Source organism: Lycium barbarum, chromosome 5 (genome assembly GCF_019175385.1).
Source record: "Lycium barbarum isolate Lr01 chromosome 5, ASM1917538v2, whole genome shotgun sequence".
In the NCBI taxonomy this organism is placed as follows: domain Eukaryota; kingdom Viridiplantae; phylum Streptophyta; class Magnoliopsida; order Solanales; family Solanaceae; genus Lycium; species Lycium barbarum.
In genome coordinates, this window is record NC_083341.1 from 138,723,491 (window position 1) to 138,833,901 (window position 110,411).

The 110,411-nt window shown below is 34.5% G+C and overlaps 5 protein-coding genes across 6 annotated transcripts; 2 read left to right on the forward strand and 3 right to left on the reverse strand.

The window, feature by feature from the left end:
• Positions 1 to 29,724: 29,724 nt before the first annotated feature.
• LOC132641850 (probable isoprenylcysteine alpha-carbonyl methylesterase ICMEL1) lies at positions 29,725 to 39,142 on the reverse strand. 2 transcript variants are annotated; one of them, XM_060358942.1, is made up of 11 exons: positions 38,228 to 39,133; positions 35,423 to 35,499; positions 35,153 to 35,222; positions 34,975 to 35,055; positions 33,616 to 33,690; positions 32,727 to 32,828; positions 32,499 to 32,639; positions 32,301 to 32,366; positions 32,048 to 32,191; positions 30,291 to 30,381; positions 29,725 to 30,188 (listed from the first exon to the last, which is right to left on the reverse strand). In XM_060358942.1, the coding sequence occupies exons 1-11, from the start codon at positions 38,623 to 38,625 to the stop codon at positions 30,033 to 30,035; spliced, it is 1,401 nt and encodes a 466-aa protein (XP_060214925.1). In that variant the 5' UTR covers positions 38,626 to 39,133; the 3' UTR covers positions 29,725 to 30,032. The 2 variants fall into 2 exon arrangements, 1 of the variants encoding a protein (XP_060214925.1); XR_009582999.1 differs by having other exon boundaries at positions 30,143 to 30,188; positions 32,048 to 32,202; positions 32,326 to 32,366; positions 38,228 to 39,142.
• Positions 39,143 to 64,052: 24,910 nt separating this feature from the next.
• On the forward strand, positions 64,053 to 70,152 carry LOC132641851 (phosphate transporter PHO1 homolog 1). The gene is made up of 13 exons (XM_060358943.1): positions 64,053 to 64,587; positions 64,691 to 64,997; positions 65,791 to 66,187; positions 66,273 to 66,321; positions 66,450 to 66,521; positions 66,798 to 66,927; positions 67,941 to 68,061; positions 68,144 to 68,393; positions 68,482 to 68,631; positions 68,735 to 68,887; positions 68,988 to 69,266; positions 69,563 to 69,699; positions 69,788 to 70,152. The coding sequence occupies exons 1-13, from the start codon at positions 64,351 to 64,353 to the stop codon at positions 69,876 to 69,878; spliced, it is 2,373 nt and encodes a 790-aa protein (XP_060214926.1). The 5' UTR covers positions 64,053 to 64,350; the 3' UTR covers positions 69,879 to 70,152.
• A 1,416-nt stretch (positions 70,153 to 71,568) lies between these two features.
• On the forward strand, positions 71,569 to 75,404 carry LOC132641853 (uncharacterized protein C24H6.02c). Its single transcript, XM_060358945.1, has 4 exons — positions 71,569 to 71,832; positions 73,037 to 73,172; positions 74,487 to 74,615; positions 74,876 to 75,404. Exons 1-4 carry the CDS (start codon positions 71,672 to 71,674, stop codon positions 74,981 to 74,983), a joined length of 534 nt encoding a protein of 177 aa, XP_060214928.1. The 5' UTR covers positions 71,569 to 71,671; the 3' UTR covers positions 74,984 to 75,404.
• Positions 75,064 to 76,423, reverse strand: LOC132641852 (lysine-rich arabinogalactan protein 19). The gene is made up of 2 exons (XM_060358944.1): positions 75,604 to 76,423; positions 75,064 to 75,343 (listed from the first exon to the last, which is right to left on the reverse strand). Exons 1-2 carry the CDS (start codon positions 76,294 to 76,296, stop codon positions 75,251 to 75,253), a joined length of 786 nt encoding a protein of 261 aa, XP_060214927.1. The 5' UTR covers positions 76,297 to 76,423; the 3' UTR covers positions 75,064 to 75,250.
• Positions 76,424 to 79,149: 2,726 nt separating this feature from the next.
• On the reverse strand, positions 79,150 to 86,788 carry LOC132641854 (tRNA(adenine(34)) deaminase, chloroplastic). Its single transcript, XM_060358946.1, has 4 exons — positions 83,352 to 86,788; positions 83,189 to 83,276; positions 82,518 to 82,645; positions 79,150 to 79,654 (listed from the first exon to the last, which is right to left on the reverse strand). Exons 1-4 carry the CDS (start codon positions 86,744 to 86,746, stop codon positions 79,381 to 79,383), a joined length of 3,885 nt encoding a protein of 1,294 aa, XP_060214929.1. The 5' UTR covers positions 86,747 to 86,788; the 3' UTR covers positions 79,150 to 79,380.
• Between the last annotated feature and the right edge of the window lie 23,623 nt (positions 86,789 to 110,411).

A 110,411-nucleotide genomic window follows, 5' to 3' on the forward strand; every position in this document is an offset into this window, starting at 1 on the left:
TGCAATGTTTTGATTGGCAGTATGTAACAAAAATAATATTCACGTTAAGTTACGCGGAAATTATATGTTTTTTATTTTTTTGCGATAGGATGTGGAACAAGAACCGTGTATTACCAAATTGAGGGATTAAACTAATATTTCAATACAAATATGACTTTTTAAAGTAAATAATTTATACTAGCTATATAACAATATCTTTATTATTAACCAATAACCAACGCGCAAATAGTCCCTACATTATAATCCTGCGTTACTAGCTAGTACGTGAACCAAATTAATACACAAACTACGTAATCGTCCATAATTTAAGAACAATACCCATTTTCCTTTCTCTGGAACTTTCTTCACATTTTCAGCTCTGTTGGGAATATACACTTGATTGAGTGATTCGTCTCAATTATGTCTTAGAAAATTAATATAAGAATGTCTGTATCTACGGGTATTAAGTGGACGGGTTGAGTTGAATTTGATCGGGATAATATGAGTTAAATTAATAAATGAAAGATTATTAATACATTCAAGGACTACTTAAGCTGAGATGTGTTGGGTCAAGATGGGCTAAATAATTAGTTATAATGTATAATTAAAAGAAATGTGACATATTTTACGTGCTTAACTTATTTATGTAATAAGCATTTGAGAAAACACACACAAAAACAAAAAAAAAAATTCAAACTTTGACGGTTGAAAGTCCTCATCACCTCTGATCTAGTTTTTGGAATTGAGTTAACTCATCAACATCCATAAACTAGCTCATAAAATTGATATTATCTAAGATCATACAAAGAGACCGAATTTCCCACCAACAACCGATGTGGGAAATCTGATAAAACTAACACCTTTCGAGTTTAATGATAATATAGAGATACATTCTGAAGTGAGGGAATAACACAAAGGTTAAATGAGGAATGTATTTCAAACAATCCAACATAAGGAAAGTCGAAGAGGAAGAATTGAGAATTTTGTTTCCATTTGAGACTTAGTCTTGCTAGACCATGTTATTACTTGGATTTTCTTAGAGCAATCTGTTGGGCCTCATAGAAAGATGGACCCGGCGGCCCAGTTAGTAGAAGGCCCAAGTTGATATGACCCGTCTCCGTTTATTTAAAGTAGGGACTAGTTTGTATTTTACTACTATATAGAACGTCCGTTAAGCATTAAAAAAAAACAAAAAAAAAAGTGTGGTCCTCATATTAAACACCAACCAATATTAAAAAATAAAAAAATAAAAAGTAAAAAAGTGGAACCCACCGTCTCCAAACTCACAGGAAAAAAAAGTGGACCCCATATTAACAAAATCAAGCAATATAAAAAAAAAGTGAATCTCATATTAAAAAAACAAACAATGTAAAAAAAAAAGTGCAAACTTTGTATTTGTAGCAAACACTAATATAATAAAGTTTTAAATACGGAGCACAAACTACAATGTTATATTAATCGTGTTTTGAACATAGTATCTCATATTGACAAAATCAAGCAATATAAAAAAAACGTGAATCCCATATTAAAAAAACAAACAATGTAAAAAAAAAAAGTGCAGACTTTGTATTCGTAGCAAACACTAATATAATAAAGTTTTTTACTACTATATAGAAGCATGGCCGTCGTCCGTTAAGCATTAAAAAAAAAAGTATGATCCTCATAGTAAACACCAACCAATATTAAAAAATAAAAAAAACACCAACCAATATTAAAAAATATAAAAAAAAAATACCAACCAAGATTAAAAAAAAAAAAAGAAGTAAAAAAAGTGGATCCCACCATCTCCAAAGTCACAGGGAAAAAAAAGTGGACCCCATATTAACAAAATCAAGCAATATAAAAAAAAATGAATCCCATATTAAAAAAACAAATAATGTCAAAAAAAAAAGTGCAGACTTTGTATTCGTAGCAAACCCTAATATAATAAAGTTTTAAATACGGAGCACAAACTACAATGTTATATTAATCGTGTTTTGAATATAGTATCTCATATTGACAAAATCAAGCAATATAAAAAAAAAAAAAGTGAATCCCATATTAAAAAAACAAACAATGTCAAAAAAAAAAGTGCAAACTTTGTATTCGTAGCAAACAATAATATAATAAAGTTTTAGATATGGAGCACAAACTACAATGTTATATTAATCGTATTTTGAACATAGTGTGTATATATATATATATTATATGCATAAAAATAGTGCAAACTAATAATGTCCAAAAGGGTGGGCCCCATACTAAACAACACTAAGCAATATAAAAAAAAAACTATATAAAGCATGAGTTTAGACCCATGTTTCGTCGTCCGTTGTCCCTTAAAAAAAAGGGTGGGCCCCCTACTAAATAACACCGAGCAATAAAAAAAAAAGGAAGAAAAAAAAGTGGAACTCACCATCTCCAAACTCATGAGAAAAAAAGTGGATCCCATATTATCAAAATCAAGCAATATCAAAAATAAAAAAATAAAAAGTGAACCCCATATTAAAAAAAATATAATGTTAAAAAAAAAGGTGCAGACTTTGTATTCGTAGCAAACACTAATATAATAAAGTTTTAGATACGGAACACAAACTCCAATGTTATATTAATCGTGTTTCGAACATAGTATATGTATATATATTATATGCATAAAAATAGTACAAACTAATAATGTCCAAAAAAAATTGCACCCCATAAAGGGTGGATTTCATACTAAACAACATCAAGCAATATACAAAAAAAAAAAAAAAAAAAACGGAACCCCCCATCTCCAAACTCACGGTAAAAAAAAGTGGATCCCATATTAACAAAATCAAGCAATATCAAAAAAAAAAAAAAAACAAAAGTGAACCCCATATTAAAGAAAAATGTAAAAAAAGGGCAGACTTTGTATTCGTAGTAAACACTAATATAATAAAGTTTTAGATACGGAGTACAAACTACAATGTTATATTAATCGTGTTTTAAACATAGTGTATATATATATATATATGCATAAAAATAGTGCAAATTAATAATGTCCAAAAAAAAGTGCACTTCATATTAAAAAATCAAACAATATTCATGTAATTTCCAAAGTATCTCATTAAGTCAATAATGATGGATTCATTGCCACGTGCGTATCAATCAATTAGTGGGAGCAAATAGAAATTGCTTTTTTCTTCAAAAGGTTAAGTAGTCAAACCATACAATTTTTTTTATATTAACCTGAGATCTAATCTAGATATTAAACTGTTGTATTTGTTATTCCGCCATGTTATTTATTTAATATGTTTACTAAAATAAATATACTCAAAATATTTATATTTTAAAATAAGATAGAATTTAATTAATTTTTTATTTTTATTCTTACTCTAATAAATGTTAAAAGAGATTAATGTCATAAAAAAAATATATCAAATGGAGATCAAATAATGAATAAGGTAAATTAGTCAAATTATAATTCTAATCGACGTTTTCTTAAAAAATCATGCAAAAGACAACATGACAAGTAAAATGAGCTAACCGAGAATATTTACCAAAAAATAAAAAATAGTATTTCTTCGTTTAAATAGAAAATCAATTTCTACTTTGTTTCGTTTTAAACATGTAAAATTAATTTAATAATTTGAATTAGAATTATCCAAATCAAAATTTGATAAAAAAATAATAAGTATTTTACACCTTTAAACTAATCGAATTAAAATTGAAAGTATCAACTGATGCTTAAATATTGCTATTGTTTTATCTCAAAGAGAGGAAAATAGTTTCGTTTTAAACAAGTCTTCTCTTTTAAAAAATATTAATAAATTTTTCGATTTTGTATTCGTAGCAAACATTAATGTAATAAATTTTTTGATACGGAGCACAAACTACAATGTTATATTAATCGTGTTTTGAACATAATATATACTCTCTCTCTCTCTATATATATATATATATAATCACTATTCAAATACAATTACATACACATAAATGCACTATAATAGCGCACGGACATAAGCCGTCTAGTCTACTACATAGAAGCACGGTTTTGGAGGCAAGGATCGTCGTCCTTGCTAAAAGTTATTGTACCTGTGGGCCCCAGTTGTTTACCCATTTCAAGCTTGTTAGAAGTCTCAGTTGAATCTGAGGGGCCGACTGGCATTGCATTTTCTTACTACAACAAAAAAACTCTGCATTGTTACTTTCAGTTTTTTCTAACCTTGTGGGTCCCACTAATAGTCATTTCACACGCCTGTTTACTACTTCATTCTAACAATAATTCTTACCATATAAGTACTATTATTTGATGTATTTAAAAAGTAGTAAAAAAAACAAAACTAACTAAAATCAATATATGTTAATGTGAGTTTTATTATTGTTTTTCATTCTATAATGCAGATTGTATTTATTATTGTCATACATGCGAATCGCATGTAGTATCGCACATGGTGACAGAGAGAGCAAAAAAAAAAAAAACTTTTTTCTGGTGACATCACATGCGACTCGCATGTCATACAATCGCATGTGGGGTCGCATGTCATGCCAGTAAAAAATTTTTTTTTTTTTTTTTAATGTTTTGTTTAGATTATGTGCAGCGAGGACGCTGCAATGTTTACAGTTGGGGGTGACACGTGCTAGCACATTATATTTTGAAACTTGCTCAAATTTTTTGAAAATCTCGTTCTTTTGATATGTTGTGGATTAGTCACTCTTATTATTTTATTTTCTTTGAGGAAAAATGTGAAAACTTTTGGCTTGTTTGGTACTAATAGAGTTAGTCTTTTGCATGTGAAATTGAAATGCGAATACCCCTCCAAATTGTTTTGTGAAAGTTAAAAAGCAAGGTGCATAGGAAAGAATGATCTTTGTGACAACTTTTTGGCTCATTTGGTGACTCTTTACCTACTAGTTGTGTTTACTTTGGATTAGGAGATATTACACTAGTTGATCCATCTAACTAGTTCATATGCCATGTGTGGTGAGTGTTTGTTGAATAAATCTTGTGTTTACTTTTATCATCTAGAACTTGCCCCGTTAGTCGTTCAATGCTAATTTTGATTATGTTGGTTGGAGAGATGACCTTGGGCTATCTTTGTGAAAAAAGCCTCTTTAGCCTTTCTAGCCTACCATTGCATAAATAATATCGCTAGTAACCCCATTTGAGCCCATGACCTTTTCTTTGATTGCCACATTACAAGCCTTTACCCTTTTTGATGAAAAGTCTCTCTTTTGAACCTTTCCCTCCTTGAACATGAAATTGTGAATTTGAGGCCAAAAGCCTAAGTTGGGGGTGTTAGTGTTGGTTGAGAGTGGTGAAGGTTGGTGTTGTGAAAAAGTCAAAAGAAAGGAAGAAAATTTGAAAAATACAAAAAGGTTGCAAACTTTTTGTGCAAAAAAAAATAAATTAATAATAATAAAAAAAAAGTTTGAATAATTGGGGAAACTAGTATGCAAAGGAAGGAGCGATGTGTTGAAATGAAGAGGAAAGTTTGTGTAGTGTTCAAGGAGGGCTTAGTCACTTGTATCTCAAATACTTATCCTACTCATCCCTAAGCCTACATTATGAGCTTAAAAAGTCCCTATGTGATCTCCAACTGAATGTTCTTGAGTTAGTGATGATTGAAAATAAGGGCAAGCTTATGGTGTGATATTTGTTAGCACTAGAATTTCTTTGTTGAGTGTGAGTGACTTTGTATATTTGTCCCTTGTGTTGTTGTTGTGAATATAGTGATTTTGGGACTTTCTTTCTTGTGAGGGCATATGGATTACGATAGATTGGTGATGTTGAAAAATTAAAAGTTGAGTCAACTGAGCACATCTAGTAAGCTAGTAGTTTTGAGTCACTTATTGAGACTTGAGTGTTGTTGCTTGATAATTTTATATCTCTATTGCATTCTTGAAATTGTATTCTGAATGAGGGAGTTATTTGGTTGAAGCTTCACATGCTTGTAGCCTAATTGTTGGTACCAACCAAAGTCGTGTTTTTGTGCTTAAAATGGATCCTCATTGAGATTTTTGTTTTAGTTTGCTTGAGGACAAGCAAAGACTTTAAGTTGGGGGTGTTGATGAGTCGTGAAATTACGCGATATTCGACACTAATTCCTTAAGCTTTTGTGACTCCTTAAGCACTTTTGTTGTTACTTTTTGTGTTTTTATGTTGTTTTGTAGGAAAAGATGTCCGGAGAGCATAAAAGAGCAAAATGGATCAAAATGGACCAAAATGGAACAAAATAGAGCAAAACAAGCCAAGTAGCTAAAATGAGTGATCGGAAGAAACCAAGTGAAAAGAAAGTCAAAAAGAGGTCAAACTGGACATTTTTGCAAAACTGTCAAAACTGGACAGTTTTGCAAAAACGGGACAGATTTGCAAAACTGACAAAAGTGGACAGTTTTGCAAAAACGGACAGAATTGCAAAAACAGAAATATGGGGGCAGATTTTGGCATTTTTTGGACTTGGAAAAATTGGGGGAGCTACAAAAGAGAAGCTAGGGCAAAACATTATTATCTTTGGTCATTTTGTAAGTTTTGGAGGCTAGGGTTTCACCTACACCATTGGAGGAGAAGATTGGAGCACTTTAATGAGATAATTCTTAAACCTTTCTTCAATTCCTTGTTTTGTATTGAATATTTTAGTGTGTAGTATTTCATTTCTAGACTTGAATCTTGTTTATGAAAATATTCTTGATTAAAGTTTGGATTGAAACTCTTGTTTTGCTTATGTATTGAATGATTCTTATTGCTATTGAAGTGGGTCTTTGTTGATTTAATTAATCTCTTTCTTGAATGTTTCCAAAGGGATTAGCTAACCCTAGGATACACCCATTTACTTAGATTGAGCTTGAAAAAGGAAATCTAGGTTGGGAAAGATTAATTAACAAGAATTTGGGTCATTAAACTCATCTAATAACTTGAGCTCGGAAGAGGATAGTTACTTGAGGTTAAATTGATTGTGCCTAATATCACACTCTAAGGCTTGGAAAAGCTTAGAGTGAAATTCATTGATTTGGTTGTAAGACTTTCAATGAGATTTTAGAAATCATTATCTATTGACATAAACCCGTTCTTAGTTGTAAAATCGTGAAATACATTGGATCGTTACTTGAGTGTAATATCCTATTATCCATGCTTGTGGTCATTGATCATTTTACTTGCTTTCTAGGTAATTTTACATTTCCGCATTAGTCATAATTTTCTCAAAAACCCAAAATATTATCCATCGTTTGGCTTTAGCGTAGTTGGTGAAAGTTCCTTACTTTCTTAATCGCCTAGCATATTGTTCCCTGTGGGATCGACCCCGACTCATAGTTGGATAAATATATTGCATACGACCGTGTACACTTTCTCTTTGAGGAGTGTATTTGGACGTTATCAGTGGGTTCCACTTTTTTTCCCGTGAGTTTGGATGTGGGGCCATGGGGATACTTTGAGAATTACATACATATTGTTTGATTTTTTAGTATATGCGGTGCACATTTTTTTTTTTTTGACGTTGCCATTTTTCTTTTTTTTAAATATTGGGTCCATCTTTTTTTTGTTTCACGAGTTTGGAGAGGGTGGGGTCCACTTTTTTTTCATGAGTTTGGGGAGGGTGGGGTCCAGCTTGTTTTTTAAGAGTGACTGTCGACGAAGCATGGATAAACCGATGCTTCTATATAGTAGAAAAATAGAAATATAATAAAATATTTCTATCTACTTTTTAGAAGAGTTGGTAATATAAAGTATAAAATGTCAATTTTTTGCCCTTAAATAAAAAAGTGGGTGGGACTACAAAGGATGTTTAGTAAATATTTTTTGTTTAACTCATTTTACTTGTCATGTTGTTTTTTACACGATTTTTTAAGGAAACGTCAATTAGAATTATAATTTCACTAATTTACCTTATTAATTATTTGATCTCCATTCAATATTATTTTTTCTTTTATGACATTAATCTCTTTTCATCTTTATTAGAGTAAGGAAAAAATGAAAAAGTAATTAAAGTCTATCTTATTTTAATATATAAGTATTTTAAGTATGTTGCTGCATAATAATTTTATTTGCTTCCACTAATGGGTTGATACGCATGTGGCAATGAATCCATAATTATTAATTTACTTGTTTGATTTTCTAAGCATTTTTTTTAATATTGCTTGATTCTATTAATATGGGGTCCAATTTTTTTTCTTTTTTTCTTAATAGTGTTGGGTGTTTAATATGGGGTCCACATTTTTTTTAACATAGTTTATTTTTTTAATATGGGATTCACTTTTTTTTTTAATATTGTTTGATTTTGTTAATATGGGGTTCACTTTTTTTTTCCTGTGAGTTTGGATGTGGTGGGTTTCACTTTTTTTCTTTTATTTTTTTAATACTGGTTGGTGTTCAATACGGGGTTCACAATTTTTTTTTGCTTGATTCTGTTAATATGGGGTTCACTTTTTTTTCCCGTGAGTTTGGATGTGGTGGGTTCAACTTTTATTTCTTCTCCTTTTTTTAATACTGGTTAGTTTTTAATATGGGGCCCATAATTTTTTTAATATATTTTTTTTAATATGGGATTCACTTTTTTTTTTCTAATATTGCTTGATTTTGTTAATATGGGATCCACTTTTTTTTTTCTGTGAGTTTGGATGTGGTAGGTTTCACTTTTTTTTGTAATACTCGCTGGTGTTCAATATAGGGCCCATAATATTTTTTGCTTGATTCTGTTAATATGGGGTTCACTTTGTTTTTCCCCGTGAGTTTGGATGTGGTGGATTCAACTTTGTTTTCTTCTCTTTTTTTTTTTTTAATACTGGTTGGTTTTTATTATGGGGCCCACAATTTTGTTTTTAACATTGCTTGTTTTTTTAATATGAGATTCCCTTTTTTTTTAATATTGCTTGATTTTGTTAATATGGGGTCCACTTTTTTTAATACTGGTTGGTGTCTAATATGGGGCCCACAATTTTTTTTAGTATTAGTTGGTATTTAATATATATGGGGCCCATAATTGTTTTGCTTGATTCTATTAATATGGGGTTCACTTTTTTTTCCCTGTGAGTTTGGATGTGGTGGGTTCAAGTTTTTTTTTCTTCTCATTTTTTTTTAATACTGGTTGGTGTTTAATATGGGGCCCACAATTTTTTTTTAACATTGTTTTTTTTTAATATGGGATTCACTTTTTTTTTTTTTTAAATATTGCTTGATTTTATTAATATGAGATCCACTTTTTTTAATATTGGTTAGTGTTTAATATTGGGACCACAATTTTTTTTAATATTAGTTGGTGTTTAATATATATGGGCCCACAATTTTTTTTTTACATTTTTTTATGGGCCTATTTAATATGGGGCCCAATGTTTTTTTAAGGGCTCTGACGACGACGGACGACCAAAAGGTACCCCAACTGGTGCTTATATATATATATATATATATATATCCTAAGGTTATGTGAGTTCCACATCATCTAATAAAGCAAATCAATCAAAGCTTACAGTTTAGTGACACCCAAATATGAATGGCAAGATAATTTTTTTGCTTTAAAACAAAAAATGTAAAGAAAACAATCTTGTGGTGGTTTTAAATCTACCTTTCTTCCATTTTTTGTTTCTTTTTGGGGCTTGAATTGATTGAAATAAGACAATAAAAAAGATTTGGAAATTTTCTCTGATATTTCATAATGCACTGTGCACGTATTTATACACAAGAAAAGCATCTATCCTGACAAACTTGTAAAAACCTAACCTATTGCTCATTGCCAGCTGTACAAAAATATTCCCTATACAGTGTGACTAAAACATATGAAAATAAAACAACACTGTACAGCTATTATCTAATGCTATTTTGTTTTTGTGACAGGCGTCCCTTTTCATCCATTTTATTTTTGCCGCGTGTGCTATCCCCAAAATTAGGCGGGACCTTGAAAGCATCAACAAAACTCTTATTCTTCATTTTCTCTTTCAAGTTCTGTGGGTAACAAATCAATGGAGAATTTGATGATGAAGATAATGAAATTCCAACACCCCCCTCAAGGTGGAGGGGAGTTGTGCGACGCCCAACTTGCGAAGAACGGAAGAGTGAGAAGGCCCGGTCAACGGTTTGGTGAAGATATCAGCGAGCTGGGATGAAGATGGAACAAAAGATAGTGAAATCAACCCAGAGATGTACTGTTGGCGAACAAAATGGCAATCTAGCTCGACGTGTTTGGTTCTCTCATGAAAAACGGGATTCTTCGCTATATGGATCGCTGATTGACTGTCAGAATGCACCGAAACTGGCAACGAAGGTGAAACGGAGAAATCAGCAAGCAATCTCACCAACCAGGTGAATTCTCCAATCACACGGCGCATAGATCTATACTTCGCTTCAGCCGAGGATAAAGGAATCGATGACTGTTTCTTCGATTTTCAGCTAATAGGCGAACCCCCAAGAGTGATGTAGTATTCGCTTACAGATCGTTGGGAATCGAGCCAAACGCCCTAGTCTGAATTGAAAAATGCCAATAAATCGAGTGAAGATGAACTAGAGAAGAGGAGCCCTTGGCTTGGTGTAAGTTTGAGATACCTAATGACCCGCAAACCTGCCAAGAAATGAGGAAGACGAGGTTTGGACATGAACTGACTGAGGTGATGACCTGCAAACGAGAGATCTGGTCGCGTGTGAGTTAAGAAATTCAATTTCCCCAACAGTCATCTATAAATTGTGGAATCAAATAAGAAGATCACCCTCATCAGATTTAAGCTTGTGAGTTGGATCTTGAGGAGAATGGACTGCAACAAAAGCTTGAGAATCAAATTCTTCCAACAATTTCAAGGTAAACTTCTTTTGACATAGGATTATCCCTTGCTGTTCACGAATTACTTCCATACCCAAAAAGAAGTGAACTTCCCCTAAATCCTTAAATTTAAACTCAATATCTAAAAATTGTCTAAGTGTATCCAATTCAGTGGGATTATTGCCAGTCAAAAGTATGTCATCAACGTACACTGCAACTAAGGAGATAAAATCCCTGTCCTATTTATAGAACAAAGAATAATCATTTAAAGAAGAAACATACTCTTTGAAATTTAAAGCTGTTGTCAATCTTGAATACCATTGTCTTGATGCCTGTTTGAGGCCATATAAGGATTTCCTTAGTCTACAAACCAGATTAGGATTAGCAGGTTGCATTCCGGGGGGAAATTTCATGTAAACTTCTTCATGCAATTCACCATGGAGAAATGCATTGTTTACATCTAGTTGATAAATAAGCCAATCCCTCTCAACAGCAACAACAACAAACAAAACTCTAATTGTTGTCATTTTAACAACCGGAGAAAAAGTTTCATTATAATCAATGCCTTCCCTTTGTGTGTCTCCTCTTATCACAAGCCTTACCTTGAGTCTCTCTAAACTGCCATCTGATCTATTTTTCACTTTGTAAACCCATTTGCATGCTAAAGCTTTGTGACCCTTAGGTAATTCCATGACATCCCAAGTTTTGTTTGCAATTAAGGCTTCAAATTCAGTTGACATTGCTTGCTGCCAACTAGGGTGTAGTGCTGTCTGATTATAACAAGATGGTTCTGTGATTGTAGAAATAGAGTTGAGGAGGTGTTGATTAGTGGTAGAAAGGGCAGAGAAAGGTAGGACCTTAGGATGCATATCTGGGATAAAACAAGAAGAAGTGAGATTGGTGGGGAAGACTACATTGCAGAAATAGTCACTAAGATAGGATGATTTTTGAATTTGTCTTCCTAACTTACTTGTAGAGGTTGTAGAGGTGGTGCTTTGTATTGTTGGGGGAATAGAAGAAGGAAAAGAATTTGGTCCTATATCTGGTGGAGAAGTGGGTGAGGTTGCACTGTTTGGATTGAGTATTAGGTGAAGGGGAGGACTGAACAGTAGTGTTAGATTCTAACATTGATGGTGAAAGACTAGCAGAAGTAGGAGATGAATCAGGAAAGATCTCAGGATAAGAGTTCCTCTGAAACATGGTCTGATGGCTCATCAGGTGTAGAAGCATGATTTGATGCTTGATTAGGTATAGGAAATATAGGAGGAGGAGTTGGATGAGTGGAGAAATGGATAATGTGTTCATGAAAGGTAACATTTCTGGAAAATAAAATTTTCTTAGTGGTAAGATCCATGACATTATAACCCTTTTTTCCAGTAGGATAACCAAGAAAAATCCCTTTAATTGGCCTAGGTTCTAGCTTGCTCCTATGATTTGGAAGAGTTGAGACATAACATAAACAACCAAAGGTTCTTAGAAACTCATAGGAAGCTAACTGATTGTGCAAAACTTCATAGGGAGTTTTGAAATGAAGGACACTAGAAGGAAATCTATTTATTAGATTTGTAGCAGTAAGGAGACAATCTCCCCAAAAAGATACTGGAATATTTGATTGATACATTAAGGCCCTATAAGTTTCAAGTAGGTGTCTATGTTTCCTTTTAACTATCCCATTTTGTTGTGAGGTTCCTATACAAGAGGTTTGATGCAAAATTCCTTGACTTTTAAAGAAATCAGAAGTAGCGTTACTGCTTCCTAATCCTAAGGCATTGTCAGATCTGATAGTCTTAACTTTAGTGTTGAATTGTCTTTCTACCATTTTAAGGAAAGTCTTAAGAATGAAGAATGCATAGCTTTTGGTTGTCAATAGAAAAGTCCAAGTTCCTCTATTATAATCATCTACAATGGTCAAGAAATATTTAAAACCATCATAAGTTGTTGTTTTGTAGGGTCCCCATGTGTCAATGTCAATAAGTTCAAAAATAGACTTGGATTTAATAGAACTTAATCTGGTAATATTGTTTGCCTTGCTAATGGACAAACATCACAAGGAAAATCAGAATGACAATGAACAATAGAGGAAACAGACTTGATATTTCTCGTTGATGAATACGGTAAGTGACTCAATCTCTTGTGCCATATAGTTACATCAACTCTCTTAGCTACTAAAGAACTTGAAAAAGGTAGAACATCTTTCTTAGAAACTGGAAAAACAGAATTAGAAAAAGGAACAACAATTATTCTTCTTGAAAGGTGGAAAACTAAGAAGATTGTGCTGTTGACTGCTAGACCCAGTGCTGGCAGAGTTGAGTAGATAGAGACCTCCATGGCATTCACCAAGAACCTGAGGCCTCTTCATGGAAGGGGCCTGAAAAACACAATTTGTGGAAGAAAACATTAGATGACATTTAAATTGGTGACAAAGTCTATTAACAGACAGGAGGTTGTAATTGAAGTCAGGAAGTAAAAGCACATTTTCTAGAATGAGATCTGGCAATACTTGAACACTTCCCCTGTGAGTGAAAATTACTTTTTGTGAATTTGGTAGATTAACACTTAAAGGAGTGAGGAAAGGTGTTAGATTAAAAAATATTAAAATGTCAAAAACAATGAGTTGGGTTGCTCCTAAGTCAATAATCCAAGAACTGAACTTGATGTGAGTAAAACAAAATAGGATATGATGTAGAGGATTAGTTATACCAGAGCACGCCACACTGTTAGTAGCAACCTCTGCTTCTGAATCTGTAGGTCCTGATTGACCAACCTTAACTTGTTGCAAAAGATAAATCAATTGACTGAACTGTTCTTGTGAAAACTGCTGATTGTTTCCCCCATATTCACTGTGTTTCTCTTCAATAAGAACTGCATTATGTGCTATGGCCTGATTCCTCTTTGTTTTTGTGAATTTGAAATCTGCAGGAAAACCCACAATCCTATAACATTTGTCTATGCTATGACCAGGTTTCTTGCAGTTTGAGCAAACCAGGTTATTCTTCCTTGTATCAAATTTTCCTTTTCCCTTTTGCTCATAATTTCCATACTTCTGGTTATACTAATCATAGTAAGAGTGTTTTTGAGTAGCTTGGTCATAGGATGTGTATTTTGGTTGGTTTACTGCTAAAACAGGAGAGGCTTCACCAGGGTTTTGTTGATTTATGTAAACCTCTCTTTGTTTTTCATCCTTAATCAAAATAGAGTAGGCTACATTATATTTACATTAGGCAAAGGTGAGATTATTAGCATATTTCCTGTAACTGATGCATATGAGTCATTTAGACCCATTAGAAAATGCATAAGTCTTTCATCTTGTATAGGCTTAGTCAGTTTTTCCATTCCTCCACAAGTACAGTTACACCCACAGTTCACATTAGCATTAAGGGTGTCTAGTTCATCCCAAAGTTTTCTCAATTTGGTAAAATATGTTGCAATGTCATTAGACCCTTGAACCAAATCACTTAGTTCTTTTTGAAGATGGTACAATTTATCCCCATTTGATTGACCAAACCTATCTTCCAGGTCTGTCCATAGAGCTTTAGCGGTTTATGAGTATATAATACTATCAGAAATTTCTTTAGAGAGTGAATTTAAAAGCCAAGATAAGACCATGTTATAACACCTGCTCCATCAATAAAACCAATCTTATTTTTGGCAGATAGAGCAATGAGAACTGACCTACGCCAGCCTCCATACCCTTTGCCATCAAAGGTGAACTACACCAAATTCATACCAGGAAAATCTGATGAATGAAGGTAATAAAGGTGACTAGAATCCATTATTTTGGATCCAACCTCCTTAGATGATTCAATTGATTCATCACCCATGATAGATTAATAATAAAAAAAAAGAGTTTTAACAACAAAAAAAAAAAGAAGAACAAAGCAATAGGAATTGCAGAAAATAAAACTGTGATGAAGACAGTAAAGAGAAAAACTGTAAAGAAGCAGGATGTTTATCCCTGCTCTGATACCATGATTGAAATAAGACAATAAAAATATTTGAAAATTTTCTCTGATATTTCATAATGCACTGTGCACATATTTATACACAAGAAAAGCATCTATCCTAACAAACTTGTAAAAACCTAACCTATTGCTCACTGCCATATGTACAAAAATATTCCCTATACAATGTGACTAAAACATATGAAAATAAATCAACACTGTACAGCTGTTATCTAATGTTATTTTGTTTTTGTGACAGGTGTCCCTTTTCATCCATTTTATTTTTGTTGTGTGTGTTGTCCCCAAAATTAGGCGCGACCTTGAAGTCATCAACAAAACTCTTATTCTTCATTTTCTCTTCCAAGTTCTGTGGGTAACAAATCAATGGAGAATTCGATGATGAAGATGATGAAATTCCAACATGAATTGGTCTGATGGAATGTGATATATTTGCTGACTTGTGATGTCGGGGAAGTTGCTGAAAATAGACCAAGGATTAGAGAGGGGGAAAAAAGTAAAACCTAAACATAAAAAGATATTGTTACTTAGCTGTTTAAATAAACTAATAAGGAAATAGTGCCGCATAAAATGGATAAGTGAGAGTATTACATTAAAGAAGATGACAATCTCCGGGAACAACAACAACATACCCAGTGTGGATTAGGATAGGAATAAGGAAAGAGACTGTTGATTAGGATAGGAATAGGGTAAGAAAATTAGAAAGAAGAATATATTAGCGTAAATATAGGGTAAGTACATTTTTATTGTGCTTCGTGAATAAGCTATATGCCAACTCTTTTGTTAAATGAAGAGTTAAGGGTCAAAAACACACCTTAAGTATCATTTTTTTTTTTTTGAGTTTTTTGTCTGAACTAGAGTTTCCTACCTAAACTATCACCAACTAGTTAGCAAAATACACCTCAGCTATCAATTGTTAACTTTTCCTATCTCAACTATTAGGTAGAAAAAGTGAACAATTGATAGTTGGGGTGTGTTTTTAACTAGTTGGTGATAGTTTAGGCAAGTTATTCTAGTTCAGACAGAAAACTCAAAAAAATAAAAAAAATGATACTTGAGTGTGTTTTTAGCCATTATCTCTTAAACAAAAGGAAAGAAGTGTGTGAGGCTTTTATAATTGTGTGAAATAACTACCTTTTTACATTTTTTAGTTTCTTTTTTCTGGGGCTTGAATTAGACAAAACATCATTTAATTTGGTCCACTTTTCATATGCACGAGTGTTCTCAAAGTTGATAGCTATTATATATATATATATGTCTCGCTCAGCTGCAAACTTTTTTCCAAGAAAAATAAGTGGCCAATGATAAATTCGATTAACTTTCACGTTACCTTAACGTAACCCTTTTAATATTGGCTAAATTTATTGTGTGTATATTCTATATTACGTCTGCCTATTTGTTGAGCCTTATTATACTCTGAAGTCTGAAGTACTTTTACAGAGTATAAACATTTAGGTGATATATACCTCGCAAGTTTCATCAACTAATAAAATATTACTTGTCAATGCAAACCTTTAATCCTGTCAATACATATTTATGGGAAATTTCTTTACATCTCTTAATACCTTTCTGGCGCTTGTGAAAAAAATAAGAAGGAACTAAAAAAGACTAGTTAATATAGTTAATTAGATTAACATATTTAATCATGAATGACATAAAAGCTTTGGTTGTGTTGTCCAGTCATTCAACTATCTATTTTTGTCAATATTATTTGAGGATAACAACAACAACAACAACAAACACAGTATAATCCCACCATGTGGGATCTGGGGAGGGTAGAGTGTACGCAGACCTAACCTCCACCTTGAAAGGTAGGGCGGCTGTTTCCGAAAGACCCTCGGCTCAAGAGAGGAAAACAAGATAAAAGGTCAGATAGGACCAAGCATATCGAAAACAATATGAAAACAAGGAATAACAAAAGTGAGAAAGTCATGGTAGAACAGTACGGAAAGAAAGAAGCATTAACTACTATAAATAACTAAGATAACCAAAGTACAACGGCCATATATTATTTGAGGATAAGCTTCGATAATATTGGCGAATAGCAAAAAAGTAAAATGTGGATGATTTTATCTGCTATATTTGTATGGACTTCATGTTGCACTCCATATCTTAGAACTAAGATTAGGCTCGTATCGTTAGAGTTTCAGCGTAAAATTTGAAGGTTTGAACGTCTTGCAAAAGTGGCCGAGGGGCCTACTTGGGGCAACCATAACCCCTTGATTAGTTGGGAATTTGGAAAGGTCTCCTTAATAAAATTTGTCATACTTGGAAATACCTTTCCATCCATACGAACATTAGGCCAAACGGAGATCGAAGTAAGAAGTTATGTGCATCACAAGAACGCCCAGAGCAGCAGGTCATGTTGGTTGGCCATGCGTCAATGTAACACTTCGTAAATGTAGAATAGGGATGGATGTGTTAGATAAGTATTAATGTGATATTTTAGACGTGTGAAGTACTATCGGGATTAGTTTGGGTGGAAATTGTTGCTTTTGGAATCAAGACGAATAGTGAGGTGCTTAAGATTCGATAGAATCAACTAAGTTTTCGATATGTCTTCCTTCCATCCCAATTTCGTAGAAATCCATTGAGAATTTGAAAAAACTTAAAACATGAAAGTTGTATCCCTTTGAAATAGCTTTCCAATGGTATATTGTGGAGTCCTAACAGAGCTCTGTGTTAGGAGTTACGCCCATTTTACTGAACATTGTCGACAAGCAGAAAAACGTAAAATTTTGACCAAGAGTAAAATGGACAGGGGAGCTCGCCCCAAAGCGAGGTAGGGGCAAGCCATAGACTGCGGTCAGTAAGCTAGGGGTCCAAAAGTGAAAAAATTGAGAAAAATTGCCTAAGTGTAAAATGGATATGGGAGCTCGCCGAGCTCGTCCCAAAGCGAGGCAAGGGCTTACCTTAGACCACGCTCGGCGAGCCTGGGAATCCAAAATGCCAATGCTATAAACTCAATACTTAACTCGAAATTTCATTTATCAGCCATTCCAACTTCGTTCTAAAGCCCTAAGCAGTCGTTTTTCTCCTCTCCTCATCCTCCCACGTCAAGGTAAGATCGCTCTAACAATTCCTAAGTAATTCTAACATTAATTCATAATTAGTAACATGATTTTTCATCCAAAATATAGGATTTTCAAGGTAAATACTTCTCAAGCGATTCAAAGCTAGGGTTTTAGTGTTTTCGTTAGAGAAGCAGTTTAGTTTGTTGGATCGGAGCGATTACAGGTATGTGAGGCTAACTCTCTACATTTGGGAATGTTAATGATTCTCCCTACGCTACGTTTCTTTTACAACGTTATGAATTGTCTCAGAAATATAGTTTAGTTTAGTCTCCTTGAATAGTTGCAGATGTTCTATTCCCTAGTTTTGTAGTTTGTTCATGAATTTCGTTCCGAACGTTGTGAACCCAGAACGTAATCTAGTTAGGCTCGTGTTTTATACCCATAAGTCTCAGTCTAGAAACTTAGCATGTTTATAAACTATTTAAAGTTTCAGTTCTAATAATTAGTTCATAAATTCATGTCTCAATTAGTATATTAATAGTCAGTACTACATATCAGCACCTCGGTATGCTCCCATATCTCAGTATGAATTCATGTTCAGTATCTCATATCAGTTTTTCAGTATGACTCTCATAGCCATGTTAGTATGATTTCATGTCTCGGGATAATAATGCTCAGATTTGCTTACAAACAGTTAATGGTTTAAACTCTATAATCAGTTCATGAACACATGTCTCAGTTTAGTTCTATTCAGTATTCCAGTATTATGTAGTCCAGCATGGTTCAGTATTTCAGTATTATGCATTACAGTATGACTTTCAGCTCCTTGATATTCCATGAGTCTCAACTATGAAAACTCAGTATGTTTATACTCCATAATCAGTTCAGAAATACATGTCTCATTTCAATTTTGACCAGTATTCCAGTGTCATGCATTACAGTATGATTTTCAATTCCTATATATATATTGTTAAATGTTGAACGTTGAACACCTGCATCTTTGCCCAAGGGCACAGTCTTATGTATACGTATACGTGGCCAATGCCACCAACTGATGCACTTACTTGGCCAAGGTCACTGATTTGTGCATTTATATTGGGCCAAGGGCCCAGAGTGTTAGCACTTACTTGGCCAAGGCCATAGTTTTGTGCATCCATATTGGGCCATGGCCCCCGAATTATTAACTCCATGAAACATGTAATTCATATTCAGGACAGGAAGTACCTATTATTTTACTTCTCTTGTTCAGTTTTAGTTATTAGTTTCAGTATAGATTAGATTACCTGTCTATTAATTTGGGCTGCCTTTTCTCGAACACTCCACTTACAATTATTTCCTTCAGTTGCTTTACATACCAACGCAATTTAAATCTACTGACGTCCCTTTTGCCTGGGACCTGCACTCACGATGCAGGTAACTGTTTACAGGTTGACTATTCAAAACGCTAGGATTCTCGTACCAGCTATGTGGTGTGCCCCAGTTCTTTCGAGGCATTATTATTACTTTATAGTCTTTCAGTATTGATAGACAGTCAGTGTTCTCAGCACTTCATTAGAGGCTTCATAGACTAGAGTAACTGTTAGACAGAGTCGCAAGCTTTTCAAGTTAAGCTATGTTGGCTATAGTTATATATGCTTCAGAATTGTATTAGTGTTTCCGCACTTTGATTATGTATCATTCAGACTTTCAGTATATCAACATTTATTAATTATTTTTTGAATTCAGTATGTTATGATTGTTGCACCTCATTTTAACCAAAGCTAAACAAAGCACAACTTATGGAGCTCTGAAATAATTAATTATGTACAGAGTCGCCACCTAGCATTTAAGGTATACTAGGGTACCTATAAACTATTAATATATGCACCTTAACATGGTCTACGAAAATAAGTGAGATTCTAGGTAAGGGTTCAAATTATTCCGAAAGGAAGGTGTTAGGCATCCTTCAGAATCCACAAATGTGATTCCCGGCTGGACCAATTTAACTATACGAGGGATGTGTAAAAAGACTTGATTATTATTTACAAAAAATTAATAGAATTTAGACTAAAGAATAATTAATATGACTATTCACATAAATAATCATGCAATACATATTTTATACATATGTGATATAATAATTATTTTTTAAAAAAAAAGGTTATGTGCAACTTAGAAGCTTGGGTATGTGAAAAGGGTATAAGGAATGGACATGAAATTATTTTGCACTCAAGGTGAGTTAACTAATTTAACTAGCTAAGTATGTACGCCTAATCAATTAATTATGAGAATACATTCTAAAGCCTAAATATTGAGGCACATCACCATATTTATTTACTTAAGTGTGCTAAGCTATTAAATTAAAACTCTAGCGAAACATGATAACTATAAGAATATTAGCTATGACAATAATAACTGCCTAATATTAATTTGTCTAAAACACATAAAATTTAAATCACCTAAGAAAATCATAAATAAATACCATCAACCTGCACCCTAAAAAGTAAAGTTTCACTATATTTTATGCTTGTATAATTTAATAATGTAATATATATATATATATATATATATATATATATATATATATATATATATATATATATATATATATATATATATATATATATATATATATAAACAAAGAATTTAAGAAGCTATTTGAACTTCTTTTGAGTGTCATCTTCAAAAAGTAACCCCGGATACCTGCATGAGACTTAATAAAAATGTTAGTAAGAAAATAAATAACTATCGGATAAATTAAAGAAATAATGAATAAACTTAAAATAAAAACCCGTCTTTATACATGGAAGGCCTTGGAAATCGACGGAAATTTCTTCATCGGCCAAACTGTGTTTTCTTTGAAGATAAAACAACAAAAAAAATTCAGCAAAAAGCAACAAAGACAAACCAAATTAAGGATCGGAGTAGGTAAAAGAAACAATTTTTTTTTAAACGGGTCATAAGGCCTAAGACCGAATAAAGAAATAATAAAAGAGAAATGGCTATAACCTGTAACTGAAGAACGGAACCAACGTTGTCTTTAGAATTAATTGCATCCAAAAAGGATAATAAAGAATCAAGAACGGAAAGGAAAGAAAGGATCAAGATTAATACAAAGGTGATAGATGAAGAAAAAAAAAAACAGAATCTTGTACATAGAATTAGTACACTTACAAATACCAAATTTTAATGTTTAGGGTTTAGGGGAGAGAAAAAATCTGAAAATGTGCTTGTGTGTGTTGTGCAAATATGTCTTGGATTAAATCAACCCCCCCTTTTCCTTATAATGTGAACAAACCCTCCTTTTTGTCCAAAAATAATGAAGCCATACCCCTTTGTCCCCAACCCATCACCTCAATCAACTTTTTTTTTTAAAGTGACAGAGACCTTGACTTGATCGAATTTTACTCTGCGTTTAAAAATTAATTATTTCGATTTTCTCTGCACTGTCGGGCCGCACTAAAATATAATTAATTAATACATGTATAAATAATAATGTAAGTATAAAATATAAATATTAATGTGCAAGATATGAAAATGTATTGCTATAAAATTATGAAACAATTATTATTTGCACAAAAATGGTAGTATTACGCTGTACATGTGCAAAATAATGATTCTTAAAAAAATGACAATAAATTGAGAAAATTCCTAAAATAAGGATGATCATCAATAAATTGTTGAAAAAATGTAAAAAATGTGTAAAATGTATTTCGTGCTCTTTAACGAATCAGGGCCCCCCCAAAACGTTAATTTTAAGCACGTCGAGCCAAAATTAGGTGTCAACAACTTGTCCCTCTTCGACCGGAGACGATGAAAGAGTTTTCGGACGAAGACGTTGACATGTAACCTATTTTGGCTCGACAAAGAATTGCTAAAAGGATATGTACGGAGAAAGAGGCTAGACGTTGGTAGAGCTTTGACAATACTCTCAGTCCGTCGGCCGGATTGTGATAAGAAAAATGATAAAAAGAGAAGGATTGTTCAGGGCCGAAAAAACGTTCGCATACCCACGTCGTCGCTTCCAAAATTGCCCTAGTATCGAGCTACGACATGCTGGGGGGTGCAAGATTGTATACTTGTTGTGGGAAAGAATGATTCTCGTCCCGATGTGACCGAACTCTGCATAGAGCTTCCTACATATCTCGTCAATCACGAGAATCAGGTCAATGTAGTTCGAAAGGTTATAACTAATGGATGTTGTGGCAAATTTTGATCGTCCAATCAAAATTTTGCCCCAGTGTTGTTAGAATGGTCCTAGCAAGTGTAGGATGAAGAACAGTCGTGCTCAAATTTGAGCTACCTACATATCCCTGAGATGGGAGTCAGACCGATTGTAGTTCGGGATGTCATGCTAAGTAGTGCCTTTACTTCGGCGAAGAATGCAGGTGCAGAAGATGATGCCTTTGCTTTGGCGTGAATGCAGGTACAAAAGATAACGCCTTGGCTTCGGCGTGAGTGCAGGTGCAAAAGATAACGCCTTTGCTTCGGCGTGAGTGCAGGTGCAAAATATAACGCCTTTGCTTCGGCGAGAATGCAAGTGCAGAAGATAACGCCTTTGCTTCGGCGTAAACGCAGTGCTGGTGCGAAAAGTAACGCCTTTTTTTAAGCCGGCATGATGCAGTGCGTTTGAAGGGTATCTGAAAGTGATAATGCAATAGATGTGTAGTGCGTTTGCGAGCATTCGCAAGGCATTTGAAAGTGATAATGCAATGCATGTGCAGTGCGTTTGCGAGCATTCGCAAAGTAATGATGCAATGTATGTGCAGTGCATTTGCGAGCATTCGCAAAGTAATGATGCAATGCATGCGCGATGCACTTGCGAGCATTCACAAGGCATTTGAAAATGATGCAATGCAGGTGCAGTGCAATGCGTCTGCGAGCATACACAGGGCATTTAAAACAAAGGAATGCAGGTGCGGTGCAATGCGTCTGCGAGCATACGCAGGACATTTAAAATAAAGCAATGCAAGTGTGGTGCAATGCGTCTGCGAGCATACGCAGGGCATTTGAAAATAAAGCAATGCAGGTGCAGTGCAATGCATCTGCGAGCATACGCAGGGCATTTAAAATGAAGCAATGCAGGTGCGGTGCAATGCGTCTGCGAGCATACGCAGGGCATTTGAAAACAATAATAATGCAATGCAAGTGCGGAAGATAACGCCTTTGCTTCGGCGTGAATGCAGTGCAGAAGGTAAGGTCCTTGGGCCATGAAATGGTGCCTTTAGGCGATGAGAATGATGCCTTTAGACTATGACGCCCTCGGTGTCCTGTTTTGGGGCTGGACGAGCCAATGCAGTGTCCTACTGTGGGGCTGGACGAGCCAATGTAGTGTCCTACTGTAGGGCTGGACGAGCCCGTGCCTTTTCTCTCGAAATGCGCCATTGGTGGAATTTTTGAGGGCCCCCTCAAAAATTCTGTCCCAGTTTAGAAAACAAACAAAAATTCACATACTTCCCGCGAAATGTGATGTGCTCTTGCGGATTTTTTTTTTTTTTTTTTTTTGAAGCTACTCAAAAATGTTGTCCCAGTTTCATGCTTCAAGGGAGAAATATGAAGAATTTTTCATGGTAAGACCAGATGTCGATACCTCGTAGAGTTAGTAACAACACAACAACATTGAACTATATTTACTGTGCAAAAAAAAAAAATTAAGAAAAATAGCAAAATCATGAGAGCAAAATCTAGCAAAATTGATTTTTTTTTTTAATAACAATGATGGATATAACATGCCTCGACTTCAGTTGGTACCAATAATTAGTATTGTGCATAAGAATTTACCATTATTTATCGTCCAACAAACCAAGATCGACTTATTGGTAATTCCTACAGCTTCAAGTGGTACCTCAGACATACCTAAGGATCGACAAGATTGGTTCATTTTTCTTCAAACAAAGATTTTAAACTATACCTATCCTCATGTTTCAAGTGCCCTCACCCGAAAGAGAGTCCCTTTTCACACATATTCAGTACTTTTGAAACTTTGGGACGTCTAGAGAAGTACACTCAAACTCCGAAAGATGTTCAATGCTTGCAATTGTGATACCATGAGCTTGGCCGTCATGTAAGTATCCACTAATGAGAGAAACCTTAGCATAGGATCACGTAGGGCTCGTTATGGGGTTGTAATGTAGGCTTGGGAAAAGGGTAGGATATTATTTGGGTAAGGAGTGACTAATCTTTCCTAAGCGTTGCACTATGTCTGTGCTTGGTATTTGTGTGCTCTGACGCTGATCTACTTTGTTTTATTGTCCCTTTCTTTTGTACTTGTGCGACCTCTTTTGCAAGTTAAAGCCCTTTTTTTTTGTTTAGGGTTGCATGCCCGAGACTCTGTGGGGATTAAGAGAATTGACCTGGGTTGTATACCCGAGGTCTTGATACTAATTCCGGGTTGTATGTCTGAGTGTGAAAAATAAAAAGGAATAACGGGTTGTATGTCTGAGATCCCAAATGACTACCCTTTTTTTTTGGGGCTCCTTCTTGCTTTGGAGGTCGTTGTTCGTCTTTGTTTTTATGGGACTTTTGTATCTTTTGTCATTGAAAACTTCAGCTTGGATCTTTATCCGCGATTGCACATTTTTAGTACGCTAGCTCAGGGAGGTTGGGCCAAGAGAGAGATAGTGCATGCAAGCACTCAAAAATGGTATAGGCTTATGATGCGGTGGTCAAAGGAAAAGCTTTAGGCTCAAAGGGGGAATGCTAGGGATTATGTCATTTGGTAGGCTAGAAAGGCTCAAACGGGTCTAAGAAGGCCTACGATCCTTTTCTATGCTGAGTGTTACTCATAATTTCGCCTCAACAGACATTCAGGCCAAGTTCTAGATCACAATGCAATGCAATTGAACGCTATCTAAAGCTCACCACACAATGCACATGAAACAATGAGGTTGGTTTTGTTCTGATCTTACAAGCATGCAAGAGAATTTTTCAAGTGTCACATAAAGTGTGAATGAGAGGTACCAAAAGAATCTATAGTTTACCACGAAGTCAGTCCTCTCCATCATATTGATTGTTACTTGTTTCATTCCTATGCACATTCCTAACTGTGTTGGTACCAACCAAGTCAAAGATATTAATCTAAAAAATATTTTTGTATTTTTTAATAGGGGTACCGAACCCAAGAAGGGTTGCCTACGTATCTTATCTTTGATGAGAATCAGGTGTGCGTAGCTCTTGCAGATAGGATAGAAAGAAATAAAATATTTTTGTGATTTTTCAAAATAAAGAATTTTTTTTTGTGATTTTTTGAATAATGAATACCGAACCCAAAAGGGTTGCCTACGTATCACATCAAAGAAGAGAATCAGGTGTGCGTAGTTCTTGCAGATAGGGTATAAATGCATGATTGAAGAAAAAATATTTTACAAAATGCAGGGTTCAACACAAGTCAACTAAAATAGTTAGATAAAGTGCTAAGGTAGTGCAAAGCAAATAACAACAATATTTATTTAAAAACAAAAACATGTAACAAATAAAGAGTATGTGAAAAATGATAAGAATGTTCGAAATAAAGGATAAAATTTAACCTAGCTAAAAACAACTGCAAAATGGAATGTACAGTAACCTAGGAATTCTAAGAGTTGGTTTTCCTATGACACAAGGCTCCCCCAAGCGGACAACTTGAGAGTGGAAAGTCCGTGGCCGTCGACTGCACCGCCGATCGACTAAATCCACAAGATCGATCCAACTAAAAGGGTAATTTAGTAGTGCACGGCCGCGAACCGCGAAACCGCTTTAAGTGTGTGAATTTGTGTGAATTTTCCAGGAGTGGAGGAAATATGAACGGAATGCCATTTTATATAAACCGATAACACATATGAATATTAATATAAAACCACAAAAAGATAGCAATTAAAGAGAAACAGTAAAAGCAAGATGCATAATTTACAATAAAATAAAAAATGGATATGGTAAATAAAACTTGTTAGTAAAGTAAAGGCAATAATACAGTGTATGAAAAAAAAACAGATATGTACGTAAACAAATAAGGGAATAAGGGGAAGGATACACATGACGAATAAATACATGCAAGTAAAATAATAAACAAAAACTCAAATAAAGATAACATACCTTGAATAACAAATTGAGTCCATATGGTTAGAACCTAAGTGTCCCCAGCAGAGTCGCCATGTTGTTGCACCTCATTTTAACCAAGGCTAAACAAAGCACAACTTATGGAGCTCTGAAATAATTAATTATGTACAGAGTCGCCACCTAGCATTTAAGGTATACTAGGGTACCTATAAACTATTAATATATGCACCTTAACATGGTCTACGAAAATAAGTGAGATTCTAGGTAAGGGTTCAAATTATTCCGAAAGGAAGGTGTTAGGCATCCTTCAGAATCCACAAATGTGATTCCCGGCTGGACCAATTTAACTATACGAGGGATGTGTAAAAAAACTTGATTATTATTTACAAAAAATTAATAGAATTTAGACTAAAGAATAATTAATATGACTATTCACATAAATAATCATGCAATACATATTTTATACATATGTGATATAATAATTATTTTAAAAAAAAAAGGTTATGTGCAACTTAGAAGCTTGGGTATGTGAAAAGGGTATAAGGAATGGACATGAAATTATTTTGCACTCAAGGTGAGTTAACTAATTTAACTAGCTAAGTATGTACGCCTAATCAATTAATTATGATAATACATTCTAAAGCCTAAATATTGAGGCACATCACCATATTTATTTACTTAAGTGTGCTAAGCTATTGAATTAAAACTCTAGCGAAACATGATAACTATAAGAATATTAGTTACGACAATAATAACTGCCTAATATTAATTTGTCTAAAACACATAAAATTTAAATCACCTAAGCAAATCATAAATAAATACCATCAACCTGCACCCTAAAAAGTAAAGTTTCACTATGTTTTATGCTTGTATAATTTAATAATGTAAATATATATATATATATATATATATATATATATATATATATATATATATATATATATATATATATATAAACAAAGAATTTAAGAAGCTATTTGAACTTCTTTTGAGTGTCATCTTCAAAAAGTAACCCCGGATACCTGCATGAGACTTAATAAAAATGTTAGTAAGAAAATAAATAACTATCGGATAAATTAAAGAAATAATGAATAAACTTAAAATAAAAACCCGTCTTTGTACATGGAAGGCCTTGGAAATCGACGGAAATTTCTTCATCGGCCAAACTGTGTATTTTCTTTGAAGATAAAACAACAAAAAAAATTCAGCAAAAAGCAACAAACACAAACCAAATTAAGGATCGGAGTAGGTAAAAGAAACGATTTTTTTTTAAACGGGTCATAAGGCCTAAGACCGAATAAAGAAAGAATAAAAGAGAAATGGCTATAACCTGTAATTGAAGAACGGAACCAACGTTGTCTTTATAATTAATTGCATCGAAAAAGGATAATAAAGAATCAAGAACGGAAAGGAAAGAAAGGATCAAGATTAATACAAAGGTGATAGATGAAGAAAAAAAAAACAGAATCTTGTACATAGAATTAGTACACTTACAAATACCATATTTTAATGGTGTTAGAATCCTTGTTAGTCACCTGAAAAGCATAAAACAACAGCAAAAAAATAAAAAAATAAAAAGAACGAGTGGGGACAGTGTTCATTAGAGCAACAAAGGAAAAAAGGGGGCTGGTCGTCGGCATTAATGGAGATCACCGGAGTTTCGAAACTCCGGCATGTTCTGCGAAAGCGTCAAAAATAAGGAGAGGGGCGGGAAGTGGTCATCGATCCAACAACGACATTCGATGGCGTCGCTTCAACGGCAAAACGCCGGAAAAGTTAACTCCGGCCAGATCTGTAAAAATACAAAATAACATCCAAGCAAAATAAAATAATAAAAAAAACAAGCCTCTAGTGATGGCATTAGAGAGAGGGAAGAGCAGCGCAAGCAGTGGTGATGTGCGGGCTTCTCCGCGGCTGCTCCGGTTCACCGGAGCATAAAGCTCCTCACCGGAGCAAATGGTGGAAGGGGGGTAGGGGCGGCTGTTTTTGGAGTGGAGGAGAGGTGTTTGCGGTTTTCTTAGAAGAGAGAGGGAGACGAAATGGAGGTGCGAGGGTGGTTTGGTGCGTCGTCGGAGCTCCGAGCTCCGGTGTGGTGGCGGCGGCGTGTGAGAGAAAAATGAGGGGGAAAAAGAAAATGTTTAGGGTTTAGGGGAGAGAAAAAATCTGAAAATGTGCTTGTGTGTGTTGTGCAAATATGTCTTGGATTAAATCAACCCCCCCTTTTCCTTATAATGTGAACAAACCCTCCTTTTTGTCCAAAAATAATGAAGCCATACCCCTTTGTCCCCAACCCATCACCTCAATCAACTTTTTTTTTAAAGTGACAGAGACCTTGACTTGATCGAATTTTACTCTGCGTTTAAAAATTAATTATTTCAATTTTCTCTGCACTGTCGGGCCGCACTAAAATATAATTAATTAATACATGTATAAATAATAACGTAAGTATAAAATATAAATATTAATGTGCAAGATATGAAAATGTATTGCTATAAAATTAAGAAACAATTATTATTTGCACAAAAATGGTAGTATTACGCTGTACATGTGCAAAATAATGATTCTTAAAAAAATGACAATAAATTGAGAAAATTCCTAAAATAAGGATGATCATCAATAAATTGTTGAAAAAATGTAAAAAAATGTGTAAAATGTATTTCATGCTCTTTAACGAATCAGGGCCCCCCAAAACGTTAATTTTAAGCACGTCGAGCCAAAATTAGGTGTCAACAATGATGCCACATGTTGATTCAGTCAGCCAGTTGGTTCGCTCGATCACATGTAGTCAGGCACCGGATGTCGTGTTACGTCCAGGCCCAGATTCGGGTCGTGACACTTCATTTGCCAAAGATATTAAGTGTGCTGAATTTTTCTGTGGTATGGCTGTGCGTTGAAAAGTCTAATGGGTCGTTTAGTATGCGGGGTGGGATAAGCAAGGATCTCATAGAATTATTTTATCTCATCTTCTATATGCGATAGTACTCCCACCATTTTAGTACAAATGGTGGAATAAAATAATCCCGGGATCAGCAAATAAAATAAAAAGCAAAAGCATCAAATTTATTTTAGATAAATAGATGCACACTTGCATGAAGCTCCTTTTAGAAATAGTTTTACCCAAGTACTATGTCAAGTGGGTTCATGTATACTATGTCAAGGACCGAGTATTCTGGAATGTTATGCCCAAACAGGCCTCCTGGATGTTGCAAAAGATTTTCAAAGCACAGAAGCATCTTAGGGAAGCTCACATTGAGTTTAATAGCATACTAAACATGGACAGCTTCTCTATCAAGACAATGTACCTTAAGCTAAGGGTTGACTTCATCTAATGTGCACCGGAAAAGGTTGATATGCAATAACAGTGGTGCTCCCAAGTAGGTTTCCATCCTCTTTCTTACTGCCCATAGAAGATTGAACACAAGAGATGGGCTTTTGAAGTGCAAGATGATTGACACTAATGTGTGTCCTCTCTATACCAGCGCTGAGGAATCTGTCAACTATCTCTTCTTTGACTGTGTATTTTCAGCTACGGTGTGGACCAAGATCCTCTCATGGCAAGGTTTATCATAGAATGGCCATGCCTTGGCATGCTGAAATTGAATGGATGTTAGCAAATGTGAATAGTCTATCGGAAACAGCCTCTCTACCTTCCATGGTAGAGGTAAGATCTGCATACACTCTACCCTCCCAGATGTCAATTGTGGGATTACACTGAATATGTTGTTGTTAGCAAATGTGAATGGGAAGAATGATGCTGCTGCTGATTAGTTTAGAATTGGGTTGGCTGGTAGTGTATAACTGATTTGGCACGAGAGGAATAGAAATGCATTTCCGAATAGACAAATGAATCCTGTGGTTATTACAAGGTTGGTGATCCAAGAAGCAGTAACCAGAGTTTGTTTGAAGCCCAAGCTAGCTAGAAGAATAAAGGATTTGAACTATTATCCCTAGACTGTTCCTCCCTGGCTGCAATGACTGGTTTTGGTAGAGTAGTTTGCTACCGGTAAACTGAGGACTATGTCCCAGTTACCTGATTCTGTTTTTTCGTGCTGAACAGTTACCACTTTGGTAAATAAAACATTTTAGTTACCAAAAAAAGAATAGCTTTACCCAAAAACACAATGAAGTTCTATCAACTCTCAGACAAAATAGCTAAGAGAAAAGACTTGAAAGTATATTACAAAACCACAAGAATAATTGAGTGAAGGGTTTTTTCCTTCTAAGAATGACCTATTTTTATGGAGACTTTTGTTGCAAGTCCACTTTAAACTGACTAAAACAAGGAATTAATATGAAAAGGAGGATCGAAGTTAATCTAATCGAGAGTTCTGGCCATTAATCGAGCTCAAAACAATCTGATTGAATTGAATGGAGGAGTAGAATGGTCATTAAAAGGGGCTAACACTTCGAGCCATCTTCAACATGAACTCAGGTACAAGGCGTTTTCTTGGAGTCGAATTTGCTCTGATGGTTTCAGAGTTATCACCATGAATCATGGTAATTAGATCATCTAACATGTCATCTATTCCACCTCTCATTGGATCCTAAACATTAGCAAAGCAATAATCAGAAAAAACATAAAGACGAACAAGGGAAGGATATGTGAGTGTTTTTTGTGAAATAAGCAAAAATGAGGCATCAGTTACCTGAAGAAACAAATCTGTATGTGTCTTTCCTTCATATAAGATACATTCAGCTTTCACACCGAGCCCTTTAAGTGTATCAGCAAAACTCTTGCTGGATTAAGAAAGATCCGTTAGTAAACTGCAAAGAAGAAATTCAGATCTGCAGAGTGTACCATTTGGAAACAATTAATGTGCCACTCAGTCAGAATAGTGAAAAACAAGTACATGCCATTCCAAATGGAAGTCCTGCAAAGTGAAGGTCAAATGCCTTTTGTTCACCAAAAGATATCGACGCTAAAAGGACAAAGAGGAGATCCTTTCCTGCTAATACTATTTGATGTTAACTGCACCACTAGCTATGGCATGGCCAAGCCCTCAACTGCGCGAGGCCCTTTTTCATCTACTGGCAAAAGACCCCACCGGCCACCTCCACCCCGCACCCCTTTTCCTAGATCTTCATTATCAACATCATTAGTCCAAGTTGAGATTTAAAAATCCATATTCTTTAACATGTCATGGTAGTGACACCGTTTTGGACCTTGTGGAGATCATTTTACAGGCTACCTTTCCATAATGTATGATGCCACTTAGTTATACAATTAATTAACCAGTTTAGTTATACCATTAATTAACCAGTTTCATACTCCTTAGTACTCCCTCAATCCCAATTTATGTAACATTCTTTCATTTTTAGTCAGTTCCATAAATAATGACACCTTTCTATATTTAGTAACAATTTTACTTTTTAAATACTCATTTTACCCTTAACGAGATTTATAACCACACAAATATCTGTGACTCATTTTTAGACCACAAGTTTCAAACGTCTTTCTTTATTTCTTAAACTCAGTGCCTAATCAAACACTATCACATAAATTGGGACAGAGGGAGTAGTTATTTGTATCTAGCTATACAACTTATATATCCTAGTGATATAAGCTGACCGCATCAACTGGAAATGCCTCAAAATGGAAAATTTATGCATTAAGGTGAGAGTAATTAAGATCATCCATCCCCCTACTTAACTCGGTTATCTTTGTTTCGCCTGGGCCTTGCATTGTTGCAAATAGGTTTTACAAAGAACATTCTGATATATGATCGCTAGAGGGCCACAGAAACAAGAAAAACCCCTAAGAATTAGAAAGATAGGAGTTGGCAGTGGCAGGTAATTGAGGACAACGAGGAGCCCATACAGAAAGAGACTGATATTGTGAAGAAAGTGGACCTTGGGCCTAACTTAACCTCAAAAGTTAGCTCATGAGGTAAGGATTGCCCAAAAACATATAAGGAGACAACAATCCATTTTTCTCGTAAGACACATTGCACCCTCTTGCATGACCAGGATGGACATCTAGAGTGTAGACAACATCACATCATAACATTAGTTAAATCTAGAATTGGGATGATTGTCCCGTTCTGGTTCTTCCAAGCCGAGATGTTTCCTTAGCTCTTTGGTTTCTTTTTCTTATTTTCTTTTCCATTTTGGAGAGCACAGAGGGGAGCATAAGAGGCAGAGCTCAGATTATCATGGGAGCCTGAATATCTAGTATAGTTCATTCCAACTGACTACATCGAGCATAAAAAAATTATCGGCTCTTCCAAAAATTCCCACTCATGATTAACTTGAAACAATAAAGCATAAAAGTCATAGCTAAGAAAAGGGAAAAGTTGGCTGAATAGTATGTGGTGCAGTTAAAGCAACAATAAATAAAATGACTGAATTGTATGTGGAGAAGTTATTACAACAGTAAATAAGTGCATAAATAGGAGGTTCGGACCTGGAATCACACGGAATGGAATAATCTGCAGTACCATGGAAAAGGACAATAGGAGGAAGGAGAGAAACAGCATTTTTGGAGTTTGGGTCCTGTGCCATTACTTCTGGTGAGTATCGCCGAAGACCTTGTTCCCCTTCCATTATGCTGTGCAAGTACTAAACGAAAATCAGTGAAATGTACTGGAAAATCATAATAGCAGTTGGTGTTGTTGTAAAAGCATTAATATAGTACCAGAAATCAGGAATATATATACCTTAGAAAAATTGAACGGTACAAACCTCGGCTATGGAAGTGATCAACAAGCTTAAGGAAATTATACCTGTTCATGTGTTAAAAAATGGAGTATTAGTTCAATCAAAGCTACTATGAAGTAGTATCAAACACTAAACCCTAAATTCTGAAGTGTCGAAGACTCTAAGCCTTGTAGTCAAGGGACCCGACAAGAACCTACCCGCCAGATAGACCAAAATACGCATTTATTTGGGAGACACTCCAAGAATCTCTCTGTTCCGCACCAGCCTCCTTGATTGCCTGCTCCAAGAGAGCACATGTAGCAATATGTGCACCAGCGGATTGTCCCATTAAGTAAATTCTACAGGAAGAATAAACCGCAACATTTTCATTCTTAATCAGAGGGAACTATTCATGAGAAACTGTAACAAAAAGACAAATCGGATACCTGTTAGGATCACCTCCATATTCAGCAATCTTGTTGCAAACAAAGGAGATACCTTGAGAAGCATCCTTAACCATATCACTGATTGTTCCCTGAGGAAAATTTCTGCAAGCAATTAATGTAGTGCCTTTAGATATCAAAATTGACTAGTACTTGCATACAAGTGCAATCGAAGCGTGCATCCATGGTCAGCTGGCTCCTTTGTAATGAGTTGGAAGTTATATTGTAAGAAAGATTTTCTTATTTATGGATGCGAGGAAGATTATTTTATGAGGAAAAGAAAATAAGTAATGCTCTTTAGTTGCATTATCACATATACGGTAAACCAACACTCTGCTTTCGCCTTTCTGATTAGAAAGTAATGCCCTCAGAGATGGCCAACATGCCTTTATTGACCAGTTCATTCTCTTAGTAGCATTTCACAGCACATAGTTGTTGTGGGTTGTGAAAGTTGCAAGAAAGGTATTAACGATATTATACTAAGGGTGCAAAAAGCTCATTTCAGTGAATATAAAAAGAACATAATAATATACTCTCTTTTGTTTTTCCAGAAAATGCATCATGTTACTTGAATCAAAATGCCCAATGCTTTCCTGTGTATACGAAAAACTATGTTGCTCAGACTCCTCGAGAATGCTGACCGGTGTGTCTCGGATCCTACAAAAGTAAGTGCAACTTTGAAGGATCCTACATTGGTGTGGTAGCATTTTTGGAGAGTCCAAGCAACATAGACGAAAAATGAAAATCTAAATAACTCATAAATGTGCAAGAAATAGAGAGCATGAATTCCTAAAACTCATACATCTAAATGATCCATCAGGATAAAACACATTAAGCCCGAAAACATCAGTCACCAATAAGCACTGTTTTGCTCAGATGAAATAGAGATCACCTGTAATCAATGCATGCCACAATAATGTCTCTTTCTGACAATTGTTTTCCTAGAAGAGAACCCCAAGCTTTATAGCTGTAAAGCAAAGAAGAAAGAATAACTAAGTTTCATTACACTGTCACTGACTCGCTTAAACAAGAAATAAGGAGAAACTACAACGTAATATTCATGTTGAGAAACCAAACAGGTCTGCTTTTCGACGCTTATAACGTGAATGGCTTAAAGAAAATCGTAACAGTTTCCACATTTAGCTAACAGATAGAAGCTGCCAGGGCCAGGGGCGGATTTAAGTTGATCCGAGGGGTGTCACGTGACACTGCTTCGTTGAATTTTTTTTAATAGATGTACATATTTTAAAAAAATAAAAAAGAAATAAATTAGAAGTAAAACCAATATAGTGACACTACTTCTAAGAAACTAGCGCGCTAGTTGGTCGGTTAAGTGCTTCAAAATTGTGGGCGAGGTCCCGAGTTCGAACCCACGCGGTCTAAATCTTTTTGTTAAATTTAAATCCTTCAAATCCTAATCCAACTGGTAGCAGTTAAACGGCAGAAACCAATAAACAGCTGGCATGGACCGAAAAAAGGGCATAAAATCATTTCATTTAAATCCCAAATCAACTGGCATTAAATCAAAAGAAAAAAGGCAATAAAATCAGTTAATTTAAATCTCAAAAGCATAAAAGGGCAGTTACTATGAGCATAATTCGTTAGAATTTTTTTTACCATAAAAGTTAAAACCCCAGAAGAACTCATAAGTCATAGCCTTAAAGTTTTTTTTATCAATTAGAATATAATTTCTTCTCGTTCCTTATCCCGATTGGCATATCAGTTACTAATTGTGTATCACATCAGCCTAAGTTCCAATGGAGCGATATTATCATAAAGTATCTTCCAAGTATCCAAAGCCAAGTTCAACAACTCCAGATTCAACTGACTTGGGAGAAAGGATTAATGAGTCTGAACAACATCGACAAAATGAAGGAATTGATTTAAATTCCTTACCGGCCGATCCTGGGGAAAGATTAGCTATTTGAGTGGTTGTTTGGTTCCTTATATAGAAAAAGAAGTATTTAGTAATGTTTCTAATGAGGCTATTATGGATACCTTTCAAAAGATGAAATCTCGTCGAGGAGAATTGTAATAATGCTTTTGAGTTTTATTAATATGATTTGTGTTGTCTTTATAATATGATATCATTATAGTGATTTATTTAGCTGTTCAATCTTTTACATGGTGACACTGCTTATGAAAGATCCTACGTACGCCACTGGCCAGGGCATATTATCTCAGACTAGATTTTGCAACATAGGATATTCCTCAGTTAGAAAGATTTGAAGGAAATGACTTAATTACGCACCCAATGATCCATGCTCCACCTGTTACAAATGCAACAACTGGCTTTGGCCCGTTCATATTTTTTGGCAGGTACAGATCAAGCCTGCACCATGAGACTTTAACCAGGTATAAATCCATGACGACATACAAGTATACTCGAGCATTCTATGAAAATATGGACTAAATTCCATAACGTATACCTATTTCTTGGTTGATTGCCATAAACAATACCTCTACGTACTTGACTGGAATGGAAATAGTAATACCCAACTGCATCAAACAAACATGAACCTATTTATGGACTTTATATTCTGAAATACAAGGAGGGGAAAAAGCAGAAAAGAAGAAAAAAGAAAACCAGGAAAATGGAAAGGACGATATCTGAAAGATAATATGTAAATATGATCATATGAAATCATCAAGGCATTGAAAGTCAGGTGTTTAGACGACATATCCTAGCTGTTCCAGACCTTGAATAAAACCAGGTATAAGTAGCATAGCATAACAGCCAAGGGCAAGAAACCTGACGATCCATCTGTAGCCTACCCTGAATAAAGATAGATGATCAGAAAAGACATTAAGGCTCGATGCTTGAATATATCTCTACGACATTTTGATTATTCAAAAATAAATTATATACATACATACATACAGATTGACAGATTTTTATTTTTGCTCTTGTTCAAAGTTTGTCTTATTCTCATTCATGGATAGCTAGTATGTTCAACATCCAATAGATAATCGTTCATTACCGAGGAATACAATGTCATAACAATTTTCGAATTACAAAACAAAAAGAAAAACTTTCACTTCAAGAGAAAACAAAGAAAAGCATAGGAAAAATAAGTGCAAGCAATCATTACAAAACAACAGTAAGCCACTTGGGTACCGTAACCGTGGAATGATACCAGTAATATGCATAGTGCCGATACTTGTTTACGCCAATAATGGATGAGCTTACCAACACAAAACAAGATAAAATCACATGGTGTATGTTATTTTCAGACAAAATTTTATTAATTGAGGAGACTAGTTAGGTGTCGACCAAAATCTGACCATTTGAGAAGCGCCTTAAAGAGTAAGGATTTTAGGATAAGCAGAAGTAAGACTAACTATATGGACGGAGAATTTAACCAATATAAGAAGATTCAAGCTGAGATGAACCAGACGGGTTTGCGATGCCTAAGTGAAAACAATTCAGATATTGAGACTCGATCTTCCAAGAAAATGATACGAGATATTAAGATATAAGATATAGAATCGTAATAGGATAGTTGAAATGGAGAAGTGCTAACGGAGTGTTATGCAACAGATGGATACCTATCAAATGAAAGACAGGTTATAGAGAAGTGTCAATTAGAAGTTAATTCATAGATATGCAGCCATGGTGTTTATATTGCATTTAAGTAGAGGATCTAATGCTCCATTCTTGGGGTTGATTTCCCAAGTAAACTTCAGTTCCATCTCACACACAAGTTGACATAACCAATTTGAAGGGACAGGAGTTTTATAAACATCTTGGACCTAGGAACAGTAACATGAGACTTGGGTGGGAGTCATAGAAAGGGTTAGAGATTGCAATTTGCAATAACACTGATGGTATTGACAAGCTCAAACGATTAGAATATTCAAAGAGTTACCAAGAGGGTGTTGCAATGAAATTGCTTGGCTAACTAAAAAGGTTAATGTTAAAAGAGTGCCAGGCACTCTAAAAACTCCTATGAAACGGTAGGGTGAAATGAAACATTTGGATGATAAACAATCAAGTGGTTTCTTCATAAGTGGAGAAGCTGAATTTTAGTAGCCTACATAAGTAGCTGAACAACATAATGTTACTGCCATAGTGCCATTTATGGAGTCTTTTCCTGTCCTCATGTCAACCGCTCTGTTCGTTCTGTATACCGTGTAACTTCAGGTATATCGGTTTCCTTCTCATTTCACTTCTCGTTCATATTATGCAACTTCCAGTAACACATTAAACTACATGAAAGGTAGTTCTCTAGTCGATAAAGTCAATGATCATAGTTCTGTTAGTTATCTTATTTAAATGTCTTCTTAGAAGTAAATTTCCTTAAATGTAGATAAAGGGGGATTGTTTTACTTAAGGTCTCATAAAGCATACTCAGAGTGTAGTTTAAAAGAGCCTATCTTAAGTCACTTTTTTAGCTAGGCTCCCATTCCATGAACAGACATGATCTACATATTAGGCAACATTTGGCCAAGACTAATTCCTTAGTAGGTTCACATAAAAGTCAGAAAACACCAAAAGAAATCCTATTCCTCTGCTCCTTTCAACCAAAAACAGACTAAATTATATTAACAGATAATATGCAAACATAGATAACAATATCAATCACATCATCAACACACTCTAAGACATTAAAATAAGGGAAAGGATCATATATTCCCCTTCACTCAACTTTGCCTTTGGTTAAACAACAGCAGGCCCAGTCTGATCCCACAAGTGGGGTCTTGGTGTGTGTGTGTGGGGGGGGGGGGGGGGGGGGGGTGGGGGTGGGGATTGTGGTAAGATGTACGCATACCTTACCCGATGGTTAAACTTTTGGTCAAATTTTACTCTCACTGTTAGGAAAAAGTCTCATTTCTTTCCCTTGATCTCTAACGGAGCTCCAACCTAAGGGTAATTCTAAACCATAGAAAAAATTGAGAGATGAGTTTGAACATTTGTTCTCAAAGAATTTGGACAAGTGCATGTTGGAGCTCTGTTAATAGCAAGACCAAATACAAGACAAACTTGTAACCATTTGCTAACGGCCTAGGTATGAATGAACTAAAAGTGTAACGAATGGCAAATTTGAGCAATTTCCAATAGTATAGAGGCAAATTTGGACCTTTTCCCTTAAAATAATCAAAGTTCAGAAACACAAACTCAAACATAAACAAACTCAAACATGTAAACAATAGAACCATTATAACCATAATACAACAACTATACCTCGACCCCAAACAAGTTGGAATCAGCCATATGAACCGCCACATTCTTCATTCAAGTCATTTCATATCTAACATACTATATAAAATATTACTCTCTCTTTTTCAATATGTTTGTCTTAGTTTGATCGGCACGGAGTTTAAAAAAGTAAAAGAAACACTTTTGAATCTTTTATTCTTAAACTAAAGATACATGTACTAAAATGCCCTTAAATTTGTGGTCTTACACATGTCACGTTGGATATTGTAATTAAAGAGTTACACACGTTTCTTTTTGAAACATAATAAAGAGAAAAGGAAGATAAACAAATTGAAAGTATTACCCGAGATATCTCAAGAGAGTAAAACTAAGCCTAGTTACAATATAAGTATCAGAAGCAGCCCTTCCCATATCTTGTCTACAACCTTCAACACCTATAGACAAAAGAGAACTTTCACTTGAAATACGTCGCCTCCTTTGCTTCTTATTAACTAAATTAGAAGAAGAAGAAGAAGAAGAAGAAGAAGATGTATAACTAAAAGCTCTAGAAAGAAGGGGTTTTGTTTCAATTTTTGAATTATCATCATCTTGAACAATAAGTATGGTTGATGATGAAGAAGAAATATGGGGTTCTGATCCAAGTAACATTGTGTCAGTACTAGCAGATGATGATGATGATGGGATAATAATTGATGGTGGTGAACTTGGGTTAGAAATAGGAAGAAGGTTTTGTGATTGCATTGAATTAAAAAGAAAAAGAAAAAAAGATTTGATTTTTATATTAATATAGTGAAGAGAAAGAAGACAAGGTTATCTTGAGAGAACAATGTTATCAAGATTTGATGAAATTGTGAAAAATGTTATCTTGGAGGAAAAAAGAGTTGGATTTTATATTAATATAGTGAAGAGGAAGAAGGTAAGGTTATCTTGGTAAGAAAAAAGATTTGATTTTGATAGAACAATGTTATCAAGATTTGATTTTTATATTGATGGAAATGTGAAAAATGAGTTGGATTTTTGTTGGGTTGTTGTGTGTATATGTGAAGTTAGTTTAATGTGGGGGTGATGGGAAGAAAGATGAGGAAGATGATGGATCAAGATTCTCTTATCTCTATGAATTATTGATTCATAAAGATTTGAGAAATTTTTGTGTTTGAATGACAGTTTGAATTTCAGAGGAGAAGAGGAAAGGGGAACTATGGTGGGGACAAAAGTTGAAAGGTAGGCCATGGCTAGTTTGGTTCCATCACATGTTGTGTTATCATATGATTGGTGTTTTGGATTTGTTGGAATTGGTCCTTTCCATTTTTGCTGTCTTTTTATTTTTTTTAAATCGGTGTCGACTATGAGCCCGTTTGGATTGGCTTATAAATTGCTTATAAGCTGTTTTCAACTTTTTTGAGTATTTGGCTGGCTAGCTTAAAGTCATTTTGTGCTTAAAATAAGTTCAAAAAGATAATTGGACTCATTTGACTTAGCTTATCTAAAGCAGCTTATAAGTTGAAAACAGTTCATAAGCCAAAAAAAATAAATTAGACTACCCTAACTTATTTTTTTTAGCTCATAAGCTGCAAACAGCTTATAGGCATAAGCCCAGCTATTTGCAGCTTATAGGCATAAGCCCATCCAAACAGGCTCTATATTGAATTCGCACCACTTACTGCCCATTCACAAAAGCATTTTTTATTAAAGATTTTTTCATATCTAGAAATCAAATCTGAAATCTCTGAGTTCTATTCACTGCATCACATCTTTAATAGTCATTTTTGTTGTCTTTTCTTGATAAGATTTTCATTTTAATCTCCATTTAATGAATTTTTTGGTGTCGAATTTAAAAAAAAATAGATAAAAATATTATTATTAGTTTAAAAAACTTAGGAGTTTTGAATTGCCAAACTTCAAACTCTATGAATAATGCATGAGTTTAAACTATGACAATTTAAATCTTCATGAAAAGATCCTAGGATTCCTCTGTGTTTTAGCTAGGAATGTTTTTGTCCGGATTTTTATTTCTCCGTTAAAACACGATTAAATGTTAAATAATTTTTAAACATTGATCAAATGTTATTTATCAGTATGAAATGGAGCCATTTGCCTATTTCTTCCCTTGTTAGACGACCTCCTTCAATATATCTCTGAAGAAAATCAAGATTGGAAGTGAGATCAACAAGCTAAACAATCTTAATTATAAAATGAATTTGTTTTGTAAAAGGAAAAAAGAAAAGACGAAGAGAAGTAGAGGAAGAGAGTGAGAGAGGACAGGGCAAAAGAGTACTAAATTATTCAATATTTGAAATTTGAGAATTTAAGTTCTCTTTTTATAAATTCCATTTTTACATTATTTTTTTTGTTTGTTACCAATTGACTTTATGCTATGTAGAAATTTGGAGATAATAGTGGAAACTTCTCATTGGCAAGTTAAAAGTTGTCTTTAGCTTTTCCATTTGACTTCAATTGCCATGTAATCATTCTAATGGCCAATAGGTTAGCAATCGACATTATATGAGGTTTCAAATTGGCCTTATACACAAATTGTCCATTAGACTTAGACATCAACTTTCATCAAGAAACTTTATTTTGAAGCGTGTCTCGGGAACAATCAGTTCATAATTTCCAATCCGTAAAGAATAATCACCTCTGACAGGTGGTTGCAATCTTTTTTTTTTTTTTTTCAAGTCGATTGTTAGTGCCACCATTTGGAGATGGTTTTAGACCATGTTTGGACATTCAATTTGAATATTTTAAGTTGTATTTTCTCTTATACATATAAAAACCCCACCAATTGTGAAAACTATCAAAACATTCTCAATTTTTATACAATCTTACCAAATGAGCAAGTGATAATTCATAACAAAATTAGTACACTACTAGAAGGTCTTTCTAAAAAATACAACATCAATTAATCAAACTTTAGTTCAATAAAAATGAAAATTTAACATGAATAGTAATGTAACTACTCTTTAATATAATCCTCCCACATAAATTAAAGGTTGGTAGATATAAATAAAGGTTGGTGGAAGTTAATGAGATTGGTAAATGACTGATGGGGTAATTGTTAAAAATATCTACCAACTTATGGGTCTTTTTTACAAAATATAAATTTATGAGTTAAATTTTATATTTAAAAAAGTAACCCCAAATCATGTCTTTTGGATGATTTGGGGTTTGAAACCATGAGTGAAAACGCATGTCCAAACGCTGGTTTGGGGTCATGGTTTCAAACTATGGTTTGAAAACGCATGGCCAAACGCCTACCAAGTTTATGGGGCTATTTGTTGTAACACCCGTATCTTAGAACTCATGTTAGACTCATATCGTTAGAGTTTTAGCGAAAAATTTGAAAGTTTGTATGTATTACGAAAGTGGTTGATCAGCCTACTTCGGGCACCCGTAACTCCTTGATTAGTTGATAATTTAAAAAAATATATATATATGAAAGTTGTAACCCTTGGAATAGCTTTCCAACGGTATCTTGTGGAGCTCAAACAGAGCTCTATGCTAAGGGTTATGCCTATTTTACTAATACTGGTTAGAGCAAAAAATTTTAATTTTGGGTTACGTTTTTAGCCTTTTCCTACTCGAATCAGGACTCCCTATTTTATTATTTTATGAAGCAAAAACGTCCATAACACTATTTTAAACCCTAAGAGACTATTCTTTTTCTCTCTACCTCCATCTCTAAAGAACTTAGACACTTCAATCTTTCAAGAAACTCATTCTTGCAATAAAAAAAAATCAAGAAACCTTCAAGAATTTGGTTTGGCAATCTACTTTCCTAAGGTTTCCTCCAAGGTAAATATTTTAATCAAGAACCTTTGTATGCTACAAGATTTATCATTTATAAAGAGTAGAATAAATCCATCCACCCCGTTACCCTATAAAAATCAAGAGTTGTAAAAAGTTGGAGAAAACTCTAGTATTTTTCTGTTGAGTTTCATTCCGACCAGCCATATTAATTTGGTGTTTCCTAGTAATCTAACCGTTGGATCGAGTCCAAATTTTAACTGAGTATTCACAACATGTAAATCTAAAATTTTAATGGTGAAGATTGGATTTGGAACTCCGGAGCAGTGCCCTTTGAGCCACGAACAGTAGCTACAAAAATCAATGAAAACTCTTCTTAAGTTTGCAAGTTCAAAGCTTTGGTTTCTTCTTCAACAAGTTCAGACTTTTTCTTCAAGTTTTGGAGCGACTAAGGTATGTAGGGCTATCTACGTGTGGGAATATCATTATTCTTCCCCACGCCTCTTAATCCATAGAGTATGAATCCTTACGAAAACTGAGGTTTCTTTTATACCATGCTCATGATAACCCTAGGTCCATGACCATGATTATAATATGTATGAATTGCTATTATTCTATAATTGTGTTCTTAATAACTCCATATGATTATTGAGAATCAGTCTGTAATCCATGAAAAACTCATACTTTGTATTCCTTGGATTCCTACATGCAAGTTATAAATTATCATTTTATTTTCAAGAAAACACTCTACATGATTTACACGTTTTCATGCAAGTATATCATGTAACTATATTGTTCAAACCCATGTTTTACAAGCTATTTGATATGAAACCATATTTATGTTATATTATGTCAGAACATGCCTATAAGTTATTTCATGAAACCATGCCTACAAATTATCTCATGAAACTATATTACAAGTTATTTCGTGAAATCATGATTACAAGTTATTTATAAGTTATTTCACTAAAATCATGGGCTTTTTAGCCAACTATATCATGTTCATGTTTTTGGGAATTGCACGAATTACTGAGAAGGCTCCGATAGCCTAAAACTATGTGGCCACCGTAGGACAAGGATCGCTCCGCCCAATTAGAACGATTCCTTAATTTTACACTAAATGGATCCATCAGGCACGTTACCACCTTATACCCTGGCAAGGTATGGGGGCTCTGTTGGTCCGGCGAGGCACCAGACTCCACGTACCCACGTGGTGATATCATGTTGTCGATTTATGAAATGCTCTCCCTACTTACTATTTTTTACTCATGTTTTATATAATATATGTATTCATGTTCATGCTCATGACCAGGTTTCAGGTTCACGTTCAGTTCTTATCTTTATTACTTCATGTCCCACATTTATTTCATTCAGTTGCTTTACATACCAGCACATTCAATGTGTTGGCGTCCTCTTTTATTGCCCGGGGGCCTGCATTTCACGATGCAGGTATTGATTTACAAGACAGCAGATTTACTTGTAGGACATTGCTCGTATCAGCTTATTTGATGAGCCCCATCTCACTCGGAGTTTAGTCAACTCTTTCTTTTATGATTAGCTATGCATTTAAGGTATGTTACGAGCCCTGTCCCAGCAAGTATGTTTTACAGTCAGACTCATGATAGAGGTTTCATAAACTAGACAAGTCAGTTATGTTATGTCGGACTTTCAGAGTCATATAGCCATTTTTGGCTCATTCATGTTATTTTCGCACTCATGTTTAAACGAGAATTTTTATTAAGTATTATGACTTTTTTTTTACCCTTTATAAAGGCTCATCATGCATTCAGGTTATAATTCCGCTCATGTTATGCCTCAAGATGATTCAGCAAGCCATGTGGTTCGCTCGGTTACAGGCAGTAAAACACCGAGTGTCGTGTTACGTCCAGGCCATGGTTCGGGGAGTGTAAGGCTTGCTTTAGGCGAATCCCACATCTGTTGGGGAGGAGAACAAAAAGTGTTTTATAAATGCTTAGATACCTCTCCTTTGTAGACGCATTTTAAAACCGTGAGGGGCGGAGGCCCCAAAACGGACAATTTCTACAAGCGGTGGCCTGGGCTGTTACAGTTGGTATCAGAGCCAGTGCCGGGTCGGTGGTGGGGAAAACCCGGTAGTAGGGAAAACCTCAGCAAGGACGCTGAGTCCCAAGGGGAGGTGAGTGTAAGGCTTGCCTTAGGCGAATCCCACATTGATTGGGGAGGAGAACGAAGAGTGCTTTATAAGTGCTTGGATACCTCTCCCTTGTAGACGCGTTTTAAAACTGTGAGGGGCAAAGGCCCCAAAACGGACAATTTCTACAAGCGGTGACCTGGGCTGTTACATTTGTATTCAGTCTTTAAATTTTCAGTTTTAAATGAATTGTTAGAGTAATCATTACTCTCGTCATTCCACTAAGGAATGTAGTGGAACGACACATTTATATATTTCTTTAATGAGCATGTTTAAGACTATAAAATTCAAAAGTCATTTAACTACACAAATGCTATGAGAGATTTATAGCCACAAAATTCAATAAGTCTTCATTTCAATCTTAAACTTATTATCGAGTCAAATATGCTAAATGAATTGAAACAGAGGAAGCAAGTAAAAGTTGAGTACTTGATTTCTTGGAATGAAATGCTTTACACTAAAGTGAAACTTTCCAACGTAAATCTGAATTAGTCAGTCCCTAAGAGAATACCAAACTCTGCCGCCTTCCGGAACCAATTACCAAAAAAACACATAAAAGCGCTAGAGAGGTGGATATCCGGTTTTTACTCTATAAGTGGCACATCTCAGAGGCCCAGATAGGCCCAAACTGATGATCTTGAAAGGGCCCAAATTCAAGTAACTGATCCGGCTTCTGGTATTGATTCCTGTCACCAGGTCCAAAAACAAAACTTTATTTTACATTCTGAACTTCATTACTTGTAATATCTATTTAATCATGAGAGTATTTCAACTTCAAGCGAAATATAACTTCACTAGTGACAACTGACAAAAGATAGAAGAAAAATTGGATTAGGTAACAATTATAAGTACAAGTCTAGCAAATTTCTTCACGCAATGAATTTAATTAGGCGCAGCCAAATGTGTGTTGTGTTTAACGTGTGTTGTGTTTAACTTTATTTTATAGTAAAAGGCCAATAGATTATTATCAATTTTTTTTTCTTTGATACTTACGTTTAAGCAACAAATAGAGTTATTTTGATTTGTTTCAACTACGACCTCTATTAGTGCGTCTTTTGAAAAAATGTCGTACTTATCTTGTTTTGGTAAATCAGTTGACTGAAAATTACACAAACTAAGAAGGGAGTGGCTTGAAAGACTAAAACAGGAAACTTCCAAAGGATGTTTGATAAGCTAAAAGTTTGGAAGTTTTCAAAAGAAAATTTTATGCAAACTTTGTTAAATCCTTTACAAAGGAATTATATGCCACATCATAGACTAATTTTACATCGATTGGATAGGAGAGAGAAAGAAGTAGAAGATAGGAAGGTTTATATGAAGAAACATTTTTGATACTCGTAGAAGTCCCCCTAATTTGAATTCGCATCATGACCTCGAGATGACCTCGAGTGCTTTGATTCAGAAGCGAATTCAGAATTTAAACTCTAAAGGGTTTCGAGTTAAAAATTCTTAGCACTAAATTCATTATTTTATTTAAAATTATGGGTTCATCCATACTAGTTATTGCAATTCTAGTAAATTTTTATACATAAAATATATATTCTGCGTCGAAAGTACTGGTTCAGATGAACCCGTAGCTAATAGTTGCATCCGCCTACTCTCGTTAAAGTTAAAAAAATCATATCATTCTGCTACAATCGATGGTAAAGGTGGTAACCGGCTTGGCCTTACCGGTTTTAACCGGTAACCGGACCGGTTAAACCGGTTCCGGTTAACCGTTTAATGGTTTACCGGTCCGGTTCCAATATTTTGGAAACCGGAACCGATTAAACCGGTAAAATCGGAACCGGACCGGTTTAACCGGTAAAAAATTAAAAAAAAAAAAAAAACTAAAGTATATAAGTAAATATATATAGTATATAGTACATATATATATATATTAAGTATATAGTACATATATATAAATATATATAGTATATATATTAAGTTATACACATATATAAGTATATATAGTATATAAATATATATAGTATATATATTAAGTATATATAGTAGATATGTATATATAGTATATATATTAAGTTATACATATATATACATATATATAGTATATATTTAGTATATATATATATATATATATATATATATATATATATATATATTAAGTTATACATATATATAAGTATATGTAAGTTATACATATATATGTATACGAAAAGCATTATTCTGTATTGCTGACTTGCTGTTAGGCTGTTAGTCAGTAAATATTTAAACTTTAATTATAAAGTTGTATAACATATGAAAATATAGCTACAATATACAAATAAATACTATAATATATATATATATAATACAAAAAACAAAAAAAAATAGATTTTAACCACTCCAAACCGGACCGGTTCCGGTTTGAGGTTTAAAATCGGTAAACCGGAACCGATTAAATCGGAACCGGTTAACGGTTCCGGTTTTTTAACCGGAACCGGACGGTTCCTTAACCGGTTCCGGTTGGAACCGGTTGCCACCTTTAATCGATGGTTATACTGAAAAACATTAGTATAAGGTCAACAAGTCTTTTGGACCAAGGATATCTAATTGAGTCCGCCCAATGAGACATAACACTAACAATGTGCTAAATATATATAACAGCCCAAGATTCATGCACAACAAAACTTATCCTATTTCGTAATGTTTTCTTTTCGTACACAGTTTGTTTCTACCAAGTTCGATATTTTTTTTATTTTTTATTTTTTTAATAAAACAGATGCATTACTTTCCGCAGGCACGCTGCCATCTTCTTAAGCTTGAGAATTGAGTCACACCAATGCTATGAGCTTTCAGAATCCAATGGTCTTTCGTTTACGGTCTCAATCTTCACACCTCGACATTCTTGAGAGCCGACTAGGTTCGAGTTTTGAACGGACTCGATGATGGCGCTGCTTGAGAGATAACTCAGAATGAATTAGCACCAAAGCGTTGTCAACCTTATTGCCCTTAATGGCACCAATTTTCACTAGTGATTTTATTAAGACGAAACGCCTTAGGGTTAAAGCCGGGTTTGGTTTCGTAACAATAATCGTTGTTGGCGCTGGTGGTGGAAAATCCAATTTTAGGCCACAGCAAGAGAACATACCTAAAATTAAGGAAACTTTCATTTTTATTTTTTTTTACTCTATGTTGCTAACTTTTTCGACTAGGGCCTATATAATAGAAAATAAATTAAAGTTGAATCCACTTCGAATTAGGATACCTTTTTTTACATTGTAATAAAAGGCAAGTTTTTCTTTTTGTTTTCCGAAACTAATTGTCATTCGATTTCAGAATTTTATGGGATTTTTGTCTTCGATGACTTCCTCATTATATTTTGCTCCTGATATAGTTTAATTTGTTATTCACAGACCCAAAAGTATTTAGCAACTTACATTTCTTTCTGAAGAATATTTTTATACTTTGCAACAATTTACAAAAGATAAATTAATGTCGAGAATAAGTTTCCTGACTCACTTCATTGTCACATCGCATGTGCCAATATAACCAAATAAAATTATAGTTATGACACTACAATTTTAATTTATAAGTTCAAATTATGATCTCTTGACTATTAAACTATTATATAGAGGTACGACTCAGATGTTAGGGGTCGTTTGGTAGGAGGGATAGGATGAGATGAAATTATTAGTCTCATTGGATTAGAATTATTTCATGTTTGGTTGGTGGGATACCTCCTTTGGAATCCCACTCAATCCCATCTATATGGAATAAAAGGTGGGATAAGTTATCCATACAGAGAGTGTGGGATAAGTTATACCATACTTTCTCACTCAATCCCATCTACATGGGATAACTTATCCCTCCTAACAAACTACCCTTATATGCTATGATTCTAGAAGTTGCGTCATTTTTTATGAAGTTACAGTCACTTGTTGCATCATAAGAGTCCTTTTTGTTTCCTTATCCTATTGGAAAAGATTATAATACTCCTAAATTAAGAATAATTTGTAATAATACAGGATTAGGAATAATGGAAAACGATGGACAGCTAAAGAATGTTCGAGGGGATCTGATATCTTTTACCTTAAAAAAAGATATCTTTTACCTTAAAAATTAAAGTTAGTATAAAGGATAAAGGTTACGATTCTTTTTTTATTTTTTACCCCTCCCAAAAGCTTTCCCTTTTTATTCCCTTATGACTCAAATCCATAACCTTCGGATCGGAAATGGAGGGTGCTTACCATCTGAGCAACCCTCTCTTGTCATGTTGTAGGTTTAAGACATTTGTGATAATTACATTCCTAGCATTTTCTTAAAAGCAAATTTTCATGTTCTGTAACAAAATTAATCCATCAAAATTATTTAACAAAAGTAAAGGAATTTAAACAAAACTAACCCTAAATTTATATATACTCCCTCTGTCTCAATCTACGTATTACAGTTCGGATTTTGAAGGTCAAATTTCTTAATTTTGACTGTGAATTTAGACATAAAATCTTTAAGTTTTTTGAATAAAATTTACATATTCGGAACTACATAAAAAATATTCTAAGTCACAATAATTGAAAACTTATAATATCAAAAAAAAAACACATGAAAAAATTGTGATTTAAGAAAAACTCGTTTTACTCTCAAAATTGGAACATCAACACATAAATTGAGACGAAAAGAGCATTATTTTGCTTATGACCCCACTTTGCTATTGTCACCTCTCTCTCTAATTTGCAACCATCACAATGATACGTGGGTTCAAGTGAACTTAGAAGCTTTTGTTTATATCTTATATATTAGTTTATATATTAACAAATTAATTAAATATGTATAAATATATGACTATAAATTCTATTATTATTATTATTATTATTATATATTAACTTGAGATCGTTGTAAGAATTCATAAACCTCGAATCCTAATCCTAAATCCATCTATAATATCACCTGCCTAAATTTTGATGAATTGGCCACTTTGATGAGTCAATGAAGTTTTCACTTCTTAGCAAGAAATTCAACCAGATACCCCACCTTAACCCTACCCCCTATCCCCTACCCCTTCCCCCAGTTGTTGAAGGAAAAAAGGACAATAATAATTGATTTAAACAAAGAATATCCGGATAATTAAAGGATAAAATCCCGCCGGCAGATACTCTATGCATGCATGCACACCAAGACAATCAAGACTACATACATTACGGCTTAATATGCATGGTCATATTTGAAAGAGATATGAACTGTTATTTTATGATGTTAGACAAAGTGAGCATCTTTTTTTATCATAACAAATATTTTACTGACTTTCGTATATATTTAAGCCAAATTGATTGATTATTCGTATAAAATAAAGAGAGGGGTTCTAGAAAAATGGTGGTGTTTCCTCAAAGAACTTTTATGAAAGGTGAAAGAACTGAATTAGATTCATGGAAGAACAGTTCATCAAAGTTAGTTAAACCTCAACATCTAAAAATGGAGTTATTTTTTTCCCAAATATTCCTGGCCAATTTCAGATAGTATAAAAGAAGATCCATTGGCTGCTACTTACCTTCAAATACAAGTAATTAAAAAGGCATCAGCGACTAATATTGCTAATTTTCAACTATAGGCACTGGCCCTTTCTTTTCCATTTAATAAGAAAATTGACAAGAAAAATATCAGAAGTAGGGTGTGTTTGGCTGGAGAAAATATTTTCTGAAAGTTTTGTTTCAATTTTGAAAATATTTCTTAAAAATCAGAAAAATTAAATTCCCTGGTAAAAATAATGAAAACAAATTTCATAAGTGATATTGCATGCAGATTGTTTTCCCCAACCCCAAACAATCCACCCTACTCCTTACCCCTAGCCCCCAAAAACCCCTACCTCCATCTCTAAGCACCAACATAAACCCCACTCACCCCCCCCCCCCACTCCCACCACTACCCAGCTCGCCCCCCACCCCCAAACCCACCATTTACCACCAACCCCACCTCCACCCCTCATCCCCCATTTCCATCACCCCACCTCTACTTTTATATATAGTGTTTGCTTAAATTATGTGTAAATGCTTTTGATATAATGTTTTATGTTAATTTACTAAATTAAATATTAAAAATATGTAAGAAAATTACTTATTTTAAAAAAAAAAAATCTTAGGAAAATATTTTCCTTCATACCAAACACGCCCTTATTCCCTTGCCTTTTCAGAAAAGAAATTAGACAAAAGACATGAAGACAAATGGCAATCAACCCAACAATCTCAATACTGTAGAGAATGATATGTCCTTTTTCCTCATCCACAATTCCAGAAGATTATGATTCTTGATGCATTTCAAGAATCAGAATTTTATGACTATGAAAATAAAAAAGATTTCATAGTGCTACAATAAGATGAAATATCCTTCGACATCAGTGCATTAATTTATTCCAAAATTGGTCACTAATATTTAAGTCTTATCAATTTATTTTATTGTAATATCTTTCTATGGATTTAAGTTTTGTGTAACCACCATGTAAAAAATAATTACGCAATTAGATCACTTAAAGTTTAATGTAGTATAATTAATTTTAACATGATAGAAATGGTAACCAACCTATTATAATATGTTAAACTACGTTGGCCATGGGCGGACCTATAGTAAAACTTATGTGTTCGTAAGAATTCAGTAGCTTTTGTCCAAACTCCATATATCTATTTAAAAATGCACTAAATATCTGATTGTGAACTCAATTATTATTGTAATTAACACTAGGTCATTGTGAGGATCCCCTATAAACTTTAAATCTTGTTCCAACTTCTAATTATGGGTTCACACGAGCCCAGTAATTTTTATTTAGATCTTGTATATATATTTAAAACTCTACTAAATATTTATAAATTTTTTACCGTAAACTTGAAATATTAAATCTGTCTATGAAACTATACATACACCAATAGTGCAAAAAAACTTTATATATACAACTTAAATTCCTTTCCTTTTTTCATGCATGCTATGCAGCTAAGCAGTGAACTAAAATTGTGGTTCTTAATATACGTGTTCAAGAATCTAATCCACACCTCCCACGTTCATATTTATGGGGTAGGCATACGAGAAATATGCTAAGATAAAAGCATATACTTAATAAAAATTCATGGTAGCCATAAATTATACAACTAAAAAGAAAATTAAAGTACTTGAAAAAAGCATATGCCATAAGTGAATCATCTATCCATATATATCCAAGGATCGAGGGTATTGAAAAGATGTGTTGCTAATCTACTTAATTTTAAAACAGAGAAAAAAATTGACTTTTAAGTCAAGGGAAATATAATTAGGGATATTCTCTTCATTGATATATATGAATGGCAATGTAATCACAATCCAAGAATCGTATGCTTAAAGAATCGTCTTTTTTTATTAGTTGCTTTGAAGCTTAAGTAATACATTATTGTGTGAATTTGTGATGTGATCATCTCCATATTATGTTTTGCCAAGAAGCTGGCTTTTGAATGAAAGAATAGAATATGGGAACTTTTTTTGAACTCATGCACTTTATTAATTTTTTTTTTTCTTTTCCTCGTCAAAATTCATCACCTTAAGCTATACTGACCCTTGGTGTGTAAGACTTGATATAGTCACTTACCTTACATACTAAAAGTTAAAAAGTACATAGACGGAGGGGGATCATAACCAAATATACATCACCTTTGATAAATTTAGAGGATCAAAACTACTTATGATTATATTTAAACGATCATTTTAAATCTAACCCAGATATAAGGCGTCATTTTTGTGATTTCTACCCCATAAATGAAATTGTCATGTCTCATTTGGTAAGATTTTTATATAAGAATTTCGGTCATTAACATTTTTTTTTAGAGAATTTAGGATACAAAATCAAGATCGACCCCATTTTTAGGTAACATAAGGCACCACGCTTTTTACAATTGTTACCTTAGTCCAAATCGTCATTCCCAATTGCTCTAAAGTTCCAAAAATTGAGTGTTTCTTGCACCCAAATTAGATGACACGTGTCCTGGAATCGGGTTATGGTCTTTTATCACATAACCCAACTCTTGTGATCACGACGAAGGTCAATGATCTAGCTGACAGGATCTAAAGGCTTATATACGGGTTCAATGGGAGTAGCTTTTGACCCGATTTTGTATATATATATACAAAAATCTACTAAATATATATTAATATTTAACTGTGAACTCACTTATTATTGTAATATTAATTTGAAGTAGTTGTAAGAATTAATAAACTTCAAATCATGTATCTATCTTTCCTTCCACGAATGCAATCCGATTTGCGAAGGTAAGCCCTGCCCTGTTACGAATATATATTAATATTTGACTGTGAATCCAGTTATTATTGTAATATTAATTTGAATTTATTGTAAAAATCAATAAACTTCAAATTATTTATCTATCTTTGCTTCCACGAACGCAATCCTATTTGCGAAGGCAAGCCCTGTCCTGTTACGAATCATTGCCCGTTTGTGACCATTTAGAACACAAACTGGCAAATCGCAAAGGTCGGAGTTACACTAAATTCAAAGACAATGTTCCTTTTGACCTAAATGAATTCCACATAATATCATGTAAAAGTAATTTTCTTCATAAATTAATAAACTAAAAAAGACAGGCAATAACCAATTCAAAGCTGGTTTAATTACACTAGTTGTACTGTTATCTCCTTTTTTCTCTTTCTAAACACATTTTTAGTGTACAAAACTTAACTTTGTGTCTCTACCGTATACATAAGGCTGAATAGTCTAAAAGACACCTTTTCTATCTCGTTTTGACATCCCCAACTTCAAGGAGTTTCATTCAAACACCTTAACTCATTTAATTTTATTTTTTTTGTCCTAATTTATGTGAAGAGGATGGAGTACGTGAGTTAAAACACTTAAATTTGATTATGAATTCGGGTATACATTCTTCAATTTTGTAAAAATAAAATTTAAATATTTGAAAAATGAAAATTACTATAAGTCAATATAGCTATTGATACAAAATATTTTTTAAAAATGGCTGACTCTCCAAATAGTAACACCTTCACCTAAATTAGGATGGAGGAAGTAGTATTTTAATTGCCTCAAAGAATGTGTGTTCCTCACTTGCATTCTTTGAGGCGTTTATAATATCTCCTCCGTCCCAATTTATATGAGGGTTAACCTATTTAGGAAGTTAAACAGTTCTTTCTTTGACTCAATTTCAAATATAGATTTTTCGAATATTTTATACCAATAAAATTTACGTATTTGAAAACTACATAAAAATACTGCTATAAGTCTGTATAATTAATAACTCACAAGATATGAAAAGAGTTGATGCAATTGTAGTCAAAGAGGAATTGTTTGACTCTTCAAATAAATCAACCCTCGTATAACTTGGGATGGAGAGAGTACTAAATTTAATCGAGTTATACTAAAACGGGACAAGTAGAGACAATGTCTTTTAGGTTATTCGGCCTATATATAACTTATCTCAATTGAGAGATAAATGATTACAATTTAAAGCGTGTGATATATTTGACAAGATAGAATACGAGTCCGCTTGGCTTAGTTGATTTAAAATAGTTGATAAGCATTATGTGCTGATAAACATTTTTAAGTGCTGAAGCTAATTTAATAGATAAACAGTTATGTGTTTGGATAAAAATGCTGAAACTTATAATAAGCAGTTGAAGTGTTTGACAGAAAAAGTGCTGATAAGCAGGATTTCTGTTAAAATGACTTAACTGTCCTTAAAGTTGTTTACACTAATAAAAAAGTGATTTCCAATTTCAAGTTGATTCAAATATAAAATCATTTACGTCTCAGTTCTCACAATCTTTAATATAAATTTAGGTTATCTTTTTTTTAATATATATCATTTTTATGATAATTTAAAAGATAATCAAAATCTATGCTATAACAAATAATAATTTGAATCGTGTAAAACATACTTGAAATGTACAAAAATATTTGTATAGATGAACAAATGCCTAGTGAAATTTTGGTTGTTGCTAATTTATTAAAACATTCAACTATCATAAACACTCTCAGCAATCAAATCACGAAATTGGTTAGGGGTTTTATTTTAGCAAGGATATTTGAGAGATTGCAAAATAATATTAGGGATAGATAGTAAAAAATTTGGTCAAACTAAAGTGCTTATAAGCTGAAAGACAATAAGTTAGGAATGATCAACTTATGACTTATTGCTTTTTGGCTTATAAACACTTAACTTATAAGCATCTTTATTTTTTACCAAATGCGTAGATAAGCCAAAAAGTGCTTATAAGCCGGTTTGATCAGCTTATAAGCTTAACCAAAACATAAGAGGGCCTAGCGAAAAGACCAAACTGAGAAATGCAACCCGACTCATGACCATGATGCTACTGGCCTGTCATTGGTTTGATAATGTATCGCCTCGTGCCTATTTTTCTCCTATTCTATGTCTACTTTATAAATTTAAAAATAAAAAAATAAAAAAAAATAAAAAACGAAAAAAACTTTGCGAGTGATAATATCTTTCACCAAATTAAATTATTCTTTCATTAGAAACCCTTCACTTCGAATAGTATCTTATTGAACTGTTTGTGCTAAAGCACCAACATTTTGGAACCTCAACGTCAGCCTATATATTTTCTAGAATGTCATATCATTTTTAGATAATCGAGAAATTTTCAAGAGTTAAGATGTAAGATTTGGAATTCCCTAGATAATAATATCTCCCTTTTATCCTTCTCGACTTAATTAAATATCATATTTTTATTTGCGGCATGATTTAAACCCGTAACAATTGACATGTGCCTAACTCGCGCATCATTCGTCGCTGAGTTCTTATCACTAGAACAGAACTCTGGAGAGAAGAAGGTCATGTCATCTTAGAGTTATCTTAGTTAAATCTTGAGGCCATAATGGTGCATAGTTTTTTTCAAAGTTAAAAGTGTAATCGATCATGTGATAAATGGATGTAAAGTTTTATAAGATCTTGAGGATTACTAAAAGGATATTAATCATCGATGAGAATTGGAGAGAGACGTGTACCATCATGTGCGAAATGGATACCTATTGCAAATTTCAATATGCTCACGATCATTTAATGGTGGCCTAAGTTTTATTATTAGAAAAGAAAAATTGGTTATTCTTCATGTGTTGTATTTTGTTCAAGATTGAGTTATAATTCATTGATTGTGACAAACTGTGTAGCATTAGCAACAATAAAAAAAAATAATATACAAGCAAACTTCATTTAACTCCTTGACCTTTTGGGCTTGAAAAAATGGCGTCCCTTCATTTATATTCCGATGATCTGTACAACGACAACATATCCAGTGTAGTTCCACAAGCAGAGTCTGGTGATGGTAGGATGTACGCAGACTTTACCTCTACCTTTGTGGGCAGAGAGGTTGTTTCTGAAAGACTCTCGGTCGAAAGGAAAGAAATTAAAGAAAAGAAAGGAATTAAAAGAAAAGGAAAAGGAATTTGACGTTGACAGTAAAAAAAAAAAGAAAAAAAAAAAGAAAGAAAGATAGCAAAAGAGCAAGATACAAGGCAAAAGAGCAACAGATAGTGATACACATCGAAGAATAGACAGCTACACAATTACTATATAATACTACTACTAAGAATACATGTAGAGGGGGCTAGCGACTACCTACTAGCTTTCTACCATAATCCTCGACCTTCAAACTTTCCTATCTAGGCATGTCCTCAGTAAGCTGAAGTTGTGTCATGTCCAGTCTAATCACCTCCCCGCCAATTCTTCTTCGGCCTGCCTCTACCTCTCCTAACCCTTGCGACAACCAACCTCTCACACCTCCCTACTAGCGCATCCTTACACCTCCTCTTCACATGCCCAAACCATTCCGACGATTTGTAAAATCAGTAAATAAGCTATTGGATAAGTTTTTTCCTTAAGCGTCAAAAGTAACTTTTGAAAATTCTAGCAATTGCTAGCTCACTTAATTTAGGCCATTGATTTTAGTGTCAATACAATTTTATCTCCCGTTTCAAAGTTGAAAAATGTGCTGCTTCTCAAATCCAAAAGGTTAAGTGTTAGGTGGAATAAATATTTTGTTATAAACCTTCAATAACTTTAAGTAAACACGTAGTTTCTTGAATGAAATGATTTATACAAGATTTACATGAACATCATGTTTGGCCTAGAAAACTTTTACTTTTAAAAGTTATTTTTTTAAATCTTTTAAAAGGAACAATTTATTGGATAGAATTAAGTTGTGTATGTATCTAATGCAAACCTGAGCCACTCTTTTGTCTTTTCACTATTTTTTTTCTTTTCGGTTTGTACTACAAGTACAACATAAAGAACAACATGAAATGTATATCTTCCTTTTCAACCATCCAATAATGGTATATATATTCTACAAATTATATATCCACTTATTCAAATTGTTATTCTTCTTCACTTATAGAGGAACAAATTAAGTACTTGTTCCCTGGCTACTTGCAACAACAACTTGACTAAGTCTTGGTTCAATGTTATATACTTGTATGCATATCAACCTAAAAATCCCAAGAGAACAAAATGTCTTGATTTGATATTGCATACATACATTTGGTATTGGAAATTTACTTTCAGGTCTAATTCAAATTCTTGTTAAGTATGACCCCAGGAGAAAGGGCTATCCGTCAAGAATTTCTATATTTCCAAGACCCCAACATATACCACAAACCCCTGAGATGTCAGAACGATACACAAGCTATAATAAAACTTGTGTTGACTCAGAAAAACATCTTGCAAATAAATGAGATTAAGTAACATGCACCATCAGTGTAAACAATTTTAATTTTATACCTTTAGATCATTTTACCTATTGTAACAGGTAATATAACTTAGTTTTAAGATTTCAAATCGACATCTTAAGGAGGGTTACCTATAGATATCTTTTGGATTAACTTGATTGAGTGAAAAAATATTTAAATGGTGTTTGGAACTTAAACTCGTAAATAAATTGAGGGTTACTGCACAAGAGAGCAAACTGTGGAGTCGTGAAGTTGATAAAATACAACTCACTTTGAACGTTGTGTTAACTATTAACCAAAATGAGCAAATAATTTCGTGGATAAAATGCATGAAAATAAGATTTACACGAAAATTTATGTTGGCCTAAGGTACTTTTGCTTTTTAAAGGTTTTGATCTTTAATGATCCGAATAACTTTGGTTACCCTTTTAAGTGTGACATTCCTGCAAGCTACCAGTATTCCACATTTTTTAATCATCCAATCATATATGGCATATTTCAAAAATATTTCTACGTATTCGAATAGTACATATTCTTCAGTACTTCCTCCCTGCTTTCAACATGACGACTTAGTTAGTGGGATGTTATTTTTTAAAACTCCCAATAAGAGTAATAAAAATGACTGGATGGTGCACATATATATCCTCAAACTCACCCGATAATATTATATAGGCTAAACAAAATACTTGTTGATTTCAAAATCTTTCCCGCACAAAACAGGGGAAAAATTATTCGCGTTGTATATCAAACTAATGAATATGTATCTCCCTTGCATTCATTTATTCACTTAACCATAGTTACTAAATGCTATGTATTTCACTTTAATCCTAGATTAATATTTAATCAAAGATTTAAATTACTTGATTTTGATGTAAATTCCCGATGCTAATAAATATTTACTTGCACAATATTTTAATTTCCATCAGACTTTGACAACAAATTAAAAAGCTCTTGCGCCTACCAATTTGTATAGTATTTACTTTATTTTATTAACGGAGTTTCAATTTTATTCATGCTTAGTCATTTTAAACTGTCACGTAAGCTAAGGCGTGAATAAATTAAACTTATACTATCCATTAGACTTTGTCTATAAAAAAAGGTTTTCGCCGTTATAAGTTTGTATCATATTTGCTCGTCTTTAGCTGACTAATTTTTTTCATACCGGAAATTTAAAATTGCGACTCAATTAGCGGTTGAATCAAGATTTAAAGTTTATGAGTTGCCTCTAAACTCATAATTCGTTTTAGTTATTGAGGTTCACGATTAAATTAATATATATTTAATAAATTTACTAATACAAATACATAATCTAAGCAAAAGGTTTTGAATTCGTCCGAATCAGATATTATATAGATCCGTCCCTTGATTGAATAACAACAGCATACCCAATGCAATCCCACAAATTAGGTTTGGGGAAGATAGGTGTCCACATACCTTACCCCTATCTTTGTGGGGGAGAGACACAAGTTTCTGATAGACCCTTAGCTCAGAAAAGAAGTTTCCAAAGTAGGGCTGCAAAAAACATTTGATAACAAATGGTAAGATACAAAGCAAATAAAGCAACAAATAGTAATACACATCGAGAATAAGGAACTACGGACCACGAAATGCCACTACTAGTAAGGAGGAGAGGTGATGAAGTTAGCCCTGCCTCTCTTATGTAAAGGGCAACAACACTCGACTATCTGTTAACCTTCTATCCCACTTCTCAACCTCCATCCTTGTGTGAATAATATGTAAAATGTGATAAGTTGATATTTTACCAACTTATTTCTTCTTAATCTTAGATTATTGCTATGTTTTGATTGAGAAAATAGTGAATTTAATGTCGTTTACTTCCATTTTATAGGGTTATATGATTGAGAAGAGCGTCGGAAGAAACCAAGTGAAAATAAAATAAAAAAGAGGCCAAACTGGACAGTTTTGCAAAAATGAGACAGTTCTGCAAATCTGAAACTTGGGGCTTATTTTGTTATTTTTGGACTTGGAAAAAGTTGGGAACTACAAAAACAAGACATGGGGCAAGCATTTATCATCTTTGGCCATTTTACAAGTCTTGGAGAGCTAGAGTTCATACACCCACACTTGGGGATTGAAGATTTGAAGATCGGGTTGAGAACTTTCTTAAATTTTTCTCCATTTCTTTGATTCTTTGTTTTGTAATGAATATCTAAGTGCGTTATATATGTATTTTCTTCACTTGAATCTTGTTTATGGAAATATTCTATAATTAAAGTGTTGGATGAAACTTTTGTTTTGCTTATGTATTGAATGATTTTTATTGCTAATGAAGTGAGTTAATATTATTTAGTTAATCTTGTTCTTTAATGTTTCTTAAGGGATTAGCTAACCCTAAGACCTGCCCATTCACTTCGATTTGAGCCCGGAAGAGGAAAATTGAGGTTGGGAAAGATTAATTAACAAGAATTTGGGGGCTTTAAACCCCATCTAATAACTTGAGCTAGGAATAGGAAAGTTACTTAAAATTATATTGATTGTACTTGATATCACACTCTAAGGCTTGAAAAAGCTTAGAGTGAAATTCATTATTTGTTTGGAAGACTTTCAATGAGATTTTAGAAATCATTATCTAATTATCATAGACACACTCTTAGTTGTAAAATCGTGAAATATATTGGATCTTTACATGAGTAATTTCCTTTGTATCCATACTTGTGGTCATGATCATTTTGCCCGCTTTCTAGTTAGTTCTATCTTTGCTAGTTGTTAAAACAAACAAATATTAAAAAAGTGTTTGGCTTAGCGTAGTTGGTGATAATTCCTTACTTGTTTAAATCGTCTTTATATTGTTCCCTGTGGATTCGACCCCGACTCATAGTTTGATAAATTATATCGCGACGACCGTGTACACTTTCTCTTAGGAGAGTGGATTTAGACGTTATCAAAAATGACACGTGTAATTACCCCTCCGTACTACAAAAGTGTCACAGCCTATGTGGGGCCAGAGACGAATATAGTACTTCAAGATGATGAGTGCACCTTAAAAATTATTTTTTTTAAAAAGACGCAAAAGTGCATTTAGTAGGGTTGGATCCCACAACGTTAAGGGATTAAAGGTAGCACTTAGCTAGTGCTCCATTCAGTCTAGTTTGAGCATGTGTTCCTTTAATTAATACTAAATATACTTTACGGATTATATACATAATACACTGAATTTAGTCGGGTGACCATGTGTTCATGTGACCCACTTTTTATACCTGGATTCGCCCCTGTGTGGGGCAAATATGTTTTGATGAAAACAAGAACGTATCTTTGAGTCAGCCCACCTGAGAGATGGAGCTTTCAACTTTTTCCACATATCAATACATTGTGTTGCTATCTTTCCCTTCTTAAGAAAAGAAAGAGTGATGAAAGTTAGAGACAGCAGCAACACGGCTGCGGATCTCGAATTTTTCCATTTGTTCTAGTTAGTGGACAGGCAGCATGCTGACAACTTGGTGGATATTTCGTGGCATGTAAAGCCACCACTTTCTTTATTCCATTACTATTTTATTTTTTTAATTTAGAGTATTTGAGCTAACTTATGCGCACCTTCAATTATTTTATAATTTTTTTTTTACTTTTTACCGATATGAATAATTTTTTTCCATCGAAACTAAGATGGGTAGAAATTAATCACCTTGCAATCTGGTTTGTCTTTGTTGGGTCTCCATTTACACATTTTTTATGACGGTGAAGTTCGACCCAACTTATGTGTACCTTGATTATTTCACTGATGATACCTGCTAGCAACATAGAATCAAGTAATTTTCTCTATGAGAACTTAGATGGGAAGCAACGTGTTTTGTCTCTGCTTGGTTTTGATCCTATTACATTTTCCTATAACAGTGATGCTCAAGTAACTTTCGCGCACCGTAACTATTTCCTGGGTATAGAATCGAGTAATTCTTTTTTCACCAGAATTTAGGTATATAGGTAAATATTAATTACCTAGTATGTTTTGTCTCTGTTAAATCTACGTCACATTACATCACAAAAAACTTTCTTTTTGGCAAATACATACTTTACCAGTAATAGTAGAGGTTCCAGCTTAATGATAACTTGTTTCAATGATTTGATGCTCATCCATACTTATATCCATCAAGATTTTATTCCCAAATAATCACTTACATATCTACTATGTCCCATATTAATTAAATTTCTGTATGGTGGGCTGATTATGGTTGTTATATGCTTGATTAAAGATCGTGCTGGAATTTTTTTTAAGTAGTTTTTCTCCTAATTTTAAAATAGAAAGCTAGCTAGCACTATATCATCATATGTATGTACATGTACAAAATTATTGGCATCGGATATTTACTCTAAATCAAATCAATTTATCATGGTTAAGTGATAGATGAAGATACAAATGTGCATTAATTAACTGTGATTTAGTGACTGATAACCATGTTTATAAAAAAACACATTTCATGTATTTATTGGTTTCGTGTAAATATGCATTCTGCGCAGTTTTTACCATGTGTATTTATAAGTGCATATGCTTAGTTTATACTACCTTTTCCAGATTCATTAGACGTAACATATTGAGATAAGTTGTCATTATAAATTGTCTATTGATAAGATAGTCCGCAAAGAGGGATTTTATTATCAATAAATAATGAAATTTTATAATAACTAGTTAGCTCCATTTGGATTCTATTCCCAAAACCATTACTCATCGCAGTCTAGCGATTCAGTAATTAATTTTCTCATGTCCTTAGTCGGCTGGTTAATTAACTTTATCGTATGTGCATGATAAAGCTAGCAACATTAGGACTACGTCCTTTTGATTTATCATGATCAAAGACGTATATATGCCTCTATATATGCGTAGTGCAGCTTTTGATTGTTCTTGATAGATTTGCAGATCCATTTGACACAACTTAATGCACTGCTGAATTATTGTGATAAAATATACAAATAACAACTTTTAAATACCTGTAATAGAAAAATAATCATCGTCATGGATTATCAAACTCGAGAGAAAGAGAGAGAGAGAGAGCAGCGAGCGAGCTAAATAAAAATATTGAGATGGATATTGAACCAATTCAAAGTAAATGTATTGGAAAGCAGTGTCTTAAAAGATGGAGGCAAAAGTTGGGGCATTTTTTGCCACTCACAAGGTAAGGCACAAGCTTCAGGAATATCTTAAAAGAATAAAAACTAAAAATTGTTAAAAGGAAGTATGAAAATTTATGAAACTAGTCAAAAGAAAAAATGTCCAATATTGATTTGAATGTCTAGACATAATATAATAATATATGGACATAACAAATTAACAATCATCGAATTATAGTGTATGTATAAGTCATATAATATAGAATTAAAGAAACTTTAATAAGAAAATGTTATAGGGCTAAGGGCATATGGGCAGACATCGAAAGGTATAAAGCATGAGGGGACATACGGAGCAAACAATACCAAAAGCATGCACAAAGTGAATACCCACATTTACGTTACCCATGATACAAAGACGGATTCAAGATTTGTACTTTTATTATGAGATCGGAATGTCATTGAATTAACTCTATCATACGAGTTAGTATTACGTTCAAAATTTAATACTCATAATATTTACATAGATTTCTTAATACATATACAAGATTGAGCGATTGAGTTAAGTTTATGTTAGAGGTCCAACTCAACTTATATTATATATTCATCCCTGTCCACGAATTTGTGCGCCCGTACATATTCGCGGGAAGATATTTAGAGTATATGTTGAAATGAGCGATGTGCTATTTGTATTTTTATGAGAAGCTCGTTGAAACCTACATTCCTAGTAGAGTAGTAAATAGCCAAAAAGTAGAAAAAAAAATAGACCATTTTAAACATTGATGGAGGGATCAATGTAGCATTAGTAGGTAGTTGAGTGTTGTCGTGTTGTGTGTGCGGGAGGGGGGGTGTCCATCTCCTTTTCTGCTTTTTTTTTTCTTTCTTTTTTTTAAAATAAAATAAAATAAAAATTATAAGTTGTATCTAGGTATCGCGTAGAGTATTATCCTTATGTGTGTATTACTATATGTTGCTCCATTTATTTTCTATCATGATATTTTACTACCTGCATTGACTATGTTTTTAGCCGAGGGTCTATCGGAAGCAGCCTCTCTACCCAAAAAGGTTGAGGTAAGGTCTGCGTACATCCTACCCTTTCCAGACCTCATTTTGTGGGATTACACTGGGTGGTTGTTGTTGTTGTTGTACAGTTGAGGTAAGGTCTGATTCGGAGCTTAATTAGGTCAATTCTGTTACACATTCGGGAGAACTAAGAGCCGATAAAGTCTCTTCTTTACCTAAAAAAATCAGGCTTTAACTTTCAGAGTCTAAAGTATATAAGATAAAATAGTAGTCCTACTTATATTGGCAAATCACTTTCTTCCCCAATTAGAACTAATATTTAAAATTACTTGTCATGATCATCGGTATGGGATATGTAAATGCAAATCGCACGAAATGAATTCAACACTGGTAAGTAACAAATATGGATGGTCCATTAAACTTATAAAGTTATAATCAAAAAAAGATAAGAGGTCAATAAAGAGGCTGTCAAAAAATTGTTTTGTCGTGTGCTTTCTTTTTTCCTCCTACAATAATCTTTTATTTTATTTCTCGTGCGCTTGATGATTGATGAGCACTGATTGGAAAAATGGCCTCTAAAGTTCAAAACGTTGAATGCCAATAATTTTTTTTATTATATAACGCAACGAAATCTTTTTTGTTAGTGAAAGTGGGGAAGAGAGTAACAATAAAAAGTAAGTCTTTTTATTATCTTCAATGTAAGTGGAACTCAGGCTGGTCTAATTAAAGTTAAGCTATGTGTTTGTGTAATTTTAGTTGGCCAATAAACAACATTTTCAATGAGAAACTCTTAACTAATTAACATAAACTTCATGTTCCTGATCTTAATCTAGTTTTCCTTCCTTATCATCGTCAGCAGCGGAATCAGAAATTCTAATAAGAAAGAATTTAGAAAACACAGCACTAGAAGTATATACATATACGTAAACATTAAACATTATTCGTCGAAGGGAATTCTATCAAACATTTAGGATTAGAGAAGCATAACAATTAGTGATAGAACCCCTAGTTAAGTAACTAGCAACGAACTGTTGACCTAAAATTTTGTAATATTGATTTAGTCCACGTGATATATTAAGGTTTTATTTAAATCTTTTTTTCACCCCTTGTTAATTTTTTTATTTATTATTTAACCATCTGTTATCCGGAATTCACTGATTAATTAAAATCTGGCCCACGTAAAGTTCATTTAATGGGGAAATGCTCCTTGCAAGGAATTTCTCCATTCCCAAAGCTTGAATCCAAAATTTCTAGTTAAGGGTTATGAAATCACGTCCATCTTATCACAATCGATGATACTCACTTGGTTTCTTGCGTGACTAGTTAAGTGTGAATTACGTGATGTACTTCAAACGTTATGAATTAAAGTTGGAAAAAAACATAACTGAAATTACAAAAGAGAAAGAAAGAAAGAAAGAAAGAAAGAAAGGGATAAAAAAAAGGTAGTACCATCTTTGTTTTTAGCTTAAAAATGAACTTAGGACCCACTCTTTTTTCCTCTCATAACATATGATCCCAACATTTTTTTTATAAATTTCCCACCTTTTCAAAGCATTCATAACAACACCACCTTTTTCCGGTGAAATTTAGTTCATTTTCCGGGGAATATAAACTCTGATATCAAATGTACTATCACAAGTGGAATGAGCATAGGATAACCATTGGATATTATTTGAATTGTGCTGTTCAGAATCTTGTGCCATTAAAATAAATTCCCTTTTCCCTCTCCTTAAATATTTCAATCTTTCCCCTCATTCCAGTCACACTGCACTTCACTTGTATTAGCCATTTTCTTTGCACTTGTGAAAAATACTTGTTGCTAAAAAAAAAAAAAAAAATGGTGAAATTCACTAAACAATTTGAAGGACAACTAGTTCCTGAGTGGAAAGAAGCCTTTGTTGATTATTGGCAACTCAAAAAAGACCTCAAGAAAATCCATCTTCTCAGCAATAATGGAAGTACTAACAATGTCGATAACACGAAGAAAGAGTGTTCTTTTTCGCGTACCCTTGTTTCATCTCTTAGGAGATTGCCTTTCTTTGGACCTCAACGTCGCGAACATGGGGTCATTCAAGTAATCACACCCTTCCTTTCTTTCTTTTCGAATGTTTTTTTCTATTTCCTAAGTTGTTTTCTTGATTTTAACGTGGAACATGTTGCATTTTGATCGTTACTAGGTTCACAGGAAGCTTGGGCAGACGTTGAGTAAGGGGGATTTGTACGAGACTGAATTGTTGGAGCAATTTGCTGATACTGAGGCTGCTGCTGAGTTTTTCGCGCTTTTGGACCTTCAACTTAACAAGGTGAACCAATTTTTTCGGACGAAAGAGAAAGAGTTTGTAGAAAGAGGGGAGTGTTTGAAGAAGCAAATGGAGATTCTCATTGAGCTTAAAGCTGCATTGATCAAACAGCAGCATGATAAAGGAACTTCTTCAGGCCAAAACACAAAAGAGGATGAGTCGATCTCAGGCACCATTTCATGTGGTACATAACTCTAACTTCCCCTGTTTTTACTATGTTTCATGCTTTTTATGTCTCCATCTATGTTGCTCGGACTTTCAAAAATATTGTCGGGTGTTTGAAAGATCTGACATGGATGTGACAACATTTTTTGAGGGTCCGAGTAATTAAGGTCCCTCGACTCTTCAAAAATATCGTTGGGTGTGTGTCGGATCCTCCAAAAACTATGCATTTTTGAAAGATCCGACACAAGTACGACATATTTTTTTAGGGTCCAAGCAACATAGTTTTCCATTCTAGTCCTTTATTCTGTTTGCATGTTCATAATTGAACATAAATTAGGTGTAATATTCATTTGAAATTTTTCTTTACTTTGCATTCAAATATTCTCGGCATTTATTCATCCTTTCTAAGTTCTTACATGATTGATTTTCATAGTTAAAGGAGTTAGGAATCCAGAGATCAATTTCAAGAAATATATTTTATTCCTCCGAGTTGAATATTTTCGTACCAAGGCTCGAAAGCAAAACCTTTGAGGAATCCTATCCATCCCACCATAACCGTTGGTGGTCTGTTTATATTTTCATAATTGAACATAGTGTGTAATACTCATTTTCTTTTCTTTTGAGATTTTTTCACTTTGCATTCAAATATTCTCATCATTTATTCTTCATCCTTTCTAAGTTGTTACATACTTATTGATTTTTCATATTTAAAGGATTTAGAAATCTAGAAATCAGTTTCAGGAAATATATGCTATTCCTCCAAGTTGAAGCAAAATGGTTTGAACTAAAACATTTATGTTTTTTGGCAATAGATGAAGAGTCCAACAGAGACAGGACAGAGCAAGAACAGGATATTGAGAACTCAATAGATCAAGTGATTATAGACTCTCCAAGATCAAGTGAAGTAGAAAATTCAACTAATATCAAGAGGAAAGACAACAAATTGAAGAGTTTGTCCGAACGAGTGAATAATTGCCCGGGAAAAAGCTTAAAGATTCACATTCCCCTAACGAATCCAACACGAACATTCTCAGCTATCACTTATTTGCTTAGGGATGATATTATGATCAATCAATCTTCCAAGAAATGTGGCCTTGATGGACGAAAAAAATTGCACATCAACAGAACGAAGCTAAAAGACGCGGAGAAGATGATTAGGGGTGCCTTTATTGAGCTCTACAAGGGACTAGGATACCTTAAAACTTATCGGTATATTTCTCAAAAACTAACTAGTCGTTTGATCGCTGATTAGTTGTCTCTGTTCAAAACAATTTGACATGTTGAATCTTTACAGGAACTTGAACATGCTTGCTTTTGTAAAGATCTTGAAGAAATTTGACAAAGTAAGTAGTAATTCTTTCTTTTTCCTAGCCTAAGTGCATACTAGCATCTTTGTCACTTTACTTTTATTGTGGCTAAGTTAACTTATCATTTTTTTATTTTTTTTTATTTTTTGGTTGCTTTCTCATAGGTTACAAACAAACAAGTTCTTCCTATTTATTTAAGAGTTGTGGAGAGCTCCTACTTCAACAGCTCAGACAAGGTAAATTAAACAAATCAGAAAGCCAAAGAGGTGTTCAACTTTTTCTTTTGAAAAAAAATCTTTTTGAACATGAAAATGTAGCAGCATGACATTGTTTGTAGTAGTGTTGGTACTAAATTCCAAATAGATATCCCATCAATATAACATCATCAGATTATTCTTAGACAGTACTAAGTGGTCATATCTTAAAGAGAGAAAAAAGAAGTGCTATTCCACACAAGCAATGACTATATTTGCTAGATATTGTTGTCTCACACATTATACTTTGTCAAACAGGCTTTGAAGTTGGCTGACGACGTTGAGGAGATTTTCATCAAACACTTTGCTGAAGATGATAAAAAGAAAGCTATGAAATACCTAAAGCCTAGCCAGAAAAAAGAGTCTCATGCAGTTACCTTTTTCATTGGTGAGTTTCCATGAAAACAATTGGTTCATAATAATTAGAGATCATTACTAAAAGGTCATTAAACTATTGGAAATAGATGAATAAAGTCGTTTTTTTCTTTATTTTACATAAGAAAAATCACTTTAACATTTGCTATTTCACTCAAAAGGTCAATCGAAAGTGATATATTCAGCCACTTTTCAATTATGTGGCAATTGATTTTTTAAATCAAACAATAGAAAACATTACACCAAACTCATTTTAACCAAAAATCTCATATCCGATCTGTAAAATCTCTTTATATGCTAAACAAGTGCCAAGAAGTACCTAAAGAAAATATACAAGATAATATACCTAAGTGGTTTCTTTTCAAGTTACCACTTCTTTTATTGGATAGCCACATAAAAACAAAGAGTCATCAACATAAAAAGGGCCATTTGAATCAGCCATTAACCACCTGAAGAAAAAAAGTAGACTCAGGGGTCCACTTTTTTCCACCAGTGGAGGACAAAGAAGCCCCATTTTAGGCCATTATCATGTTATTGACCAAAAAAGTTCATACTTTAAAGAACCCTTTAAGGTGTTCAAAAGACACTAGTGCTTAGTTTTTCTAAGGTTTGTAACTCTCCCGTTTGCCAATATCATGACTTTATATAGTCAAACCTTTCTATAACAACGTCGTTTGACTGGATATTTTTTGGCCAACTATAACGAAATATTTTTATAGAGAACATATAATATAACATAACATGAAAAATCGGTTTCAAAAAAAACTTGATTGTTATAATGAAATGTTGTTATAGAGGATGACTGTTATAGAGACATCTAACTGAGATGAGTAGTGTCATGTGTATCAGAAACGTCAAGACTCAAGATACTGATATAACATGACACCGGCCTAATGTCCAAAGAACAATGAAAAAGGAAGACAGATTTGGTGTTAGATGTATTTTCACATTACCAAAGATGATATTGATTTAATTTGACTACTGAATACTGACTGACATTGGCTTCTTGATTTGCTTTCAAAACAGGTTTATTCACAGGATGTTTCCTAGCGCTTTTCGTTGGATATGTGATCATGGCTCATATTACAGGACTATATAGACCTAAATCTGATACAATTTACATGGAAACTGTCTATCCTGTACTTAGGCAAGTGTTCGATTAATTAACTCAATAAATTTTTGGAATTTCTTCCAAATATCTAACAGAGATTATGCTAATGATTGTGCAGCATGTTCAGCTTAATGTTCTTGCACTTCTTTCTATATGGATGCAACATATTTATGTGGCGAAAGACTCGTATAAACTATAGCTTCATCTTTGAGCTAGCCCAAACTAAGGAACTCAAGTATAGAGATGTGTACCTGATATGTACTGCGTCGATGTCTGCTGTTGTCGGGGTCCTTTTTCTTCATCTTACATTCGTGGCGAAAGGGTATTCTTATAATCAAATTCAAGCAATTCCTGGCCTCCTATTATTGGTAATTTTCTTACTATTGACAAAAAATAAAATCGATTTTTTTCTTTTTTGACTCAATGTATGAATAAGTAATCACAATTGTTTAACAGGTCTTCATTATGCTGCTGGTGTGCCCATTAAACATCATATACAAATCAAGCCGTTATCGATTCATTTGTGTGATAAGGAACATCATATTTTCACCTATGTATAAGGTCGTCATGTTAGACTTCTTCATGGCTGATCAACTTTGTAGCCAGGTAAACAAGAAATCAGTCAATTAAATAGTTGTAGCATTATATTCTTCAGTTCTATAACAGATCAAACATTTGCTGATGTAAATTTTTGTTAATTATCAAACAGGTTCCAATGCTCAGAAACCTTGAATATGTTGCATGCTACTATATAACTGGAAGCTACAAAAATCAAGATTATGGATACTGTATGAGGACAAAATATTATAGGGACCTTGCTTATGCAGTTTCTTTCTTGCCATATTACTGGAGAGCTATGCAGGTTTTTAATAACTTCCCTTTTTCAACATTTTAACTTTGAACTTTTATATGACTTACATAAAAAAGTTGCATAGAAACTGAATCAGATATGGTATTTGCAGTGTGCACGAAGATGGTTCGACGAAGGACACAAAAGCCACCTAGTCAACCTAGGAAAGTATGTGTCTGCAATGTTGGCTGCTGGTGCCAAAGTTGCATATGAAAAAGAAAAGAATTTGGGATGGCTTTGCTTAGTTATAGTCATGTCAAGTGCCGCAACTTTGTATCAATTGTACTGGGATTTTGTTAAAGATTGGGGCTTACTCCAATGTCATTCCAAGAATCCATGGCTAAGGAATGAATTGATGCTTCGTCGAAAATTTATTTACTACTTCTCCATGGTATTAACTCTTAATCATCCCTCAATGAAAAAAAAAAAAAATCAAAGAAAAACATAAACTATGTTGCTCGGACTTTCCTAAAATGTTATCGCACCCGTGTCTGATCCTCCAAAAATACACTACATTTGGTGGATCTGACAGGCACATGTCGACAATGTTGAAGAGTTAGAGCAACGTAGTACTCAGACCAACTTCTTGGAAAAACAAGTACAGATTGTCATAGATTACTTTTTAAAAAAGAGCCTTTTTTTTGTAAGTTTTAAAATTTGATCTAAGGTATTTGTATTTTCTTGTAGGGATTGAACCTTGTTCTGAGGCTAGCATGGTTACAAACAGTACTTCATTACAATTTTGGAAGTGTAGACTACAGATTAACTGGGCTATTTTTAGCAGCCCTTGAAGTTATCAGGAGAGGACAGTGGAATTTTTACAGGTAATTAATGACACATATTAGTTATATTGTCAGTGTATATAAGTTATATCCCGTTTGCCTAATGGACATTGTTTTCAATTCTGAACAGGTTGGAGAATGAGCATCTAAATAATGCAGGCAAATTTAGAGCTGTTAAGACAGTGCCACTTCCATTTCATGAAGTAGATGAACAAGATTGAATTATTCCAATTTGCAACTTAGAATTGTTGATCAAGGAATACTGTAGCAGGGCCATGCAAAATTATTTCTTGAGAACCTATCTTGTAAAAAAAAAAAAAAGGAATGTTATCACATTGAACAAGTTGATAAATTGTCAAATTGTTCTCTATTCCCTCTCCTTTTTTTTTTTGGTTGGGCCTATGTAATGTGTTCTATTCTAGGAAATAATCCACACTTGTAAAATACAAAAATTCTTCTAATGTGAATGAAAAGGACACCCTATTTTTTTCGTCAGTCTCGAATTATCTTATCTCATTGCTTGATGCTTGTATTATTGGAATGAGAACAATGCTAGTAATATTATTTATTATCAGCATTCTCTTTTTCTTTTGTTTTTAGTAAGTTGCCACCTTGAAACACAAATTTCAGAATTTGAGCAAGAAAAATGTTAAAAATATTTTCGCACACTATGAAAAGAGAAATATACAAGTGGTAATTTTATACCCAAGTTTCTCTTTCTTTCTTGAAACATAGTATAATACTAAGTAGAAATTAGCTCCTTTTGAATTTTTCATGCACATGAAAATTTAAATATCTTTTAAATTTGTTAAGAGGATGGCATTTAAAAGATAAATTGAAAAAACTAAACTATAATTTATTTTCCTTTAAACTCCTCCTCTCAATTCTTGATTTTATTGTAAATCACTTTTGAAAAATAAAATAATAAAAATATTCAAAAATACATTGAGATAATTTTAACGAGAATAAGACGTCTCAAGTTTCAGGTTTAAAATGATGTCATCTTCTGTGCAAACTCAGATTAAGCGGGCTCAAAGCGTAACAGAGGAAAAATAAAAGGGAAAACATCACTAAATGTCTGCCCAACCCAAACTAATTACTCGTCATGCCCCCTCCCAAATCATTTTCGTTTCTGCACAACCCAACCCAACCCAAACCAATTACCCTACATGCCCCCCTCGCCCAAACCCCTTCCTCCATGATATCATCGCAGTATATTTATATACCACGATGGTACCATGGTTCTAAGGAATGTCTCATTGAAGGATTGAAGCAGTCCTCCATGATATCATCCCAGTATATTCATATTACCACGATGGTACCATGGTTCTGAGGAGTGTCTTATTGAAGGACTGAAACAGTCCTCCTTATACCATCACACTATATGCATATAAGACGATGATATAATAAAAGTTTTTTTTCTCTAGAAAAGTATGTCATTTTTAATAAATGAACATGATAATTCATAATACCATCTCAATATATTTATATACCATGATGGTAATATGGAGGACTAAGAGAAGGACTGAAGCATCTTTCATGATACTATCTCAGTATATTTATATATCATATTGATATCATAATTGAGGGCATCTGGAGTAAATACTTTTAACTTTTTCTAGGAGTACGAGCAGGTAATTATTTTGGTTTGAGGGGCCATGCGTGATATTTCCCCAAAATAAAAAAGACAAAAAAAAAACTTTGACTGGGAAAAACTTTGTAAGCAAAAATACTCAGTCATTTCTTCAATTAATCGAGGTGCGCGCAAACTAGCTGGACACCATGGTTATGGAAAAAAAAAATGTTAGTTATGGTACTTACTAATTAGGGTCATATTTTAGCCTATCTAGGAAATTATCCCAAAAACTATTACCAATTGGTTTTTTTTTTTTTTTTTTTGGTGCAAATTTTACCTAAAGTTATTTGCATAGAGAACCCTCTTTAGCTCTAAAGAACTTCTTCATAATTCCAGTTAAACTTCAACTTCAATTTTCTCTTTCAAACTTTACCTTCAATGGCTACATCAATAACAGGAAACACTAAAATCTTTAATAATTTAAGTTCTTGCAGTTCTTTATCTGTTACTAATATCAAAACACATGTGCCCATTTATTCTCTTCAATTCCCTTTATCCTTTAAACCTACTTCATATTATTACAACATCAAATCCACAAGGTAAGCTTCTATGTATCATTTTTCTCCAAATTTCATTCTTTTTATTCATAGGTTTTATTTTCTTGTTCTTTTTTATTACCCCAGTTTGTTATTTGGTATAAAAATGTTATCTTTACTGGTTATCCACAAAAATATGAGCTTTACTATGTAGAGTGGTGCCCCATGTTTCTTCCCAACTCCATTTTTTTTTTTTGGGAAAATAACACTCTATGTCTATTTAGAGAATATATTTACCAAAAATAGCCCATATTTCTAATATTACCCGAAATGGCCCTTTTATACATTATTATACACTTTTATACAAGTTTGATACATTGTCTACAGCAAATGTATATCCTGTGTATAAACACTGTTTGTGAAAAGAGAGTTATGTAAATTAAAAATATGGCTACAGGGATGTAATATTTTATGCTGGATTGTATATTATTGAAATTGTCCTTCTTCATTTTTTTCATGGGTATTGTTTTTATCTTTTTTTTTTCTTGATCCCCCAGTTTGTTGTTTGATATAAAAATCTTTACTTTACTAGTTACCTAAAAAACAAATCTGAACTTTAATATGTAGGGTTGAGTAGTGGATGAAATGAGTTCAGATTATGCAGAATGGATATTATAGAGGATTCATATTGTCAACCGGAACTAGTTTGAGATTGAGGCGTATTATCTCTTTTTCATTTTTGGTATAAAAATCTTAACATTGCTATGTAGAGTTGAGTAGTGGAAGAAACGGGTACACGCTAAGCAGATGGATACAGAGGATTCATGTAGCCAACCTGAACTAGTTTGAGATTGAGGCATGATAGTGGATATTGTTGTATTATGCAGAACACCGTAAAAGTGAGTAATGGAATGGATTATAGATGATTTGTATAGCCGACCCCAAGTGTTGTAGACTTGTAGTAGTAGTAGTAGTAGTTATTATCAGGATTTTAGTCCTTTTGAGTTATTGGGTCCTAAATTAATAGTTTGTTATATATTAATGTAGGTTTACACCAAAATTACTGAGTTCTGTTAGACAATGTAAAACCAAGTTAAGCTGAGTAGTGGGAAGAAACGGGTCGAAGTGGAGCTAAATGCATATAGAGGATTTGCATAACCGACCCTAAATAGTTTGTGATTGAGGCGTAGTTGTTGTTATTGTTGTTGTCATACTAAGGTAGAATGCATGAGGATTGTGTTGGTTAAAACACATTTTTATGTAACAGGTCAACTACTATTTATGGGAAGAGGAGAGCATCAGAACATTTGCTCCGGGTTCCAATTATTTCGTGTGTAGCCCAAGATAGTTCTGAAAGACATCCAGAATCTGTGAATTTTTCTGCTTCAAGTGATTCTTCGAAGGTACATTTTTGCCGTTCTTTGCATGCATTATGAACTTTTGCCTAACGATTTTGGATATCTAGACATATTTGTCTCTGTACCTTAACTGATTCAAGGTGTCCTTGGTTTATGAATTGCACTTTCTAGAAGAGTTGTTTTGTTTCTCAGTTGGTTTATTTTATGCAGTGTTAAGTTTTCCCATCCTCTTTTGCTAGACTAGACACCTTTTTTTCAGAAAAGAGTAACTTATCTTCAATTGGAAGATGTGACATTTACACCCCTTATTAGCGAAGAGTGACTAAATGGTCTAATTTACAGTTACAAGAAAAAGAATTTCTAGTTGCTCTTCGGCCACTGAAGTATTAATTTTTTTATTTTTTTTTGGACAAGAGAGTGATGACAAAATCCCCTTTAGCTGCCTTATCCTGAGGAAAGAAGCCATGAACAGTAATGAATTGCTTATTCTACAATATTACCATAATTCCATTGTGCTCTCACAATAGAATATGGAAATAGAGTAAGAACTCAGTCAGTTCAACTTGCATGTAAAAAGACCACTAAATAATTTTTTTCATATATCATATAAATTTCATTCATCAAAACACACTAAGTTGGTGTGAAATGTATGTAGTTTTCTTTCTTGGTTTCAGTTTCTTTCCTTTTCTCGTGCATGTAATGAGAATGTCTTTTCTGAAAATCACAATAAGTTCTTTGAATCAAATTTTCTAATAGGAAGAGGGAGTTGGATCGAAGTACATTTTGAGCCCCTCGTTTGTTAGATAGGTCGGCTTGGGATGTGTTTAATTCTTTCATGTTGAGTAGGTTGAAAGGATTTGGTTTGAAGCTAATTGACATGTTCATTCCAAGGTTCAAGTGCTCTATATGTAACATATGAATACCAACTTTTAATAGCCATTTCCCTAAATTGTTGGGATAAAGTTCACGGAAGGGTAAACATATTTTTCTAGCTATATTTCAATTGGCAATGAAGGTGATATATTCTGTGTCCATCTGTTTATGAGAATTTAACCCTGGAAGAAGCTCATTTCTTTCTTTGCTTCACATAGCCAACATTTTGTATCTAAATTTGTCAACTAAAGGTCTAAAGCAAAATATTCTGTTGAGAAAAGCTTAAAAAGCAAAATGTTGTGATCTCGGAATATGTTGTTTCCATTTCCTATTCTCTTTCTTGTTGTTTCTTCCTTACCTCTTACAATTGGTATTGATGTGTTTATTAGCTTTTCAATTGTCCTAGTTCAGTTCCTTTTCTGGATTTCTTCTAGTGTTTTTAACATTTTCTTTTCTTATTCTTAATGAACGGGTGCCTTCTTGCAGGAAGCAGCTTTTGACTTGAAATTACCAAGAAGAAGTCTATTAGCAACTTTCACATGTAATGCTTGTGGTGTTCGAACTCAAAGACTCATAAACAGATTAGCATATGAAAGAGGGACTGTGTTTATACAGGTACTTAGAATTGAGTGTACAGCGGTGCTGTTAACCTTTTGATAATTGGAAAACAAAACTAATTTTCTTATGAGATAGCAAAGTCAAAACAATGTCTCTTAATTATGTATGTTCACTATTTGGTCCTTTGGTTTGCATGAATTGTAGAGTTTTCCGTATAGTCTCCATAGCTATCTTATTTGCCTCTGTTTTCTTTATCTTTCTTTACTATTAAAGAGTATTTAAATCGACTGGGTGTCAACTGAAGATTCTCCTTTCAGTGTTCAGGGTGCTCTCAATATCATAGATTAGTTGACAACCTTGGACTTGTGGTCGAGTACAACTTCAAGGACGAAATTAGTATGGATCCAGATGCTGATCAAGAATGACTGAAGTGTATGGATTATATACCTTTAGGCTCTAGCAAGAGAGTAATAGTATTGATAGTGCATTAGTGCCATTTTCCAGGTGAGAGAAAATCAATTACATTGATGTAAATGTCTGGATGAAAAGAATATCAATGAGATAACAACAAACAATGACAATCATATTCCAATTATTTTTCCTCTAAACACATAATTAGTCCCATACTCCCATCTCAATTCAAAATTTTCTTTCTGGTAATGAAACATATAGCTTTTCATGTAATGGGTAACTCAGATTACGATGGCCAAAAGAATAGTCATCGCCAAACCAGCATTCGCCCACATTCTAGATCTGCTTCCTTGCAGTAAAATCGTTGCTCCATTCTGCAGTCAAGTGAGAGAGTAAGTGAATTTATTCTATTAGAGCTGTTCCTGTCAATGTACAGTCAGACCTCTCTATAATTATGCTTTTTGTGGAACCGATCTTTGATGTTATGTTATATTATATGTTCTCTATAGCAACATTTCGCTATAACAACCAAAAAATATCAGAACAAGCGACGTCGTTATGGAGCGGTTTGACTGTTCTATGTTATTTTCAAAAAATTAGGGTTACCAGACATGAAAAACAATGGAAACATTACCAAATTCAGAGTAGGAGATGGTGCTGGTGTCACATCCACAGAATCTGTGACTGTTGTAGGTGGTGCTGGCGGGCTTGGCACAGTTGGTGCAGGTGCTGGCGCGTGATGGTGCTTATGCTTGTGCTTCTTTCTCTTGTGCTTGCCATGAGCTGGTGCTGGTGCGGGTGCTAACTCTGGCGGTGGCACTGGTGATACCACAGCTGGTGGAGGTGTGGCAGGTGTTGGTGCTGGTGGGGCCTTAGGCGGAGACACTGGTGGTGATACAGGTGCTGGTGACGGTGGTTTTGGTGCTGGTGTTGGGGCTACTTTGGGCGGAGGTAAAGCTGGAGGGATTGCTGGTGGAGAAGCAACCGGAGCCGGTGGTGGCGTCACCGGTGGTTTTGATGGACTCGAGACAGGTGGAGTTGGTGGAGGTTGTGCTGGTGGGGTCGTTGGGGCGGAGACAGGGGCCACTTTAGGTGAAGGTACTGATACAGGAGGAGGTACCGTTGGAGGTGCTGCTGAAACTGCTGGTGGCTGTGACGGTGCAACAGGCGTAGTGGAGAGCGGGGGTGATGCTGCAGCTGGTGTGGTAGTAGGTGGAGGTGTCGTGGTCGGTGTAGATGGTGATGCTGCTGGTGTAGCTTGTGCATTAGCCATCACTAGCCAAATGCAAAAGCAAGTTGAAAGGCAAAGCAACTTAGAGGAAGCCATTTTGTTGAGGATTTTGATTGTCAAGAGCTCTCTACTTATATGCAGCAACAATATTATTGAACTTCTAAGAAAGAAAATAGTTTGGTAGATATGTTTGTGAGGGGAAACTTAGTTTGATGTGAATGCTACAGCAAGTCTCATCATTTGTCAAGATTGGTACCAAAAATGTGCTTAATTTCTTGTGTGTTGCTGCATCTCAAGATTTACAGTCCATTGGAAAATAAAGTATTGGTCCTCTATTGCTATCAATTACCATCTCAAGCATAAAAGGACCATGTAGGTTATGCTTTTTAGTTAGTCTATTATTTTCAATCATTACATTGTTATAAATGATGCCATTTATATAGTGAATAAATTTTAATGCATCAAATGTACTCTACTGGTTCTATTAGAGCTTGTGTTGCGATCTTTTCATAGTTCATTTAAGTAAAATTTACTTTATTATGAATTTTTAGGTAGGAAGCGTTTTATCCCCTTTAGTGAACTTACTCGGTGCCAATCTAGATAGTTAACCCCCCCCCCCCCCCCCCCCCCAGAGAAACAAGAGGTTGAGTAAGGTTTCTTCCCTTTTTTAACAAGTTTTCTTTTCCAGGAAAAGCAAAGCACTGTGATATACCAAATGTCATAATGGTGATCAATTTTGTATGTGTTGTGGGAGAAATGATTAATGGATGCTAATTACTTGGCAATGCAGCAAAGTGGTTAGATATTTTAATAATGTTTATTTAACCAAACCTATTATTTAATTGTTAGTAATCTCTGGTGCTAAGAAACATGGCAAATTGAATTACTACTAAATAAACAGATCCAAACACAAGGAGGGGTGATTATGATACTAGAGTTGAGGTTAACAAATACCATTTTTTTTTCACGGATTGCCCTTCTTTTGGGGTGGTCTTTAAATTTTGCCCCTCATATTTGTGATCTTTAAATTTTGCCCTTCGCTTGGATACCTGAGGTTCTGGGTTCGAACCCCCGCTCAGGCATAAAATAAAAAAATAATTTCGCAAGACAGGGCTGGGGGGAGTATATGCCGGATCCGGCATAAAGTCCTTAAGGAAAAACTAAAGTTATGCCGGAGGGGGCATAACTTTTCCTCAAGGCATAGTTTAGTTATGCCTTATGGGGCAAAACTTTTCCTTAAGGAACTATGCCTTATGGGGCAGACTTTTAATTAAGGCATAACCAAAAGTATGCCCCATAAGGCATAACTTTTTCTTAAGGTATAGACTTTGCCTTATAAGGCAAACTTTTAGTTATGTCTTAAGGAAAAAATTTGCCTTATGTGACATACTATAAAAGTTTGCCCATTAAAAGTATGCCCCCACCGGCATAAACTTGTGAAGGAATTACCAAAGTTATGCCGGACCCGGCATACTTATGCCAAGTCTGCCCATAAGGCATAAGTATGTCGGGTCCGGCATAAGTTTGGTAATTCCTTAACAAGTTTATGCCGGTGGGGGCATACTTTTAATGGGCAAACTTTTATGCCGGACCCGGCATAAACTTGTGAAGGGATTACCAAAGTTATGCCGGACCCGACATACTTATGCCAAGTCTGCCCATAAGGCATAAGTATGCCGGGTCCGACATAACTTTGGTAATTCCTTCACAAGTGTATGCCGATGGGGGCATAACGAAATTTAAACTCTGCCTTGCGAATTTTTTTTAAAATTTTGACTGTGTGAGGGTTCGAACCTGGAACCCATGGGGTTTAGCCGAAGAGCAAAATTTAAAGATTTCAAATATGAGAGGCAAAATTTAAAGACCACCCCAAAAGAAGGTCTGCGAATTGCCCAACAAATACCACCAACCTTTCTTGGTTTTGATTTGACACTTAAGCTCTGCCTTGGTATCTAGTCCCAATCACAACCACAAAATATATATATATATATATATTATCAAACAGGTTGCCTGGTTACTTTCATGTCATTCGACTTATAATTAGATGTGGCAATGTTTCTCTTAACTATTAAGCGAGCACCTTAATGAACTTTATATGTCCTTAGTATTATAATTATTGTGGATTTTGAGATTATCACAAGGATTTTGAAATTAACTAATCAAAACAAGGCATAAGATTTTCATCTCAAAACACAATTAAAAATCGTTTATTGGTAACTTGGTAGGTGAGAAGATAATACCTAGATGGTAAATAGTTATCCGTATCCAGTGTTTACGCCAAACTAATTTAACTTGCCATAGTTAGATAATTTAATAAAGTGAAAATATGTATTGATTTGCCATGGTTAAATGAAAGAAATTTATGTGCAAATATGTCATGCATCTATTAGTTTGGTGATTATTAAAGTTAAATTTCACAGACACATTTCCTTTCCCAATAATCTCCATGAAAAAGACTACCATGATTTCCAAACGAACCGAGGGAGAGTCGAGGCATAATTTTTTTTTATCTATGATCTGGTTATTTCCAAGTACGTATCATCCGCAGGGACGCCAAAAGCTTACCCACTTTTTCCTTTTCTGGCTCCGATTTTGTGTAACCTCAATTATGAACATTTGGACACTAAAAGACATTTTCTTGCGCTAAATTTTAAATCTTTTTAAGAGAATATACTGGACTTCATCCACTTTACAGTAGCATCTTGGTGATCATAGCCCCTTAAAACAATTAAATTAGTATTTTTTTTTTGTTAACAATCTATTATAGATATCTGTTTTACAACAACATACCCAGAGTAATCCCACACATAGGTCTGTGAGATTTATTTCAATTCTGGAGCAATTTGATGGGGCTTGCAAAGAACCTTGATGATTTAAACCCTGCTAAAACAGAATTCAAGAAAACTCTTTTACATGAGGAATCACTAGTTAAAGTTAGACCTTTGAAAATAGAGTAAAACTTTAAGTCATAAAACTATGCACTAACCAGTAAAAAAATGTGCTTGCAAGTTGCAACCATTAGACTACGACTCTAATCTCGAAGTACAACACATTGACTAAGTAATTGACTCAGTTGTTTAAAGAACAGAAGTTGTTGGCTAAATCATTAATTTGAATACAGCGAAGAAAGAGAGTTCTATCACTACAATTTTGCAGCAATATGAACTTCAGAAACAAAAATCACAGGCAGAACATGATATGAAACACGTCGTGAATCTTGCTGAAAATTTTCGGTTGGTGACTTGAAATGGTTAGACATGAAGGTGGTGTTGGAGGATCCGACTTCTTTTCCTTCTTCTTCCTTCTTAGTTGAAAGAACTGCTGCATTGCATCTGCACATTCCGACGCCAGCACTCCTCGTCGGATTGTTATTTTTGGGTGGAAAGGATGAACTGGTGCAGGAGGTTTATCTGTTGGTTCCAAATTCTTTTCTCCGTCTCCATCAGGGAACAGCCTGAAACATTATGAATCACAAAGCCTTTAACTCAAAAACCAGAAAAAGAAGTTTCTTGTGGATCGAGCTGTAGTGGCATATGCATTATTTTTCGTAAGCAGAGTCGATATTTGAAGCAATGAATAAATCACTATAAGAACAAGTGGTATCCTTTTTTATATGTATATCCAACATTTTTATTTATTCCTATTATCTCTATGCACATATTTAGTAAAAGATTTCAACGAAGCGGTGTAACATGACACCGCTCAAGGCAAGGTGTATCCGCCCCTGGCGTGCTGCAACAACAATAACAACAACAGCATACCCAATGTAATCCCACACGTAGGGTCTTGGGAGGGTAGGATGTACGCAGACCTTACCCCTACCTTTATGGCGTGCTGCATGTATGATTAATCATGTACATATCGAGCAAAGGTACAAAATAAAGAAAATAGTTAAGAAGGTCGATGAATGCAGCCATGATCAAAATAAAGGGAGGATCTATTTTTGAACAATGACAGAATAACTAGATTTTTGCTTCAACAAGGCACACCAAGCTGTTGAAGCCCAAATTATCTGATTACATTCTCATCTACAGCATAACATTCAGAATCTGTTACTTATCCTACGCATTGAACAGAGACCTACACAATTTATGAATCATAATAGAGCCCTTAGAAAGGGAAAAATAACTAGCAGGCCCGTGTGCTCCAGAAAAGGCATCTAAGATATCTGGCTTGATGTAAGGCTGGTCAGAAACATCAAGAACATCGCTATTATACATTTTCAGCTAGACCGTCTAGCTAGTGTTATTCCATAACTAAAAGATCTACGCTAGGGTTCCTGTTTAGTTTTTTTTTTTTTTTTTTTTGATGAAATAAGATGTTGTATTAGGAAGGCATCAAGTAGATGCATGTTACATACACAAAAGAATCATGGTTAACTCCTGAGAACAAAAACTTCAATTCTAAATCAGGGAGTTAACCAGAAAGCAAAAATATGGTCTCTAAGCCATATTGATGGTTCCTGTTTAGTTTTCATCAATAGAAATAGCTTGACATTCAGACTGGAAAAATAAACAGAACATTACTTACACCATTCTGCGTATTTAACTAGTGAAGTAAACTAATTTTATGGGAACTTTGAGAGATACTCAGCCGCATGACTTTGTGAGAGAAAGAAAGAGATTGAGGATAATACATCAGGGAGAAACATGGACTTACTTGGAGGTCTTTTAGGACAAACACAATAGTTGGTGTCACTTCAATCACTTGAACGCTAAAGAATTGAAAAAAAAAAAAAAAAGAAGACTTCCAGATCCATAGTTATCCACTTTTCTTTCATGAACTAATATAAGCATGTAACTGCTACGTATACAGTACACTAAGGAAAATATTGTCTGTTAAAACCATGACTGATGCTTTAAGGGGTTTTTGGTTTGACGGTTAAAGATGTTTAATTTTTTTTATTTTTTTTGTTTGGACCGAGAAATTCGTATGGAGCTGACCCTTCCGGCCAACCACAACCTTTGAAACTCAGGGATGATGGGGCCGCCCCTCTACCCTTCTCCACATAAATATCAGAGTTAGTTCGCTTGGCGTGAGACTCGAACCTGTGACCTAAGACACAAGTCCTTCAACCTTTGCCAATTGAATTGACCCCTGGGGGTGGGTTAAGGATGTTTACTTCTGGTATAAATTTCGGTATTATTTATGAAGTCAATATGAATCTCTGCAATGCTGATATAAACTCCATATAGCTAATTCAACATCTCGTTTCAGGTATTAAACTCCGCATCACTTAACTAAAGTTCAATAACCGTTTACAACATACCCAGTGTAATCCCACGAGTGGGGTCTGGGGAGGGTAGAGTGTACGCAGACCTTTGGGAGCTAGAGAGGCTTTTCCGAAAGAACCTCAGCTCAAGAAAAAGCATGACAAAAAGGTCAGGTATGAATACGAAAGTAAAGAAGCCATGACAAAATACTATAGATAAGCATTATGAAGAAAAGTAACAATAACTGCAGCAAACTAAAGTTCAATACCGGTTTGTGGAGTTTAAGATCATATTCCAATCGTCGAATTACTAATATTGGTATAATTTGTTTTTTAAGAAGTACTAATACTACTGATACGAGAATCTATGCATTATTATATACATAATAGAATGTGGAATAAGATTAGTAAGACGTGGATAAGAGTATCTAAAGACAAAAATGTCTTTGAAGTAGGCAATCTCTACATAATAACCCCTCAATGATTATGCATCACCAAATACAATTTTGAATTTTATTCCTTAGCTAGAGAAAATAAGAATGAATCTTAATTGTTGTAACGTTTCCGAAAAGCTGTAAAATAGCTAAATTATTGTAGATGCTAGACCATGAAACCAGAAAGCTATTACAGCATGTACCAACGTAGAAAACTGTGAATATTCATCATATCTATAGCAAATGATGGTACTGCCAGAAAAGAAAAGCAAAAAGTTGCTGTTTAATTTGAGCCCTTGACTCATAACTAATGTGAAATCCAAAGATTAAGATATCTGAATATCTAAAGAGTTGTAATTTTTGAAGTTCAGAAAGTTAACACGTGAAACAACAAGAGATTTCTAGTAGGATATGATCTTGAGTACACATCCGTTTTCTGAAAGATCCCGGCTTTCTTACTTTGGTGCATCTAATAAGATTTGTCGGAGGAAAGGTTCCTATGGTGTATTGCCAGTTCCAAACAGCAACGAATTTCAACTATTTTTGTATTACAAACTAAGAACTACATGTTTCATTTCTTACCTTTCGAAGACCTAAAAGAGTCTATGATAACTCAGTAACTGACAACCGTTTAAGCTATCAAATGAACAAATATGTACAATCTTGCTTACCTGATCCAGCTTCCATCAGCCCCTAGGAGCTTATTCGGAGCTCCCCATACAACAGTATCAACTCTAGCTTGAAGTATTGCTCCAGCGCACATAGGACATGGCTCTAGTGTTACATAAAGTGTGGTATCCTGTAGAAACAAAAGGAATTGGAAGTTATACCAAAAATAAGGGACACAAAGAAGAAAAGAAAAGAGAGAGTTATGGTAATCTAAAGTTGAAATCTATTTGTCATATTCAACTCATACTTTCCCCATGTACATCACATTTAACAAAGTAATATTGAATCTCTGGCTAATATGGTTCTTTCCTCGCCTTGCCAATTCTAGCTTTTTCAAGAAAAAGAAACAGAGTAAAGAATTGTTTGGCCTAGCATAGAGGAGAAAAAGGCAGTGTTCAGAATAGTAGAGGTTGCTACCAAATTAGGTGATTGGCTACTAAAGAGTCGCTGAACCCTGCATTCATCCGAATTTTGTTTCGGTAAAAGAATTAAAAAAAAAAATTGATAGTGCTTCTTCCCATTTTCCTACCTATACTAGTAGATTTCATGTGACAAATTATATTCCATATTAATAGAATTACCCCATTATGTATAAAAATCACACTATGCTAATATCCATATTAGGAGGCATCCTCACTTAATCTGTAAGAGAGCATAAAGTGTAGAGGACTACCGAAAGTCTCCATGTCCGAAGTGTGTTTGAAGCCTCACGTATGCAGAGCATTTCTGCATGGGCGGTAGAGTCGCGCAGTTCTTCTACACTGAAACATGCATATTTATGTGAAAACCAAAGTCTAAGGAGGAAAACAGGAAAAACATAAGCAACCATGACTTACAGGTTGCATCCACGAGCAACTATTCTTCCATCATGGACCAGCACAGCACCAACAGGTACTTCCCAATTATCAGCAGCCTTTTTGGCTTCCATTAGTGCTTCCCTCATAAACATTTCATCAATTTTTCGCTGCTCGCTTTCGAGCTGGAATGCCTCTTCCCACTCATCAAACCTGTCTTTTACAAATTGATCGGACCTCTGAAACTTTCCCCGTCTCATTTCAGCATCTTTAACCTTAGAACCTGATACCTCACCGGAGACAGTGGAACCTGCTTGCCCTTTGCTACTGCTGGATGGAACACCTTGTCCAACTTCTGCTATTTCTTCTATAATGGGTGGTGATGTTCTCACCGGAATTGAAGAAATCGGAAGCCCACCTTCAGCAGAAGGCAATGGAATAGTTTTGGATGGTGAAATGCTTTCTAAAACAATTGGTGACGATGATGTTTCCACCAATGTGTGCTTCGTATGTTCCCCTGAGCTTGATGAGCTGGATGCTTCTCCATGACTATGAGAGCGAACCTTTTTCACTTGGTTCAACCTTCTGATGCTTTTTGCATTCTCACTATTGTTATCCTCTGTTTCATGACCAGAAAACCATGTTTCACTACTTATGGATTGATTAGGTGAGCTCCTTCGACCAGACTTAGAGGCCGAAGTATGCCGATCAGAATGAGACATCCATCGCATATGAACAATATCTCCAATAATATTCCACAAGGACCTACCACTTCTCTTGACAATAGCTGTTTTCTCTTTGTCTGAATCCTCTGATACTTGTGTCTCAGGAGGTTCTTGGACAGACGGCTCAGTCACATCCCACATTTCATCTGAAGGTCCCTTAGCCCCTGAAACCAACGAGGATTGCCTTGATTCATGCTCATTTGATTGAGAATCACCATAACCATGTTGGCCTACGACTTTTTGAGTATGCTGCTCTTCCTCGTTAATTAACTTTGTCTCAGAGGTCTTTTTCTCCTTCAGAATCTCAGAGTTGGAAATCTCATGCCTGACCTTCTCTACAAATTCGCCAACATACTGAGTCGAGGATTTCTGCAATCGATCAGCGGAACCAATTGCATCTTCATGGGATGAGAAACCCCAAGGCTGAACAAGAACCTCATCCCTTCTGGCTTCACCATGTGTTTTGTGCTGAAGTTGTGAAGGCCTATCTGGGGTAAGTTTTTGTATGCCTGAATCAGAAACTCCTTGAGTTGAAAACCCAGTCTTTGACTCAATCATTGATGAGTGTCTTGATAATACTTGGGAAGATGCTTTCACCTCTTTTTTGTTTGCTTGTGTTACTTCAACACTGCTAGTGTCACTAGAATGAGTAGTTGACGTACTCGACGCACCCAGTAAAGTTTTTTTCTCGTGTGATTCCATTACTGATTTTGTGCTTCTTGCGTCTCTTATTCTGGCTTGGGACGAGTGCTCCTTGGATTCTATTGATAACTTGTTGAGAAGGTTTGTATAATCTTCCTGGTTCTTCATCCTTGTCTCTGATTTCCTGTGTGAATCATGAGTTTTCTTTTCGTCTGCTTTAATTAATTGTTCAGCTTTTTCTCTCAACTCCACTAGCTCGGTGATCTGACTAGATTGGCGGTGCTCGTTTGATACCTTCTTCCTGAGTTCAGTATCAGAGACTCCCTGAATGGCCGACTCCGTCCTAATGTCATTTTTCTGGAAATTAGACTCTTGATTGAGCCTATGAGATCTTCTCCTATGTTCATCTTCCCTTATGATGCTCCCAATTTTCTTACTGTATTCTTCTCTAGCTTGCTGAATTTGACTTAGAGCCTCGTTGGAGGTTTCTTCTGTTTCATTATAAGATTTCCTTGCGCCGTAAGCAGTTCTAGATCTAAGGTCATGACTCTCAGATGTATCCACAAATTGTTTATACTTTATATTTGTATTAGATTGTCCAGTTGTCTGCCCCTCGAACTTTGTAATAGAAGCTGATTCTTGCTTTGTGTCATCATATTTCATGGAGGAACCAGAAACCTGTTCAGAACTACTTCCATGAATCTGAGATATCCTCGAATGCCTCTCCCTTGATTCCTTTTTCTCCTCAACTGATATGTCAGTAAGCCTCTTCTCTGACTTCTTTCTCCAGTCACCAGCCTCACCATACAATTTAACTTCAGAATCGTCCTTCCGTGAGACAACCCCTTGTTTAGTAGTGTTATTCCGATCCGTTCCATCCACTCTGTCATATCGAGCAACAACTTCACTCTTCAAATCTCCTTCATGCTTCCTTGACGATTCTTCCTCAAAACGCTCATCCTCAATCTGCATATCACTATCAATATCAATATCAAGGTCACCGGTTGAAGAGGCAGAATAGTACGAAGAGCAGCTCGAGCCATCTTTCCTTAGTCTCTGCCTGTGGTCCTCCTTTCTTGACAAACTTTCCCTCTCTTCTTCTCTTGCTCTTTCTCTATGACTCTCCCTCAACAAGGAAGCTCTTTCTTCCTCCTTATGCCTTGTCCCTCTGCTCTCTCTCCTAAACAATGCTTCCGTCTCTTCTTCTCTTGCTCGATCTTTATGACTCTCCCTCAATAAGGAAGATCTTTCATCCTTATGGTTTGTCCTTCGACTCTCTCTCCTTAACAATGATGCCCTCTCTTCTTCCCTCCTATTCTCTTCCTTTCTCTTCTCCTCCTTTCTCAACGGAATCACTTCATATTCATACTTATACTTACCCGGTTCATCCCTTTTCTTCTTACCAACATAATTAGTAGCACCCAGTTCATCACTTTTCTTATCCTCCTTTCTTGATGGAATCACTTCATATTCATACTTATACTTCAATTTACTCCCCATATTACCCGATTCATCCCTTTTCTTCTTACCAACATAATTAGTAACACCCCCATTTTTTCTTTTCTCCGCGTCTATTCCCTTATTTGACCTTACATTTCTCTCTCTCACACTAAACAACTCCTCATCCACATCTTCAGTCAACAAACTAAGCATAACCTCAGCCTCATCGAACTCCGAAACACTACTTTCTTCACTCATTTCCTCAAACACCAAACACTTATATCTCCCTTTACCCCATTTCCCTCCACTTCTACTCACACCATTTCCCTTAAAAGAACAAACTTTTTCATCATAAACAGGAAATCTTGAATAACAATGTCTCTCTAAACCACTAAAGATCATTTTTTTACATTGAATTAAAGTAGATTGTCTCAACCCATATAAAGAACTAGGGCAAACAGGCACTCTATACATAGCATTTGAACAACAAGAACAACATGATGAGGAAGAATAAGATAAAGGGTATCTACTAAATCTATCATTTGAGCAATATGAGTAATCATAACATGAAAATGAAGATGACCCTTTACACTTTAGTGTAAGAGTTGAACTTACACATGAGTTATACATGGCTAAGATAGAAAAAAAAAATAAAAAAAAAATTGTTCAATGAATTACCTTGATGATGGCAAGAACTAGGAAATAGTCCAAGTAGAATAGTGTTGGAAAATTAAAAAAAAAAAATAGTGTTGGATCAGATTGGTGAAGAGAGATATAAGGAATTTTTGTTACCAGAAAATATTGATAATAAAATATTGAACGAGTTATGGCTTGGTTTATTAGTGAGTTGAATCGTAAAAAACTAAAAACACCGGTTTTGTTTTTTTTTTTTTTTTTTTTTTTTTTTTTTTTTTTTTTTTTTTTTTTGCATTTTTACTTTGTTTTTCTTTCGTTTTGAATAATCTATAAGCATATGCTTCCTTCGTCTCAAATTATTTTTCGTATTTTTCTTTTACAGGCTCTTTGAGAAAACATTAATTAACAGGTTTTGACTATTTTACTTCTTATATGTATTAAGATATGATCTCTTAATGGAATATTTAATCTATTTATGTATCGTCACGTCATAATCAAGGTGTTTGTGCCTTCGAGAACAATTACTTCTAAGGATAAAATGGAAAAGTAATTAATTTTATTTTAAATTTCTTAATGACACTTAATTTGGGATAGCTATTTTTAGAAATCAAACACATATAACTTGAGAAGGTGGGAGTAACATTTTCATATACGCAAAAAGTAAAATAGAATTTATTTTGATCAACTATTTTGCTAGTACTGATAAAAACCTGGTTACAACAGCTTTTCGAAACTTTCAAGAATTCAGTGAAAGAGAGGAGAATGTAATTTGTAAATTTAAATTAATGGCAAAAGCAAGATATGAAGTGCCCTCGCCAAGCTGCTTGGATGGTGAGAAAGGTGTTCAATATGAGGAAATATTGGCTAATCAGAATATGCAAAGACATGTGATAAAAAATGAAAAATTTCACATAGCCGCTACTTACATGAACCCGAGCGGTAAGACTACTAATGTCGAATGGAAGTACCTCATTTGCAATAATGCAGCTGAGCCAAAGCAAGTATTATTTTTGTGGATAGCATTACATGAGAGTATGAGAACAAAAGATAGATTGTTGAGTTGGGGGGTGAATGTTGATTGAACTTGTGTATTCTCCGAGCAGAACCTGATATTACTTCACATTTATTCTTTGATTGCAGCTGCACTAAATTAATATTATATTCTTGGACTGGTTGCGCTGGCACAAACGCATTGAAAGCTAGAACGACCAATGGAGATGGGTGATACAACATGCAAGGGTAAGAATCCAAAAGGAATTATCTTAAAAGCTAATTTGCTGTTGTAATATGTAATATTTGGATTGAGAGAAATGCACGAGTATTTCAAAACAAGTCCAAACCCATGGATATGCTGCTTCATCAAATCATGACTGGACTTTGCATTCGAGTTAGGAGAAATCAAAGGTTGTTTGATTTTATATGTACTTTATGATTTTGGTAGGTTCTTAGATGCTTAGTTGTGAAAGGTTTGTTTGGATGACACTGAGAAGGGACAAGCCTGGTATGGCTTCAACCTTTGCTTTGTATTGGTGCATTTGGTAGTGAATAAAATCTTTAATTGCCAAAAAAAAATAAAAAATGAGTAGATCTATCTGCTTTGATTTTTAGAGTTGTAAACAAACACTTATTATCTCTGAATAAACAAATACAGTTTTGATATTTTTGTCTTCTTAATTGTCCTATTATAAATCCATATGTGTGTGCGCTATGGTTGAGTATTTGAGAGACAACAACAACAATATTTTTTGTATTTGGGGTAAATTTAAAGGAATTCTTTAGAATATATTTTTGAGCAATTTTGGTCCTTTAAACTTATTAAAAGTGCGCATTTTTTGTTTTCATCAAATATTTAATAAATTTTGTATGTTAGATTTAACGAAAAATTTGAAATAATGATTCAGTGGAAACTCATGTTTAAAATGTATAATTTCTTCTATTTTTAATCTATTTCTAAAGTCTAATAGAGCCTTTTGAGGTATAAATTTACTGTATTTTGTATATTCTTTATATTTAGTGCAGTATTGTGTGTTGTAGTTGTTAGAATTTTTATGAAACTCCTCTGATGTAAATTCAAGTAAGAGCCTGTTTGGATTGCCTTATTTTAAGTATTTTTAAGCCATTATGTAGTGTTTGAATAAAGTAAAAAAAAAATTTAAGCACTTATTTTTAAGTTAAAATAAGCCAAAAGGTAAAATTCCTAACTTAGGGCTTATATGCTTAAAAGCCACTTAAAATAAGCCTGTCCAAACGGGATCTTAGTATCTTAGCTTTCTTCTGTTCCTCTGCACCTTCATCCTCCTTTTTATTCTATCTTATGGTATTATTTTCTTCCAGCTGCAGGTTCTATTGACCAGATTTACGAGTCTGCCTCCTCTATTCCAAGAAACACCTAATGCTATCCAAGAGTTGACAATTGCAACTAATATGTTCCACCATTGTTTATGTAATTTCTTATAATATTTTGGCTAATTGCTTTCCGAAGATGCAACCTTTTAGTTGTTAATTGCAAATCTTTAGTTGTTATGGGCATTATTTTGGAGAAAATGTTCAATTCTTATGCTTGTATGTTATATGTTAGTAGGTTTTAGATAGGTTAAAGCATAAGGAGAGGTTTATCCCACCCATTTCAAGGGGAGACGTGCCTTTCCCCTTTTTTCTATTATATATAAGTGTCCAAGAGGGACAAACACAGCAATGAATGTTTGTATCAAAAGTTATATAAATTGTATATTTTAACCAATTACTTTTTTATCCCATGTGCACATATGTCATAGTACTAAATATTTATTCTCTTCTCATGTATACACTTATGCACTTCAATTTTAATTCTCTGACATATTTATTTCCTCGGTACACTTTTACTTGTTCACTTTTGATTTTCCAAGTTCTTTAAGAATTAATAAATGAAGTACTCCCTCCGTCACATATTACCTGGCCACATTACTAAAATACTTATTTATCTCACGTGGACATATATCATAGTACTGAATATTATTCTCTTTTCATGTATACACGTATGCACTTTAATTTTAATTCTTCGACGTATATTTATTTCCTCTGTGCACTTGTACTTGTTAACTTTTGACTTTTCACGTTCTTTAAGAATTAATAAACGAAGTACTCCCTCCGTTCCATATTACTTGGCCACATTACTAAAAATATATGTCGAAATTACTTGTTCATTTATAAAATTAATTAAATCTTTCCCATCTTACCCTCTCCGTCTCATATTACTAGGTCACATTACTAAAAATATATGTACAAGTTACTTGTTCATTTACAAAATCAAGATAAAATTAATTAAATATTTCCCATCTTACCCTAATTAATAAATGTTCTTGAAAATAATCAATTTTCATTAGAATGTATTTATTGGAGCGAGATAGGGTAAAATAGTAAAATATATCATTTATGATTTCTTAAAAGGTGTAAAAAAGGGAAAGTGACAAGTAATATGAGACGGAGGGAATATATATTTTACCATAATATTCATATTTATTGGTGTAAGTCTCAATAGCCTTAGAAAATGATTTGAAAATGAGTAATTAATGTGAAGAGTTAAATTAATAATAAGAACAAAAATTTCTTTCTCTCAATATGTTAACATGGACAAGTAAAAGTGAACGGATGGAGTGACTTTTATCCCCGTTTTCCTTCTTTATGAATATTTAAACGTGAAGAGAGGACAAACAATAGCAATGCAAATTTGTACCAAAAGTTATATGCATTGTACATTTTAACCAACTACTTTTTATCTCACCTGAACACGGTGCTGAGTATTTATTCTCTTCTCATGTATACGCATATGCACTTCAATTTTAATTCTTCTACACATATTTATCTCCTCTGTGCACTTTTACTTGTCTACTTTTGACTTTTCACGTTCTTTAAGAATTAATAAATGAAGTATATATTTTATCATAATATCTATCACATTTATTAGTGTATAATCTCAATAGCCTTGGAAAATGATTTGAAAATGAGTAATAAGGGTAAAATAAGAAGAAGAAAAATTTCTTTCTCCTGATAGGTCAACATGGACAAGGAAAAGTGAAGGGAGGGAGTGACTTTTATCCCCCTTTTTCTTCTTTGTCAATACTTTACTTATTTTACTCTCCTTTGCATTCTCTGATTATTGTTTCTTTACATTTATAAAATGTATTACTTTATATTTTCATTTTGGAATTAAAATTTGGTGATTTACGATATAACATATATCTTTCTAATTTTTATTTCTTTGTAACAATTCTTTTTATCTATAATTGTTAATATAAAAAATTATAATATATTTTAAAAGCAAAATTAATAAAATTTTATTAATTTTGCTTTTAAAATATCCAATATATACAACAATGGTTCTTATGTTTGGATCTGAACAGTTAGTTAATTGAGATGGATATCAACTTGTCGGTATACATATAAGATATTAAAGAATTTAAAAGAAAAAATCTGGAGTCAAACTATTACTTTTCCCTCATAGTCTTACTATTTTTCTTTTTCACATCCATGAACAACTTTCATTGTCATAATAACGAGAAAAAAGTCCGACTCTATCCATTTCAAAGACATAGTTCCATCATATGTTTTTAATTTTTAAACTCCATTTTCTAATTATAACTAAAGTGATGATACATAAAATACATTTTGTATATGTTGCTATATATAATAACAAGTATAATGTTTTTAAAAGTTATTTTCAAAATACAAACCGTAAATCTGGCTAATTAAAGTGAATAAACATGTTGCTCCTTATATTTTTATTTTTATTTTTTTAAAAAAAAGAAATTATTCTCATACTTTGTTTAAGTGTAAAAACATGTATTGTAGGTTATTTAGTATCAAACTAAGTTGTAAGTGTATATATTAGTTGGGCAAAACTTGTAAATAATAAATTGAACAATCATCAAACTTTTTTTTTTTACCTTCCCCCGGAGCTTCCTCCTTTGCTCCCTTGGTGACGCGAACTCGCAACCTTCGGGTTGAAAGTGGAGGGCGCTTACCATCTGAGCAACTCCCTCTTGTCAACAATCATCAAACTAAGTTTGCCTTTTTGGGCAAAATTAGTAAGTGTATATAACTGAAAGTTTTGCCTTAAAGTCTAACTTTATATTTCAAAGTTAGTCAAGTCAGGACTTAAGGCCTAACTATATATTCCAAAGTTAGTCAAGTTCGGTCTTAAGGTATAGCTTTAAATTCCAAAGTTAGTCAAGACAGGCCTTAAGGCCTAACTTTATATTCCAAAGTTATTCAAATCAGACCTTAAGGCCTAACTTTAGATTTCAAAGTTAATCAACTTTATATTCCGAAGTTATTCAAGTCAGGCCTTAAGGCCTCCCTTTATATTCCGAAGTTAGTCAAGTCAGGCCTTAAGGCCTAACTTTAGATTCTGAAGTTAGTGAAATCAGGCTTTAAGGCATAACTTTAGATTCCGAAGTTAGTCAAGTTAGGCCTTAAGGCATAACTTTAGATTCCGAAGTTAGTCAAGTCAGGCCTTAAGGCATAGATTTAGATTCCGAAGTTAGTCAAGTCAGGCTGATTCTGAAGTTAGTTAAGTCAGGTCTTAAGGCATAGCTTTAGATTCCGAAGTTAGTCAAATCTTAGTCAAAGCAGGCCTTAAGGCATAACTTTAGATTCCGAAGGTAGTCAACTTAGGCCTTAAGGCATAACTTTAGATTCCGAAGTTAGTCAACCTAAGCCTTAAGGCATAACTTTAAATTTCGAAGTTAGCCAAGTTAGGTCTTAAGGCATAAGTTTAGATTCCGAAGTTAGTCAAGTTATGCCTTAAGGGCCTATGTTTATATTCCAAAGTTAGTCAAGTTACACCTTAAGGCCTATCTTAATATTCCAAAGTTAGTCTAAGTCGCAAGCTTATCAGTTTTGGAACAACAAAGAAAAAAAGACTAAATTTCATAGCTGATTCGGAGTCTTTGTTCACTGAAACACATGAACCCATTTGCTAAAAACGCAAACACCTTTTTGTTACAAATAAATAATTAATGCATGTATCTCTATCTCTCCGGTGGCTCTACAGAGAACAAAATTTAATAGGAAGTAAAGATTCCTCACATCAAATTGATTAACTACCCTAGATTCAAATTGACCAACACAGAACACCAAATTTGGCCATTTGTACAAATGTTCGAATTGGATCTATCACTTCTATAGCTTTAATGATATCATTTTTTCGATTTTCTCCATTTCTTATTGTATGTTCACGTTTTTATTAAGTGAGGTTACCTAATTGGTTAGTTACTAAAGAAAAAATTGTTTGAATAATGCCAATGGAAGCTTTAAACCATTATAGAGAAGTTGATGGTAAACTTTGAAATCCGTCATTTTTTATACTTGAAGCTCCTGGGTTTGAAATCTGAAGGAGGAGAGAAGGATGAAGTTGGAGAAGAAACCTAAGCTACGGCCTATGTGGGATGAGAGGGGTAATTTCGTTCACTTATTATTAACTTAAAGTATTGAAGGTTAAAAACTAAAACAATGAGATAGGAGGGACAAAAATTAAAGACCAGCCCAAAATAATGACATTTGTGCCAATGACTGGTTGTTTAGTTTACTTGTGGTTGGGCCTGAAACATTCGGAAATATGAACATTTTAGCCCAAAAAAGGGTCATTTGCACTTTTGACCCTGTGTTGTGTTGGTCTTTAATTTTTATCCTTCAAATGGTTGGTTTTAATTTTTTTCCCTTCAAAATCAAACATATACCTGTAGGGGCATAAGTTACGCATCATAGCATCCACAAGTTATGTCAGCACCCTTAAAGAACTTATGTCCCTATAGGCATAAGTTTGATTTTGAAAAGAAAAATTTAAAGACCAACCCATTTGAAGGACAAAATTTACAGACCATGTCATTTGAAGGTCAAACCGTGCAATTACTTCCAAAAATTTACTCACGACGAGCTTATCAAAATTGTAGCCCAAAAATATGGGCTTACTTGAACAAAGATATCCTTATTACGTTCTTGCCGTAAATCAACCAAAGTTCTCTAATTCTCCCTCTCTGCTACCTATTTCCCTCCTCTTATCTTCTTGCTTTATATATGTATATTTTTTTATGATTGTAGAGTGCGGACAAATTTGTATGCACCTCGGCCACTTTGACGGGGTACCTGTTACTTATTACCAGTACATGTATCGAGTAACTTTGTTCACTAAAACTCAAAGGCGGATCCAGGATTTAAATTTTATGGGTTCAATCTTAACATGTTTAGCATTGAACCCATTATATTTTTAAAGTTAGGGGTTCATATCTATTATTTATTGTAATTTTAATAATTTTTTACACATAAATTTATGCTCCGCGTCAAAAGTTTGGAGTTCAATTGAACCCCAACCTTGTAGGCTAAATACGGCCCTGCTAAAACTTAAACAAATGAAAAAAAATATATATATTACCTATTGTTTTGTTGTGTTTGTTGCTTTATGTATTTGTTAAACATTCGCCGAAGGTTCCATGCATTGCATTTTGAATCCTCAGTAAAGTTTTAAATTGACAAAAGAATTGTCTAAAACTGATAACCGTTGTAATTAGCTATTATTATGTACAGCTAGAATATTTCTTAGAATATTATGTACAGCTAGAATATCTCCTAGATTCTAGAATATCTCCTAGAATAAGGTAAGTCTTATGAATATATCTAGCTGTACATAATATTCTAAGAAATATTCTAACTGTACATAATAATGGCTAATTACAACGGTTATCAAAAACGACTTGTTGTAGAGTGATAGTGAAAGGTGTTAGGTAAAAAAATAAAATGAATAGAAATATAACTGAAAATCTTCCATTTCTTCATACAAGCCGGCAGTAACATCGTATGTTGGAATGGGAATTATTGAATAGGAAAGTCCGATATTGCTAAAATGTGTGACTATTTTACCTAAAAGTTTAAGTTGTTAGAGAGAAACCTGATTTTTTTCAATAGCACAAGAAAATTCTTTTTGATAATAAAGATACAAGACTAGAACACGAGACTCGAAGCCTGCTTTGTTAGTGTGTTAAAATGTGTGATCATTTCATTTAAAAGTTTAAATTATTAGAAAGAACACATTTTTATAACAATAACGAAAACAACTGGATTTTTTTTTTAAAAAAGGGACCAGTCAACAACGTCACATATAAAGGAGATTCATAAACTATACAAGAAAAAAGAAACTCCCCTGAAATTATATTCTTCACCCTTCAATTAGTAATTGTCGTTTTTTAGTCCTAATTAATCTTAAAAATATATGCAAACTTTTATTTATTTTTATATCCGTGCAACAATATTGTTTGTGTCCTTAGCTTCATAGTGCCAACCGGCAATGCTTACTCAACATAGAATTATCCGAATTTTACAAAGACAAAGCTCCTTGTTTAGCATATTAAAGGCATTAACAATTTAGCGTAGACATTTAATGTAGGCTTTCTTTAGAAGAAAAAAAAGATATTTTTGGGAACTATATATGGTTATGTAGATGATTTCAAAAAAAGGGAAAACATGTCGAAAAAAGAAACGATGTTTGCATCACACACAAAATGATGTTCTTTTGGTTTTGGAAACTTCAACGCCATGCCACAAGTTCTCTTAAAAATGTTTCCATTACTTTCACTTTTAGTGGGTGGCACTAGCATCGTCATGTGAACATAGGAATTTGTGTTAAAAAGTGTGTTTTTCATATTCTTGTTATCATCGAGAGGTGTGTAGTGGAATAATTGAGATACACCGCTCTTAATTATCACAGATCTCTTTGTCTTAGAAATGGAGAACATTCTGATTAAAAGTGCTTTACCCTTTTAGTGAGCCTACCAGTTTGCGCGAATACAATTAATCAGACCATTAAAGTTTGTTAAATACCGAATGGTTAAATAGGATTTTTTTTCAGAATTTTTTTGCTAAATTGTCCTTAATTACTTATATTGGAAACATCTACTCACAAATTTTTACAATTTATCATGGTTACTTGACTTTTCTATTCAGAGATTTGACTCATTAATTAACTTTAATATTCTAGAATTTCATTTGAAGGATTTAAACATGTTATAAACTCGATCAAACTTTTTCTGGGGAAGACTTCAACCTGAAAAATTCAAACCAAATTGTGCTCAAAACCAGCAACTCAATGTACAATTTAATTTAAAAAATAACATGTGAATCCACCTAATGAGGCAACTATTATAAGTTGCTTTTCACAGCGGGTCTACAACATTGGTATATGACCGGTAGAACACAATAGTTTTGACTCAAACTCTATATTTATATAAAAAAAATACTTATATATATATAAATAGTCTATCCCTAACTCAATAAATAATTGTCCTGTGCTAGAATTTAGAATCGTTAAACTTAAAATCCCGGATAAACTTCTGTTGCTTTGATGTCTTCTAGAGTAGATTACGTTATTTTACTTTTGTGCAAAAATGCACGAGTACTATATGTTATAGCTCAAATTTCTTCCTCTTCTTCTTCTTTTTTTTTCTTAAAAGAAAATCTTTTTCTTGTAAAGTGTATATGATAATAAGATGAAATTTCACAGTAATTTTGCATGAGAAGAACTAGACCAAGTCAGACGCGGAATGATGAAAGGGCAAAGTATCATTCAAATGAAACTACATTTTATTTTCCATAAAAAATATACTAACTGAGAGTGAAAGGAATAAATGGATTATTTTTTTGCATAGTCAAGTCAACAGTCAACTCACAAAACAAAAAACCCAGAGGATATGAAAATTCTGGTCCTTGTATGAGACGTAACCTACAATTTTGTGAAACTTCAACTTAGAATTTGCCCAAAAAAAAAATAAAAAAATAAGGAGACTCAAATTTCAAAGTCTATGTACTTGACGATGTATTTATATATTAAAAAATTCAAGAAAATTGTCCTCGAACTTTTCTTCTAGATTTTGAAACTTCAGGATGGTGGTTAGTTATCAATTACAAACGTGGAAATAGATCAATTGAACCGTTTACAATTTGAATGGTACTAAAAAGATCTCATGTATGTTATTTTCATATCATTTTACGTATAAAATAAATATCTCTGGTTAGAAAGTCATAAAATTAAAATGAATTTAATTTGCGGCACAAGGACGCCGCCCCTCCAAATGATGCCAGCTTGTCCGTTGTGTGAGTCTACATCCTTTTCCATACAAATATAAAGTAGTCTTACTTTTTTTTTTTTTGCATTGTATTTCTCTAACTTATTATGTCATGTCCTGTAACTCAGGAGTTTCTTTTTTAAAGTATATATAAGGGGATATACATAGTAGTCGAATTTTCCAGCAAGCAAGCAATTCAATTATATGAGTGTCTCCTTCCCCTGGACACCATGCAATATTTGGCTATCTTATAGTTGTTGCTCTCTTTCACTCAAGCAATTTTATTCTTTCTTTGAATATATATTGTGCACTCACAGTCTATTGTGCACTCACAGTCTAGTCTAGTGTAGAGGGCCTTTTGTTATAGGAAAATAATCACACAAAAGTCGATTTTTTGCCTCACGTCGTCCTTCCAAAACAGTTCAGAAAGCACTGCCTAATAGTGAGCTAAAAAGTAATTATTTGTGAATTTTACCTTATTTTCAGATTTCATAATTGGTGAGAGGTATATATATATATATATATGCTTACAAAGTTTCCGATTAGTATGTGAGAAAAAACGTTTTCAAGTACAGCGTCTTTGGTACGAATTTGACATAAAAAGCACATTTTTAGCATGACTAATCTTTTATTATTTATACTATTGTGCCTAAGCAAATGATAACCTTTTTCTATAAGAAAATATTATGAACTCTAATTAGATATGATGAGTGAAATTGTTAACAAAAAGAAAAAGTTTGACTTAGCAAACGTGTTTTTCGTGCTGACGATAGTGGGACAAATTAATATTAACATATATGCAAGTGAAAAGACATCGTCTGTGGCGTAACGCATCAACAACTCACACATGTATATGGACCACATCACATCACCATAACCGATTACCACTATAAAGCCAAAAAACAAAAAACAAAAAAAAAAGTATTCGTACTCGGTGTTTATATCATATCGATAATTTTAACTTTAAGAGTTAGATATTAAAGTGCATACATATTTTTGAATTATGATCTAATTAATAAATTACTCGATCGTTAAGATTTTCTAGTTTACATCATATGATGTGGCTTTATGAGTTCAGATATTCCACAAGAAATTTTAAAACGGAACAATGAAAAAGGATCAAGTTTGGAAAAAATATAAAAAGATTGTGTCAAAAAAAGTTAAACAAAAAAGTTACTAATTTTTTAATGATAATTGGGTGTCTTAATATTAAAAAGACACTGAAGTATAGTAAAAGAGTTTAGCCAAAGAGGAGGCAAGTTGCTTGAATCATGATAATCCAAATGTTTGGCTGTTATTTTGGACCACTGCAATAAAAGTACCTTAGTATGTCTTTTTGTGTTTTTAATTAGTAATTCTTTTCTTATTGTATATTGTTCAATAATGATATCGTAAGAACAATATGTTTTTTCCTCAATCATTCAGTCTAATATTTAACTATATAATACAACAGCTAGCTGTTGTTACCTGGCCAAAGATTCTCTCGATATTTTCCACAACGCAGCAACCAGATTAAGTCGTGAATTTTGATCTTAATCTCACCAACCTTTATGTTCAATATATTACTATATTTTGGTGCAGCTTATCAGAAACTTAGCCCACCATTGGGTTTTGCACACCCATGAAGTCATATGCTAAATATAATTGGATTAGGTTTATTTTGCTTGTCACCTATGCGGCTATACGTATAAATATACCAAAAACAGAAAAAAATGAGAATTAGTGACAGATCACTTGTGTAAATTCGCCGCTAGTTCTATCTAACGTCAGATAATTATGTTGCTAAATATCAAAAATTCGTCTTTAATCCTGCTTAGCGATGAATTATCAAAATAAACTTTGTCGGCGACGGGCTACTTATAAGTGACGGATTAGCAATAAATTTCACAACTAATTCATGCTTTTTGTAGTGAATATAAATATATGCTAGTTGTTTTATTTCATATGATGGTGTTTGACTCAACATACAATTTATTTAAGAAAGAAAAGAACTTTGACATATAATCAAAGCACTTTAAGAACAGAGTCTTAACGACTATATGATGATGTTTCTATGAGAGCGTGTCATTAAGAGAAAAATGAGAAATTTTGAGTTAAAGAATTTCCAAATATATTCATCATAGGAGTACCCAATCAACTTATATTTTTTCTAAGCAAAAAACATTAGTGGCCGATATTTGGTTAATTATTATGTGCAAAAGCACGTTGAAGTATAGGAAACTATTTTTAGTCACCAACTAATAATATATTTTCATGAAGTCAATTTATTAAGGCTGAAGTAATTATAGCATCCCTAAATTTGGGCACGAATTGCAACTTCAGTCCCCAAACTATTGCTGCACTTCAAGACACCCCTAAACTTGGCTAACTGGATTTTAATACACCCCGAGTTTCCACGTGGCACAACAAGTGTAGTCACACACCAACAGGCACGTGAGAGGTGCCACGTCAGCTCTTTTTTTTTTTTAAAAAAATTAATTTTGGAAATTCATTAAAAAGTATATTTTTTAAAAATCAGAAAAAACTTTTTTTTTTAAATGTGGAAAATCCATTTTTTAAAAATAAATCTGGACAGGATTTTTTATTAAAAATCTGGAACTTTTTAAATCTTGAAAAATGAATTTATTTAAAAAAAATGTGCGAAACCCGTTATTTAAAAAAAAAATCTGGAAAACTAAATAAACCCATTTTTCTAAAAAAGAATCTGGAAAATTGAATTTTTGATAAAAACCTGGACTCTTTTAAAAACTGGGATACTGATTTTTTTAAGAATTAAGTGGAAAACTGATTATTTTTTTGTAGATTTAAAAACTAATCTAATTTTACGGGATTGTTTTTTTTATTTTTTTGAATGGGTTTTCCACATTTAAAAAAAAAAATCAGTTTTTCCAGTTCTTTTTTAAGTGTCTTAAAAGAATCATGAAAATTTGAATTTTTTAGGACACTTTTTAAAAAAAAATCAAGTTTTCATTTTTTTTATTTTAAAAAATCCATTTTTTACAGATATTTTAATTAAAACTCTAGTCTTTCATTTTTTTTAAATAAATTTTTCCAGATTTAAAATAAATATTTCATTGTTCCATATTTTTTATAAAATAAAATAAAATCAGTTTTACTTTTTTTTTTTCAAAACAATTTATCTATGTGGAGGACACATAGGATGAAAATGCCATGTGGCATTAATATTTTACACGTGGAGGGCCACATAAGCCTTTTATTACATCTGGACCCGCAAGTGACTACACTTACTCGGGGTCATGAGCTCAGGGGTCAATTAAAATCCATTGCCAAGCTTAGGGATGTCTTGAAGTGCAGCAATAGTTTGGGGACTAAATTTGTAATTCGTGCCAAGTTTAAGGATGTTTTAGTCACTTCAGTCATTTATTAATTACATACAATGTTCATCATATAAAATATAGCAATTTCAATTATATAATTCTCAAACTAAAAGCGTCTTTGAGCCCATTTAATTTGCTCAAAGTTAGTCATAATTGATAACGACGTTATTGCTTTCTATTGAGTTCTCCCACGTCGGTTGTGGATAAGTTATTTTGGTCCATATATATCTTCGTCTCATTAGCTAGCTTTTGAGTTGAGTTAGGCCCAAGATTCATTCTTTACATTTTCTGATATTACTTCACTAATATTAAAAGGTTAATAGCATTTTGGTTCTTCTAAATCTAGTTTTAGTTTCTATAATATTTGATCAAGCATATTAATGGAATCACGTGCTTTTGATTCCTTTGCTTGTGAATATTCACAAATTTATCATAATTATAATCGTTCCACCACTTAATTATTCACGTCTTATATTAAACATTCATTGTTATTTCATATTGACAGAATATAATTCTATAAATAATCAGATATAACATATTTTCTATATGAAGAGACCAATAACACACATATTTAATTAATTAAATATTGAATATGTTAAGTCGCATATCACAAAGACTAAAAGTAGAATTTATCAATAATCTAAAGACCAAATGTTATTATTATTATTATTATTATTATCCCTATTAAAAAGAGAGAAGTTACGTATATTGTCATTTGTTGAATTGAAATATTATATAAGGAATATCCTATTAGGTGGGCCTTGTGTATTAGTTGTCACTTGCAAATGCTTGGGATATTCCACAAGGACAGATCTAAAAAAAAATATCTTTGTCATTTGGTTGTTTATCTTTGAAATTAGTTAATTTCGAGATTATTATTTTCCAATGTGTAATAAATAAATATAGTAAGATTATGTTATAAATAATCTCGAGACTACCTATAACAGAATAAGCGTCGATCACAACATATATCCTAGTGATGTCATAATAAAGGTTCCAATAATAAATATTCAAATCAATAAGCAAAAAATATATAACTATCATTTTAAAAGTTGTTTCTACAATTAATTCATAACTGTAAATTTAATGTTTATAAATATGCCACGTGAATATAACAAGAAGTAGAACAAAATCCACAGGCTCTTTATTGAAGTTACTTCAAAAGATTGTGGTCATTTCTCTGTTAGGCAGTATTGGTATGATTCTAGTTTACAGTAAGATAGACGCAGTATCATTCTCATACATTTAATTCAAGAAGTTTAATTAATTTATTCATCTATGTGCAATGAATATTCTATTGCGCTTTCAAAATTGTGATAACGCATTAATTGAGTTCATGCTTCTTTGTTTGTAGTTGCTGTTACCATGTTAGACACGATGTTTAACCATGCATAGCTATATTTTTAAATAACTATGGTGCCTTTATCAGCTATTTTGTGGATAATGAAAAGAGTTAAGTAGTAGAGAACTCCAATTAGAGTGTATACATATACGACCTGGTTAAGGTTCAAATCTCACCAAAAGTGTCCTCTCGTCTGGTATATTTGGCTTTGATACTAAGGAAGGAATTCAATGTTAATATACTAATTTAGAAGACTTTCGGATTTCATTGCGGAAGCCCATCTTTTACAACCACGACGTAAATTACATGCATGTCATGGCGAATCCCCGTACAAATGGATGAACTCCTTTGTTTTTATAGCCTAAATATCTTCTAGTGATGCAAGGATATTCTGGGTAATTACTTACCGGCACCGCTCTAGTCATGGTTAAACCAAACTATATTAATTTACCATGATTAAATAATTTAATAGTGTGAAACTATATAGTAATTAACCATAATTACCTGAAAATAGTGAATTAACAAACACATGTATGTCATGCATCTATGAGTGTGATGTAAACACCGGAACGGATAAATTTTTACCGATATTGGTGTATAGCTAATTAATACTATAACTAGTTGTCATTTGTTTTCCGCAAGAAATCTTAGGAAAAACTTCTCTGTCATTTGTTTTCCGCAAGAAATCTTAGGAAAAACTTCTCTGTCTATATCCATAATGATGTATTTATACGTAATCGTTTAGAGTTTAAGGGGAAGATTCCTATCACTATCACAAAAAAAAATATATAAATTTGTGACGGACGAGTAGGTTACAATTTTGTGACCGGACTATGATGGAATATAACTCATCAAAGTAGATGAAATTTGTGATGACTTTTTCTTCTATATGGATTATCTTTTTTTTTTTCCCCCTTCACCCGGTGTCCGACACTCACATTATATTAGAGCCCGATTATATTTGAATTCGCATAGCGTAGGGCCCCATTCGAGGAGAAGCGCTCCCTACCAAGAATTTTTTCATACCCAGAGCTCCAACCCGAGACTTCTGGTTAAGGGAGGAGTAACTTCATCCGCTGCACCACATCATTTGGTGGTTCCATATGGATTATCAATTTTCCTGATCCTTGTTAAAGAAATTAATACCAATTTGTGTTCCCGAAGTCACTACAAGAAAGTACAGAAATGACAACTCTTTTGGTGACAAAAATAATATAGTTGACAAAATTCAAAATTGGCAACAATTTAGTTTTATTATTGGCATATATGATGAATCTTTTAAAAATAAACTTGTTTAGTTACCATAGTATTGACTGTTGTTGCAAAAATACTTTTGGCAACAATAAAAAAGTTATTGCAAGTCGTTGCAATAACAGCTGATGGAAAAAGTTTATGAAACAACAAAAAAAAAAATTGTTACCAAAAGTACTTTTTGCAACAATATTTTATTTATGGCAATAAAAATATTTTTATTGACAAATATCTTCTTTGTTGTAGTGAGTGTATCTTTAAATTTTCTTTTCTGGCCTAGAACAAATTCTTTCGTGAGGGGAACCTAAAAATGTATGATCAATATGATTCAACTAGCTAGTGAGGTTGTAACCTGCTATGTAATTAATTAGTTTACTCACCGATATACTGTCACCACATATTTTTCAATAGCTAGAAGTGAATAGTCATCAATTATATATTACTCCCTCTTTCTCAATTAATGTGTCTTTTTTTTTATTTGTCCCAAAAGAATATTACCTTTCTATAATTAAAAAATAAATCAACTTTAAAATTTCTCTTTTACCTTCAATAAAATGATTTATAGTCACATGATTGTGTAAAGTTTGTTTTATACCACATATTTTAAAACTTTTTCTTTCTTAAATTTTGTATCAAGTCAAACGGTGCAACATAAATTGAGACTGGAGCGAATAGTATTAGATATCATAGTTTTGTGGTTGTGAAACAGTCATATTTTTTGTGGTTGGTGAAACAGTCATATATTTAGACATGACTTTTGGCTAATTGTTAGTACTAATTAGCTAATGTGATGGTACAAATTAGAGCTAGAGACCACACAATACATGGTCTCGTACCTACTTTAGTAGCTAGTAGTAGAGTATGGTGTAAGTTTGGCATTCAATCAATTGAATCATGTACATTGGGTGTAATTCCACGCCATGATATTAATATATGAGTTTAAACTTCATGAAGTAATATTGCACAACAATTTAAAATACTTGAAATTCCGACGAAATTTTTTAGGGAGATTATTGTGAACCAAGCTAATTCTGTAAGGTCTATGGGTTAAAATTAGCAATGAGACTGATTCAGTTTTTATATCGAGCCAACTTTGTATACGGTAAAAATCGGGTATATGTTAAACCGGTGGAACCGAAGGCCGAGGGAAGAAAGGGGCAAGAACGTGCATGAAGGCTCCCATTCTGAACCGGGGAAACGCTTGGACCGGAGCAATGGAAGGGCGTCATTTGATCCGGTTCTTCTATGACTGGTTGTTCGAGGCCGTATGTCCGTTTTGTCGTGGCCGGTGGTCCGGGAGATCCGTTGCGCGGGTGCCACGCGTCGATGACGTCCTGTAGTGTTCAACTGTCAATCGTACGGGTGTCAAACCGTATGGTCTACCTAATCCAACTCAGAACTTTTTCTTTATTCTATTATTTTTTATATTGTATGAAGCCCATGGGGCAACACTATAAATAGGGGGCATTGTCCTCCTTTTAGGGGGTTGGCTCCTTCTTATCAAGAATTCTTGTAATAGCAAAATATATACAAAATCTCTCTCTCATACATCTTCGTTCCATATTTATTGTGCTTATTTCTTACGTTTCCTAAATCAAATACCGTTTATGTATTAATAGATACACGAGTACATAGCAAACCATTGATCATCAATTGCTCATTTATAGCATATTCGTATATTTCTTCTCTCTATCAAAATAAGTACAAGATATAGCCACATATTCTATACCTCACTTACAATTTTAATTGATTATCCAAAATCGGGGTAAACAGTTTGGCGCCCACCGTGGGGCCAGGATAATAGTGGTCTTTTATCTTGATCTCTACCTGACCCATCTAAATCAAAAACACCTTCTGTTCGTGTCTGAAGAAACGGACTAAATGGCTGACAGTGGGCAATCTGGTTACGTCAACAACAAACGAAATCGTGGCCGAAAATGAAGGAAGCGGTCCACGAGGACCACCAAACCCCGTTGATCCTAACCCCGTTAATTCGAGGGAGGGCCTCAACCGTCAAAACACCGTGGACCAGGAGAATGCCACCTTACCGGCCACTGATCCTCTAAATACCCACAATTCTGTTACTTTGTCCCGGGCACAGGACCGGAAAGAACCGGGTACACCTAATGACAATATTGACTTACGTTTAATCTTTGAAATGTTGCAGGAACAGAGAGCAGCAATTGCCGAGCAAGGGATCGCAATTGCCCAGTTGCAAACCCGAGGGGATACAACGACCCCGGAGAAGACGAGCGGTGTTGCTGAACCCAGAAGGGACGAGGCACGCGTTATCGAGAGCAATGGGTCCGGAGCTGGCTCTTCCACCGAGGTTCTAAAAATGCTTGAAACTTTGGCAAAGCAGGTAGACTCGACCGAAAAGAGGGTCGAAACATACAACTCTCGGGTGGATCAAATACCGGGGGCTCCGCCTTTACTGAAGGGGCCGGATTCGAAAAGGCACATCCAAAGGCCTTTTCCTCCGAGTGCAGCCCCGAAATTAATCCCAAAGAGGTTTAAAATGCCGGATATCCAGAAATATGACGGTACAACGGACCCACACGAACACGTGACCTCATACACATGCGCCATAAAAGGCAATGATATGGAGGAGGACGAAATTGAATCGGTGTTGCTGAAAAAATTCGGGGAAACTTTGTCAAAGGGAGCATTGACATGGTACGACCATCTACCCGAACATTCGATCACCTCTTTTGAAATGCTAGCCGATGCCTTCATCAAAGTTCACGCCGGTGCCAAAAAGGTGCAGGCCCGTAAGGCCGACATTTTCCGTATAACCCAAAGAGACGACGAGTTACTGCGTGAATTCGTCAACCGATTCCAAAGGGAACGGATGGAACTCCCCCCGGTTCAAGAAGAATGGGCTGCACAAGCTTTCACAAAAGGGCTCGATGTTCAGAGTTCAACAGCTTCGTTCAAATTAAAAGAAAGCTTGCTGGAGTACGAGGTTGTGACATGGGCTGATGTCCATAACCGATACGAGTCGAAGATTCGAGTGGAGGACAATCAATTCAAGCTCCCCCCGGGGCCAATAAATGTGAATAAAAGTTTTAAGAGACCAAGGAAGGGTTACGAAACGAGGGCCGAATCGTCGAAGGAAAGGTATCGGCCATACTCCCATTCGGAGAAGCAAAGTTTTAGGTCGGAAAAATCAAGGGTGAGCCCAAGCAGTTTCTCCGGTCGGGGTAGTAAACGGGTCGAGCACCCATCGAACAGCCGGGGGCTCTCATTCAGGAGTGATGCCGGAAGCTCTGCCGGCAACAAGGACTCACCAAAGATATCGGAGTACAACTTCAACGTCAGTACCTCGGGTCTCATCTCGGCCATCGGTCGCGTCCCGGATGTAAGATGGCCGAGACCTCTATGGTCGGATCCGGGCCAACGGGACCCGAGCATGGTATGTGAATACTATGGAACCCATGGTCACAGAACCGAGGATTGTCGTCAGTTGAGAGGGGAGGCAGCCCGGTTGCTGAAGAATGGTCATCTCCGAGAACTGCTGAGTGAACGAGCCAAAAGTCACTACAAGGAAAGGGGGTATCGATGCCCCTCGGGGGCCGGTGATGAAACGGGCCAAGGTTTCTGTTGTTCGCGAAAAGCGCAGCCGGGATCATTCACCCGAGGGGTCTATCTCTTTCAGCAACGAGGACGCAGAGGGCATCATTAAACCGCACAATGATGCATTGGTAATTTCTGTACTTGTCTTTAAAACTAAGGTTAAACGTATTTTGATTGACCCAGGTAGCTCGGCCAACATCATCCGGTGGAGAGTGGTCGAACAGCTAGGGCTGCTCGATCAGATCGTAGCGGTAGCTCGGGTGCTTAGCGGGTTCAACATGGCGAGCGAAACCACAAAGGGGGAGATCTCATTGCCTGTGAACATCGATGACACTATCCAGCAAACGGTGTTCTATGTGATTGAAGGGGACATGAAGTATAATGTATTGCTGGGTAGACCCTGGATACATAGCATGAGGGCCGTGCCCTCAACACTGCATCAGCTGCTGAAATTCCCCACCCCTGAATTGATAAAAACCATCTGAGGTGAACACTCCGTAGCAAGGGAGATGTTCGCAGTTGAGGAAGCGACACCTCGGCCCAAAGAGTTGGTTCAGAAGGAAGAAGATCTAACCGGAGGAGAGGACACCAAATAGCAATCAAAGCACATCGGGTCGGATCCGGCGTATGAAGGGGATGATTTCGATATACCCAGATCATTCGTCATGCCGGATAACTCGGATGCAACCAAGTCGATCGTAGAGGAGCTGGAGCAGATCATCTTGTTCGAGTACCTACCGGACAGAAAGGTATACCTGGGCACGGGGCTAGCCCCGGAGCTCAAGAACAAGTTAATTGAATTCCTTCGAGCTAACACAGATTGTTTCGCATGGTCTCATATAGATATGACAGGTATATCACCAGAAGTGGCGACTCACAAGCTTAGCTTGGACGGGAAGTTTCCCCCGGTGAAGCAGAAGAAAAGGCCCATGGCGGAAGCAAAGCACTCCTTCGTAAAAGACGAGGTAACAAAGCTTTTAAAAATAGGTTCTATCCGGGAGGTAAAGTACCCGGATTGGCTAGCTAACGTGGTAGTGGTGCCCAAAAAGGGTAACAAATTTCGAATGTGTGTTGATTACAAGGATTTAAATAAAGCTTGCCCGAAGGATTCGTTTCCGTTGCCTCACATCGATAGAATGATCGATGCAACGGTCGGGCATGAGATGTTAAGTTTTCTCGATGCTTACTCCGGGTATAACCAAATTCGGATGCACCCGGAGGATCAAGAGAAAACATCTTTCATTATCCGGTATGGGACTTACTGTTATAATGTCATGCCTTTTGGCCTAAAAAATGCCGGTGCAACGTACCAACGCCTAGTTAATGGGATGTTCGAAGAACAAATAGGAAAAACAATAGAAGTTTATATTGACGACATGGTTGTTAAGTCCCTGGAAACAGAGGACCATTTAAAGCATTTGCAGGAAACCTTCGATGTGCTCCGCAAGTATAACATGAAGCTTAACCCGGAAAAATGCGCCTTCGGCGTCCGGTCCGGTAAATTTTTGGGCTTCATGGTGTCGAACCGGGGTATCGAAATCAACCCGGACAGAATCAAGGCCATCGAGGATATCGAAGTAGTGAACAACGTCAAAGGTGTGTAGAGGCTCACCGGAAGGATAGCGGCGCTAAGTCGTTTCATATCAAGGTCCTCGGACAAGAGCCATCGCTTCTTCTCCTTACTGAGGAAGAAGAACGATTTCGTTTGGACACCGGAGTGTCAAAAGGCTTTACAAAAATTAAAAAGATGCCTGTCCAGCCTACCGCTGCTGCACACACCGAAGGCGGACGAGCCGATTTTTCTCTACCTTGCTGTCTCTTAAGTAGCGGTAAGTGGCGTTTTGGTCCGAGAAGAATCAGGTACGCAATTCCCTATCTATTACGTGAGTAGAACTTTAGGGGATGCGGAGACCCGTTATCCCCACTTGGAAAAATTGGCATTGGCATTAGAAAGCGCTTCGAGAAAGCTCAAGCCATACTTTCAATGCCATCCGATATGTGTAGTAACTATTTACCCCCTAAAAAACGTCATGCATAAACCAAAATTATCGGGTAGACTAACTAAATGGGCTGTAGAAATTAGCGGGTATGATATCGAGTACAAACCTCGAACAACCATCAAGTCCCAGATCTTGGCCGACTTCGTGACAGATTTCACCCCGGCTATGGTCCCCGAGGTCGAGAAAGAACTTTTGCTGACCTCGGGAAAGGCCTCGGGCATTTGGTCACTACATACAGACGGGGCCTCGAACCTAAAAGGTTCTGGGCTAGGAATCGTCCTTAGAACCCCGGTCGGGGATGCCGTTCGACAGTCCATTAGAACTGCTAAATTGACTAATAATGAAGTTGAGTATGAGGCTATGATTGCAGGTTTGGAATTGGCCCGAAGTATGGGGACTGAAATAATCGAGGCAAAGTGCGATTCGTTTTTGGTCGTAAACCAGGTGAACGGCGTATTCGAGGTCAAGGACGAACGGATGCAGAAAGTACCTTGAAAAAATCCAAGTGATACTACATCGATTTAAAGAATGGACCATGCAGCACATACCGAGGGAGCAGAACAGCGAAGCCGATGCATTAGCAAATTTGGGATCCTCGGTCGGAGGGGAGGAAATCAACCCCGGGACAACGGTGCACTTGTTAAACACGGCCATAGAGAACGGACACGCCGAAATAAACACAATGGGTTTAACTTGGGATTGGCGCAACAAGTACATCGATTACTTGCGTGATGGGAAGCTCCCGAATGACCCAAAAGAATCACGGTCATTAAGGACCAAAGCTGCGCGTTTTTGCTTGGTAGACGGCCAATTGTATCGACGGTCTTTCTTCGGGCCCCTGGCCAAGTGTTTGGGTCCCGAAAAGACGGAGTATGTGATGAGAGAGGTGCATGAAGGAACCTGCGACAATCACTCCGGTGCTGATGCTCTAGTCCGAAAGATTATCAGGGTCGGTTATTATTGGAACCGGATGGAGGAAGACTCAAGGAATTTTGTCCGTAGATGCGATGGGTGTCAGAGGCATGCTCCGATGATTCATCAGCCCGGGGAGTTGTTGTATTCGGTGGTATCACCCTGGCCTTTCATGAAGTGGGGGATGGACATCGTCGGTACATTACCATGGGCACCAGGTAAAGCCCGTTTTATTTTGTTTATGACTGATTATTTCTCCAAATGGGTTGAAGCGCAAGCCTTTGAAAAAATCAGAGAAAATGAGGTCATTGACTTCATATGGGATCACATCATTTGTCGTTTCGGCATCCCCGCCGAGATAACTTATGATAACGGGCCCCAGTTCGTGGGTGGCAAAGTCAACAAATTCCTCGAAGGGTTGAAGATCAAGAAAATTGTATCAACTCTGTATCACCCGTGTGCGAACGGACAGGCAGAATCCACGAACAAGACAATAATCCAAAACCTGAGGAAAAGATTTGAAGCATCAAAGCATCATTGGACAGAAATATTACCGGAGGTATTGTGGGCTTACAGAACCACATCGAAATCAAGCACGGGGGAGACTCCCTTCTCGTTGGTCTACGGGGCTGAAGACCTTATCCTCGTAGAAGTTGGTGAACCGACCCTCCGATTTCAATATACGACCGAGGAGTCAAATGAGGAGGCTATGGCCGTAAGACTCGACCTCACGAACGAGCTGCGCGAAAACGCGTTGGTCCGTATTGCAGTCCAGAAACAAAGGGTGGAAAGGTACTATAATCGAAGAGCCAATTTTCGTCATTTTTAAGTTAAGGACTTGGTGATCAGAAAAGTTACCTTGAACACCAAGAATCCCAACGAAGGGAAACTGGGTCCGAACTGGGAAGGACCTTACAAGATAACTGAGGTAATGGGTAAAGGATCATACCAGTTGGAGTCCATGGACGGGCAACGGTTGCGTAATAATTGGAATGTGGCTCATCTGAAAAGATATTACTGCGAGGTAAAAATACCCCATGTTTTCTATTTTGACCTTTTTTTTTGCAGGAAGCCGAGTACCAGGCAAAGAAAAGAATCTAAATCTTTTTTTTTTTTTAGAAACCACTAAGTGATATACTTAGTGGAGGG

Bases quoted from the DNA above. Each gene is read 5' to 3' on its own strand.
- LOC132641850 (XM_060358942.1), bottom strand. From the start codon at position 38,625: ATGCAATCACAAAACCTTCTTCCTATTTCTAACCCAAGTTCACCACCA. The intron at 32,829-33,615 runs GTGATCTCTATT...AATTGCTTGCAG, and splicing joins GTGGCATGCATTGATTACAG to AAATTTTCCTCAGGGAACAA. The intron at 32,192-32,300 runs GTATATATATTC...GTACTTGCACAG, and splicing joins TACCGTTCAATTTTTCTAAG to CATAATGGAAGGGGAACAAG.
- LOC132641851 (XM_060358943.1), top strand. From the start codon at position 64,351: ATGGTGAAATTCACTAAACAATTTGAAGGACAACTAGTTCCTGAGTGG. The intron at 64,588-64,690 runs GTAATCACACCC...GATCGTTACTAG, and splicing joins GCGAACATGGGGTCATTCAA to GTTCACAGGAAGCTTGGGCA. The intron at 68,888-68,987 runs GTTTTTAATAAC...TGGTATTTGCAG, and splicing joins ATTACTGGAGAGCTATGCAG to TGTGCACGAAGATGGTTCGA.
- LOC132641853 (XM_060358945.1), top strand. From the start codon at position 71,672: ATGGCTACATCAATAACAGGAAACACTAAAATCTTTAATAATTTAAGT. The intron at 71,833-73,036 runs GTAAGCTTCTAT...TTTATGTAACAG, and splicing joins TACAACATCAAATCCACAAG to GTCAACTACTATTTATGGGA. The intron at 74,616-74,875 runs GTACTTAGAATT...TTCTCCTTTCAG, and splicing joins GAGGGACTGTGTTTATACAG to TGTTCAGGGTGCTCTCAATA.
- LOC132641852 (XM_060358944.1), bottom strand. From the start codon at position 76,296: ATGGCTTCCTCTAAGTTGCTTTGCCTTTCAACTTGCTTTTGCATTTGG. The intron at 75,344-75,603 runs GTAATGTTTCCA...ACTTGACTGCAG, and splicing joins CATCTCCTACTCTGAATTTG to AATGGAGCAACGATTTTACT.
- LOC132641854 (XM_060358946.1), bottom strand. From the start codon at position 86,746: ATGTATAACTCATGTGTAAGTTCAACTCTTACACTAAAGTGTAAAGGG. The intron at 83,277-83,351 runs GTAAGTCATGGT...TGCATGTTTCAG, and splicing joins GTTGCTCGTGGATGCAACCT to TGTAGAAGAACTGCGCGACT. The intron at 79,655-82,517 runs GTAAGCAAGATT...ATAATGTTTCAG, and splicing joins GCTGATGGAAGCTGGATCAG to GCTGTTCCCTGATGGAGACG.